Source organism: Cervus elaphus, chromosome 14, assembly GCF_910594005.1.
Source record: "Cervus elaphus chromosome 14, mCerEla1.1, whole genome shotgun sequence".
NCBI lineage: Eukaryota > Metazoa > Chordata > Mammalia > Artiodactyla > Cervidae > Cervus > Cervus elaphus.
The window spans coordinates 10,470,682-10,614,860 of NC_057828.1; the positions used below are offsets into that span (position 1 = coordinate 10,470,682).

Below are 144,179 nucleotides of genomic sequence, written 5' to 3' on the forward strand. Positions count from 1 at the left end.
ACAAATGTTTCACTTCCTAAGGAGACTTTTCCACTGCCTTGCTTGGGTCCTCTAGAGTCAGGGATGGGAAAGATGAGCTCATGAAGAGAGTGACATTTCCGCCCTCCCCTCTATACCTGCCCTCTGGTTACTTGTAGCACAGGAGCACTGGGTCACACCCTTCACCTCTGCCTACCAGGGGTCCCCCTACAGGGATTTTCTCTGGATCTGAGTGTTCACCTTACTGCAGGAATGTCCACAAGGACTTTCCCAATGCCTGATCTGGGTTCAAGAGCCCCAGATACCCACAAATGATCATCTCAGGCCACCCAACCTTCTGCAATAAAGAACAACTACAACAAGCAGTTCAGTGACTTTTCCTTGTCTTTGGAGCTCTTAGAGCTGAACTTTCCAGTGTAGTCATCACTAGTCTGACCTACCTATCTATAATGAACATATTTCAAACAATAATTAACTTTAAATTAAAGAAACAACAAAAATCATGCAATTGCTTGGTCACACTATCCATATTTCAAGTGTGTCCATAAGAGTTGGAATTTCAGGTTGGTAAGCTTGAAGGGAAGAGCAAAACTAGGCCTGTCAAAGTGTAAGGTTGAAAGGTGATTCTCTCAGCATTTCTCTCTCAGGTGAAATTTTGCAACCATGATCAAAGTCTTGTTGAAGGGCTCTGACTCCACAAAGCACAGGTGAGGCCTGAGAACCCAGAGGGAGGACCAAGGAGATGCTGCGTGAGCCAAGCGGAGGAGGAGAGATGGATGGGTCAGCTTGTATAATAACTGTATTACTGCTCATGGTTGTCTTTCCACAGAATGGAACTTGGAGAGCATTTGTGGTGGTGATGTGGAAGAGAGTGCAACTCTAAGGTGTGAGTTAGGGAGACAGGGTTCTCGGACCACTCAGGTTGTACCTGCTTATTTTGAGATGAAGGAAGGTGAATATGAACTTGGAAGAAAAGGAAAAGTGTAGAATTGTGATTTGATTTTTTCATATTTTAATGATGAAATAGAGCTATGTGTCCAGGTGCTTTGTTGTGCTGGAGAGTCATCCCTTCTTGCTTTTCCACTTAGAAATATCCTTTCTCACAAGACTCCTCTTTCATTGCCTTTTCCCTGCCAAATGTGAAAGCTTGGCATCTGGCTAGTACTGTAGGGTATTGTGTACAAGGGACTTTGTCTTCATCTTTCAATGCTCCTATGATAATCATATCCTAGTGGGCGCAAGTCTCATAGTTACTGAAGACCAAGTTCTTGCAGTGAATGTCAGGTGGTGGATGAGACGTGAACCCTCTCCCTCTGCACTTTCAGGACTTGTGGTTTCCCCTCATGTTTGTCCTCACTGTTTATTCCTCATATGAAGGGTGCTGTCAGGGTTGGATGAGTCAAAGCACACGTGCTCTGGCGTCCCTGCCTGGGCTGAGTCTGCTGGAGCTCATCTCAGCACCACACCTCCCCAAGGGTGCTGTGCTGAAGATGCTTCCCCGTGAGAGCAGTCCATGTCCCCCTAGAGACCAGCATGGCCACGGATTCTAGAGACTGTGAAGGGGCCGCTGGCTTTCTTTACACATTTGCTCATGAAGCCCTACTGACCTGGTCTCCTGGGACTGACCAGACCCAGGTCAGAGACTCAGAGCAGCAGGACACACGGTGACTGCTCCCCTTAGAACCCACTACTCCCTCTAGACAGCCCTGCTCCTGCTCCCCACACCCCAGTCCTGCCCACCCTGTGACCTTTCCTCAGACGTTCCCAGGTGTCATCTTCCCAGTCCTGGCAAGATTAGGGTAAACCTTGGCAGGTACTGTGTGTATTTGAAGCTTCACTATCTGTAGAACTTTTGGGGCACCATTTCATACTAAGATAAATTGGACAGTTTAATTTTAATATTTTTTTCATCCTCTCTAAGAGGCTAAGAGTCTTATGTAGTTGTTTTGAGAATTAAGTTTCTCCCAGTTATCTAAATTTATCTCATGCCTAGGACACTTATTTGTTACCTGAAGTTGATTGTGTATCTAGGCTGTTGTGAAAAATGTTGCAGTAAATTTAGGACTGCATATATTGTTCTGTGATGCTGATTTAATTTCCTTTGTGTATATATCCAGAACTGTGTTTGCTGAATCATAAGATACTGTTTATACTTTTATAAGGAACCTTTGTAACTGTTCTTTGTGGCTCAGCTGGTAAAGAAACCACCTGCAATGTGGGAGACGTAGGTTAAATCCCTGGGTTGGGAAGATACCTGGAGAAGGGAAAGGCTACACACTCCAGTATTCTTGACTAGAGAATTCCATGGACTGTTTAGCCCATGGGATACAAAGAGTGGAACATGACTGAGTGACTTTCACTTTCCATAAAATAACTGCACAATTTACATTCCTACCAGAAGTGTACAAAGGTTTCAGCTCCCCACATCATGGCCTTAACCTCTTAATATTTGCCTTTATAATATACAACCTAACAGGGCATGAGTTGTTGATTTGCACTGCTCTGATGATTAGTGAGGTTGAAAACCTTTTCCTGTGTATGTTATCCATTTGTATGTCTTGTTATGGAAATGTCTATTTAAGTCTTTGCACAGTCCTCAACTTGCTTATTTACCATTTTAATTTTTTGTTTGTTTTGCACTTGAGTTGTGGTATTTTCTTATATATTTTCTGTTTGAGCTCTTTATCTGATATTTGGTTATCTTTTTGTCCAAGGGATTATTGAAGAAACTACCCTTTCCCTATTTTGTTGTCTTAGAACCTTGGTGAATGTCATTTGACCATGTATCCATGAGTTTACTTGGGGCCTTTTATTTTGGTCTTTAGGGCTATGTATCTGTTTTTGCCAGTATCACACAGCTTTAAATCCTATATCTTTGTAATGTATTTTGAAATCAGAGGTGAGAAATTTGATCTTTGTTCTCAAGATTATTTTGTCTATTTGGGGTCCTTAGTGGTTCCACATATTTTTGGACATGTTATTTCCATTTTTATGAAAATGACTTTAACATTTTATTGGTGTTGCAATGAATTTATACTTAGCTGTCGGTAGTGTACAAGTGTCAGCAGTAGTAACTCTCAAGTCTATGAGCGAGATCTGTCATTTCAGTTCCGCGTGCCTGTTTCACTCTCTCCGTGGGGTGTGTGGTGTTCAGTGCGCTGGTCGCGTCTCTCTGAAGGCCCTGTGTCCCTCCCTCCCTGATCTCAGAGTCAGTGGTGGAGGGATGGGCTCATGAGGAGATGCAATGTCTCTCCCTCCCTCCTCACCTCTTCTCTGATGATGTTCAGCACAGGCGCCCTGGGCCCTGTGTCCATACCTGTCCCCTCAAGAGGAACACCTGCTGGGAATTCCTGTAAGATCTGGGTGTTGGCATTGCTGTTTCAGTGTCCCAAAGGCTCATGAGTACCTGGGCTGTGTGCATGAGCCCAGGAAATACCTATAAATGAATCACCAAATCAGGCCAGACAGATACTCTGCATAAACTGTTGGGCTACACTTCACAGGTCTGCAAGCCCTGTACTTGCCTGGACTTGAGACCAAAGAAAGATACCAGAGTCAATGACAGAAATGCCAAAGGGAAATAGATGGGATGTCCTGAATGTCCGAAGAGAAAGGGTCCAGGAGAGACACCCACTGAGGTAGCAGGTAATAAGGGGAACACAGCAGCATCATTCTTCACCCTGGGGGGAATAGGGAGTCTACCAGTTACTTCCAGGGGGAATTAACAGCAGATTGGCTCATTGGTTAGCAGCGACACCAGCAGAGGGCCACATCCCTCTTAGCCTTTCAGGCTAAAATCTTTCATCAGGCACAAGTCTCTCCTTTGTTACTCAATCAGCAAACAGCCGTCTTGAAATGGCCAGACGAGGCAGGTGAAGCAGCAGGAGCAGGTCGGTAGCTTCCCGTGTACACTGCACTGGCTCTGCTGGGTCTTGGTTGCCGCACAGGCTTTTCCTGCTTGTGGAGAGCGAGGCCTGCTCTCTAGTCGTGGCGCACAGGTTTCTCACTGTGGAGGCTTCTTTGTTCCAGATCGTGGGTGCTAGGGCTCTCGGCCTTCAGTTGTGGCATATGGGCTCAGTGGTTGCTGCTCCTGGGATCTAGAGCCCTGGATCAGTAGTCATGGCCACAGACTTAGATGCTCTGCAGCATGGGAATCTTCCCAATCAGGGATCAAGCCTGAATCTCCTGCACTGGCATGCAGATTCTTAACCACGGAGCCACCAGGGAAGCCTACAGGATTCTTAATCAACAAATTCCATTTCAGGATCCCCCTTACTGCATCAATCGCAGCTTCATTCAATAGTAAGTCTCACCTCTTAGTAGGTCTTATGGCATTTTGATTGGTTGTTATCCATCACTCTGCCACTTGGCTCATTCAAACTCTTTCGTATTAGAGCCTCAGAATGAATCGTCCCCCTCACCCGAGACACCTGGGGTTGGGGGCTCCTTCCTTCTGCAGGGAGCCCCTGTTGGTACCCACATGCCACACCCAGTTCTAGAGGAATCTGGGAATGGAGGAGCCTCCAGGCATAGAGGAAGTTCAGTCCAGTTTTGCCTCCTAAGTTTTGATGTGTCCAGTCAATCCTGTTAACTCCATGCACCCTGTTGTACTGTAGGTCTCTAGAACTTTTCATTGCAACTAAAACTTTGTAACTATTGAATAGACACTCCCCATAACAGACACTCCCCTTAGCAACTTCCTCCCAGCTCTTGGAACCACCCTTCTACTCTCTGCTTCTCTGATTTTTCCTTTAGATACCGCAGTTAAATGGACTCATGCAGAATTTGTCCTCCTTTGACTGGCTTATTTCACTCTTACTAATGTCTTCCAGCTTCATGCATATTGCTGCAAATGACAGGATTCCCTTCTTTTTTAACTGAATCACACTCCACTGTACATATACACCACATATTTTTATTGATTCATCAGCTTTTGGGCACTGGGCAGTTTTTCTATCTTGTTTGTTGTACACAGTGCAACAATGGACATGAGGTTGTAGATCTCTCCTGGACATTCTAGTTTTATCTCCTTTGGACATAAACTCTGGAGTGATTGCCGCATCTTATGATATAGTTTTCTTAGTAATTTTTTCAGGGACCTCCACTGTTTTCCATAATGGCTATGCCATTTTAATCATTTTAATTTCTACCAACAGGGTACAAAAGTTCTACTTCTCCACATCCTTCATATATATATATATATAAACTGCATCCTGAAAGGTGATTTCTTCTTTTGATTTGGATTCCATTTCTCTGATACTGACTGATATTGAGCACTTTTCCTATATGTATTGATCACTTCAGTGTCTCCTATGAAGAAATGTCTATTGAAGCTCTTTACACATTTTTTTAAACTCAATTATTTGCCTGCTGTTGTTTTCAAGTTGAGTTGTACTTGTTTCTTACATATTCTGTATATCGGACCCTTATTCAGTTACAAAGTTTGCAGATACTTCCTCTCATTCTATAGGTTGCCTTTTGTTGATTGTTGAGGAGACTATTCTTTCTTCACTTGGTAATTTTAGAACCCTGATAAAGATCATTTGTCCACACATGGCAATGATCCAGTGGCAAAAAAAAAAAACAACTTATCACCTGTAGTCTTCTGAAATTAAGTATCTATTGATCTACAGATTTTGAAGAACATACTGCAAAATATTTTGGTGAAACTAGACAGTCAGAATAGGTAGATCAGATGTCCACTCCTTACTAACTTGAAGACCTCATAGTGAAGAAAATGAGAAGTTCAGTACAGGCCAAGGGACCACAGTTCTTCTGTGGTTACTCTAAGAGTCTCTTCTTGGAAACGCAAAAAATACGTCTACCCGAAATTAAATTCTCCAAGTTGATCATTAGAGTAGCAATATTATAATGTAGCTTAAAATGTTTGTTTGAAATTTCTGGTTTTGATAGGGAAAGAAGAAGGCCCGGAGAATTAAGAGCTGTCACTCTGACAGTTTCCTATTAACCTGGTTATATCTCATCTCTCTTCCACCCCTTTCCCCTCCTTTGGAGAGATCAGAGGACTCCTCTCTTTGTTGTTTAGTCACTAAGTCATGTCTGACTCATTTGTGACCCCATGGACTGCACGCTGCCAGGTTCCTCTGGTCATGGGATCTACCAGGCAAGAATACTGGGGAGGGTTGCCATTTCGTTCTTCGGAGGATTTTCCCAACCTGGCGACTGAATCGAGTCTCCTCCTTTGCAGGTTGATTCTTTACTACTGAGCCACCGGGAGGACTCTTATTTCAGTCTCTATAAAGCCTTGACCTGAGGCAGAACTTTGCAAAAGGATGCTGATTGCTTCAGAAACCACCACCTCTCACTGCTGCAGACTCATGGCTAGAACATGATTTCAGCAGAACACATAGCATTGAACAGAAAGCCTGTCCTAGGAAGAGCTATTATACATCCTGATTTTTCTTTTTAACAACTGAGTTTACACATTGGATGTGCTACATGGGATCCCTGTGTACATGTGTCCTCACGCCAATGGTAGGACAGCTCTAGACAGTCAGTGTTCTAAATTTGAAGATCAGGGTGGAAATAGAAGAAGTTGAGACTTGTGCAAAAAAGACAGGATTGCAGGCTTTGCAAAAGTATTCTGCCATGATAGAGTCATTTTTTACTCTTAATTCTCATGCTCTATGAGTATTTTAGAAACTAGTATGGCATCTACAGTGCAATGAGAACGATGCTTCTTATTGTTTTGAACATGTGTGTGTGTGTTTAGTCTAAGATCACGACTATTCCAGGGAAATAGATAAGGATCTAAGTGCCCTGTTCATTTCCTGATACACCCCACCTCTAAATCACAGGAGGGTTTCCTTTCTTATCTTTATTCAGCTGTTCATTTATCTTGGTCACAGAATAAAAAGAGGAGAGATGTGTGTGTCTGAGTGTGTGTGTGTGTGTGTGTATAGAAGTTAAAAAACATGTTGTGATTTTAGTGGCGTGTGTTTCCTATTCATGCAAACGTCTTTATTTTTTTTTCATTTATTTTTATTAGTTGGAGGCTAATTACTTTACAATATTGTAGTGGGTTTTGTCATACATTGACATGAATCACCCATGGATTTACATGTATTCCCCATCTCGATCCCCCCTCCCACCTCCCTCTCCACCCGATTCCTCTGGCTCTTCCCAGTGCACCAGGCCCGAGCACTTGTCTCATGCATCCAACCTGGGCTGATGATCTGTTTCACCCTAGAGAATATAAATGTTTCGATGCTGTTCTCTCAAAACATCCCACCCTCACCTTCTCCCACAGAGTCCAAAAGTCTGTTCTGTCATCTGTGTCTCTTTTTCTGTTTTGCATATAGGGTATCATTACCACCTTTCTAAATCCCATATATATGTATTAGTATGCTGTAATGTTCTTTATCTTTCTGGCTTACTTCACTCTGTATAATGGGCTCCAGTGTCATCCATCTCACTAGAACTGATTCAAATGAATTCTTTTTAATGGCGGAGTAATATTCCATGGTGTATATGTACCACAGCTTCCTTATCCATTCGTCTGCTGTTGGGCATCTAGGTTGCTGCCATGTCCTGGCTATTATAAACAGTGCTGCGATGAACATTGGGGTGCATGTGTCTCTTTCAGATCTCTCAATTCCAGAAAAATAAATGACCCAATCAAAAAATGGGCCAAAGAACTAAACAGACATTTCTCCAAAGAAGACATACAGATGGCTAACAAACACATGAAAAGATGCTCAACATCACTCATTATCAGAGAAATGCAAATCAAAACCACAATGAGGTACCATTACACGCCAGTCAGGATGGCTGCTATCCAAAAGTCTACAAGCAATAAATGCTGGAGAGGGTGTGGAGAAAAGGGAACCCTCTTACACTGTTGGTGGGAATGCAAACTAGTACAGCCGCTATGGAGAACAGTGTGGAGATTCCTTAAAAAACTGGAAATAGAACTGCCATATGACCCAGCAATACCACTCCTGGGCATACACACTGAGGAAACCAGAACTGCAAACATCTTTAAATGGTAAGAGATCCTTCAACCTCTAGGACTGCCCCTTCCCAGAACCCCTTCACAAATCACTACCTTCTGTTAATTTATAATGAAATTTTTTCTCAAGTTTCAAGATAAGTTTCAAGATAAAAGCTGTTCTTATTTTCTATGGGATATTTTACTTTATTCCTTTAGTTTAGGTAACATTTTTGTTTAGAACTCAGTAACACACAGACATACCATTTATCATCATTTTATTCAAATTTTATATATGAAATCCCTATGTCCATTTACGTCTGCTCCATCATCCACTGTGACCAAGGAATGCCTGTTCATTTCTGAATAGTTATGAGATCTAACACAATTGACAACCATTCCACTCACTATATGCCTTTATATTTGGCTTTCTAATTTGTAAATATATGAATTTAAAAAGTATGAGTAAAATAAAGGCTAAGTTATCTACATTTAATATAAAGAGAAAATAAATGCTGTTAAGGACAGGGACTTCTTAAAGAAGATTTTTTATCAATCTTCCAATATTTAAGACAAAGAGTAACTAAAATATGTAAAATATTTGATGAATATCTTAAAAGTGTAAGATCATCATAAGAGATCCAATAAATGAATGATTGTTGTTGTTCAGTTGCTCAGTGTGCCCAACACTCTGCAACTCCATGGACTGCAGCACAGTAGGCTACCTGTCCTTGTATGAATGACTGGAGTCTCTGAAAGTAAAATCACAGCAAAGATGTTCAGCAAGTATTAAACATTATGATGCAAAGTTTTCTGGATAAAAGACTTTGAAACTGTTTATTAAAAAGAATAATGAGTATATTCTTGCAATGACTAATAGCAAATGAAACTGCAGTAAAGCTACTAGGTTTTAAAAATAAAAGTCCTTTGGGTAGCTGGAATAAAGATAGGGAGAAATATAAGGGGATAAAAACTAGAATTTTAAGAGCCTTTTTGGAGAGAAATTCTCTGTGTTGGAAGAAAAGAGACAAACACATTGAAGTAACACAAGGAGGGAATGATGAATCGTGAACTTTTCACCAGCCAAGCAGAATGAGTTTCAAAAGTCCTTACAGGCAAATAGTGAAAGATCTAAGGTATTTTGATCTCCTATGACTAGTGGAACGAGCAGATGTGAGAAAACAGAATCCTTAATGACAATGACTTGCAAACAGATATGAGGACTAAACTTGCAGTTCCTTACTCAACAGAGACGGAGCTGTGTGCCAAGGCAGAGACCTTGGTGGTGGACATGAGGGTGACTTCCTCACAACAATTCATTAAGTTCCACCTCTGTGGAGGGTGCTTTTCTATACATGTGTGCATTTTTACAAAAACATATTTTAGAAGTAACAAGATAGATTAAAAACTCTAATGAAACACCTTATCTATAAATATTGAACATACAGATACATACAGAACTTGTAGATAAAACTGTAGATAAAACTAATACTAAATCTATACAACAAAACAACTTAAGTTATACTAAATGAGGGCCCTCAGGAAAGAAGCTGTGAGGCCTCCTTCGGTCTGGTGCAGATGAGGCTCCTGGTGTTGTCGGGGCTCCATTCCCTCTGGGGTCCAAAATGGGGTCCAGGTCTTCAGGGACTCAGCGTAGAGCCTGAAACATGAACACAGGTGATGGAGTCCCTGGGAACGTGCACTGTCAGACAGAAGAGGCTTCCCTGGGGAGGGTGTCCGGGACCCAGAAGAGCTCCCAGGATCTAGACTTGGCTTTGGGGCTCAGATCTGCAGGGCACTGTGTCTGGTTGCTGCTCTTTGTTGAGGGTGTTGTCTGTGAGCAGGAAGTGTTTAGAAATGTCCCACAGGAGCAAGGACACCTGGGCATCTGGCTGGCAAACCTCAACTGAGACTCAGGCAGAGGAACAGGGGACTCTGGGATCCGGGACTAAAAGCTTGGGTCCCCCCTTCCCTCTAGGCCCTGGGAGGAGCAGGAGGGGAGATGACACAGGGGGTAGGAGAACCTGCCCACCCACCCTACACTCAGTACAACTGCTCCTGAGACCTGAGTGCTGGAAACGGACACACACCTGGGGTCTCTCTCTTCCCTAATAATCATTTCCAACCCCCAGCCAAACTCTTCTGACGTTTATGATTTTAAACTGGCATTATGTTTTTGTAATAAAAATGTACATTGTATATGTTTAGCATATTGCAACATTAAAATTGACAAAAGACACTGCTTTTTAAATTGTAATAAAACAAGATATGTTATTAATGACATGATTGGAAAAAAAGAAAAGAACATGAGTAACTTGAATCCTGCCACTCACCCCAAGGGTGCTGCTTAGATGCTTCAGTCGTGCCTGTCTCTGTGCAACCCTATGGATGACAGCCCAGCAGGCTCCTCAGTCACTGGGATTCTCCAGGCAAGAATACTGGAGTGGGTAACCATTTCTTTCCCCAGGGGACCTTCCCTACCCAGATATCGAACCCTGAGTCTCTTTTCTCTCTTGCATTGACAGGTGGGTTCCTTACAACTACACCACCATCCCAAGTGCACATGGCACTGAGTTGCTTTCTGGTGTTTCTTTATTTGGGGAATTGGAAACACACATAGAAAAAACTACAGAACTTTCAACTTCAGGTTGATAAAATGTGCCTGAGGTAACCCAGGACCCCAGGGTTCTAGAACCTGAGGGACCCCAGACTTGGGCACCCCCAGGATGGCTGGGACCCGCAGGACCAGGGAGCACCCACAGGGAGGCAGAGCTCCCAGGTCAGCCCCTGCCTGCAGGAGCTCTGGGCGCCTGTGTCTCCTTCACTCTGTTCCCAGGAGCCCAGGACTGGGGAGGGCGGGGCCGCCCCAACCTCTCTCTGCACTGGTGGTGGACTAGGGGTGCCCCCTGCTGCCTTTGGGGGGTTGGAGGGCAGAGCTGGGTCCTGCAGAGGGAGACGAGGAAGCCCGCAGGGGGGGTCTTCAAAGAGAACACGCTGGAACAGCAGCTCCTGGACTCCTGCACACAGTGGCCCCACAGTGCCCCAGCCTCCCTGCAAATGTAAGAGCGGCAGGAGGAGCCAGCCCAGCAACCTCGGGGGCATCTGGGGATGGGACCTGTGCCCTGGGGAGACGTGCCCAGGGCATCCTCCACTCGTCTGCATGGACTGTGACCACCCTCTGGACATGGACCTCTCACATGGAAGTACCTTCAGCACATCAGCCTTCACTGGTGTGGTGGCTCCAGGAGTCCGAGCCCAGGCAGGGACCCAGATCCTGTGTGCTGTGACTCATCCCCCATGGGAGTGCCCTCTACATGAGGGATTAACAGTGAGGACAGACATGAGGGGAAGTCACAAGTCCTGAGAGTGCAGGAGAAGAGAATTGACCTGGAGTTTGTGATGGACAGGGAGGCCTGGCGTGCTGCGATTCACGGGGTCGCAAAGAGTCGGACATGACTGAGTCACTGAACTGAACTGAACTGAACTGAACTGACAGGCACATGGTCTCCAGTATCAAGTGGCAATGAGATTTTTGCACCCTAGGATATGGCCATCGTAGTTCAGCATGCAATAGAAAGCAGAGTCTGCAGTGCACAATACCTGAGATGTGCTGACCAGAGAGCAGGCTTCCACACCAGTCAGTGACAGAAGCAGGAAAAGGAAGCTCTTATGGGAAAAATAATCTTTGAAGAGCAAACCAAGAAAAACTTTATAAACACAGCTCAGTGCAAGTCCAGGACAAAATCTCTCTATCATGTCATTAAAATATGAAAAGAATAAGTCTACACACATTTCCTTCTTCCTAATTTCATGTTCTCCTTCCTTAGCCTCCAAGCTGGGTGTTTAACCCTAAATTTCCAGGAACCCTCTCCCATCAGATCCCAACTGAATGTTGTTTCCTCTTGTGTCCCTTCCTCATCACTGCACCAAATGGTCTCCACAATGTATTCCATAGAAACACAACCATGAGCAACGAGGTGATTAGAAGGAGCGACCCACCCACTTCTCCTGCTCCAGTTGAGGCCATGCTGGCTCTCACAGCATCACCCTGAACTTCTTCCTAGGATTCTGGAAAGACACTCCACTGTGGATAGCAGATGGCAGTCATCTGTGCTCTGTGCAGTCAGAGCCCTCCAATAAGACACTGATCTCAGCTGCAAACCTAGAGATGCTGAAAGAGTCAGTTCTCAACCTCTCACTTCTACAGGCCCATTAGAGCTCTCCCCTTCATGCTCACCAACCTGAAATCACAAGTGTTTTTGACACACGTAAAACATGCCTTTAAGCAATTGTAACAGTCACATCTGGCTAGTGGCTACCACACTATAAAACACAACAACCACTATATGAGTTTATACATGTGCACATGCTTAGTCACTGAGTCATGTTCAACAATTTGTGACTCCATGGACTGTAGCCCTCCAGGCCCCTCTGTCATGGAATTCTCCAGGCAAGAACACTGGAGTGGGTAGTCATTTCCTTCTTCAGGGGATCTTCGTGACCCAAGTTTCAAACCCAGTTCTCTTGCATTGCAGGTGAATTCTTTACCATCTGAATCACTAGGGAAGATTGAATGAATCTGGAGATCAGTGCCACTTGTTCTAACACTTCTGATAGATTGTGGTAGAAGAGTTTCTGGAATGCCAGGGACTTTGTTACAAGGGAAGGTTAGGGCTTGCCTGGTGGCTGAGTGGTAAAGAATCTGCCTGCCAATGGAGGAGACATGGGTTGGATCCCTGGGTTGGGAAGAGGATTTGGAGAAGGATACGGCAAACCACTTTAATATTCTTCCCTGGAGAATACATGGACAGAGGAGCCTGGTGGCATATGGGTCCATGGGATCTCCAAGGGTCAGACAAAACTGAGTGACTGAGCATGCAAGGCTATATATAGGATGTTACCACCCCTCTGTTATCTTCTCTCTCCTGATTATTTTCTCTGCATTTTCTGGCCATTTCAAGATGGCTGTTTGCTGATAGATTAACAAAGACAAGACTTTTGCCCCATGAAAGTATTTAGCCTGAGGGGCTAAGAGAGGGATGTGATGCTCTACTGGTTTCCATGGTAACCAATTTAACCAAGGAACCAAACTGCTGTTCTTTCCTGCTGGAAATGGTAGACTCCCAACCCCCCACTCCAAGAGAAGAATGCTGCAGCTGCTGTCTTCTGCCTGTCCCCTGCTATCCACAGTGGGTGTCTCTCCAGGATCCTTTTACTTCAGACATGGAAATCATCCCGTCTATTAAACCTTTAACATCTCTGTCAACTCTGGGATCTTTCTTTGGTCTCAAGTCTAGATAAGCACAGGACTTGCAGGCCTGTGAATTGTACCCCAACAGTTTCTACAGACCATTTGACTGGCTTGATTTGATGATTCATTTGTAGGTATTTCTTGGGGTCATGCACACAGCCCAGGTACTCATGAGCCTTTGGGACACTGAAACAGCAATGTCAACACCCAGATCTTACAGGAATTCCCAGCAGGTGTTCCTCTTGAGGGGACAGGGGGACATGGTCCAGGGCACCTGTGCTGAACATCATCAGAGAAGAGGTGAGGAGGGAGGGAGAGACACTGCATCTCCTCACGAGCCCATCCCTCCACCACTGACTCTGAGATGAGGGAGGGAGGGACACAGGGCCTTCAGAGAGACACGACCAGCTCACTGAACACTACGCACCACAGTGAGAAGGTGGAACGAGGCACAAGGAATGACATGACATTCCACGCTCACAGACTGGAGACTTAGTCCTGTTGACATTTCTACACGACCTAAACCTAAGTGAAGATTCATTGCAACACCAATCAAAATATTAATGTCACTCTCATAGAAATAGAAAAAGCAATTCCAAAATTATGTATGGAACTACTAAGAACTCCAAATAGACAAAATGAGCTTGAGATCAAAGATCAAAGTTTCTCACCTCTTGATTTCAAAACACATTACAAAGTTATTGGAATCAAAGCTGTATGATACTGACATAGAAACAGATACATAGCCCTAAATACCAGAATAAAAAAAAAAAACAAGTAAACTCATGGATACAAGGTGAAATTAAATTCATGAAGGTTCTAAGACAACAAAATAGGGAAAGGGTAGTCTCTTCAACAATCAGTAGGATGGAAAGTGAACCTACAGAAAAATTGCAAACCATATATCACATTAGGAGCTCATACTCAAAATACATCAGAAAATTCCATGGCTCAAATGCAAAACAAATTAAAAAATAAAAGGTAAATAAATGAGTTGAGGAGTGTGCAAAGATGGTGATCAAAGCCATCTGGAGCTTTGGTCTGGAGGGAGTAGTGGGTTCTAAGGGGAGCAGTCACCCCAGGTCCTGCTGCTCTGAGTCTCTGACCTGGGTCTGGTCAGTCCCAGGAGACCAGGTCAGTAGGGCTTCATGAGCAAATGTGTAAAGAAAGCCAGCGGCCCCTTCACAGTCTCAAGAATCTGTGGCCATGCTGGCCTCTAGGCGCAGCTGGACATGGACTGCTCTCACGGGGAAGCACCTTCAGCACAGCATCCTTGGGAAGGGGTGGTGCTGAGACGAGCTTCAGGAGACTCAGCCCAGGCAGGGACGCCAGAGCACGTGTGCTCTGACTCATTCAACCCTGAGAGCACCCTTCATACAAGGAACAAACAGTGAGGACAAACATGAGGGGAAACCACAAGTCCTGAAAATGCAGAGGGAGAGGGTTCCCGTCTCACCCACCACCTGACACTCACTGCCAGAACTTGGTCTCCAGGGTCAAGTGACTGTGAGACTTTTGTGCCCACAAGGATGTGGCCATCATGGGAGAATTTAAACATGAAGCCAAAGTTCCTCATACATAAAATCCTGCAGGTACTAACCAGAAGCCAAGCTTTCACATTCAGCAGTGAAAGGACAAGGAAAGAGTAGTCTTGTCGTAAAGGACATTTCTAAATGGACAAGCAAAAGGAGATGTCTTTAAGCACAGCACAATACAGCACACGATCACATGGGTCTATAAAATCATTAAAATATGAAAAGAACAAATCAAAATTCTACACATATTTCCTCCTACTTCCTCAGTTTATATTCACCTTCCTTCATCTCCAAAGAGTTAAGTGTAACCCAAGTGGTCCTGGAACCCTCTCCCTCTTAATCCCACCTGAGAGTTGTTCCCTTCCTGCGTTCTCTTCTGCATCACTGCTGTTAATACTTTCCAGGAAGCAGTTTGCAGAAAGACAACCAAGAGCAATGGTGCAGTTATTATACACGTTGACCCACCCATTTCTCCTCCTCCGCTTGGCTCACACAGCATCTCCCTGGTCTTTCCTCCAGGTTCACAGACCTCCCCTGTGCTTCTGGAGTCAGAGCCCTTCAACAAGATGTTGATCCCAGTTGCAAAATTTCATATGAGAGAGAGATGCTGAGAGAATCACATTTTAACCTTACACTTCTACAGGCTCAATATAACTCTTACATTCAAGCTTACAAAGCTGAAATTGCAACACTTATGGACACACTGGAAATATGGCTACTGTGATCAACAAATGTGTGTTTTTTGTGATTTTTAAAAATATGTTAATTATTGTTTGAAATATGTTAATTATAGATAGGGAGATCTGACTAGTGGCTACTCCACTGGAAAGTTCAGCTCTCCTAGCTCCAAAGAAAAGGAAAAGGCAACTAATTGCCTCTTCAGGTTTTTCTCTGTTGTAGACAATTTGATGCCCTGATGAGATCAGTCATATGTAGGTATGCCTGGGGCTCTTGAACCTAGGCCAGGCATTGGGAGTGTGCTTGTGAACATCCCAATAGTAAGGTGAACACTCAGACTCAAAGAAAACTCCCAGCAGGGGGCTCACTTGTAGGCAGTGGTGAAGGGCATGGCCCAGAGCTCCTGTAGGACAAGTAAGCAGAGAGTAGGTTCAGGGGGGAGGGTGGGGACGTTCACCGTCTTCACGAGCCCATCATTCCCATCCCTGTCTCTAGAGGACCCAAGCAAGGCGGCACAAAAGCCTCCTTAGGAAGTGAAAAATTTGTGCACTGAACACCACAGAATACTTTTGAAAGAAAGAAGAGACAAGTAATTGGAATGACACACCATACTCATAGACTGGAATATTTAGTGTTGTTGACCTTCCTATGCTCCTAAAAGTGATGTACATATATGTTGAAACTACTGACAAGGTCTCATGACATTTTGGAAATAAAAAATCACAATGGAAATAAAAAATCCTCAAACACTAAAACTTATGCAACTGAAGAGAAACCCAAAGAGCAAAAAGTCTTGAGAGCAAATAGTAACAATGGGGCCTTCGGACTTCCTGAATTCAAAACAGGTAAGAATGCCACAACAGTCAAAACTGTGTTCTACCTGCAGCAAAACAGGCAGAGAGACCAATAAATCACAAGGATGGAATCCTGAATAAATTCATACATATGAGGCCAAATGATCTTTGCCAGGGTTCCAAAATGACCATGTGAAGAAAGGATGGTCTCCTCAACAATCAGCAGAAAGGCAAACTGATGGAATGAGAAGAAGTATCTGCAAACTTTGTATCTGCATAGTGGGCCAATATTCAGAATATATAGCAACTACTACAGCTCAACTTCAAAACAACAACAGGCAAATAACTGACATTAAAAAATAAAAAATGTGTAAATGGCTTCAATAGACATTTCTTCATAGAATACAGAGAGGTGACCAATATTCATAGGCATAGTGCTCAACATCACTACGTATCAGTGAAATGGAAACCAAGTCAAAAGGAGATATCACCTTTCAGGCTGTGTATTATAAAAGGAAAATAAAAGATGTTGGCAACAAAGTAGAGAAATGGAACTTTTGTACCTGTTGGTAGGGATATAAAATGACATAGCTGTTATGGAACAGTTTGGAAGTCCTTCAAAAAATTATTAAGAGAACGATCATAAAATCCAGGAATCACTCTTTTGAGTTTATGTCCAAAGAAGATAAAATGAGAATGTCCAGGAGATATCTACAATCACATATCCATTGCTGTACTGTACACAAAAACCAGGAAAACTGCCCAGTGTCCACGGGCAGATAAATCAAAGAGAAAATGTGGTATATACACACACTGGAAGGTGTTTCAGCATTCTAAAATGAAGGATATCTTGTCATTTGCAGCACCGTGAATGAAGCTCGAGGATATTGGTTAAGAGTGAAATAAGGTGGTCAAAGGAGGACAAATACTGCACAATTCCATTTACCTGATGTATCTAAAGGAAAATTCAGAGAAGCAGAGAGTAGAAGGGTGGTTCCAAGAACTGGGAGGAGGTTGCCAGAGGGAGTGTCTGCTCAATGTTTATAAAAGTTTTGTTGAAGGATGGAAAAAATTGTAGAGACAAGCTGAAAAACACAGTACATTGAATTAACAGGCCTGACGGGACACTGAGTGATAACTGCAGGTCAGGGGTCCAGAGCAGTCACAATGGGAACACGCCGAGGTTCTCAGTTTGGCTTTTCAACAAAGGAGGGTCGAGAGCTTAGGCCATTGTCCTCAGCACCTTCTTCACATGAGGAAAATGAATATTAAGCAAACATGAGGAATGGCTGAGCTGAGGAAAGAATCAGGTAATGTATAGACAGTGTGCAGAGGTGATGAGAAGTGCTGAGAAAGTTCACAGGTGACTTGTGCTGTGTAAGAAGGAAACCTCCTGAGGAAACACACAGAGACACAGAGCTTCAGAATCGGACCAGTGGGCCCACACATGGGCCCCCAACCCCGATTCACACAAACCCACAGCATCGAAATGATGTCGTTGCCTCCAGGTACCATAGAACAAAGACACTGTTCTTTCCTGGGAGATCAGCCTCTTCTCTGCACCTCCCGCCCGCACCCCAAGTAGGAATCCAGCATCAGGGCCACTCTCCAACCAGAGCCAGTCAGAGAACCCCAGCTTTATCAGTTGGATTGTACCTCAGCAGAATGATGATCCCTGAATATTTACCGTGTTCACTGGCTTCCCCAGATTCCTGTGACTGGAGAGAAGGAAACAGAGTGAGGTGTCAGCATCCTGAACTTCGTGCACTAAGTTTTCTGTCATGTGGTTTGTCTCCTCAGATAACTAAAACTCTCTATTTCAGTGACTCCAAAGGAAAACACAGAGTGTCCTGTTGCAAAGTCCCTTTCACATAAGATCTCTCAGTTTCAATTTGTCCAACAAGAACACATTGCTTTTCAAGAAAGAGTACTTTCTGCTAAGCAAAGTACCTACAGTAGTAAATGATGCTGTCATTTTTAATGTCCTTTTGAAACAGGTCTGTGTTGATAATAGATTTATCCTCACTCTTTTCCCAGCCAAGGAATTACATGCCTCAGTGGGAATGTAAATTGTCAGATGACTATAACTGTATTTGTCTGAATAACAGATAAGGTGAAGCAACAATCTTATCCCAGATCAAATAAGGTGCACTTACGTTCACAGTACTCAGAGCCTGTACCTCAGGCAAGTCCTGGAAGGGTGCCATCACCAGACTCTCCTGGGAAGCTAGAGGGACAAGGAAGAGACATTGGGGCACAGGTGAAGCTGCTCACTAATCACTCAGGAAACTTTTTGTTGGGGCGGGGGCATGGGGTGGAGTGTATGCTTAAGGCATCAGTAACGTGGGACTGAGTTGCTGTTGAATCATCCTCTTTGTTGTATAAATAAGAGCAAATCGGAGGAGCAGGAAATAATGAAACAGAACCTCTGCATTTTAACTAGTGATAACCTAACAGATTGGGAAAAAAGAAACACTAAAATGTATGCCACCTTTCAATGACAGAGACTCATGAACCTCCTGCCTGTTTACATCTTCTGCAAAACAACCCCTATCCAGAAGGATTTCTTCCTAGATCACTGCCTCCCCAGGATTCAGTTAAAGCTACTTTACTTACTGAGTTGTCTGAGAGAGTTTGCTCTTGATTAAACGCAGTCTCTGTTAGAGGACTGAATGCAATTCTCACTTGCCAAATAGCTATTAAGCCAGTATCATTCAGGTCATGTTTCTTGCCAGTCTTCATTTCCCAAAGAATATTTGCACGTCCCTGAATGAATGTCTGTTCACACTCAGAGAAGCCATACATTGAGTGGGACAGTTCATTATGGAGAGAAAGCATGGGGTAAACGTTGAATTTCTTGGACTCGGCTATGCAGGAGGTTTACAAGAGTCAATGTCACCAAGCAGACTGTCAAGTCCCACCGTGAGATCTATTTGACACCTTCCCTTGAGAGTGTGCTGCAGGGTTTAACCAATGTAAGGCTTAGGGTGTTGTCACCCCGTACAGTGAAATATCTCCCTGATGGTAATCTGCTTTTGTCCTTGGTTAAGCAATGACACTAGCACCAACAGATTTGGCCTGTCCTGTCTAAACCAGGGCATACACCTCTCAGATCTGTGAACTGACCAGGAGGATTGTCAGTGCCTAAGTGCCTATCACAGTAATGACTGTGCCAACGTTGGTGATAATCTACTTCTATTTGCCCTGGGTTCCTTGACCACTGAGACCATCTTACAATGATGGACACGGTCTGGACCTGTGGAGCTCTAGTACATCCAGGCAAAAACACAGATGCATGGACCCCTTGCTCCGTGACTAGGATTTTAACGCTGAGTGATAACTGAAGGTCAGGGGTCCAGAGCAGTCACAATGGGAACACGCCGAGGTTCTCAGTTTGGCTTTTCAACAAAGGAGGGTCGAGAGCTTGGGCCATTGTCCTCAGCACCTTCTTCACGTGAGGAAAATGAATATTAAGCAAACATGAGGAATGGCTGAGCTGAGGAAAGAATCAGGTAATGTATAGACAGTGTGCAGAGGTGATGAGAAGTGCTGAGAAAGTTCACAGGTGACTTGTGCTGTGTAAGAAGGAAACCTCCTGAGGAAACACACAGAGACACAGAGCTTCAGAATCATACCAGGGGGCCCACACATGGGCCCCCAACCCCGATTCACACAAACCCACAGCATCGAAATGATGCCGTTGCCTCCAGGTACCATAGAACAAAGACACTGTTCTTTCCTGGGAGATCAGTCTCTTCTCTGCACCTCCCGCCCGCACCCCAAGTAGGAATCCAGCATCAGGGCCACTCTCCAACCAGAGCCAGTCAGAGAACCCCAGCTTTATCAGTTGGATTGTACCTCAGCAGAATGATGATCCCTGAATATTTACCGTGTTCACTGGCTTCCCCAGATTCCTGTGACTGGAGAGAAGGAAACAGAGTGAGGTGTCAGCATCCTGAACTTCGTGCACTAAGTTTTCTGTCATGTGGTTTGTCTCCTCAGATAACTAAAACTCTCTATTTCAGTGACTCCAAAGGAAAACACAGAGTGTCCTGTTGCAAAGTCCCTTTCACATAAGATCTCTCAGTTTCAATTTGTCCAACAAGAACACATTGCTTTTTCAAGAAAGAGTACTTTCTGCTAAGCAAAGTACCTACAGTAGTAAATGATGCTGTCATTTTTAATGTCCTTTTGAAACAGGTCTGTGTTGATAATAGATTTATCCTCACTCTTTTCCCAGCCAAGGAATTACATGCCTCAGTGGGAATGTAAATTGTCAGATGACTATAACTGTATTTGTCTGAATAACAGATAAGGTGAAGCAACAATCTTATCCCAGATCAAATAAGGTGCACTTACGTTCACAGTACTCAGAGCCTGTACCTCAGGCAAGTCCTGGAAGGGTGCCATCACCAGACTCTCCTGGGAAGCTAGAGGGACAAGGAAGAGACATTGGGGCACAGGTGAAGCTGCTCACTAATCACTCAGGAAACTTTTTGTTGGGGCGGGGGCATGGGGTGGAGTGTATGCTTAAGGCATCAGTAACGTGGGACTGAGTTGCTGTTGAATCATCCTCTTTGTTGTATAAATAAGAGCAAATCGGAGGAGCAGGAAATAATGAAACAGAACCTCTGCATTTTAACTAGTGATAACCTAACAGATTGGGAAAAAAGAAACACTAAAATGTATGCCACCTTTCAATGACAGAGACTCATGAACCTCCTGCCTGTTTACATCTTCTGCAAAACAACCCCTATCCAGAAGGATTTCTTCCTAGATCACTGCCTCCCCAGGATTCAGTTAAAGCTACTTTACTTACTGAGTTGTCTGAGAGAGTTTGTTCTTGATTAAACGCAGTCTCTGTTAGAGGACTGAATGCAATTCTCACTTGCCAAATAGCTATTAAGCCAGTATCATTCAGGTCATGTTTCTTGCCAGTCTTCATTTCCCAAAGAATATTTGCACGTCCCTGAATGAATGTCTGTTCACACTCAGAGAAGCCATACATTGAGTGGGACAGTTCATTATGGAGAGAAAGCATGGGGTAAACGTTGAATTTCTTGGACTCGGCTATGCAGGAGGTTTACAAGAGTCAATGTCACCAAGCAGACTGTCAAGTCCCACCGTGAGATCTATTTGACACCTTCCCTTGAGAGTGTGCTGCAGGGTTTAACCAATGTAAGGCTTAGGGTGTTGTCACCCCGTACAGTGAAATATCTCCCTGATGGTAATCTGCTTTTGTCCTTGGTTAAGCAATGACACTAGCACCAACAGATTTGGCCTGTCCTGTCTAAACCAGGGCATACACCTCTCAGATCTGTGAACTGACCAGGAGGATTGTCAGTGCCTAAGTGCCTATCACAGTAATGACTGTGCCAACGTTGGTGATAATCTACTTCTATTTGCCCTGGGTTCCTTGACCACTGAGACCATCTTACAATGATGGACACGGTCTGGACCTGTGGAGCTCTAGTACATCCAGGCAAAAACACAGATGCATGGACCCCTTGCTCCGTGACTAGGATTTTAACGCTGAGTGATAACTGAAGGTCAGGGGTCCAGAGCAGTCACAATGGGAACACGCCGAGGTTCTCAGTTTGGCTTTTCAACAAAGGAGGGTCGAGAGCTTGGGCCATTGTCCTCAGCACCTTCTTCACGTGAGGAAAATGAATATTAAGCAAACATGAGGAATGGCTGAGCTGAGGAAAGAATCAGGTAATGTATAGACAGTGTGCAGAGGTGATGAGAAGTGCTGAGAAAGTTCACAGGTGACTTGTGCTGTGTAAGAAGGAAACCTCCTGAGGAAACACACAGAGACACAGAGCTTCAGAATCATACCAGGGGGCCCACACATGGGCCCCCAACCCCGATTCACACAAACCCACAGCATCGAAATGATGCCGTTGCCTCCAGGTACCATAGAACAAAGACACTGTTCTTTCCTGGGAGATCAGTCTCTTCTCTGCACCTCCCGCCCGCACCCCAAGTAGGAATCCAGCATCAGGGCCACTCTCCAACCAGAGCCAGTCAGAGAACCCCAGCTTTATCAGTTGGATTGTACCTCAGCAGAATGATGATCCCTGAATATTTACCGTGTTCACTGGCTTCCCCAGATTCCTGTGACTGGAGAGAAGGAAACAGAGTGAGGTGTCAGCATCCTGAACTTCGTGCACTAAGTTTTCTGTCATGTGGTTTGTCTCCTCAGATAACTAAAACTCTCTATTTCAGTGACTCCAAAGGAAAACACAGAGTGTCCTGTTGCAAAGTCCCTTTCACATAAGATCTCTCAGTTTCAATTTGTCCAACAAGAACACATTGCTTTTTCAAGAAAGAGTACTTTCTGCTAAGCAAAGTACCTACAGTAGTAAATGATGCTGTCATTTTTAATGTCCTTTTGAAACAGGTCTGTGTTGATAATAGATTTATCCTCACTCTTTTCCCAGCCAAGGAATTACATGCCTCAGTGGGAATGTAAATTGTCAGATGACTATAACTGTATTTGTCTGAATAACAGATAAGGTGAAGCAACAATCTTATCCCAGATCAAATAAGGTGCACTTACGTTCACAGTACTCAGAGCCTGTACCTCAGGCAAGTCCTGGAAGGGTGCCATCACCAGACTCTCCTGGGAAGCTAGAGGGACAAGGAAGAGACATTGGGGCACAGGTGAAGCTGCTCACTAATCACTCAGGAAACTTTTTGTTGGGGCGGGGGCATGGGGTGGAGTGTATGCTTAAGGCATCAGTAACGTGGGACTGAGTTGCTGTTGAATCATCCTCTTTGTTGTATAAATAAGAGCAAATCGGAGGAGCAGGAAATAATGAAACAGAACCTCTGCATTTTAACTAGTGATAACCTAACAGATTGGGAAAAAAGAAACACTAAAATGTATGCCACCTTTCAATGACAGAGACTCATGAACCTCCTGCCTGTTTATATCTTCTGCAAAACAACCCCTATCCAGAAGGATTTCTTCCTAGATCACTGCCTCCCCAGGATTCAGTTAAAGCTACTTTACTTACTGAGTTGTCTGAGAGAGTTTGTTCTTGATTAAACGCAGTCTCTGTTAGAGGACTGAATGCAATTCTCACTTGCCAAATAGCTATTAAGCCAGTATCATTCAGGTCATGTTTCTTGCCAGTCTTCATTTCCCAAAGAATATTTGCACGTCCCTGAATGAATGTCTGTTCACACTCAGAGAAGCCATACATTGAGTGGGACAGTTCATTATGGAGAGAAAGCATGGGGTAAACGTTGAATTTCTTGGACTCGGCTATGCAGGAGGTTTACAAGAGTCAATGTCAACAAGCAGACTGTCAAGTCCCACCGTGAGATCTATTTGACACCTTCCCTTGAGAGTGTGCTGCAGGGTTTAACCAATGTAAGGCTTAGGGTGTTGTCACCCCGTACAGTGAAATATCTCCCTGATGGTAATCTGCTTTTGTCCTTGGTTAAGCAATGACACTAGCACCAACAGATTTGGCCTGTCCTGTCTAAACCAGGGCATACACCTCTCAGATCTGTGAACTGACCAGGAGGATTGTCAGTGCCTAAGTGCCTATCACAGTAATGACTGTGCCAACGTTGGTGATAATCTACTTCTATTTGCCCTGGGTTCCTTGACCACTGAGACCATCTTACAATGATGGACACGGTCTGGACCTGTGGAGCTCTAGTACATCCAGGCAAAAACACAGATGCATGGACCCCTTGCTCCGTGACTAGGATTTTAACGCTGAGTGATAACTGAAGGTCAGGGGTCCAGAGCAGTCACAATGGGAACACGCCGAGGTTCTCAGTTTGGCTTTTCAACAAAGGAGGGTCGAGAGCTTGGGCCATTGTCCTCAGCACCTTCTTCACGTGAGGAAAATGAATATTAAGCAAACATGAGGAATGGCTGAGCTGAGGAAAGAATCAGGTAATGTATAGACAGTGTGCAGAGGTGATGAGAATTGTTGAGACAGTTCACAGGTGACTTGTGCTGTGTAAGAAGGAAACCTCCTGAGGAAACACACAGAGACACAGAGCTTCAGAATCATACCAGGGGGCCCACACATGGGCCCCCAACCCCGATTCACACAAACCCACAGCATCGAAATGATGTCGTTGCCTCCAGGTACCATAGAACAAAGACACTGTTCTTTCCTGGGAGATCAGTCTCTTCTCTGCACCTCCCGCCCACACCCCAAGTAGGAATCCAGCATCAGGGCCACTCTCCAACCAGAGCCAGTCAGAGAACCCCAGCTTTATCAGTTGGATTGTACCTCAGCAGAATGATGATCCCTGAATATTTACCGTGTTCACTGGCTTCCCCAGATTCCTGTGACTGGAGAGAAGGAAACAGAGTGAGGTGTCAGCATCCTGAACTTCGTGCACTAAGTTTTCTGTCATGTGGTTTGTCTCCTCAGATAACTAAAACTCTTTATTTCAGTGACTCCAAAGGAAAACACAGAGTGTCCTGTTGCAAAGTCCCTTTCACATAAGATCTCTCAGTTTCAATTTGTCCAACAAGAACACATTGCTTTTCAAGAAAGAGTACTTTCTGCTAAGCAAAGTACCTACAGTAGTAAATGATGCTGTCATTTTTAATGTCCTTTTGAAACAGGTCTGTGTTGATAATAGATTTATCCTCACTCTTTTCCCAGCCAAGGAATTACATGCCTCAGTGGGAATGTAAATTGTCAGATGACTATAACTGTATTTGTCTGAATAACAGATAAGGTGAAGCAACAATCTTATCCCAGATCAAATAAGGTGCACTTACGTTCACAGTACTCAGAGCCTGTACCTCAGGCAAGTCCTGGAAGGGTGCCATCACCAGACTCTCCTGGGAAGCTAGAGGGACAAGGAAGAGACATTGGGGCACAGGTGAAGCTGCTCACTAATCACTCAGGAAACTTTTTGTTGGGGCGGGGGCATGGGGTGGAGTGTATGCTTAAGGCATCAGTAACGTGGGACTGAGTTGCTGTTGAATCATCCTCTTTGTTGTATAAATAAGAGCAAATCGGAGGAGCAGGAAATAATGAAACAGAACCTCTGCATTTTAACTAGTGATAACCTAACAGATTGGGAAAAAAGAAACACTAAAATGTATGCCACCTTTCAATGACAGAGACTCATGAACCTCCTGCCTGTTTATATCTTCTGCAAAACAACCCCTATCCAGAAGGATTTCTTCCTAGATCACTGCCTCCCCAGGATTCAGTTAAAGCTACTTTACTTACTGAGTTGTCTGAGAGAGTTTGTTCTTGATTAAACGCAGTCTCTGTTAGAGGACTGAATGCAATTCTCACTTGCCAAATAGCTATTAAGCCAGTATCATTCAGGTCATGTTTCTTGCCAGTCTTCATTTCCCAAAGAATATTTGCACGTCCCTGAATGAATGTCTGTTCACACTCAGAGAAGCCATACATTGAGTGGGACAGTTCATTATGGAGAGAAAGCATGGGGTAAACGTTGAATTTCTTGGACTCGGCTATGCAGGAGGTTTACAAGAGTCAATGTCACCAAGCAGACTGTCAAGTCCCACCGTGAGATCTATTTGACACCTTCCCTTGAGAGTGTGCTGCAGGGTTTAACCAATGTAAGGCTTAGGGTGTTGTCACCCCGTACAGTGAAATATCTCCCTGATGGTAATCTGCTTTTGTCCTTGGTTAAGCAATGACACTAGCACCAACAGATTTGGCCTGTCCTGTCTAAACCAGGGCATACACCTCTCAGATCTGTGAACTGACCAGGAGGATTGTCAGTGCCTAAGTGCCTATCACAGTAATGACTGTGCCAACGTTGGTGATAATCTACTTCTATTTGCCCTGGGTTCCTTGACCACTGAGACCATCTTACAATGATGGACACGGTCTGGACCTGTGGAGCTCTAGTACATCCAGGCAAAAACACAGATGCATGGACCCCTTGCTCCGTGACTAGGATTTTAACGCTGAGTGATAACTGAAGGTCAGGGGTCCAGAGCAGTCACAATGGGAACACGCCGAGGTTCTCAGTTTGGCTTTTCAACAAAGGAGGGTCGAGAGCTTGGGCCATTGTCCTCAGCACCTTCTTCACGTGAGGAAAATGAATATTAAGCAAACATGAGGAATGGCTGAGCTGAGGAAAGAATCAGGTAATGTATAGACAGTGTGCAGAGGTGATGAGAATTGTTGAGACAGTTCACAGGTGACTTGTGCTGTGTAAGAAGGAAACCTCCTGAGGAAACACACAGAGACACAGAGCTTCAGAATCATACCAGGGGGCCCACACATGGGCCCCCAACCCCGATTCACACAAACCCACAGCATCGAAATGATGTCGTTGCCTCCAGGTACCATAGAACAAAGACACTGTTCTTTCCTGGGAGATCAGTCTCTTCTCTGCACCTCCCGCCCACACCCCAAGTAGGAATCCAGCATCAGGGCCACTCTCCAACCAGAGCCAGTCAGAGAACCCCAGCTTTATCAGTTGGATTGTACCTCAGCAGAATGATGATCCCTGAATATTTACCGTGTTCACTGGCTTCCCCAGATTCCTGTGACTGGAGAGAAGGAAACAGAGTGAGGTGTCAGCATCCTGAACTTCGTGCACTAAGTTTTCTGTCATGTGGTTTGTCTCCTCAGATAACTAAAACTCTCTATTTCAGTGACTCCAAAGGAAAACACAGAGTGTCCTGTTGCAAAGTCCCTTTCACATAAGATCTCTCAGTTTCAATTTGTCCAACAAGAACACATTGCTTTTCAAGAAAGAGTACTTTCTGCTAAGCAAAGTACCTACAGTAGTAAATGATGCTGTCATTTTTAATGTCCTTTTGAAACAGGTTTGTGTTGATAATAGATTTATCCTCACTCTTTTCCCAGCCAAGGAATTACATGCCTCAGTGGGAATGTAAATTGTCAGATGACTATAACTGTATTTGTCTGAATAACAGATAAGGTGAAGCAACAATCTTATCCCAGATCAAATAAGGTGCACTTACGTTCACAGTACTCAGAGCCTGTACCTCAGGCAAGTCCTGGAAGGGTGCCATCACCAGACTCTCCTGGGAAGCTAGAGGGACAAGGAAGAGACATTGGGGCACAGGTGAAGCTGCTCACTAATCACTCAGGAAACTTTTTGTTGGGGCGGGGGCATGGGGTGGAGTGTATGCTTAAGGCATCAGTAACGTGGGACTGAGTTGCTGTTGAATCATCCTCTTTGTTGTATAAATAAGAGCAAATCGGAGGAGCAGGAAATAATGAAACAGAACCTCTGCATTTTAACTAGTGATAACCTAACAGATTGGGAAAAAAGAAACACTAAAATGTATGCCACCTTTCAGTGACAGAGACTCATGAACCTCCTGCCTGTTTACATCTTCTGCAAAACAACCCCTATCCAGAAGGATTTCTTCCTAGATCACTGCCTCCCCAGGATTCAGTTAAAGCTACTTTACTTACTGAGTTGTCTGAGAGAGTCTGTTCTTGATTAAAAGCAGTCTCTGTTAGAGGACTGAATGCAATTCTCACTTGCCAAATAGCTATTAAGCCAGTATCATTCAGGTAATGTTTATGGCCAGTCTTCATTTTCCAAACAATATTTGCACGTCCCTGAGTCAGTGGCCGGCTACACTCACACAAGTCATACATTGAGTGGGACAGTTCATTATGGAGAGGACGCATGGGGTGAACCTGACTATCTCTGACCCAGCTGTGCAGGAGATTTACTACAAGAGTCATGGTGATTAGGCAAACTTTCGAGTCCCAGCGTGAGACCTAATTGACACCTTCCCTTGAGTGTGTGCTATAGGGTTGAATCAATGTAAGGCTTGTGGTAATGTCACCCAGTACAATGAAATTACTCTGAAGATAATCTGCTTTTTTCCTAGTTTAAACAATGACACTAGCACCACGAGATATGACCTATACTGTCTACACGAGGCCACAGACTCTCAGAATCTGAATTGACCAGGAAAAAAGTCTTGAGGTGTGTTTCACACTAATGACTTTCCCAAATTAGCTGTTAATCCACCTATTCTTGCCCTGGGTTGCATGAGCACCGAGCCCAGTTTATAATGATGGGCAGGATCTGGACCTCTGGAGCTGCCAGTACCTCCAGGCATAAACATAGACGCAGGGACCCCCTTGCTCCATGACTAGGATTTCCAGACTGAGTGATGAGTGCAGGTCAGGGGTCCAGAGCCATCACACTGGGGCTACCCCTAGGTTCTCAGTTTGGCTTTTCCACTTACGAGGTCAAGAGCTTGGGCCCTTTTTCTCAGCACCACCTCCATTTGGGGAGAATGAATAGTAACCAAACTTGAGGAATGGCTGAGTTGAGGAAAGAATCAGGTAACATATAGCCAGTGTGCAGTGGTGATGAGAAGTGTTTAGAAAGCTCACAGTTGACTTGCGCTGTGTAAGAGGGAAAGCTCTGAGGAAACACACATACACACATAGAGCATCAGAATCACAACACATGGGCCCACATGTGGGACCTGATTCACACAAACCCACAGCCTCTAAATGATGGAGTTTGTTCCAGGGACCATAGAACACAGGCATCCTGGGAGATTAGTCTCTTCTCTGCACCCCCAGCCCTCACCCCTATAAGAAGCCAGCATCAGGGGGCCTCTCAAACCAGAGCCAGAGAGAGAGCCCCACCTTCATCAACCACATTGTTCCTCAGTAGAAGGAAGATCCCTGAGTACTTACCATGTTCGTTGTCTGCTTCACATGTCTGTGATTAGAGAGAAGAAAAGAGTGTGAGGCTGTCAGCATCTTGAGTACCATGCATTCAGGTCTTTTGTTCTCTTTTTGTTCTCAGAAAACCAAATGGGAAAGTGTTGTTGAGTCCACAGCCCCAAAAGAAAACCTAGAGGACTTCTGTAGTAAAGTTTGAAGCTTTTCCTGAAAGATCTCTCAAGCCCATTTTGATCAGCAATTAAAAATTTTTATTTCAATAAAGAATATTTTCTGCCGAGAAAACTGCTCCTGTCTACAGTTTTTAATTTATGTTGTCATTCTTAAAAAATGCCCTTTTGAGTTATTTATTTTCTGGGAAAGACTAAACATTCATCCATTGAATTAAAAATTGTATATATCAGCTGTCTTGAATATTTTGAAACTTTATTTGAATTCGGCTAAAAAGATAAAGTCATGAAGCGGCACTTTTATCTCAGATAAACAAGGCGTACTTACCACAGAGCTGGGCAGAGCCTCTTCCTCCAACGTTGAATTGGATACCTCCTCCACCTGCCCCTCAGGGAGCTCTACGAGGACACAGAGGAATTGTTAGGACATCTGTGACGCTGATCGGGAAGACCTTGGTAATGTGGATACACGGGGGAAGTGTGTGGATGTGCACGGTTAATAAGTGTGGGCTGAGATGTGTCGGACAACCTTCCTCATGGGTGGAGGAAGGCAGAGGAGATGAACGCTTCAGAAACGAGTCAGAGTTTCTTTAACTTTCTCGCTACGGGGAACCTGCTGAGGAAACTGCTTCTGACTACAGTTTGTAATTTACATTGTCATTTTTTAAAAATGCCCTTTTGAATTATTTATCTGCTGGGAAAGACTCAACATTCATCCATCAAATTAAAAACTGTATACATCAGCTGTCTTGAATATTTTGAAACTTCATTGGAATTCAGCTAAAAAATAAAGTCATGAAGCAACAGTTTTCAACTTGAAATTGTCAGTCTAACAAAGGGAAACACTAAAAATCAAACTGTGCTTCAGTAGTCATGTACACTTGAGAGACTTGGAGCATAAAGAAGGCTGAGTGCCAAAGAATTGATGCTTTAGAACAGTGGTGCTGAAGAGACTCTTGAGAGTTCCTTGAGCAGCAAGGAGATAAAGCCAGTCAATCCCAAAGGAAATCAACACTGACTATTCATTGGAAGGACTGATGCTGAAGCTTCCAATACTTTGGCCACCTGATGTGAAGGGCAGACTCACTGGAAAAGCCCCTGATGCTGGGAAAGATTGAGGGCAGGAGGAAAGGGTTGGGGGGCACTGAGGATGAGCTGCCTGGATAGCATCATCGACTCAGTGGGCATGAATCTGAGCAAACTCCAGGAGATAGTGAAGGACAGGGAAGCCTGGTGTGCTGCTGTCCATGGGCTCACCAACAGTCATACACGACTTAGCAGCTGAGCATTGTGACCAAAGATACATTGCATTTATTCTTTTCATAATTTTAAGAATTAAAATGTTTCATATAATTTTCTATATTCACAATGCTGTGTATCTATCAACACCATCTACATATAAATCTTTTTCGTCAGACACAATATAACCTCTGTATCCATCAAGTCATTGTCCACCTTCCCTCTTGCCTCCTGGCTTTGGTAATTTCTATTTCCAGTTTCTGTGAGTTAGCTTATTCTATGTACCTTAAGAGAGTAGAATAATACAATATTTGTCTTTTTGTGCCTGCCTTATTTCACTAACTATAAAATTTTTTTGTATTATTTGGGCCATCCATTTTGTAGCATATTTCAACCCTTGATTTATTTTTATGGCTGAGGAGTATTCCATTCTGAGTACATATCACATTGTATTTATCCACTCATCACATGATGGCCTTCGGATTGGTTCCATCATTTGAGTGCTTACAGCGTACTGAGAACATGAGCGCACAGGCTTCTGTCTGTTACCATGACGATGATAAACAATACTGTGCATAGTTAAAGTGTCATTAAAGGTAACAACACAAAGTGTGACTCTCAGGTGAACTATGGATTTTTAATTACTAAAAGTATATCATCTCACTAATTGTAATAAATGTACCACACATACGTTATCTGTGAGTAACATTTGCTAGCTGAAACTGAAGTGATGGGGTACAGGAATTTTCTATATTATCTGTACAACTTTTGTGTCAATGTAATCCTGTTCTAAATAAAGTCTAATAATTGAAAGAAATTTTGAAACATGGCTTTAGGGAGGAACATATCACTACTAATGTTAAAAAATTAGCTAATGTCCAAACCATAGCTAGAGACCATCTCCACTCTTAATCATGAACCATATGATGAATTTAAAATGCATATGTCCTTCCACAGTTAAAACAGTCCCAACTGATATAGTAAGTTTCAATGTGAACACATGAAATAGAACACTGTTTATTATTTCAGCTTTTCTTAAATATGAGGCACTGAACATACTACAGTAATTATTCTTGAGTCAACTTGATGAGGAAAATTCCACAGTACCTTCATCTGGGTCAGTGAGAGCGTGCACCCTATTATGTGGCCAACAACTAACCCTCTTTAACCAGCTGGTCACTGATCTTCTTGACCTCCGAGGGATCTTTCTCCTCGCCTTCTGGACAATACATCCTGTGAAATGCATTATAATGGGGAGAGCTGTAGACATCTTGCTGGCAGAGAACCACACGGGAATTAATAATCATTGATCAACAGTTCAATCCTCGATCCCCTTCCTCACCAGATGCCTAGCAGGGCCTCCTGAATCCAAGGTGGACTTAGGAAGGTCTGCGGTTTATGTGCACTGAACACACCCACAGACTGGCTGTGTGCAGATATCTCTATTTAACAGACCTAGAAGCTCAGCAGAGCATGGTGACCATGCCTGATGGACTGGATTCAGATCCTCTTCAGGAGAAGCAGGTACATGGGAAAGACATTTGGATCTCTCTTTGCCTCAGTTTCCTGTACTGAGTTGGAGAAATGTTAATATGGCCTATTTTTAGTATTATGAGGCCAAGAATGATTAAATTTAGGTAAAAGGGTAGATAAATGAAGGAGGGACTTACCTGGAAGTCAAGTGCTTAAGTATCTGCCTTGAAATGCAGGGAATAGGTGTCTGATTTCTGGTCAGGGGAGTAAGATCCTACATGCCTCAGAGCAGCTAAGCCCACATGGTGCAACTACTGAGCCCAAGTAGCACAACTAGAGAGCCAGTGCCCTGCAGCGAAAGATCCGCATGGTGCAACGGAGATCCCATGTGCCACAGCCAAGACCCAAAGCAGTCAAATAAATAAATAGAAAGCCTCATAAATGCTCTGTAAGAGTTCAGTCTTGAGTGATGTCAAGAATAAGGTGGACCTTTAGTAGCAGTTGAAAGCAGAGAGGGCATTTTGATGGTTCTAAGTAAGTGGGGATGGAAGCTTACCTCAGCTTTTACACAGAAACAAGGCTTTACAGTTTATGTAGAGTATCTATTATCACCTCCTCTGACACACAGCCCTGTTGGGGAGGATGTGGGGACAGAGTGGGGGCTGTGAACATACATTACAGTGGAGGGTATTGACATTTAGAGAGATCAAGTGACTTTCCAAGAGCACACAATGGTGAATGCCACCCCCCTCTCAAATGCTCCTGCCCCTAGTTTTCTGCGGATGAGAGCTGGACGCCCTGGAGAAGAAGACTCAGCCTAAAAAATAACTCAAATCCTCCTTCCACCATTTGTCTCTATATTTCCATTTCTGATCGAAAATACAACTTTCTTCTGAGGCAAAGCTCCTCAGAAGAACCATAGGATTTCACCTGTCCATCCCCCACAGATTCTTCACATGGACAACCAGGAAGCAACAGCCTTTTCCATGTCATTTTGCTGAGTGACGAGTGGTCTGTTTGGCTTCCGAGTTGGCTCAGAGCTCAGAATTTTCTACACCAAAAGCTACATGATGGCTCCACCAATTAGCTTCCCTTCCACTGACCAAGTCTGGATGAGGAGTTAATGTGAGTTAACTGGGAAGGTGGCCACCTGTGCTGGGCTGTGGTGTCTTAATTATGTCTCTGATGTTCAGTCTCACAGCTGATCAGAGCACTGATTTCAGCAGCCTGGATGAAGCGCTAGCTAAGAATAGGCAGGAGCTCGAGTCTTCCCTCACTAAAATTCTGACTGTATCAACTCATCATGCTCTAGACCCTGTAGTGGAAGACAGCAGAGCCCCATATTCTTTTTGAAATTCATGTCCATACTCATAGACTAGAGATCTCACCCCAAGATTCTCCTTGAGGATCGACAGACAGACCCTCCTTCCCTCAGTGACCACACGTTCATCCTACTAACCCAGCAGCACTGTACCGTCTCACCAAACTCCCTGCAAAGGCAAACAGTGATCCTGCTCACATCCACCCATGGAAATTTCACCAGCAAATCCCAGCTTTTCTCATTTTTAAAGTTTCTGGGTTTACACTGAACGCACTTGTAGATTTGGGAAGCTACATTTAGAAGAGTTGAGCCGTAATCCCCTTTTCCTGTAATATCCATTTCTGGGGACTCATCATGGTTCTCCTGCTTCAGTTCTTTCCATCTATTCTCTGGTAGAGTGTGTACACAACTGTCACTAGAAAATTGTACATTTTTCTACATTTGGGAAGATATTTAAGGCTGCCAGGTGACAGAAGAATCAAAAAGTATAAACTAAGGAATAAAGTAAAAGTATATAATACATCTATACCTCTGTAGATAAACTAGAATGATGGAAATTAAAAAAAAAAAAAGATGAGGAGAAAGCTTCAGTAAAAGTTAACCAGCCCATTTGAAGAAACAGCCTTCAATCAGTAGGAACGTACCTCTAAAACAACAATTCAAGTTGCCCATTTTAAAACACTCCAACAAATCACAAAAGAAAAAAAATGAAACAAACCAAAACACTCAAGTACAGCTCTTCTCACTTGAACTTCTCAGCTCAAAGTGGCAATTGGTACAGAATGCAGAATGTGTATCATGACATTTCCATGGAGACGATTCCTCACAGAACTTTCAGAGCGAACTGGACTCTGCACAGGATGAGTCCAAAGGCTGCCATATAGAAAGTGTGCTTCTATGGGCAAATTTAGCTTTTCAGAGTGAACATTTTATGTCAACACTGAATCCCAGGCTTCAAGATTCTGCCCTGATTCAGAAAATAAGTTATATGAGAGAAAATGGCCTGTCCCCCAAATATAGATGTTTGTGAACATCACAGGGTGAAGAGGGACAAGGCTAACACGTTGAGAATAAAATGAATTATATCCATATATATATATAACACACACATATATATAAACACATATATACATATATCATCTCCAATCATTTCTAGTATTTCTATGTCACCAGAAATTTCTAGACCAAGTAATTTAAACTATGTTCCAGCTAATATAAAAAGCAACATTATCAAAATTCAATTGCAAAATGTCCTATTCTCTAACCATATCCTTATCAAATTCCTTAAACCCTTTTCTCATTCTCTACACATATCACTTCCTTTCCTCTGTATGCACCTAAATGTACAGACTTACTTACCTCTCAATCTCTGCCAATTCATTTAACAGTTTATCTTTATTGTATGTTAACCCTGGCTATTCACTGAACAAATAACAAAAAACAAATCACTATGTTTTCACCTGTAGGTTGGGTGAGTGTAGTTACTCTTTTTCTAAATGAAGAACTTTAGACAATACAAAACTTCAGGACTAAATGTGTGTTCTGGGTCATAATTAAAACCTAATCACACCCAGTGTTCGTGATGGTCATGAGCACTGGTTATCAGATGGTAAGTGACCGGCCCCCTAAACACAGAAGTGAAAACTCTAGGAGAAAGATGAGAAGCTGCCCTATTAAAACAAAGTAGGTGCCCTTACAAGGTACAGAATGGTGTAATGTGTGTGTGCGCCTGTGTGTTCAGTCGCGTCTGACTCTTTGCGACCCCGTGGATTATAGCCCGCCGGGCTCCTCTGTCCATGGAATTTTCAAGGCAAGAATACTGCAGTAGGTTGCCATTTCCTTTCCAGGGGATATTCCCAACCCAAGGATGGAACTCTTGTCTACTTGTCTCCTGCATTGGCAGGTGGATTCTTTACCACTGAGCCATCTGCAAAGCCCAGGTTTAGTACAAATCCTTATCACTGATGAAAAAACAAGAAAGTATGAAAGTGTTAGCCACCCAGTCATGTCCAAATCTTTCCATCTCAATGACTGTAGCCAGCCAGTCTCTTCTATCCATGGGATTCTCTGGGCAAGAATACGTGAGCGGGTGGCCATTCCCTTCTCCAGGGGATTTTCCCGACCCAGGGATCGAACCTGCGTCTCCTGCACTGCAGGCAGGCTCTTTACTGTGTGAGCCAGCCGGGAAGCCCTTCACTGCTGACCCACCTCACCCCCAAGGATCTGAACTAACAGAGTAAGTGGGGCCCTGATGAAGTAAGACAGTAATTAAGATGGTGTCATATTTTTTTCCAAGGATTACCCAACAGAGATATGACTGAGGGTGGAAAATAGCAAAGAATATTACATGACTCTAAATGAAAAAATGTAGTGCTTCCCAGCTTGATGGAAAATGTGTGTGTGTGTGTGTGTGTGTGTGTGTGTAAATAAGGAAGATGAGGAATAAAATTTTTAAAAGAACTAAGGAATGTGTTTCTTCTTTAATAGGATTTTTTAATGTATTCAATATGTTACAATATTGCTTCAGTTGTTTTTTATGCTTTCAGATTTTTGGCTTCCAGGCATTTGGAAGGCGAAGTCCTAACCACTAGACTGCCGGCAAGTCCCTAGGGAATATATTTCCAAATATATTGGAGGAACATCATTCAAAAGGGAGTAAAGCACAGCAGTTCAGACACCCCGTTTGGGAAGGAAATCAGAATGACTCAGAGGACTCCCCTTCAGGCTACCACCTGAGAATCTATGGTGAACAAAGAGTAATGAGTGAATGTAGGTAAAGCTCTTAGAAAAGTCCTTCTCAGAGTGTCAGTGCTATCTGATCATTCCATTAATAAATCTGGAAAGACGACCAAAACTTAACAGTTGCTACTTCCAGAAACTGAATCTAGAAGGCTACAGAAGAGGGAAGGAAGGACACACAGATCTTCATTTATCTTCCTTGGTAACCTGTGAATTTTCCACAGGTGTGTTTTTCTCGTTGCTTTTAACATAAAATGTTTTTTATAAACTACCCCCCAGTGACATTGTATGAGGCACCCTCTTTGTTTTGCTCACGGTCCCAAGGTGAGGAATTCAGACAGGGCACAATGGGGATGGCTCTTTCTGCTCTAGGATGCTGGGGTCTCAGGAGAGGAGACTCACCAGTTGGGGCTGACACTAACACTAGAAGCTGGACTCCTCTGGAGATGACATCACTGCCACGTCTGCAGCTGAAGCTGGGTTTGATGGAGGAGCTTCAGGAAGCCTCCCCACGAGGCCTGGGCTTCATCCCAGCAGGCAGGACTGCAGAGCTCATTCTTAGTGGTGGAGGGCTCCAACAGGAGACTGACCTGAGTGGCTCATGGCTTTTTCAGGCTTAACTGTGGACATTACCCGGTGCTATTTCCAGGACATCTGTCACTGATAAGTAATCTCTCCTCACCCTGTGTCAACTCTAGTTAGAGGAAAGGGCCTAGACCCACATCTAAGTGGGAGAAATATAAAAGAAACTAGAGAAATGTTCATAGTTCAGCATGCAATAGAAAGCAGAGTCTGCAGTGCACAATACCCGAGATGTGCTGACCAGAGACCAGGCTTCCACACTAGTCAGTGACAAAAGCAGGAAAAGGAAGCTCTTATGGGAAAAATAATCTTTGAAGAGCAAAGCAAGAAAAGGTCATTATAAACACAGCTCAAGGCAAGTCCAGGACAAAATTTCTTAGCATGCCATTAAAATATGAAAAGAGTGAGTCAGAACTCTGCACACATTTTCTTCTTCCCAGTTTCATGTTCACCTGCCTTAGCCTCCAAGCAGAGGGCTTAGAGTTCCAGGAGCCCTCTCCTATCAGGTCCCATCTGAATGTTGTTTCCTGCCTGTGTCCCCTTCCTCATCACTGCATCAAATGCTCTCCACAACACGTTCCACAGAAACACAACCATGAGCAACAAGGTGATCAGAATGAGCGACCCACCCACTTCTCCTGCTCCAGTTGAGGCTCTACTGGCTCTCACAGCATCACCTTGACCTTTTCCCCAGGGTCCTGAAGAGACACCCACTGTGGACAGCAGATGGCAGTCATCTGTGCTCTGTGCAGTCAGAGCCCTTCAGTAAGACACTGATCTCAGTTGCAAACCTAAAGACAGAGATGCTGAAAGAACCAATTTTCAACCTCTCACTTCTACAGGCCCTTTAGAGCTCTCACCTTCATGCTAACCAACCTGAAATCCAAGTGTTTTTGACACACGTAAAACATGCCTTTAAGGAATTATAGCGTCATATCTGGTTAGTGGCTACCACACTATAAAACACAACAACCACTATGTAAGTTTATATATGTGCACATGCTTAGTCACTCAGTTGCGTTCAACAATTTTCGACCCCGTGGAGTGTAGCCAGCCAGGCCTCTCTGTGATGGGATTCTCCAGGCAAGAATACTGGAGTGGCTAGTCGTTTGCTTATTCGAAGGATCTTCCTGACTCAGGGTTTGAACACAGGTCTCCTGCATTGCAGTTGAATTCTTAACCATATGAGCCAGCACAGGATACTGAATGGAAATTAAGATTAGCACCACTTATTCTGCCACTTTTGATTATGGCAGAACAGTTTTTGGAATACCAGGGAACTTTGCTGCAAAGGATGGTGTAGGGCTTCCCACGTGGCTCAGTGGTAAAGAATCTGCCTGCCAATGCAGGAAACATGGGTTCGATCCCTGGGTTGGGAAGATGTTTTAGAGGAGAAAATGCAACCACTTCAATATTCTTGCCTGATGGATACCATAGACACAGGAGCCCGTGGAGTCACAAAGAGTCAGACACAACTGTGTAAGTGAGCATGTATGAATATATATAGGATGTTACCACCCCTCTCCTGGTTATTCCCTCTGCATTTCATGGCCTTTTCAAGATGGCTGTTTGCTGATATACTAACAAAGAAAAGAACTCTGCCCCATTAAAGTATTTAAAATGCGAGGCTAAGAGAGGGATGTGGCCCTCTACTGGTTTCCATTGAAACCAATGTAACCAATGAAACATTCTGCTATTAATTCCCCCTGTTACTGGTAGAATCTTTATCCCGCCCCCCCACCCCCAAGTGAAGAACACTGCAGCTGTGTTCTGCCTGTCACCGGCTATCCCTGGGTGTCTCTCCAGGACCCTTTCACTTCAGACATGCAAGACATCCCATCTATTTTCCTTTGGTAGCTCTGTCATTGACTCTGGAATCTGTCTTGGGTCTCAAGTCCAGGCAAGTACAGGGCTTGCAGGCCTGTGAAGTGTAGTCCAACTGCCTCTGCAGAGTATTTTCCTGACCTGATTTGATAATTCATCTGTAGGTATTTCCTGGGCTCATGCACATATTCCAGGTACTCATGAGCCTTTGGGACACTGAAAGATCTGGGACATCCAGATCTTAGAGGAAATCCCAGCAGGTGTTCCTCTTGAGGGAACAGGGGGACAGGGCCCAGGGCGCCTGTGCTGAACATCGTCAGAGAAGAGGTGAGGAGGGAGGGAGAGACACTGCGTCTCCTCACGAGCCCATCCCTCCAACACTGACTCTGAGATCAGGGAGGGAGGGACACAGGGCCTTCAGAGAGACATGACCAGTGCACTGGACACTACACACCCCACTGAGAGAATGAAACAGGCACGCGGAACTGAGATGACAGATCTCGCTCATAGACTTTAGAGTCACTACTGTTGACATTTCTACACTACCGAAAGCTAAGTAAAGATTCACTGCAACACCAATCAAAATATTAATGTCATTTTCATACAAATGGAAAAAGCAAGTCCCAAAATATATATGGAACCACTAAGGACTCCAAATAGACAAAATGAGAACAAAGATCAAAGTTCCTCACCTCCTCATTCCAAAACACATTACAAAAATATTGGAATCAAAACTCCATGATAGTGACATAGAAACAGATAATAGCCTTAAAGACCAGAATAAAGAGCCCCAAGTAAACTCATGGACACATGGTCAGATGAAATTCACCAAGGTTCTAAGACAACAAGATAGACAAAGGGTAGCCTCTTTGATAATCAGTGTGACAAAAAGATAACCTACAGAACAATTACAAACCAAATACCAGATAAAGAGCTCATACTCAAAACATATAAGAAAACACCATGACTCAAATGCAAAACAAATATAAAATTAAAATGGTAAATAAACCAGTTGAGTACTGTGCAAAAACTTAAATAGACATTTCTGGAAAAAGACATACAAATAGTAACATATATAGGATAAGTTTGTCAACCTCACTAGTCATCAGGTGAATGCAAATCAAAACCTCACACATGTTAGGTTTTGTACTATAAAGGCAAAAAGTTAACAGGTTAAGGCCATGATATGGGGAGCTGGAACCTATGCACACTGCTGGTGGGAGTGTAAATTGTACAGCTCTTTTGTGGAGAATAGTAAAATGGTTCCTTATAAAAGTACAAACAGAATATCATATGATTCAACAAATGCAGTTCTTGATATATATACAAAGGAAATTAAATCAGTATCACAGAGAGATATATACAGTCCTAAATTCACTGCAACATTTTTCGTAACAGCCTTGATACACAATCAACTTCCGGTGACAAATAAGTGTGCTATGCCTGAGGTAACCTTAGATAAGTGGGAGATATTTAATTCTCAAAATAACTGCCGAAGACTCTTAGCGCCTTAGAGAGGATGAAAGGAATATTACAATTAAAGTACCATGTCCAAACTGTCTTAATCTGAAGTGGTGCCACAAAGGTTCTACAGATAGTGAAGCCTCATATACACACAGCACCAGCCAGGGTTTACCCCAACCTTGGAAGGACTGGGAGGAATGAGACCTGGGAATGTTTGAGGAAGGGTCACAAGGTGGGAAGGACTGGGGTGTGGGGAGCAGGGGCAGGGCTGTCTGCATGGAGCATCGGGTTCTAAGAGGAGCAGTGATCCTCGGTCCTGCAGCTCTGAGTCTCTGACCTAGGTCTGGTCAGTCCCAGGAGACCAGGTCAGTAGGGCTTCATGAGCAAATGTGTAAAGAAAGCCAGCGGCCCCTTCACAGTCTCTAGAATCCGTGGCCATGCTGGTCTCTAGGGGCAGCTGGACATGGACTGCTCTCACGGGGAAGCACCTTCAGCACAGCACCCTTGGGGAGGTGTGGTGCTGAGATGAGCTCCAGCAGACTCAGCCCAGGCAGGGACGCCAGAGCACGTGTGCTTTGACTTATTCAGCCCTGAGAGCACCCTTTACATGAGAAAGAAACAGTGAGGACAATCATGAGGGGAAACCACAAGTCCTGAAAGTGCAGAGGGCGACAGTTCATGTCTCACCCACCACCTGACACTCACTGCAAGAACTTGGTTTCCAGTGACAACTGACTATGAGACTTTTGTGTTCACTAGGATATGTGCATCATAGGAGAATTTAAACATGAAGCCAAAGTCCCTGATACATAATACCCTGCAGGCACTAACCAGAGCCAAGCTTTCATATTTGGCAGTGAAAGGACAGGAAAGAGTAGTCTTGTCAGGAAGGACGTTTCTAAACCGGAAAGCAAGAGGCGATGACAGTAAGCACAGCACAATAAAGCACATGGACACATAGCTCTATTATATCATTAAAATGTGCGGGGAACAAGTCACAGTTCTACACATGGTTCCTTCTAATTCCTGACTTTATATTCGCCCTCCTTCATCTCTAAAGAAGCAAGTGTAACGCAAGTGGTCCAGGAAGCCTCTGCCTCTAAATCCCACCTGAAAGCTGTTCCCGACCCTGCGGTCTCCTCTGCATCACTGCTGCTAATACTTTCCAGGAAAAAGTCTGTAGAAAGACAACCATGAGCAATAACATAGCTATTATACAAGTTGACCCACCCATTTCTCCTCCTTCCCTTGACTGACACAGCATCTTCCTTGTCGTCCCTCCTGGTTCCCAGACCTCTCCCGTGCTTTACTCTGACATTCAAGCTTATGAATCTGAAATTCCACCACTTATGGATGGACACACTTGAAATATGGTTAGGTTGACCAAGCAATTGCTTGCTATTTATGTGTTTTTTTTAACATAGCAAGTTAAGTATTCCTTGAAATATGTTAATTATAAATAAGCAGATCTGACTAGCGGCTACTACACTGGAAAGTTCACCTCTCAGAGCTCCAAAGATAAAAGAAAAGGCAACACACTGCCTGTTCTCCTTGTTCTTTATTGCAGAAGATTTGTTGTCCTGATATGTCATTCATATGGAGGAATACCTGGGGCTCTTTTACACAGGTCAGGCATTTGGAGAGTGCTTGTGGACATTCCAATAGTAAGATGAACACTCAGATTCAAAGAAAATTCCCTGTAGGGGGCTCACTTGTAGGCAGAGGTGAAGGGCATGGCCCAGAGCTCAAGTAGTACAACTAAGTAGAGAGTAGGTACAGAGCGGGGAGGGAAACATTTACTGTTTTATGAGCCCAGGTTTCCCATCCCTGACACATTAATAAATTGACACATGTGTGACATAAATAAATGACACATGTGTGACAAAATGATCTTCGCCAAGGTTCTAAAATTACCAAATGAAGAAAGAGCAGTCTCTTCAACAATCAACAGAAAGGCAACATTCAGAATGAGAGGAAGTAAATGGCAACTTTATATCTGAATAAGGGGCCAATATCTGCAATATATGAGAGACTACTACAACTTCAAAACCATAATAGGCAAATAATTGAGTTTTAAAAATGTGTGGAAAGACATAAACACAGCAGGATCCTCTATGACCCACCTCCCAGAATATTGGAAATAAAAGCAAAAATAAACAAATGGGACCTAATGAAACTTAAAAGCTTTTGCACAACAAAGGAAACTGTAAGCAAGGTGAAAAGACAGCCCTCTGATGGGGAGAAAATAATAGCAAACGAAGCAACAGACAAAGGATTAATCTCAAAAATATACAAGCAACTCCTGAAGCTCAATTCCAGAAAAATAAATGATCCAATCAAAAAATGGGCCAAAGAACTAAACAGACATTTCTCCAAAGAAGACATACAGATGGCTAACAAACACATGAAAAGATGCTCAACATCACTCATTATCAGAGAAATGCAAATCAAAACCACAATGAGGTACCATTACACGCCAGTCAGGATGGCTGCTATCCAGAACTCTGCAAGCAATAAATGCTGGAGAGGGTGTGAAGAAAAGGGAACCCTCTTACACTGTTGGTGGGAATGCAAACTAGTACAACCACTATGGAGAACAGTGTGGAGATTTCTCAAAAATCTGGAAATAGAACTGCCATATGACCCAGCAATCCACTTCTGGGCATACACACTGAGGAAACCAGATCTGAAAGAGACATGCACCCCAATGTTCATCGCACCACTGTTTATAATAGCCAGGACATAGAAGCAACCTAGATGCCCATCAGCAGACGAATGGATAAGGAAGCTGTGGTACATATACACCATGGGATATTACTCAGCCATTTAAAAGAATTCATTTGAATCAGTTCTAATGAGATGGATGAAACTGGAGCCCATTATACAGAGTGAAGTAAGCCAGAAAGATAAAGAACATTACAGCATACTAATGCATATATATGGAATTTAGAAAGATGGTAATGATAACCCTATATGCAAAACAGAAAAAGAGACACAGATGTACAGAACAGACTTTTGGACTTTGTGGGAGAAGGCGAGGGTGGGATGTTGTGAGAGAACAGCATTAATACATGTATATTATAAAGGGTAAAACAGATCACCAGCCCAGGTTGGATGCATGAGACAAGTGCTCGGGCCTGGTGCACTGGGAAGAACCAGAGGGATCGGGTGGAGAGGGAGGTGGGAGGGGAGATCGGGATGTGGAATACGTGTAAATCCATGACTGATTCATGTCAATGTATGGCAAAAACCACTACAATATTGTAAAGTAATTAGCCTCCAACTAATAAAAATAAATGGAAAAAAATTTTTTTTAATGTGTGAAAAATTTCAATAGACATTTCTTCAGAGAAGACATAGAAGTGATCAGTATACACATAAGAAAAGTGCTCAACATCACTAAGCATCAGTGATAAAGAAACCAGGTCAAAAGGAGATGCTGCCTTTCAGGATGATTTTTATAAAAATAAAATAACATACGTTGGCAAGAAGGTGGAGAAGTGGAACATTTGTACCCTGTTGATAGGAATGGAAAATGGCATAGCCATTATGGGACAGTTTAGAAATCCCTCAAAAAACTATTAAGAGAATTTTCCTAAGATCCAGCAATCACTCATCTGAGTTTATGTCCAAAGGGAATAAAACTAGAATGTCCAGGAGATATCTACAATCTCATATCCATTGCAATATGTACAAAAAAACCAAGATAGAAAAATTGCCCCGTGTCCACAGGGAGATAAATCAATAAAGAAAATGTGGTATTTACTTACACTGCAATGTGATTCAACCTTTAAAAGCGAAGGAAACCCTGTCATTTTCAGCAATATGAATGAAGTGGGACGATATTATAAGAGTGAAATAAGTCAGTTACAGGAAGACAAATCCTGCACGATTCCATTTACCTGAGGTATCTAAAGGAAAACTCAGAGAAGCAGGTAGTAGAAGGTGGTTCCAAGAGCTGGAAAGAGAGCAGGGAGGGTCTGTTCGATGGTCATAAAATCTTAGTTGGAAGATGGAAAAGTTCTAGTGACGCACTGAACATCACTGTATGCAGTAGAGAGGACTGGGCACTTTAAAGCTTAAGAAGCAAGTCTGGCCTGAACTTCCTCCATCGATCTGTGGAGGCTGCGCCTTTCTCAGGGCGAGCAGCTGCTGCAGGGCACTGGAGTGGGGAGCAGCTGAAGGAGACACCCCACGTCCAAGGTTAGCGGCAGCGGCTGTGAGGAGACACCCCACGTCCAAGATCAGCAGCGGCGGCGGTGAGGAGACACCCCACGTCCAACGTCAGCAGTGGCGGCCGTGAGGAGATACTCAGTGTCCAAGGACAACAGCGGCGGCCGTGAGGATACACCCCGATTCCAAGGTCAGGAGCGGCAGCCGTGAGGAGACACCCCACGTCCAAGGCAAGAAGCAGCAGAGGAATAGGCAAATGTGACCATGGAGTACAGAATGAAGCAGGGCAAAGGATAATAGAGTTCTGCCAAGGGAAAGCACTGGTCATAACAAACGTGATCTTCCAACAACACAAGAGAAGACTCTAGACATGACATCACCAGATGGCCAACACCAAAATCAGATTGATTATATTCTTTGGAGCCAAAGATGGAGAAGCTCTATACACTCAGCAAAAGCAAGACCGGGAGCTGACTGTAGCTCAGATCATGAACTTATTGCCAAATTCAGACTTAAACTGAAGAAAGAAGGGATATCCACTAGACAATTAAGGTATGACCTGAATCAATCCCTTACAATTATACAATGGAAGTGAGAAATAGATTTAAGGGACTAGATCTGATAGAGTGCCTGATGAACTATGGAAGGAGGTTTGTGACATTCTACAGTAGACAGGGATCAAGATCATCCCCAAGAAAAGAAACGCAAAGAAACATAATGGCTGTCTGAGGAGGCCTTACAAATAGCTGTGGAATGAAGACAAGCCAAAAGCAAGGGAGAAAAGGGAAGATATACCCATTTGAATATAGAGTTCCAAAGAATAGCAAGGAGAGATATGGAAGCCTTCCTCAGGCTTCAGTGCAAAGAAATAGAGGGAAACAACAGAATGGGAAAGACTAGAGATCTCTTCAAGAAAATCAGAGAAACCAAGGGAATATTTCATGCAAAGATGGGATCAATAAAGGACAGAAAGAGTATGGGCCTAACAGAAGCAGAAGATATTAAGAAGAGGTGGCAACAGTGCACAGAAGAAATGCACAAAAAAGATCTTCACGACCCAGATAATCACGATGGTGTGATCACTCACACTCACCTAGAGCCAGACATCCTGGAATGTGAAGTCAAGTGGGCCTTAGGAAGTATCACGACGAACAAAGCTAGAGGAGGTGATAGAATTCCAGTTGAGTTATTTCAAATATTAAAAGGCAATACTGTGAACATGCTGCACGCAATATGTCAGCAAATTTGGAAAACTCAGCAGTGGCCACAGAGCTGGCAAAGGTCAGTTTTCATTCCAATCCCAAAGAAAAGCAATGCCAAAAAAATGCTCAAACTACTGCACAACTGCATTCATCTCACATGCTGGCAAAGTAATGCCCAAATATTTCCAAGCCAGGTTTCAGCAATACGTGAACCGTGAACTTCTAGATGTTCAACCTGGTTTTAGAAAAGGCAGAGGAACCAGAGATCAAATTGCCAACATCCGCTGGATCCACCAAAAAGCAAGAGAGTTCCAGAAAAACACCTCTTTCTGCTTTATTGACTATGCCAAACAATAAACTTTGGTAAATTCTGAAAGAGATGGGAAAACCAGACCACCTGACCTGCTTCTTGTGAAACTCATATGCAGGTCAGGAAGCAACAGTTAGAACTGGACATGGAACAACAGACTGGTTCCAAATAGGAAAAGAAGTACGTCAAGGCTGTATATTGTCACCCTGCTTATTTAACTTATATGCAGAGTACCTCATGAGAAACGCTGGGCTGGAGGAAGCACAAGCTGGAATCAAGATTGCTGGGAGAAATATCAATAACGTCAGATATGCAGATGATACCGCCCTTATGGCAGAAAGTGAAGAAGTAGTAAAGAGCCTCTTGATGAAAAGTGAAAGAGGAGAGTAAAAAAGTTGATTTAAAACTTAACATTCAGAAAACTAAGACCATGGCATCTGGTCTCATCACTTCATGGCAAATAGAAGGGGAAACAGTGTAAACAGTGTCAGACATTATTTTTTTGGGCTCCAAAATCACTGCAGATGGTGACTGCAGCCATGAAATTAAAAGACATTTATTCCTTGGAAGGAAAGTGATGACCAACCTAGATAGCATATTAAAAAGCAGAGACATTACTTTGCCAATAAGATTCTGTCTCTTCAAGGCTGTGGTTTTTCCAGTAGTCATGAATGGATGTGAGCGTTGGAATGAAAAGAAAGGTGAGCACTGAAGAATTGATGCTTTTGAACTGTGGTGTTGGAGAAGACTCTTGAGAGTCCCTTGGACTGCAAGGAGATCCAACCAGTCCATCCTAAGGGAGATCAGATCTGGGTGGTCATTGGACAGACTGATGTTGAAGCTGAAGCTCCAATACTTTGGCCACCTGATGTGAAGAACTGACTCATTGGGAAAGACCTTGATGCTCAGAAGACTGAGGGCAGGAGGAGAAGGGGATGACAGAGGATGAGATGGTTGGATTGCATCACTGACTCAAGGAAGATGAGTTTGAGTAATCTCCGGGAGTTGGTGATGGACAGGGAGGCCTGGCGTGCTGTGATCCATGGGGTCGCGAAGAATCTGACACATTTGAGCAACTGAACTGAAGTCCTTTCTCAGATTCCTTCAGAACTGGGTGCTGCTTGTGGGTACCACCAGAGCCTCCCTGCAGAAGGAAGGAGGCTCTCTAGTACTAGGTGCCTTGGGTGAGGGGGGAGGGATTCATTCTGAGGCTCTAATAGGGAAAAGTTTGAATGAGGAAAGTGGCAGGGTGATGAATCACGAGCAATGAAAATACTATAAGACCTACTAAGAAGTGAGATTTACGATTAAATGAAGGTGTGATTGACCCAATAAGGTGGGTTCTGAAATACAGTTTTGTTTAAAAGAATCCTGAAGGGCTTCCCTGGTGGCTCAGTGGTCATGAATCTACCTGCCAAGGTAGGAGATCCCTGGTCTGGAAAGTAACTGCAATAAACGTACCACATATATATTACCTGTGAGTAACATATGATAGCTGAAACTGAAGTGATAGGATGCAAGAATTTTCTGTATCATCTGTACAACTTTTATATCAATGAAATCCTGTTCTAAATAAAGTCTAATAACTTAAAGAATCTTGAAAGATGGCTTCAGGGAGGAACATATCCCAGCTAATGGTAAAACATTAGCCATAGTCCAAACCAAAGCTAGAGACTATCTTTACTCTTAAACATGAATTAAATGCTGAATTTTAAATTGCATAGCTAAAACAGTACCAACAAATGCAGTAAGTTTCAGTTAGAATGCATGAAACACCAGAAGAACATTGCTTAATATTTCAGTTGTTTTCTTAAATATGAGGCACTGAACATACTACAATAATTATTCTTGAGTGAACTTAATGAGAAAATTTCCACAGTATAATCAACTGGGTCGGTTATAGGGTGCACCCTATTTTGTGGCCAAACAGGAACCGTCTTGACCAAGCTGGTGCTTGATGGTCTTGAATTCTGAGGAACGTCTCTTCTGGTCTTCCAGACAAAGCGTCCTGAGAAATGCATTATAAAGGAGAGAGCTGTTGACATCTTGCTGGCAGAAGAACACACAGAAACTGATCATCATTGATCCACAGTTCAATCCTCTGTTCCCCTTCCTCACCAGATCCTAGCAGGGCCTCCTGAATCCAAGGTGGACTGAGGAAGATCTGCAGTTTGATGTACACTGAAAACACCCACAGACTGGCTGTGCAGGCAAACATCTCTATTTAACTGAGACCTAGAAGCTCAGCAGAGCATGGTGACCATGCCTGATGGACCGGATTCAGATCCTGTTCAGGAGAAGCAGGTACTTGGGAAAGACATATGGATCCCTCTTCGCCTCAGTTCCCTGTGCTGAGTTGAAGAAATGTTAATATGGCCTATTTTTAGTATTATGAGGCCAATAATGATTAAGTACAGGTAAAATATTAGAAAAATAAAGGAGGGACTTCCCGGGCTGTCCAGAGGTTAAGAATCTGCCTTGCAATGCAGGAGATGGGTGTTTGATTTCTGATCAGGGAAATAAGACCCTGCATGCTTGGAAGCAACTAAGAAAACACGTTGCAACTACTGAGCTCAAATGCTACACTAGGGAGTCAGTGCACTACAACTAAAGATCGGCAGGATGCCATGAAGATCCCATGTGCCACAGCTAAGATTCGATGCAGCCAAATACATAGAAAAGCTTCACAAGCACTCTGTAAGTGTTCAATTTTGATAGACGGTAAGAATAATGTGGACCTTTAGTAGTGGTTGAAAGGAGAGAAGGCATTTTGATGGCTCCAAGTGAGTGGGGATAGGAACTTAGTCCAGCTTTTGCACAGTAACAAGGCTTTACAGTTCATAGACAGTATCTGTTATCACCTCCTCTGACACCCAGTCCTGTTGGGAAGGCAGGGAGGACAGAGTGGGGACTGTAACCCATGTTACAATGAAGTGTGTTGAAATTTAGAGAGATCCAGTGACTTTCCAAGAGTCACACAATAAAGAATGCCCCCCTCTCTCTCTCTCAAATTCGCCTGCACCTAGTTTTCTGTGGATGAGAGCTGATGCCCTGGAGAAGATGCCTCAGCCTAAAAAAGAGCTCAAATCCTCCTTCTACCACTTGTCTCTATATTTTAATTCCTGATCCAAAATACAAGTTTCTTTTGAGGCAAAGCCTCTCAGAAAGACCACAGGATTCCAACTCTGTCCATCCTCCACAGATTCTTCACATGGTCAACCATGTCACAACAGCCTTTTCAATGCCCAGGTCACCTTGCTGAGTGACCAGTGGTCTGATTGTAGGCCAAGTTGGCTCAGAGCTCAGAACCTTCTAAACCAAAGGCCACATGATGGCTCTACCAAGAATTAGCTTCCCTTCCACTGATTAAGTCTGGATGAGGAGTTCATGTGAATTAGCTATGGAGGTCTCTATCTGTGCTGGGCTTTGGTGCCTGAATTAAGCTTCTGATGCTCAAAGTCTCACAGCTGAACTGAGCACTGATTTGAGCAGCCTGGACCAAGTGCTAGCTAAGAATGGGCAGGAGCTCGAGTCTTTCCTCACTAAAGTTCTTACTCGATCAACTCGTCATCATGTGTTAGACCCTGTAGTGGAAGACAGCAGAGCCCCATATTCTTTTTGAAAATCATCTCCATACTCACAGCCTGGAGACCACACCCCAAGACCCCCCATGAGGGTCAACAGAAAGACCCTCCTTCCCTCAGTGACCAAACGTTCATCCTACTAATCCAACAGCACTGCCCCATCTTACCAACCTCCCTGACAACAGCCAAACAGTGTTCCTGCCCACATCCTCCCATGGAGATCCCACCAGTAAATCCCAGTTTCTTTCCTGTTTGAAAGTCTCTGGATCTACACTACTAGCACTGTAGACATGGGAAGCTGCATTTAGAAGATTTCAGCTGTAATTCCCTTTTCCTGTAACGTCCTGTGAGTGTGTTGGGGAGACATCATGGTTCTCCTGGTTCAGTTCTTTCCATCTGTTCTCCAGTAGAGTGTGTACAAAACTGCCACTGGAGAATTGTATATTTTTCTAAATTTAGGAAGATATTTAAGGCAGCCATCTGACAGAAGAATCAAAATATATAAATTAAGGAATAAAACAAGATTATAAAATACATTTGCAACTCTGTAGATAAACTAGAGTGATGGAAATGGAAAAAAAAAAAGGAAAAAAAATTCAGTAAAAATTAAGCAGCCATTTGAAGGAACAGCCCTCAGAGGATCAGTGGGAACCGACCTCCAGAACAGCAGTTCAGGTTTCCCATTTTCAAACTCTGAAGGTTGAAGGTGAGCCCTTCTCAGTTGGTATTATAAGTGAACCTCTCAGCTCGCACAGTGGCACTTGGTACGAATGCAGAATGTGCATTAACACGTCACCGTGGTGACGACACATCACAGAGCATGCAGACTCAGCTGGGCTCTGCACAGGACGAGTCAGACTGCACTGCCCGCTGCCGCTGCGATTCTGCCACAGGTCTGGCTTTTCAGAGTAAACACTGCATTTCAAAAGCCCCATCACAGGTTCACAGATCCCTCTCTGATTAAGAAAATAATTTACATGAGAGAAAATGGCCTGTACCCCAGATGTAGATGTTTGTGAACATCTCAGGGTGAAGAGGGACAAGGCTAACACGTTGAGAATATAGTTATTTCTATTCCTGTGCATGTATCATCTCCCATCATTTCTAGTATTTTAAGTCACCAGATATTTCCAGATCAAATAATTCAAAATATGTTCCAGTTGAAATAAAAATCAGCATTAATCGAAAATGAATTATAAAATGTCATATTCTCTAACCATATGCTTATCAAATTATGTAAGCCCTTCTCTCATTCTTTATATTTATCACTTCCTTTTTTCTGTATGCACCTAAATGTACAGACTTATCTCTCAATCTCTGCCAATTCATTTAGCAATTTATCTGTTTTTGAGTGTAAATCCTGGCTATTCACTGAACAATTAACAATAAACAAATCACTGTGTTTTCACCTATAGGTTGGGTCAACATGTAGTTATTGCTTTTCTCAATGAGTAATTTTAGATAACCCAAAACTCTAGGATTAAACGTGTGTTCTGGGTCATAATTTAACACTTAATCACACCCCATTTTCATGGTCATGAAAAGTGGCTATAGGATGATAAGGGACCAGCCCCCTAAAACACAGAAGTGAAAACCTTAGGAGAAAGATGAGAAGTTGCCCCATTAAAACAAAGCAGGTGCCCTTACAAGGTACGGACTGCTGTACTGTGTGTGTGCCTGTGTGTTCCATCGCATCTGATCTTTGTGACCCCATAGACTGTAGCCCACCAGATTCTTCTGTCCATGGGATTTTAAAAGCAAGAATACTGGAGTGGGTAGCCATTTCCTTTCCAGGGGCTCTTCCCAACCCAGGGATGCAACTCTGTGCCTCCTGAATTGGCAGGAGGATTCTTTACCACTGAGCCATCTGGGAAGCCCAGGTGTAGTACATACCTTATCATTTCTTTAAAAAAAAAAAAGTTTAAAAGTATTAGTCTCTCAGGCATGTCCAGCTCTTTGCATCTCCATGGACTGTAGCCAGCATATCTCTTCTGTCTGTGGGATTCTCCTGGCAAGAATACTGGAGTGGGTAGCCGTTCCCTTCTCCAGGGGATTTTTCCGACACAGGGATTGAGCCTGTGTCTCCTGCACTGCAGGCAGGTTCTTTACTGTGTGAGCCAGCCCTTCATTCCTGACTCAGCTCACCTCCAAGTATCTGAACTAACGGACTAAGCGGGTCCTTGATGAAGTAAGAAAATAACTAAGATGGTGTCATATTTTATCCAAGAATTACCCACCTGCGAGATAACTGAAGATGGAAGATAACAGGCAATGCGATATTACTCTAAATGAAGATTTCTGTGCTTCCCAGCTTGATGGAAAATGTGTTTGTATATGTATAAATAAGCAAAATGAGGATAAAATTTAAATAAGAATTAGGGAATGTATTTCTTTTTTAATAGGATTTCATAACAATGCACTGAATTTGTTACTATATTCAGTTCAGTTCAATTCAGTCCCTCAGTCATGTCTGACTCTTTACAACGCCATGATCTGTGGCACGTCAGGCTTCCCTGTCTATCACCAACTCCCGGAGCTTGCTCAAACTCGTGTCCATCGAGTTGGACATGCCATCCAACCATCTCATCCTCTGTCGTCCCCTTGTCCTCCTGCCTTCAACCTTTCCCAGCATCAAGGTCTTTTCAAACGAGTCAGTTCTTCGCATCAGGTAGCCAAAGTATTGGAGTTTCAGCTTCTACATAAGCCCTTGCAATGAACATCCAGGACTGATTTCCGTTAGGATGGTATTGGTGAATCTCCTTGCAGTCCAAGGGACTCTCAAGAGTCTTCTCCAACACCACAGTTCAAAAGCATCAATTCTTTGGCACTCAGCTTTCTTTATAGTGCAACTCTCACATCCATATATGACTACTGCAAAAACCATAGCTTTGACTAGATGGACCTTTGTTGGTAAAGTAATGTCTCTGCTTTTTAATATGCTGTCTAGGATGGCCATAGCTTTTCTTACACGGAGCAAACTTTTTTTTTTTTTTTTTTTGTAATTTCATGGCTGCAATCACCATCTGCAGTGATTTTGGAGACCCAAAAATAAAGTCCTCATCGTATTCATTGTTTCCCCATGTATTTGCCATGAAGTGATGGGACTGGATGCCATGATCTTAGTTTTCTGAATGTTGAGTTTTAAGTCAACTTTTTCACCTTCCTCTTTCACTTTCATCAGGAGGCATGTTAGTCCTTCCTCATGTTCTTCCATAAGGGTGGTGTTATCTGCATGTTTGAGGTTATTGATATTTCTCCCACCAATCTTGATTCTAGCTTGTGCTTCATGCAGCCTGGCATTTTGCATGTTGTTCTCTGCATATAAGTTAAATAAGCAGGGTGACAATATACATGGTTACAATATTGTTTCCGTTGTTTTCTTGTTTTCAGATTTTTGGCTTTCAGGCATGTGGCATCTTAGGTCCCACCAGGGGATGACCCCGCAATCCCCCTTCGCACAACTTTGGAAGGCGAAGTCCTAAGCACTAGACTGCCAGGCAAGTCCCTAGGGAATGCATTTCCAAATACATTGGAGGAACATCATTCAAAAGGGAGTAGAGTGCATCAGTCAGACACCCACTTTTGGAAAGAAATCAGGATTAAGCAAATTACTCCCTTTCCAGCTACCACCTGAGAATCCACGGTTAACAAAGAGTAAATGAGTAAATGTAGGTAAAGCTCTTAGAAAAATGCTTGTCAGAGTGTCAGCACTGTCTAATCATTCCCTGAATATATCTGGAAAGAGTACAAAAACTTAAAAAAGTTGTTACTTCCAGAGACAGCAACTAGTAGGCTATAGAAGAGGGAAGGAAGGAAACACAGATTTTACTATATGTTCTGTTGCAACCTGTGAATTTTCCTCGAGTGTGTTTTTCTCATTACTTTTAATATAAAATGTTTTTATAAACTAACCCCCAGTGTCATGACATGACACCCTTTTTGTTTTGCTCATGGTCCCAAGGTGAGGAATTCAGACAGGGCACAGTGGGGATGGCTCTTTCTGATCTAGGATGTTGGGGTCGCAGGAGAGGAGACTCACAGGTTGGGGCTGACACTCACACTAGAAGCTGGATTCCTCTGGAGGTGATGTCACTGCCACATCTGTAGCTGAAGCTGGTTTGCTGGAGGAGCTTCAGGAAGCCTCCCCACGAGGCCTGGGTTTCGTTCTAGAAGGCAGGACTGCAGAGCTCATTCTGGGTGGTGGAGGGCTGCAACAGGAGACTGACCTGAGTGGCTCATGGCCTATTCAGGCTTAACTGTGGACATAACACAGTGTTATTTCCAGGACATTCCTCAGTGATAAGTAAGCCCTCATCACTCTGTATCACCTCTTCTTAAATGTAAGGGACTAAACCCACATCTAAGTGGGAGAAATATCCACATCTAAATGGGAGAAATATAAAAGAAATTGCACAGAGGTTAAGATTTATACATGTATATATCAGTTTAAAAATACTCAATAGCAGCACATGAAAAGGTGCTCAGCATCACTAATCATCAGGGAAATGCAGTTAAAAAAACAAAACAAAACAAAACAAAACCAGATATACAAACAAGAAATGTTCGTGAGGATATGGAGAAAAGGGAACCTTTCTACATTGTTGGTGGGAAAGTAAACTGAAACAGGCACTACATAAAACAGTATAAATATTGCTCAAAAAAACTAAAAATAGAGCTACCATATGATCCAACAGTTCCACTCGAGTTTATGTCTGAAAAAAACCAAAACCACCATTTCAAAAAAATACATGGATTCCACTGTTCATAGCAGCATTATTTACAATTGCCAAGGCATGGCACCACTTCAGTATTCTTGCCTTGAGAACCTCATGAACAGTATGAAAAGGCATAAAGATAAGACACTGAAAGATGAACTCCCCAGGTCAGTAGGTGCCCAATATGGTACAGGAGATCAGTGAAGAAATAACTCCAAAAAGAATGAAGGAACGGAGCCAAAGCAAAAACAACACTCAGCTGTGGATGGGACTGGAGATAGAAGCAAGGTTCGATGCTATAAAGAGCAATACTGCAAAGGAACCTGGAATGTTAGGTCCATGAATCAAGGCAAATTGGAAGTGGTCAAACAGGAGATGACATGAGTGAACATCAACATTCTAGGAATCAGTGAACTAAGATGGACTGGAATGGATGAATTTAACTCAGATGACCATTATATCTACTACTGTGGGCAGGAATCCCTTAGAAGAAAAGGAGTAGCCATCATGGTCAAAAAAAGGGTCCGAAATGCAGTACTTGTATGCAGTCTCAAAAACGACCGAATGATCTCTGTTCGTTTCCAAGGCAAGCCATTCAATATATTGGTAACCCATATCTATACCCCAATCAGTAATGCTGAAGGAGCTGAACTTGAATGGTTCTCTGAAAACGTACAAGACCTTCTAGACTTAATACCCAAAAAAGATGTCCTTCTCATTATAGAGGACTGGAATGCAAAAGTAGGAAGACAAGAAACACCTGGAGTAACAGGCAAATTTCGCCTTGGAGTACAGAATGAAGCAGGGCAAAGGCTAATAGAGTTCTGCCAAGGGAACACACTGGTCACAGCAAACACCCTCTTCCAACAACAGAAGAGAAGACTCTACACATGGACATCACCAGATGGTTGACACCAAAATCAGATTAATAATATTCTTTGCAGCCAAAGATGGAGAAGCTCTATACAGTCAGGAAAAATAAAACTGGGAGCTGACTGTGGCTCAGGTCAGGAACTACTTGTTGCCAAATTCAGACTGAAATTGAAGAAAGTGGAGAAAACCACTAGACCATTTTAGGTATGACCTGAATCAAATCCCTTATGACTATACAGTGGAAGTGAGAAATAGATTTAAGGGACTAGATCTGATAGATAGAGTGCTGGATGAACTATGGACAGAGGTTCGTGACATTGTACAGGACAAGAATCAAGACCATCTCCAAGAAAAAGAAACGCAAAAAAGCAAAATGGTTGTCTGAGGAGGCCTTACAAATAGCTGTGAAAAGAAGGGAAGCGAAAAGCAAAGGAGAAAAGGAAAGATGAACCCGTCTGAATGCAGAGTTCCAAAGAATAGCAAGGAGAGATAAGAAAGCCTTCCTCAGTGATCAGTGCAAAGAAATAGAGGAAAAACAATTGAATGGGAAAGCCTAGAGATCTGTTCAAGAAAAACAGAGATACCAAGGGGAACATTTCATGCAAAGATGGTCTCAATAAAGGACAGAAATGGTATGGACCTAACAGAAGCAGAAGATATTAAGAGGTGGCAAGAATACACAGAATAACTGTGCAACAATATCTTCATGACCCAGATAATCATGAAGGTTTGACCACTCACCTATAGCCAGACATCCTGGAATGTGAAGTCAAGTGGGCCTTAGGAAGCATCACTATGAATAAAGCTAGTGGAGGTGATGGAATTCCAGTTGAGCTATTTCAAATCCTGAAAGATGATGCTGTGAAAGTGCTGCAGTCAATATGCCAGCAAATTTGGAAAACTCAGCAGTGGCCACAGGACTGGAAAAGGTCAGTTTTCATTCCAATCCTAAAGAAAAACAATGCCAAAGAATGCTCAAAATACCTCATAATTGCACTCATCTCACACGCTAGTAAAGTAATGCTTAAAATTCTCCAAGCCAAGTTTCAGCAATACATGAGCCGTGGCTTTCCAGATGTTCAAGCCAGTTTTAGAAAAGGCAGAGGAACCAGAGATCAAATTGTCAACATCTGCTGGATCATAAAAAAAGCAAGAGAGTTTCATAAAAAAAAAAATCTATTTCTGTATTATTGACAATGCCAAAGCCTTTGACTGTGTGGATCACAATAAACTGTGGAAAATTCTGAAGGAGACAGGAATACCAAACCACCTGATCTGCCTCTTGAGAAACCTGTATGCAGGTCAGGAAGCAACAGTTAGAACTGGACACGGAACAATAGACTGGTTCCAAATAGGAAAAGGAATACGTCAAGGCTGTATATTGGCACCCTGTTTATTTAACTTATATTCAGAGTACATCATGAGACATGCTAGGCTTGAGGAAGCACAGGCTGGAATCAAGATTGCCGGGAGAAATAACAATAACCTCACATATGCAGATGACACCACCCTTATGGCAGAAAGTGAAGAGGAACTAAAAAGCCTCTTGATGAAAGTGAAAGAGGAGAGTGAAAATGTTGGCTTAAAGCTCACACTCAAAAAACTAAGATCATGGCATCTGGTCCCATCACTTCATGGGAAATAGATGGGGAGACAGTGGAAACAGGTCAGACACTATTTTGGGGGGTTCCAAAATCACTGCAGATGGTGATTGCAGCCATGAAATTAAAAGATGCTTACTCCTTGATAGGAAAGTTATGATCAACCTAGACAGCATATTAAAAAGCACAGACATTACTTTGTCAACAAAGGTCTGTCTAGTCAAGGCTATAGTTTTTCCAGTGGTCATGTATGGATGTGAGAGTTGCACTATAAAGAAAGCTGAGTGCCAAAGAATTGATGCTTTTGAACTGTGGTGCTGGAGAAAACTCTTGAGAGTCCCTTGGACTGCAAGGAGATCCAACCAGTCCATCCTAAAAGAGATCAGTCCTGGATGTTCATTGGAAGGGCTGATGTTGAAGCTGAAACTCCAATTCTTTGGCCACCTGATGTGAAGAGCTCATTTGAAAAGACCCTGATGCTGGGAAAGATTGAGGGCAGGAGAAGAAGGGGATGACAGAGGATGAGATGGTTGTATGGCATCACCGACTCAATGGACATGGGTTTGGGTGGACTATGGGAGTTGGTGATGGACAGGGAGGCCTGGTGTGCTGCAGTTCATGGGTTCGCAAAGAATCGGACATGACTGAGCGACTGAAATGAACTAAACTGAACTGACGATATGAAAGTAACGTAAGTGTTTGTCATCAGATGACTGAATAAAAAAGATGTGGTATATGTGTGCATATATATATGTGTATGTATATATATGTGTATATATATGTGTATATATATGTGTATATATGTGTGTATGTGTGTGTGTGTGTGTGTGTGTGTGGAGGGTGGATTTGGAGAATTTTATATCAGTGAAATAAATCAGAGAAAGATACTATCACTTTTATGTGGAATCTCAGTAACACAACAAACTAGTGAATGTAACAAAAAAGAAGCAGACCCACAGATATAAAGAACAAACTAGTTTACCTGTGGGGAGAGGGTGGGGGCGTGCAGAATAATGATGGGTGATTAAGAAATAAATCTGCTATGTATCAAATAAATAAGCTACAGAGATATATTGTACTACATGGGGAAAATAGCCAGTATTTTTTTTTCCTATTTTTTAATTTTTTTACTTTACAGTATTGTATTGGTTTTGCCATACACTGACATGAATCCGCCATGGGTGTACATGTGTTCCCCATCCAGAACGCCCCTCCCACCTCCCTCCCCATCACCTCTCTCTGGGTCATCCCAGTGCACCAGCCCCGAGCTCCCTGTATCATGCATCAAAACTGGACTGGCGATCCATTTCACATATGATAATTTACATGCTTGAAAGCCATTCTCCCATTATCATCCCACCCTCGCCCTCTCCCAAAGAGTTCAAAAGACTGCTCTATACATCTGTGTCTCTTTTGATGTCTCGCATACAGGGTTATCATTACCATCTTTCTAAATTCCATATATATGCGTTAATATACTGTATTGGTGCTTATCTTTCTGGCTTACTTCAGTCTGTATAATAGGCTCCAATTTCATCCACCTCATTAGAACTGATTCAAATGTATTCTTTTTAATGGCTGAATCATATTCTATTGTGTATATGTACCACAGCTTTCTTATCCATTCGTCTGCTGATGGGCATCTAGGTTGCTTCCTTGTCCTGGCTATTATAAACAGTGTTGTGATGAACATTGGGGTGCATGTGTCTCTTTCACTTCTGGTTTCCTCGGTGTGTATGCCCAGCAGTGGGATTGCTGGGTCATATGGCACTTCTATTTGCAGTTTTTTTTTTTTAAGGAATCTCCACACTGTTCTCCATAGTGGCTGTACTAGTTTTCATTCCCACCAACAGTGTAAAAGGCTTCCCTTTTCTCCACAACCTCTCCAGCATTTATTGCTTGTACAATTTTGGATAGCAGCCATTCTTGACTGGCGTGAAATAGAACCTCATTGTGGTTTTGATTTGCATTTCTATGATAATGAGTATTGTTGTATAGTAACTGTAAATGGAGTATAACGTTTAAAAACTATGAATCACTATGTTGCACACCTGTAACTTATATAACGGGGCTTCTCTGGTGGTAGCTCAGTGGTAACGAATCTGTCTGCAGTGCAGGAGACACAGGAGATGTTTCCATCCCAGGGTCAGGAAGATCCCATAGAGAAGTCAATGGCAGCACACTCCAGTATTCTTGCCTGGGAAATCTCATGAAAAGAGAAGCCTGGCAGGTTACAGTCCATGGGGTCGCAAAAGAGTTGGCATGGCTGAGCGAATAAAACAGCAACAACAAATTATAAAATATTGTACATCAGCTGTACTTCAATAAAAGATGTCAGTAGCAGAGATAGTGCTTCAACACATGTGAGACAGGAACAGTGACCTCCTGGCATAAAGTCAAGGGTGAGGTAATTGCAGTTGGAACTCCTGCCTCCACCACTGTAAGCCTTTTCACAAGTAAACACAAACATGCAGGAAACCGTATACAGAGGTTGTGAGATAAAGCATGCTGTCTCCTGCCAATGTTGTTCTAGCAAGGAAACACTTTCTTCATTCCCACGTCAGAAAGCATGGCCTCTGTGTCCCTACAGCTCCTGCACGTGTCTCCCAATGCAGGGCACATGCTTGTAAGGACTCATGGATCCGGGTACAATTTGCATGGTCATCACTTTCCCTTTTAGCCTTAGAGGCCCTGTGATGAAGGAGGTCAAGGGTGTTTTGTTCTTTCTAGCTCTGCTCACCTGAAGGGTGATGGGGTCATGATGAAAATTCAAATACACTTCTGTAGGCGGTAATCCATTTCTGGATCTTCCCCACAACTCTGAATCCATAAAGCTCTCTTTAAAATGGCATTCTCCTTAAGTTTGGCACCAAAACTGAAATGGCAGAAAACTTGACCTGACTGAATAAAATACATTTCTACCTTTTTTTTTTTTTAACCCTCCTCTGACATTTGTTTCTACTAGAATGTAGAAACACACTAGAATGTGTGTAGTGGTGTCTCATTGTAGATTTAATTTGTATTTCCTAACAATGAACTGTGATGAATACATTTATGCATGCTTACATATCTTCTTTGGAGAAATGTCTATTCAAATATTTTGCCATGTGTAAGTGTGTATTATTTCTGATTTCTAAGATTTCACTATAAATTCTGGATGTCAGTCTGCTATTGGGTAAATGATTTGCAAATATTTTCACCATGTCATTGGGCTTGTCTTTTTTTTTTTTTTTTTTTAATCTACCCTAGACACCAAATGTAAGAGCTAAAATTACTTTTAAGAGGATAAAACATAGGATAAAATATTTGTGAGTTTGAACTACATACAGAGTTCTTAGATATGACACACACACACAAAAAACATGAGTAATGAAACAAAATTTAGTAAATTGGACAATAAAATTAGTTTTTCATTTCAACAGACACTGTGAGAGAAATATTTTAAAACTGGATTATGTTGATTGATCAACTTAATATCAAGAAAAATAATGGCTAGTGAACAAACTAATGATATAGACAAATCTCACACAAGACAGTCAGTAAAACCTGGTATAAAAACAGTAGGAAAAAAGAGGGCTACAGTGAGGCATGGGTTTGTTTTTATTGTATGAGAGTAATGGGAGTAACTTTTCCAGTGAACTTGGAAATATCTATGAAACTGTTGATTTCCCCTAAAACAGAAATTAGTAAATTGATGTAGACAGAGTTCAGTTTTAACATGGGGCCATTGAAGGTTTAAAGAAGACCACAGGTTGACTGCCACTTGGACCAGGAGCTGGTTGCACCGGTGAGGGAGGAGCCTGATGGTCTTGAAGTGCAGCTAGGAAGGCAGAGAGGCATTAGGAATGTGAAGGCAGCTGGAGAAGAGAAAGCGGGATGAGGGTCAGACCGGGCAGGCAGGTGTGGAGGTAAAATGATGAAAGGCAAGCCCGTGTGGCAGGAGGGGGTCAGAGGTCAAGGCCTTCCTCACTGCAGAGTGCACAGACAGGTGACAAGCGCCCTGCTGAGGGGGCGAGGCAGTGGGGGCCTCTCTGAGGCGCCACTGGCCCCACCTGTCAACACTGAACCTTCCCACTCCTGTGGGCTCCGTGACTTCACTTCTAGGGGTGTTTCCTGTAGTTACCTTGGCCCAGGAGGTCTAAAACCTAGTTTCTTTGCACCATTTTCTGAAAGGGAAATGTTGGAAAAGATCCTAAATGTCTCTTAATAAGGATCTCCAAGTGGAAATCCATGAACATATCAGGATTCCCTGGAGAGGATGGGGAAGTGGTCCAACATGTCTTTCGAAGTGAACAGACTAAATTCTGGGGGAGAATCTCCAGCAGCGCTTGAAACTGCAGATTAAATGTGTGCACTGAGCACAGAACGTGGACGCAGCGAGGGCAGAGCATGCACTGCTGAGACTGCGGGGTGTTAAAGAAAGAAGCTTTTTGGTAGTCGAGAACAAAAAATTCAAGTGACATATACTACACAAAAATAAGAATTTCATCAACCTTTTTGTAATAATTTGTACACACAAAAAATGGAGTATTACATTTATAAAAAGAGCAGTAAGCTAAGAGTTTTCACACTCAGGAAAAGTTCAATGCACTGATCCACATCCAAAGACATGAAAAGTCTTGAGAAAATACTATACTTAGGAAGGCACTGGCCTAAGGACAAGTAGTAAGTTCTAATTTGCAGCGATTTTTCAGTTAAGACTTAGGGTTGAAAAGATACACGCACTCCAATGTTCACTGCAGCACTATTTACAACAGCCAGGACATGGAGCACCAACACATCTTATATGTAATATATATGAATAAGGAAATACTGGCAATTAAATGTGTTAATTAAATATGTGACAATAACTAGCAATATTAATCAATTAAATATGTGCCAATTAAAATGTAATGGATGAAGTCTACCTCACTATTCCTAAAGGCCTGAAACTACTCTTGAGGTATTGATGTTTTTGATTTTTTAATCTCCTTTTCCCACTACCTGCAAACATTTTTAATTTCCTTTTTCAACTACCTTTTCTTTCTTACTCTCAGCCATCATTTTAATTTTTCATGATTATTAACTTTGTGGAAGTTTCTTGCTAGCCTTGACTGTGTTGGAGTCACTGGTTTTACTAATTAGACTTAGAAGGACAATGCAGTTCCCCCAGAAATCTTCTGAATTCCAGATACATGTCTTTACAACCAATATGTGGCAGGATCCATCACTCCACCCAGAATAATAACCCACACCATTGTCAGTTGTTTTCAGAGCCATGAAACATGTAGCATGTGAACTACCTAGCTTGTAGCTCAATGCCCAGATCCATCTAAATCCTTCCACATATAAACTCAGCTGACATTTAAGGGTGAGAATTTTTCCTAATTAATGCTCTAAATTTCATGTAAGAAATTTATGCTTTTAATTCAGTTACTGCTTAATTAAAACCACAGGATTAGGTGGGTCTTGTGTGTGTAGATTGCTATATTCTACAACTATAAAATGCAAAAGATTACTTAGAGAGTGATTTTTAAAAGGCTGTGCTGTGAATGCATGTTCAGTTGTATCTGACTCTTTGCAACCCCATGGACTGTAGCCTGCCAGGCTCCTCTGTCCATGGAATTTTCCAGGCAAGAATGCTGGAGTGGGTTGTCATTTATTACTCCAGGATATCTTGCCAACCCAGGGTCAAACTCAAAACTCTTGTATCTCCTGCAGTGGCAGGCAGATTAATTACCGCTGTGCCACCTAGGAACCCCTTTAAAATGCATCAAAGCCTTTTTATCATGCTTGGGCTGAAAATATGAAATCCCAAACTAGTAATTTCTATCTATAGGTGATTCTATATTGACAAAAGTAACCAGCCTACCAAGTCTTGTAGTGGCCAACCTTTTACATTTGTTGTTGTTATTTTGTTTTGTTTTGGTAAAAGTTAGCCTTCTGGACTTCCCAGGTGGCTCAGCAGTAAAGAATCCACCTGTAATGAAGGAGACACAGGTTTGATCCCTGGGTTGGGAAGATCCACTGGAGAAGGAAATGGCTACTCACTCCATTATTCTTGCCTGGGGTCCCATGGGAAATCCCATGGACAGAGGAGCCTGGCAGGCTTCAGTCCATGGTGTCACAAAGAGTGGAACATGACTGCGTATCTGAGCACAATTCAGTTAGCCTCCCTAAGCCATGTCTTCAAAGGACACTTTATTCGAGCATGTGAAAATTTAAGGAGTTACTTGGAACACCATGCCTGGAAAGTCAGTATACATTGTTCACTAAGAATAGATCAGTCTCTAACATACAGTTCTCATTTTCCGTTTTTTATTTTCCAGTTCTTAGAGACATGTACCACTCTATCTTGTTTCATTCATATTTTTTTAAAGAAACCAAAAACTATTTTAGGTACTTCAAGCAAAAATAAATTAAATATAGAAAAAGAGTGCTTACAAAACCACTAGAAGCCTTGGATGAGTGAGTCACTAGATATTTCTGTTTTTTGGTTTTGTTTGTTTGTTTGTTTGTTTAAGTTCAGTGAATGGCTTTCGTGTACTTTTGTCACCAGAGTTTCCAGTGAACCTAAATGATGCCCTCTTGGCAGGAAGTAAGGGCACAATGCTCAGAGCACCAGTTCTTCCCTGACCAAGAGGAAGATGTAGGGACACCCAGCAGCCTCTTTCACTGCAGCCCAGAGACTGGCAACTAATCAATCGCAGTGTTCAGCATCTTGAAAACTAGATAATGACATCTTTTGCCATTATTTCATATGGAAAATTGCCTTTGAAAAGCTTTTCTAAGATCAGCATGTTTTCAGAAATGCCTCCCTCAGTAGTCAAGTGTACCTGCCTTCCATACTAAGCTCCCTCTTCCTTTCTAGCCTTCAGGATCGTTATTATGGACCTCTATTTCAATCCCTAACACTGCTGTTTCAGAGCAATATGCATTCATGGTTTGACTGGAAGTATTAGAAGCCAAGTAAAGTCATATCAAACTATGAGTTTTCAGAGCATTTTGAGACTCTTTACTAAATGAATAATTGATATTTTTGTGTTCTTCAAGGAAGCTACCTGTGTCCTCTCTTGCATCAATGATCGCTTATAATCAGAACTTGTTTTATGAGTTCTTCAGTTCAGTCACTCAGTCGTGTCCGACTCTTTGTGATCCCATGATTCACAGCACGCCTGTCCTCCCTGTCCATCACCAACTCCTGGAGTCCACCCAAACCCATGTCCATCGAGTCGATGATGCCATCCAGCCATCTCATTCTCTGTTGTCCCCTTCTCCTAGTGCCCTCAATCTTTCCCAGTGTCAGGGTCTTTTCCAACGAGTCAGCTCTTCGCATCAGGTGGCCAAAGTATTGGAGCTTCAGCTTCAACATCAGTCTGTCCAATGAACACCCAGGTGTGATCTCCCTTAGGATGGACTGATTTCATCTCCTTGTAGTCAAAGGAACTCTGTCTTCTCCAACACCACAGTTCAAAAGCATCAATTTTTCAGTGTTCAGCTTTCTTTATAGCCCAAATCTCACATCCATACATGACCACTGGAAAAACTATAGCCTTCACTAGACAGACCTTTCTTGAAAAATAATGTCTCTGCTTTTTAATATGCTATCTAGGTTGGTCACAACTTTCCTATCAAGGAGTAAGCATCTTTTAATTTCATGGCTGCAACCACCATCTGCAGTGATTCTGGAACCCAGAAAAATAAATTCAGCCACTGTTTCCACTGTTTCCCCATCTATCTGCCATGAAGTGATGGAACTGGATACCATGATCTTAGTTTTCTGAATGTTGAGTTTAAAGCGAACTTTTTCACTCTCCTCTTTCACCTTCATCAAGAGGCTCTTTAGATCTTCTCCACTTTCTACCATAAGGGTGGTGTCATCTGCATATCTGAGGTTATTGGTATTTCTCCCAGCAATCTTGATTCCAGCTTGTGCTTCCTCCAGACCAGCATTTCTCATCATGTACTCTGCATATATGTTAAATAAGCAGGGTGACAATATACAGCCTTGATGTACTCCTTTTCCTATTTGGAACCAGTCTGTTGTTCCATGTCCAGTTCGAACTGTTGCTTCCTGACCTGCATATAGGTTTCTCAAGAGGCCACTTAGGGGGTCTGGTATGTCCATCTCTTTCAGAATTTTCCACAATTTGTTGTGATCCACACAATCAAAGGCTTTGGCATAGTCAATAAAGCAGAAATAGATGTTGTTCTGGAACTCTCTTGATTTTTTGATGATCCAGTGGATGTTGGCAATTTGATCTCTGGCTCCTCTGCCTTTTCTAAAACCAGCTTGAACATCTGGGAGTTCACAGTTCATGTCTTGCTGAAGCCTGGCTTGGAGAATTTTAAGCATTAATTTACTAGAGTTTGAGATGAGTGCTATTGTGCAGTAGTTTGAGCATTCTTTGGCATTTTCTTTCTTAGGGATTGGAATGAAAACTGACCTTTTCCAGTCCTGTGGCCACTGCTGAGTTTTCCAAATTTGCTGGCATATTGACTGCAGCACTTTCACAGCATCATCTTTCAGGATTTGAAATAGCTCAACTGGAATTCCATCACCTACACTAGCTTATGAGTTCTATGCCTTGACAATCATGATTCTTACTGTTTTTTGTAAAAAAAAATACTTTCTTAGAGTAAAAAAATTCATCATTCATCATGAATATTGTGACTTTTAATACTCTCAATATCAACTGTCCCTAATATGGTGAGTTTCACTCATTTTGAATAATGCATTTAACTAACATCCTCTTATAGAATGAAGTATGTTAAAATGCTTATCATGAATGGTGGTCTCTACATTTCTTATCCCTCAACATTTTAAGAGTTTCTCAGGATTGTGTGCTCCAATATTCCAAGAATTTTTATTTTATTTTTTTGAATTCCAATAGCATTGCCAAGTTTAATTTGATTCAAACAATAGTTCCTTTTTAAAATGACATATTGTCCTATCCTCAAGTTAAAATATTATCTTATCTAATCTTCCAACAAAATATGCATAACTTCCTTTCATAATTACTACAAATTAAGTCATCAGGGAAATACTCTGCTAAGGAAAAAAAGGCATGCTATAGGTTTCAACTATAGAACCGAATACAGTGAAATATATTATGGCTAAACTGAATTGCTTTCAGCTTTTATAGACATTGGCATGAATAACACATATTTTTTATAAGTTTTGCTGCAATAATATTCCATTGTACAATTTAAAAGATTGTATTCCTTAACTAATTTAATCAGAATCCGTTGTAATGTTCTTAATGAACTGATAATGTATTTCAGGAGTATAAAACAGGAATCTACTCTGACTTTTCTCTTATGTGTTTTTTGCATTAATATATTGAAAAAGCTTAAAACATGCTGAAAAATAATGTCCTCCTTCATAATGATACCAATATTCTAGCACCTTATATTGAACTTTGTCATAATTATCACCTTTAGGTGAACTAATGTCATTAAAGAATATTGAATTGGTTGAAATAAACCACGTTACATAGGAAAAAATGTAGCAGTCCACAGTCTCAGGAGAAACATTTGACCTGCATTTGAATGCTGTGTCGCCTCAGACATGTTTGCCATGGGGTGAGGTATAATCACACCCATTTTAGGAGAATATGCAAGCAGAGATGGAGAGTGTACTTCATAATATACACATGAGCAATGGCTGGAATTTCCAAGTTCTAATGAAGTGTGTGATATTTTTTTTTGCAAGTATTAACTCTCTGGCTTCAGTTTCCCACTGCATTCACAAGATTTCTGACATTCACAAAACAAACAATGGAATATTACTCAGTGCTAAAAAAGAAAGCATCTGAGTCAGTTCTAATGAGGTGGATGAATCTAGAGCCTATTGTACAGAGTGAAGTAAGTCAGAAAGAGAAAGATAAATATTGCATATTATCACACGCATATGGAATCTAGAAGCAACAGTTAGAGCCCTGTATGGAACGACTGATTGGTTCAAGATTGGGAAAGCAGCATGACCGAGCTGTGTGCTGTCACCGTTTGTCTGACCCACATGCTGAGCACATCGTGAGAAAGGCCAGCCTGGATGAGTTACAAGCTGGAATCAAGATAGGCGGGAGAAACACCCAACAACCTCAGATATGCGGATGATACCACGCTAATGGAAGAAAGGGAAGAGGAACTAAAGAGCCTCTTGATGGGGGTGAAGGAGGAGAGTGGAAGAGCCAGCATAAAACTAAATACTAAAATAAAGAAAACTAAGATCACATCACCTGACCATATTACTTCATGGCAAATAGGAGAGGAAAATGTGAAGTAAGTGGCAGATCTCCTCTTCTTGGGCTCTAAAATCACTGTGGATGGTAACCACAAGCCATGAAATCAGAAGACAACTGCTTCTTGGCAGGAAAGCTGTGACAAACCTAGACAGTGTGTTGAAAAGCAGAGACATTACTCTGCTGACAAAGGTCCATTGTAGTCAAGGCTATGGTCTTCCCGGTAGTCGTGTAGGGCTGTGAGAACTGGACTGTAAAGAAGGCATAACACCAAAGAATAAAGTCTTCAAACTCCTCAAAGTCCTTTGGACAACAAGGAGATCAAACCAATCAATATTAAGGGAAATCAACCCCAAATACTCATTGGAAGAACTGATACTGAAGCTGAAGCTCCAGTATTTTGGTCATTAGATGCGAACAGATGACTCATTGGAAAAGTCCCAGATGCTGGGAAAGAGTGAGGGTAGAAGGAAAAGAGGGTGTCAGAGGATGAGATGGCTGAATGGTATCACTGAGGCAATGGACATGAACTTTGGCAAACTTCGGAAGTTGGTGAGGGACAGAAAGGCCTGGCATGCTGCAGCCCATGGGGTCACAAAGAGTCAAACATGACTAAGTGACTGAACAACAACATGGAGTCTAGAAAGATAGTACAGATGAACCTACTTGCAGAGCAGCAGTGGAGACACAGACATAGGGAACAGACTTGTGGACACAGTTGGGGAAGGAGAGGGTGGGAATAACTGACAAAATAGCATGGAAACATTTACATTACCATATGTAAAATAGACAGCAAGAGGGAATTTCTTGTGTCACAAAGGGAGTTCAACCCAGTGCTCTGTGACAACCTAGACGGGTGGGATGGGGAGGGAGATGGGAGGGGGGTTAAGGAGGGAGAGGACATATGTATACCTGTGGCTGATTCATGCTGATGCATGACAGAAACCAACACAATATTGTAAAGCAGTTATCCTTCCATGAAAAAAAAAAGAAAAAATACATTTGATTTGTGACAGCTTTAGATGTGTGTGTGTTTTAAAATGTATTTAGTCATTTGGCTGTGCTGGACCTCAGTTACAGCATGTGTGATCTAGTTCCCTGACCAAAGATCAAACCCCAGGCCCCCTGCATTGGAACACGGAGTTTAGTCACTGGACCACCAAGGTAGTCCAGAGAAGTGGCAGCTTTAATCTTTCTGCTCTGTCTCTTGAGGATGCCTGATTCTAATGCCTGATTTCCATAAAAACAGAAACTCAGGATTATGTTGGCTCTATGTTTTGTCAATGACTCAGGTCACTGTTCTAGTTTCATTGCTGGTGGCCTGGTCTACATCCGTGTATACTCTAAGTCAGCCTAGCTGTGGCTTCACTGCTATGACACTCGCCTGGATCCACCCTCTTCCAGGGATGCTCTTCTTTTCCACATTTCAACTCTACCCTTCCCCTTTAAAGACAAAACTCATCTCTCACTGTCTTGAATTATGGTTTGTATACCTTATCTTCACCTTAGACAAGATCTCTTCTTTCCTTTATTCTTCTGTGATTGTTAGAAATTTATCAAAAATATTGAACCCCAATTTCATATCAGAACTCCAACTTCATCTATGTGTGGCTACCTCATAGTGTCTTTGCATTCCTATTAGCAGGTGCTGTGGCTTCTTTTAGCTTTGAGTCTTATCCCCTCCCCTCCTATTCCCTGCAACCTTCAAACATCCAACACTGGCCCTGGCTGTTACAAATCATTAAGTAACCATTTATATTTGTCAATTATAAACAGGTGAAAGTATGTTGAGCTTCATCAAGGAAATAAGGCTAAAGGGAAGGAATGCATAAATTTGTTTCAAAAATGTTTCTACTTGCATAGCATTTTAGTGTGACTTGATAGGAAAATGTTTTCAAAAATGTGCAAGGAGTTCAATTCTGCCACAAACACATGTGCTTGGAAGAGTTCCAAAGCAGAATGTTGCTAGGCTGACAGTTTGATTTTGGACATCAGAGACACCAAGCAGAGATTCCAGCAATGGCCTATCACAACTTCCGATCTGCACAGCAGTGAGACAGCACCTGGAAGTTGCTGTAAATCACCAAGTGTGTGAATATTTGTTATTCAGCAATAAATACTACTATACAGCACATGTAGAGAGGGGCAGTAAAAGAAGTGAGGGAGAGTAATAAAAGGAGACGGAAACAGAGAAGGAGGGAAAAGGAGAAAGTTCAATTCAGGTCACTTCAGTCACTCAGTCGTGTCCGACTCTTTGCGACCCCATGAGTCGCAGCACGCCAGGCCTCCCTGTCCATCACCAACTCCCAGAGTTTACCCAAACTTATGTCCATCGAGTCAGAGATACCTTATAACCATCTCATGCTCTGCCGGCCCCTTCTCCTCCTGCCCCCAATCCTTCCCAGCATCAGGCTCTTTTCCATTGAGTCAACTCGTCGCATAAGGTGGCCAAAGTACTGGAGTTTCACCTTCAACATCAAACCTTCCTATGAACATCCAGGACTGATCTCCTCTAGGATGGACTGGCTGGATCTCCTTGCAGTCAAAGGGACTCTCAAGAGTCTTCTCCAACACCACAGTTCAAAAGCATCATTCTCTTGCACTCAGCTTTCTTCACAGTCCAACTCTCACATCCATACGTGACCACTGGAAAAACCATAGACTTGACTAGATGGATCTTTGTTGGCAAAGTAATATCTCTGTTTTTTAATATGCTATCTAGGTTGGTCATAACTTTCCTTTCAAGGAGTAAGCATCTTTTACTTTCCTGGCTGCAATCGCCATCTGCAGGGATTTTGGAGCCCAAAAATATAAAGTCTGACACGGTTTCCACTGTCTCCTCATCTATTTGCCATGAAGTGATGGGACCAGATGCCATGATCTTAGTTTTCTGAACGTTGAGTTTTAAGTCAACTTTTTCCCTCTCCTCCTTCACTTTCATCAAGAGACTTTTTAGTTCCTCTTCACTTTCTGCCATAAGGGTGGTGTCATCTGAATATCTGAGGTTATTGATATTTCTCCCGGCAATCTTGTTTCCAGCTTGTGCTTCCTCCAGACCAGCGTTTCTCATGATGTACTCTGCATATAAGTTAAATAAGCAGGGTGACAATATACAGACTTGACCTTCTCCTTTTCCTATTTGGAACCAGTGTGCTGTTCCACGTCCAGCTGTAACTGTTGCTTCCTGACCTGCATACAGATTTCCCAAGAGACAGGTCAGGTGGTCCGGTATTCCCATCTCTCCAAATTTTCCACAGTTTATTGTGATCCACACAGTCAAAGGCTTTGGCATAGTCAGTAAAGCAGAAATAGATGTTTTTCTGGAACTCTCTTGCTTTTATGATGATCCAGTGGATGTTGGCAATTTGATCTCTGGCTCCTCTGCCTTTTCTAAAACCAGCTTGAGCATCTGGAAGCTCATGGTTCACACATTGCTGAAGCCTGGCTTGGAGAATTTTGAGCATTAATTTACTAGCGTGTGAGATGAATGCAATTGTGTGGTAGTTTGAGCATTTTTGACATTGCCTTTATTTGGGATTGGAATGAAAACTGACCTTTTCCAGTCCTGTGGCCACTGCTGAGTTTTCCAAATTTGCTGGCATATTGAGTGCAGCACTTTCACAGCATCATCTTTCAGGATTTGAAAGAGCTCAACTGGAAATCCATCATCTCCATTAGCTTCGCTCATAGTGATGCTTTCTAAGGCCCACTCGACTTCACATTCCAGGATGTCTGGCTGTAGTTGAGTGATCACACCACTGTGATTATCTGGGTCATGAAGATCTTTTTTGTACAGTTCTTGTGTATTCTTGCCATGACTTCTTAATATCTTCTGCTTCTGTTAGGTCCATACCATTTCTGTCCTATATCGAGCCCATCTTTGCATGAAATGTTCCCTTGGTATCTCTAATTTTCTTGAAGAGATCTCTAGCTCTCCCATTCTGTTGTTTTCCTCTATTTCTTTGCATTGATTGCTGAAGAAGGCTTTCTTATCTCTGCTTGCTATTCTTTGGAACCCTGCATTCCAATGGGAATATCTTTCCTTTTCTAAGAGAGAGATTTAAATAGTAAGAAGGGAATACAATTCCTTCTGCTTTTACTCAGGACGACTCTCCCTCAGAGTGAGCATGTGGTGTCCAAGTTCGGCCACAGCTTTCCAGAATGAACTTCACACAATACTGAGACTGATCTTTTGTTTGAGCAAAGCCATTCTCTATAAAATATAGCTGCAAATTCAAGTCAATATTCTCATCTCATGTTCAAAGAAAGACAGATTTATCTGTATCAACACTGGAGGAAAATAGAACTGAGCTGCGTTGATTAAGAAATGCATATAATTAATTAATGTGAGGTAGGAGTATAAACATGTATTCAGTTTAGGTGATTTAATGAACTCTTAAGATAATTTTACTTAAACGCATTCAGTGCTTTATAAACTGAATGTGTATCTATATCTCGAATGAGAGCTAACTTCACTGTGACCCCAAGTCTTATTACTGTTATGAATTCAATAGAGAAAGGACATTCTACTTAACTAAAATGATTTATTTTTACAGGATTTATGAAGTTGTCTTTGTTTGTGTGCCAAAACACTCATAAAATAAGCTTTTGGGGGACTTTCCTGGTGGTCCAATGGTTAAGACTCCACGCTTCCAATGAAGGGGGCATGGGTTCCATCCCTAGTCTTTGGACTAAGATGGCATATGCCACATGGCAAAAAAAAAGAAAAAAAGGAAAGAAAGAAATAGCATTGTGACTTAAGTGAGTTTAAATGGACATAACTGGAGAACGGAATGGTAACCCACTCCAATGTTCTTGCCTAGAAAATCTCATGAACAGAAGCCCCCAGTAGGCTACAGTTCATGGGGTCACAAAGAGTCAGACATGACTCAGCACCTAAACCACCACCACCAAAAGGTGATAAATAAAAACTGGCAAGAAGCTGATAAAATAATACATATGCATGCAACAATTCTATCTATAAATTATTTATATTGTGAAATCTGGAATTGGAAGAAGGCACTTTGCATAACAGACAGAGGGAAGATCAAGAGAAATTACTGAATCCTTTTATACTCTTAACTGGTTGTAATACCAGGCGCAGCAATTTATAGAAAACAATATTTCTGTAAATAAAATAGGCTTCTGGAAAGCAATGCTTTTACAAATAAACCTATTCATCTGTCTAATCAGAACTTTGTTTATAACTTAGTTAATTTTTACTTATTGATCACATAATGTGTCAAGAATTTTTTTTCTAGTTTCCCATTGTTTCCTAGTTCTCTTTTATGTTTCTTTGTAACAAGTGAAATTGTGGTGTCTTAAAACTCTTTACAATGTATTGAAATTGTTTATTTTCTTGACTCACTCACCAAGCTATAAGCTCCTTGAAAAAAAGCAATCTGGCCTTGTTCATTACTGAATGCTGAACACAAATATAAACACACTAATTGTTGAACAAGTATTATTTTTTAAAATTTTCATATTGTAAAATAAAATGTATCATGACATTTTTAATTTTAGTTGGACTTTTTAATTCAGATAGTTTCAGTTCTGTTCAGGTGGTAATGAAAAAATGTTATGTTAGTTCTGCAATCAAGGTACCTACATTCTAGTGCCATGAAGATAAAAAGTAAATTTAGAATACAATTGCAACAAATAGCTCAATCCAGGTGACATGTTACACTCACTACAATATTTTCACTTCAAACTGTTTCATGTGATTCCTTAATTATATGGTAATCTAGTAAATGGGGGCTTCCCTGGTGGCTCAGTGGTAAAGAATCTGCCTGCCAATGAAAGATTTGCAAGACAGGTGGATTCCAACCCTGGGTTGAGAAGATCCCCTGGAGAAGGAAATGACAATCCACTCCAGGATTCCTGCCTGGGAATCCCCACGGACAGAGGGGACTGGTGGGCTACAGGCTTTGGGGTTGCAAACAGTAGGACACAACAGCAACTGAGCACAACCTAGCAAATGATTTCAAACCCTTGAGATGAGGGGCCTGATTAAAAAAAGAAGAAGAAGAAGACGAACTACACTGAGTAACGTAAAGGGTACTGTGGCAAAATGATGTGCCTCTTTTGATTTATAAACCAGTTGATCTTGGATGAACATCTGGGTAACATTTCAAATCCTAAAAGATGATGCTGTGAAAGTGCTGCACTCAATATGCCAGCAAATTTGGAAAACTCAGTAGTGGCCACAGGACTTGCAAATGTCAGTTTTCATTCCAACCCCAAAGAATGGCAATGCCAACCCAAGGAGAAACATGCCAAGACAGACACCAATGGACTAAGAAAGGCTAAACACAAAGCATATTAAAAGCAGCAAGGGAGAAACAAATAATATAAAAGGGAAATCCCATACACTTAATAGCTGATCTTTAGGCAGAAACTCTGCAGGACATAATTAAAGTACTGAAAGGGAAAAATCTACAACCAAGACTACTGTACCCAGCAAGGATCTCATTCAAAATTAATGGAGAAATAAAAAGCTTTTCAGAAAAGCAAAATTTAAGAGAATTCAATACCACCAAACTAGCTTTACAACAAATGTTAAAGGGACTTATGTAGTCAAGAAATAAGAGAGAAGAAAAAAGATCCCCAAAATCAACCCCCCAGAATTAGAAAATGGCAATAGGAACATATATATCAATAATTGCTTTAAATGTAAATGAATTCAATGCTCTAACCAAAAGGCACAGATTGGCTGAGTAGATACAAAAACAAGACCCATATATAGGCTCTCTACAAGAAACCCACTTCAGACGTCAAGACACATAGAGACTGAAAGTGAGAGGATGGAAAAATATATTCCATGCAAATGGGAAGCAAAAGAAAGCTGGAGTAGCAGTCCTCATATCAGACAAAATACATCTTAAAACAAGGAAGATTACAAGAGATAAGGAAGAACACTACATAATGCTCAACAGATCAATCCAAGAGGGAGACATAACAATTGTAAATATCTATGCACCCAACATAGGAGAACCTCAATCTATAAGACGAACACTAAGAGACATAAAAGGAGAAACTGACAGTAACACAATAATAGCTGGATCTTTTAACATCCCACTTACACCCATGGACAGATCAACAAAACAGAAAATTAATAAGGAAACACAAGTCTTAAATGATACATTAAATGAGATGGATTTCATTGATATCGTCAGGACATTCCATTCAAATACTGAAGAATAAGTTTTTTCTAAAGGGCACATGGAACATTCTCCAGGATAGGCCACATCTTGGGTCACAAATCCAAACCTCAGTTAATTTAAGAAACTTTAAATCATATCAAGCATCTTCTCCATCAATTACAAGAAAAAAAAGTGTAAGAAACACAAACACATGGAGACTAAATAACCAACAGGTAACTAAAGAAATAAAAAGATTTCTAGAAACATATGACAATGAAAACATGACAACACAAAACCTTTGGGATGCAGAGAAAGCAGTTCTAACAGGGAAGTTTATAACAATACAATCCTACCTCAAGAAACAAGGAAAACAACAAATATACAACCTAACTTTACACCTGAAACAACTGAGAAAAGAAGGAGAAAAAAACCTCAAAATTAGTAGGAGGAAAGAAAGCATAAAGACAGAACAGACATAAAGGAAAAAGAAAGGAAATAAATAATAGTAAAGCTTAAAAAAGCTAAAAGTTGGCTCTTTGAGGTGATAAACAAAATTGACAAACATTTAGCCAGACTAGTCTAGAAAAAAGAGAGAAGAATCAAATCAACAAACTTAGAAATGAAAAAGGAGAGGTTACAACACACAATGCAGAAATACAAAGGATTATAAGAGACTATTATGAACAACTATATAGCAATAAAATAGATAACCTGGAAGAAATGGACAGATTCTTAGAAAAGTTCAATCTTCCAAGATTGAACCTGGAAGGAATAGAAATTATGAACAACCCAATTACAAGCACTGAAATTGAAGCTGTGATCAAAAGTCTCCCCAAAATCAAACACCCAGGACCAGATGGCTTCACAGCAGAATTCTCTCAAACATGTAGAGAGGAGCTAATGCCTATATTTCTAAAACTTTTTTCAAAAAATTGTAGAGGAAGGAACATTTTCAAATTCATTCTATGAGGCCACCATCACCCTGATATGAAAACCAGACAAAGACAACACACAAAAAGAAAACTATAGGCCAATATCATTGATGAACATAGATGCAAAAATACTCGACAAAATTTTAGCAAACAGAATTCAGCAACATATCAACAAGTTCACCATGAACAAGTTGGGTTTATTCAAGGGATGCAAGGATTCTTCAATATACAGAAATCAAACAATGTGATGCACCATATTAACAAACTGAGAGAAAAAAAACCACATGATTATCTCGATAGATAAAGAAACACCTTTGAGAAAACTCAGCACACATTTATGATTAAAATAAATTCTTCAAAAAATGGGCATAGAAGGAACCTACATCAACATAGTAAGGGCCATACATGATAAGCCTGCAGTAAACATTACTCTCGATGCTGAAAAACTGAAAGCATCCCCCCCAAGATCAGGAACAAGACATGGGTGTCCATTTTCACCACTACTACTCAACATAGTTCTGGAAGTCCTAACTACAGCTATGACTACAGAAGAAAAAGAAATAAAAGGAATCCAGATCAGAAAAGAAGTAAAGCTCTCACTGTCTGCAGATGACATGATACTGTACATAGAAAACCCTAAAGATAGTATCAGAAAATTACTAGAGATAATCACTGAATTTTGCAAAGCTGCAGGATACAAACTCAATACACAGAAATCACTTGCATTTCTAAATACTAACAGTGAAAAATCAGAAGGAAAAATTAAGGAATCAGTCCTGATCACGACTGCAAGAAAAAGCATTAAATATCTAGGAAGAAACTTACCTAAGAAGACAAAGGAACTGTACACAGAAAATGATAAAACATTAGTGAAAGAAATCAAAGATGACATAAACAAATGGAGAGATATTCCATGTCCCTGTGTAGGAAGAATCAATACTGCAAAAATGACAATACTACCAAACACAATCTACAGATTCAATGTGATCCCTATCAAATTACCAATGGAATTTTTCACAGAACTAGAACAAAAAGTTTCACAGTTCATATGGAAACACAGAAGAACCAGACTAGCCAAAGCAGTCTTAAAGAAGAAGAATGGAGCTGGAGGAATCAACCTTCCTGATTTCAGATTATACTACAAAGCTACAGTCATCAAGACAGTATGTTAGTGGCACAAAAACAGAAATATAGACCAATGGAACAAGATAGAGAGCACAGAAATAAACCCAGACACCTATGGGTAACTTATTTCTGACAAAAGAGGCAAGAATATGCAATGGGGCAAAGACAGCCTCCTCAATAAATGGTGCTGGGAAAACTGGACAGCTACATGTAAAAGAATGAAATTAGAACATTTTCTAACATCATACACAAAGATAAAACTCAAAATGGATTAAAGACCTACATGTAAGACCAGAAACTGTAAATCTCTTAGAGGAAAACATAGGCAGAACACTTGATGACATCAATCAAAGCAAGATCCTCTATGAAACACCTCCTAGAGGAATGGAAATAAAAACAAAAGTAAACAAGTGGGACCTGATTAAACTTAAAAAGCATTTACACAGCAAAGCAAACTATAAGCAAGGTGAAAAGACAATCCTCAGAATGGGAGAAATTAATGGCAAATGAAACAACTGACAAATGATTAATTTCCAAAACATACAAGCAGCTCATACAACTCAATACCAGAAAAACAAACAACCCAATCAAAAGTGGAAAAATGACCTAAAGAGACATTTCTCCAAAGAATATATACAGACGGCTAACAAGCACATGAAAAGATGTTTAACATTACTCATTATTAAAGAATTGCAAATCAAAACTACAATGACATATCATCTCACACCTGTCAGAATGGCTCTCACTAAAAAGCCTACAAACAATAAATGCTGGATAAGGTGTGGAAAAGAGGGAACACTCTTGCACTGATGGTGGGTATGTAAATTGATACAGCCAGTATGAAAGACAGTATTGAGATGCCTTAAAAAACTAGGAATAAAACCACCATATTGACCCAGCAATCCCATGCCTAGGCATATACCCTGAGGAAACCAAAATTGAAAGAGACACATGTATCCCATTGTTCACTGCAACACTATTTACAATAGCCAGAAAATGGAAGCAACCTAGATGTCCATTAATAGAAGAATGGATAAAGAAGTTGTGGTACATACACACAATGGAATATTACTCACCCATAAAAAGGAACACATTTGAGTCAGTTCTAATGAGGTGGATGAACCAAGAACCTATTATACGGAGTGAAGTGAGTCAGAAAGAGAAAGAAAAATACCGTACTCTAATGCATATATATGGAGTCTAGAAAACTGGTACTGAAGAATTTATTTACAGTGAAACTATGAAGAAACAGACATAGAGAATAAAACTGTGGACATGGAGAGAGGGTAGAAGAAGGTTATATGTATGAAAGGGGTAACATGGAAACTTACATTACCATATATAAAATAGATAGCCAAAGGAAATTTGCTGTATGGCTCAGGAAACTCAAACAGGGGCTCTGTATAAACCTAGAGGGGTGGGATGGGGAGGGAGATGGGAGGGAGTTTCAAAAGAGAGGGAATACATGTATACCTATGTCTGATTCATGTTGAGGTCTGACAGAAAACAGCAAAATTCTGTAAAGCAATTATCTTTCAAAAACAATAACAACAACAAAAAAGAATAGCAATGCCAAAGAACATTAAAACTACCACACAATTACACTCATTCCACATGTTAGCAAGGTAATGCTCAAAATTCTTTAAGCTAGGCTTCAACAATATGTGATCTGACAACTTCCAGATGTACAAGCTGAATTTAGAAAAGTCGGAGTAACCAGAGATCAAAATGGCAACATCTGCTGTATCATAGAAAAAGCAAGAGAATTCAGGAAATAAAACATCTACTTCTGGTTCATTGACTATGCTAAAGCCTTTGACTGTGTGGATCACAACAAACTGTTGAAAATTGTGAGAGATGTGAATACTAGACCACCTTCTCTGCCTCCTGAGAAATCTGCATGAGGTCAAGAAGCATACAGATTAGAAGCGTGCATGGAACAACACGCTGGTTCCAAATTGGGAAAGGAGTACATCAAGGCTGTATATTGTCACCCTGCTTATGTAATTTCTATGCAGAGTACATCATGCGGAATGCCAGGCTGGATGAAGCACAACCTGGAATCAAGACTGCTAAGAGAAATGTCAATAACCTCAGATATGCAGATGACACTGAAATGGGAAATTTGAGTTCGGTTCTGTGGAGACAAGGAATGGAATCCATGAACAGGTAAACACTCACAGTAGCAAGCAAATAAGATTTATTAAAGAGGACAAAAGTACAAAGCTATCAGCATAGAAACTGAGACGGTGTAAAGAGTCCCCATACTGGGACTTAGAGTAGTTTTTACATACTTCCTTAAATCACATTATTTCTAACCAATCAATTTAAAAGTCAAGACACTTAACATCTTTATGGCTTGCCTTGATCCTTTGGACTGGTTGCAAATTGGGAAAGGAGTATGTAAAAGCTATATACTGTCACCCTGCTTATTTAACTTATATGCAGAGTATATAATGTGAAATGCCAGACTGGATGAAGCACAAGCTAGAATCAAGACTTCTGGGAGAACTATCAATAACCTCAAATATGCAGATGAAACCACCCTAATGGCAGAAAGCAAAGAAGAACTGAAGCGCCTCTTGATGGAAGTGAAAGTGTAGAGTGAAAAATCTGGTTTAAAACTCCACACTCAAAAAATGAAGATCATGGTATCCAGTCTCAACATTTCATTGCAAATAGATGGGGAAAAATTGGAAATGGTGAAAGAGATTATTTTCCTGGGCTCCAAAATCACTGAAGATGGTGACTGCATCCATGAAATTAAAAGACACTTGCTCCTTTGAAGAAAAGTTATGACCAACCTAAACAGCATATTAAAAAGCAGACATTACTTTGCCAACAAGTCTTAGTCAAAGTTATGGCTTTTCAAGTAGTCATGTAAGATGTGAGAGCTGGATATGAGTGACCAAGAATTGATGCTTTTGAACTGTGGTGTTGGAGAAGACTCTTGAGAGTCCCTTGGACTGTAAGATCAAGCCAGTCTATCCAAAAGTAAATCAGTCCTGGATATTCATTGGAAGGATTGATGCTGCGGCTGAAACTCCAATACTTTGGAAACCTGATGGGAAGAACAGACTCATTGGAAAAGACCCTGATTCTGGGAAAGATTGAAGGCAGGAGGAGAAGGGTATGACAGAGGATGAAACGGTTGGATGACATCACCAACTCGATGGCCATGTTTTGAGCAGGCTCTAGGAGTTGGTGATGGACAGGGAGGCCTGGCATGCTGCAGTCCATGGGGTCACAGAGTCAGATAAGACTGAGGACTGAACTGAACTTGGTCCTGAGATTAAGTCACCATGACCTTGGCCACTTTCTCTTACCTTGGACATGGGATATCTCTTCACGGCTGCTCCAGCACATCACAGTCACTGCTCCTGACGTTGAACTTGGGGTATCTCCTCCTGGGCACTGGACATGGGGTATCTCCTCTCAGCTGCTCGCTGCTCCAGCACTGCACAGCCCCACAAGGTAAGAGAAACCCCAGTAAGATGACAGGTGCTGAGAGAGGGCATCAGAGGGCAGACGGCCTGGAACCACAGTCACAGAAAACTAGCCAGTCTAATCACAGGACCACAGTCTTGTCTAACTCAATGAAACTAAGCCACGCTGTGTAGGGGCACCAACTCTCATGGTGGAGAGTTCTGACAAAATGTGGTCCACTGGAGAAGGGAATGGCAAACCACTTCAGTATTCTTGCTTTGAGAAACGCATGAACAGGATGAAAAGGCAAAAAGCTAGGACACTGAAAGATGAACTCCTCAGGTCAGTAGGCACCCAAAGTGATACTGGAGATCAGTAGGGAAATAAATCCAGAAAGAATAAAGAGATGCAGCCAAAGCAAAAACAACACACAGCTGTGGATGTGACTGGGGATAGAAGTAAGGTCCAATGCTGTAAAGAGCAATATTGCATAGGAACATGGAATGTTAGGTCTTTGAATCAAGGCAAACTGGAAGTGGTCAAATAGGCGATGACAAGAGTGAACACTGATGTTTAGGAATCAGTGAATTTAAATGGACTGGAATGGGTGAATTTAACTCAGATGACCACTGTGTCTACTACTGTGGCCAAGAATCCCTTCGATGAAATGGAGTACCCATCACAGTCAACAAGAGAGTCTGAAATGCAGTACTTGGATGCAATCTCAAAAACAACAGAATGATCTCTGTTCGTTTCCAAGGCAAACCATTCAATATCACAGTAATCCAAGTCTATGCCCTGATCAGCAACACTAAAGAAGCTGAAGTTGAACAGTTCTATAAAGACCTACAAGAACTTTTAGAACTGATAACCCCAAAACGATGAGTTTTTCATTATAGGTGACTGGAATACAAAAGTAATAAGTCAAATACCTAGAGTAATAAGCAAATTTAGCCTTAGAGTACAGAATGAAGCAGGGTAAAGGCTAATAGAGTTCTGTCAAGAGAAGGAACTAGTCAGAGCAAAGAGCCTCTTCAAACAACACAAGAGAAGACTACACATGGACATCATCAGATGGCCAACACTGAAATCAGATTGATTTATATTCTTTGCAGTCAAAGATGGAGAAGCTCTATACTGTCAGTAAAAATGAGACCAGGAGCTGACTGTGACTCAGATCATGAACTCCTTATGGCCAAATTCAGATTAAAATTGAAGAAAGTAGGGAAAACCACTAAACCATTAACGTATGACCTAAATCAAATCTCTTACCATTATACAGTGGAAGTGAGAAATAGATTTAAGGGACTAGATCTGACTGAGTCCCTGATGAACTATGGACAGAGGTTCGTGACATTGTAGAGGAGACAGGGATCAAGACCATCCCCAAGAAAAAGAAATGCAAAAAATCCAAAATGGCTGTCTGAGTAGGCCTTACAGGTAGCTGTGAAAAGAAGAGAAGTGAAAGGCAAAGGAGAAAAGGAAAGATATACCCATTTGAATGCAGACTTCCAACGGATAGCAAGGAGAGATAAGAAAGCCTTCCTCAGTGATCAGTGCAAAGAAATAGAGGGAAACAACAGAATGGGAAACACTAGAGATCTCTTCAAGAAAATTAGAGATACCAAGGGAACATCTCATGCAAAGATGGGAGAACAAAGGACAGAAATGGTATGGCTTTAAGAGCAGCAGAAGATATTTAAAAGAGGTGACAAGAATACACAGAAATGTACAAAAAAGATCTTCAAGACCTAGATAATCACAATGGTGTGATCACTCACCTATAGCCAGACATCCTGGAATGACAAGTCAAGTGAGCCTTAGGAAGCATCACTACAAACAAAGCTAATGGAGGTGATGGAATTCCAGGAGAGCTATTTCAAATCTGGAAAGATGATGTTGTGTACATGCTGCACTCAATATGCCAGCAAATTTGGAAAACTCAGCAGTGTCCATAGGACTGGAAAAGGTCAGTTTTCACTCCAATCTGAAAGAAAGGCAATGCCAAAGAATGGTCAAACTACCGCACAAATGCACTCATCTCACACGCTAGCAAAGTAATGCTCAAAATTCTCCAAGCGGGGCTTCAGCAATATGTAAACCATGAACTTCCAGATGTTCTAGCTGATTTGAGAATGGGCAGAGGAGCCAGAGATCAAGTTGCCAACATCCACTGGATCATCAAAAAAGCAAGAGAGTTCCAGAAAAACATCTATTTCTGCCTTATTGATGATGCCAAAGCCTTTGACTGAGTGGATCATAATAAAGTGTGGAAAATTCTGAAAGAGATGGGAATGCCAGACCATCTGACCTGCCTCTAGAGAAACCTGTATGCAGGTCAGGAAGCAACAGTTAGAACTGGACATGAAACAACAGACTGGTTCTAAATAGGAATAGGTATATGTCAAGGACGTATATTGTCACCCTGCTTATTTAACTCATATGCAGAGTACATCATGAGAAACACTCAGCTGGGTGAAGCTCAAGCTGGAATCAAGGTTGTCAAGAGGAATATCAATAACCTCAGATATGCAGATTATACCACCCTTATGGCAGAAAGTGAAGAGGAACTAAAAAGTCTCTTGATGAAAGTGAAGGAGGAAAGGTAAAAAGTTGGCTTAAAGCTCAACATTCAGAAAACTAAGATCATGGCATCTGGTCCCATCACCTCATGGCAAATAGATGGGGAAACAGTGGAAATAGTGTCAAGACTTCATTTTTTTGGGCTCCAAAATCACTGCAGATGTTGACTGCAGCCATGAAATTAAGACGCTTACTCCTTGAAAGGAAAGTTATGACCAACCTAGACAGCATATTAAAAAGCAGAGACATTACTTTGCCAACAAAGGTCTGTCTAGTCAAGGCTATGGTTTTTCCAGTAGTCATGTATGGATGTGAGAGTTGGACTGTGAAGAAAGCTGAGTGCTAAAAAATTGATGCTTTTGAACTGTGGTGTTGGAGAAGACTCTTGAGAGTCCCTTGGACTGCAAGGAGTTCCAACCAGTCCATCCTAAAGTTCAGTCCTGGATATTCATTATAAGGGCTGATGCTGAAGCTGAAACACCAATACTTTGGCCACCTCTTGTGAAGAGTTCACTCATTGGAAAAAACCCTGATGCTGGGAGGGATTGGGGGCAGGAGGAGAACGGGATGACAGAGGATGAGACGGCTGGATGGCATGACTGACTCCATGCACGTGAATTTGAGTAAACTTCGGCAGCTGGTGATGGACAGGGAGTCCTGGCGTGCTGAGATTCATGGGGTTGCAAAGAGTCAGACAGGACTGAGCGACTGAACTGAACTGTACTGTTTGAGCTCAGATGACTCCTCCTATCTTTCCTCCGGTTGCCCAGACTTTGGGGTTAACTTCTACTTCTGTCAAAGGTAAGCACAACTTTTTTTTTTCCGTATGAATTGAAATCTACACTTTAGATAGAATATCTCTTCCTAGGATGGGGGTTTTGCTGCGGATGGATGGATGGACGGGGCCCCTCAGCTACACGTGGTGGGGCTGTGGCACGCTGGCCTGGGAGACTCTGGGGATAGAGGGAGCTGGCCGGCGTCACAGGCATTGCGAGACCAGCCTCCTGTGTGTGGTGGTGGGACCCTCATTTTCCTGGAGGCCGGCCATGACTCGGTCTTTCTGGTCACGAGACGGCACACGTGCCCCTGTCCCCCTGCCCTCCCTGTGCGGGCTTGTTGCCTTTCTCTGTCACTGCCGGCTTTCCCCCTCCCGGCCTGCCCCACACAGGTGACCGCCCAGCACCCCCTTCCCCTGGTTAGGACCTAACCAGCCTCACCTCATGTGGGTGTTGTTCCCTGGCCTCCGTGGCTGGTGGCATCCCCGGGCAGAGAAGTGCCCTCAGTCCCTGAGGGGTGAAGCTGGGCACAGCAGGTTGCATGTGAGGGCCGTGGAGGTGCCGGTATATGGCGGGAGAGCCTTCTCCCTGACCAGCTGTTGGGGCACTGGGTGTTGACGGTGGTGGGTGCAAGCCGCGACATGGGGTCCCCATGGGCTCAGGACGGGCAGTATCCGTCCTGGGAGGCATGGGACTGCTCCTATAATGGAGGCTTCCATTGGTGAGAGCCCGTGGTGTGACCCGGAAGCACTCCTGGTCATTTGGAATGGCTTCCGGGCCGCGAGCGACAGCGAGGGCCACCTGCTGGCCACAGAACCACCTGCACTGCCACGTCCTTGCAACATGGGCCTACATGGCCACGCTCCGTCGGTGCCTCGTCCGTCCCATCTGCTGATCCCCAGGGCTGCGCCCTGGTGTGTCTCACTTTGCCGGGCCAACCTTGGCCCCGCTCCCTTGCCCTTTGCCACCTTCTGTCCACTGACGTTGTCACGTGCTGGACCAGGAGGAGCATACGTGCCCCCGGCGTTCTCCCGCTGAAGTGCATTTGCCTGAGCCGCAGTCCCCGGCTGGCTGCCGTGCGTGTATGCCCGGCCGCCCGGGGGGTGGAAGCGAGGGTGCCACTGCTGTCCCAGATGTGCCCGGCTGGTGTCCTTGGCCCCACGTCTGAGCCCGCCGGGCCCTCTACAGGGGTCTCCCCATCAGAACTTCAGAGCAGAACGCTGAGTCCCTCGTGGACGGAGCATGGGGGATCATTCGGCCTCGCTGCAGGCAGAGTGGGTCGGCCGGCCCAGGATGATCACCCTCCCCCTTTCTCACCTCGTGGGGTTTCACTGCCACTGCCCTTCACCCAACACCCAGCACGCCAGGCGCCCTGTGCTCACTTGGGATTCCCAGGTGGTGCAGTAGTGAAGAATCAGCCTGCTAATGCAGGCAGTTGCAAAAGATGCAAGTTTGATCCCTGAGTGGGAGAGATCCCGCGGAGGAGGAAATGGCAACCCCCTCATGTACTCTTGCCTGGAAAATCCCTTGGACAGAGGAGCCTGGTGGGCTGCCTGCAGTCCATGGGGTTGTAGTCAGAGAGGCAGACGCAACTGAGCACATGCACATATACACATGAAAAAAAAAGAATAGAATCCCAGTTACAAGTCAACTGTTGTGTAAAGAATTTTGTAACTGGCTTTCCAGAAATGCCACGTTTAGTAGCTGACTTAGGAGGAGGAGGACCCAGATTACACAGGAGGGTTGAGAAAGTGCCTCCTGTATCAAGTAGGAATTTCACAGGATGGCCTCCTCCAGTTAAGAGTCCCTTGAGGCTCCTGTGTGGGGCTGAGGACAGGAGCCACTGTGTGAAGCCCTGGGCCCTTGTCAATCTTGATCTTGGATCTGAGTTTCTGACCCCTGAAACCTACATCCCTGGGGATGTTACTCTTCCAGTGATCTCCCTTGCAAGTGGGGCAAGGCCTTGGTGGTGGCCTCTGCTTGCCTTGGGGGCATTGTCCCTTAAAGTTTCCATCCTTACAACAGAAACAGACTCCAGGTTTTTGCTTGTGTCCTCCCACATTTGTAGCCCTAAAGTTAACTCCCTGTAGGGCCATAATGAGAGCTTTGGCCTTTCTCTTATCGCTATTCTCTTTTTCCTTAGGTTCATCCTGATTTCGATTTAAGAATACTGATGTGGCAGCTCTTACCAGTATAGGGTAAGGAAATTAGAGGAGGTGAGGTTCGGAAAAAGAAGGAGACCGGCACTTTACGGAACAGATTCACCTTTAGTGAGGCAAGAAGGGGAAGCAGTCGGATTAGTGAGCTGCTGCACTAACCCAAGAAAAGAGTAAGTATACATAGGCATATATGTGGATATCTACTGTGAAGGGGGCCTGTTCTTCTCTAAGGTTGTCTGGAGTGAGTGAAGTCGCTCAGTCATGTCCAACACCTTGTGACCGCGTGGACTGTAGCCCTACCAGGCTCCTCCGTCCATGGGATTTTCCAGGCAAGAATACTGGAGTGGGTTGCCACTTCCTTCTGCAGGAGATCTTCCCGACTCACGGATTGGACCCGGGTCTCCTGCATTGTTGGCAGACGCTGTACTGTCTGAGCTGCAAGGAAGCCAGGGAAGTGTTTGGAGTAGTTATCTCCTAAATGGCTGGGGCAAGGAATTCTGGAGACCAGCTGGGACCAGCTGGGAGCTGGATGTGATCAACTTTAATGTCCATTTTTTTCTTCGGGTCAGAGTTCTTTGTTTTGCATAGAATGGTGGGGAGGACCTGGAAGGGAGTTTTAACTCCAGGATATTTTGAGCAGTATTACTTTCCTTCAGTGAGGCCCTCTAAATCTATATGGGGGCCAAAGGCCAGTTTGGGGAGTTTCCTCTGAATACCTGGAACCGACTGAGTAATAAACTTGTCTTTCAGGATAAGTTTGGGGCATCTAGGTCCAAATTAGTGTGATTTCTCAGTGCATCCCCGAGCCTTTCCAGAAAAGCTATGTGAATTTTCTCCTTTTCCATGAGTAATTCCAGATAGTTTGGCATAGTCTAAGGGCTTAGATAGCATATTAAAAAGCAGAGACATTACTTTGCCAACAAAGGTCTATCTGATCAAGGCTATGGTTTTTCCAGTGGTCATGTATGGATGTGAGAGTTGGACCATGAAGAAAGCTGAGCGCCGAAAAATTGATGCTTTTGAATTGTGGTGTTGGAGAAGACTCTTTTGAGTCCCTTGGACTCAAGGAGATCCAACCAGTCCATCCTGAAAGAGATAAGTCCTGGGTGTTCATTGGAAGGACTGATGCTGAAGCTGAAACTCCAATACTTTGGCCACCTCATGGGATGAGTTGACTCCCTGGAAAAGACCCTGATGCTGGGAGGGATTGGGGGCAGGAGGAGAAGGGGACAACAGAGGATGAGATGGCTGGATGGCATCACCGACTCGATGCACATGAGTTTGAATAAATTCCAGGAGTTTGTGATGGACAGGGAGGCCTGGCGTGCTGCGATTCATGGGATCACAGAGTCGAACTCGACTGAGCGACTGAGCTGAACTGAACTGAGGGGCTTAGCTTATGATTTTCTTAAGCCTTCCTTAATGAAAGTGATAAAGTGAACTCTCTTCCGGTCATCACTGTCTTTGTCATGTGCCCAATTAGGATCGGCTATGGGTACTGCCTGGAGCCCTGTAGGTAACCAGGCTGATTCACTGTCAACTCTCCCCTGCATGCTAGTAGCATACCATTCATCTTCCCATCTCTGGGCATTTTTAATTACTACTTCTTTCATTGTCAGTAAGGGTGCTAATCAGGATTAGCATGATATCTTTCCATGCCATGTCAAAGATTGATTTAGACCCTGGAAAACACTTATATAATTGTCAGGATCTTCAGTAAAGCTTTCTAGGTCTAATTTAATTTGCCTTAAATCTCAGAGGGGGAAAGGAACATGAACTCCTGTGGCTCCCAAGTCCCCATTAGGAGCTTCTTGTAATGGAAGGAGGGAAGGATATAGCCTGGAGATCACCAGTGTTGGGTTAGGAGCCACTGAGGTAGGAGTTGCTGCTGGTGCCCAAGGCATTACCAGAGATTGTGGAGGCTCCTGTGGGCTAGGTTTGGGCAGCTCTGGTTAAGGGTGACAGTTTGGGCCTGAGGACTTGGAGGAAGTTATAGGCAGCATAGAAGTAGCAAGCCCACAACTCCTGGATAAGAGGGTTTTCTCTCTCAAGACAAAACCTGTATATATGGCACTTCTGACCATTTTCCTTCTTGACTGCAAAATAGGTCTAGTTGGAGGATGGTATTATAATCAAATGAGCCCTCAGCGGGCCATTTTTCACCATCAGATAGATCCTATTGAGGCTATGCCTTGGTGCAGAAAAAGATCATACTCTTCTTTACCAAGGTCTAAGGGTTAAACTTCTAGTTCTTCAGTATACTTGCCAAAGGCATCTGCTTTGAGCTGGGTGTAGAGCACAAAGAGGTTGCTCCCATCTGAAAGACAGAAGATCAGTGTCCAGCACTCTTTGTCTTTTCTCCAGTTCTTCTGATAGAGGGTGTCCACACCTTGCACAGTGGGAGCAAAGAAACACCAATAAAGTATGCTTCCCTCAAGTTTGGAGTGCACCTGGTCTTGACCACCATTATCCGGTTACCCTGGACTGTTGTCCTCTTCCTGTGTCTATCTTCCTTTCCACCTAGAGATAGATATAGAGTGAGAGCCTAGGTCGGTGGACTTGCTGTGCTCTTGAACATTGGGTGTGCCTGAACTGGAGTTCCCCTAAAGCAAGCTATGTAGTGCACAAGGTTAGTAGTATTTACACACACACCAAAATGATCCTACCTTACGGGAAAAATCTCATAACCTCTAAATGTTAGGAAAGAGAAATGGTAGATGTCCTGCGGTTCTCACTGAGGCAGCAGCCTAGCAGAGATTTTGCTCAGCACCCCCGTCAATCTGCTGGCTAATACCGAGACCTGAGGCCACTGTCTACTGACTCTGTCTGCCTTTGGAACTCGTGCAGGCTCGTGAAACAGAGTGGCTCAAGAGACCACGCAGCTAGATTGGGTAACGAGAAGTGAATGACAGAGTTGAGAGTGAGTGTCTGTGCTTGCCTTGAGTAGGTATTCAGGATTTCCAGACCAGTCCCCAAAAGATGAGACAGGAATCCGAGTTCTTGTCCATGCAGCCAAAGAATGGAATTCATGAACATGCAAACACTCATGGTAGTAACTGCATAAGATTTATTAAAGAGGAAGAAAATGCAAAACTCTCAGCATAGACACTCAGTATAGAGAGGGGGTAAAGAGTCACCCCAAGGTGGTTTTGATACCCTTCCTTCAAATCACATTATTTCTAAACATTGAATTTAAAGGTCAAGATACTTAACATCATCTTTATGACTTCTTTTGATCCTTGGATTAAGTCACTGCTCTTCTTCATGCCCTCTGTCCACTTTACAATGGGCCAGATGCATGGGCTTAAGATTAATGATCACCAGTTGTTTTTCCCTCAAGTGTATGGAACAGAGTTTAATTGCTGCTCTTCTCTGGATCTGAGTGCTGATAATTTTTCAGAATAAAGACACATTCCAGGAATTTAGGACAATGGAGCAGGATGTTTCCTGAAAACAAGACTGAGGTTTCAGAGTTATACACTGACTGCCTAGTAATTTCTACTGCAGCACCACTGTCATGGCAGAAAGCAAAAAGGAACTAAAGGTGAAAGAAGAGAGTAAAAAAGAAAAAAATACCAGCTTAAAACTCTTAAAATCTTAAATTATCTTAAAATTAAGATAATGGCATCCAATATTATCATTAAAATAATGACAAACCTAGACAGCATATTAAAGCAAAGACATTACTTTACCAACAAAGGTCCGTCTTGTCAAGGCTATAGTTTTCCCAGTGGTCATGTATGGATGTGAGAGTTGGACTATAAGGAAAGCTGAGCACCAAAGAACTGATGCTTTTGAACTGTGGTGTTGGAGAAGACTCTTGAGAGTCCCTTGGACTGCAAGGAGATCCAATCAGTCCATCATAAAGGAAATCAGTCCTGAATATTCATTGGAAGGACTGATGGTGTAGCTGAAATTCCAGTTCTTTGGCCACCTGATGGGAAGAGCTGACTCATTTGAAAAGACCCTGGTGCTGGGAAAGATTGAGGGCGGGAGGAGAAGGAATGGACTGAGGATGAGATGGCTGGGTGGCATCACTCACTCAATGAGCATGAGTTTGAGTAAACTCTGGGAGTTGGTGATGGACAGGGAGGCCTGGTGTGCTGCAGTCCATGGGGTAGCAAAGAGCTGGACATGACTGAGTGACTAAACTGAACTGAACTGAATGGCATCCATTCCCATCACTCCATGACAAATAGATGGAGAAACAATGGAAACAATGAGACTTTATTTTGGAGGGCTCCAAAATGACTACAGACAGTGACTGCAGCCATGAAATTAAGATACTTGCTCCTTGAAAGAAAAGCTTTGACAAACCTAGACAGTATATTAAAAAGCAGAGACATCACTTTACCAAACACGGTCCACAGAGTGAAGGCTGTGGTTTTCCAGTAGTCATGTGTGGATGGGAGAGTTCTACCATAAAGAAGGCTGAGCCCCAAAGAGTTAATGTTTGAACTGTGGTGTTGGAGAAGACTCTTGAGAGTCCCTTGAACAGCAAGGAGATCAAACCAGTCAATCAACTCTGAATATTCATTGGAAGGACTGATGCTGAAGCTGCAGCTCCAATACTTTGGCCACCTAATGCAAAGAACTGACTCACTGGAAAATACCCTGATGCTGGGACAGATTGAAGGCAGAAAGTGTGGACAGAGGATGAGGTGGTTGGATGGAATCACCGAGGTAATGGACACGGGTGATGAATAGAAAGCCTTTGCTACAGTCCATAGGGTCTCAAAGAGTTGGACATCACTGAGCAACTGAACTCTAGGTCTTGTCCCATCCAGTTTAGACTTTTTACATTTATTCATAATCACTGTGTGGTGTCCAACTCTTTGCAAACCCCGTGGACTGCAGCCCATCAGGCTCTTCCATCCATGGACTTCTCCAGGGAAGAATACTGGAGTGGGTAGCCATTCATTTTTCCAGGGGTTCTATTCAACCCAGGGATGGGACATGGGTCTCCCACATTGCAGGCAGATTCTTTACTGTCTGAGACACTAGGGAAGCCCAATCTAAGATTAAGAAAGTCAATGTCTATACTTTTTCATCTATTCCCCATCTTCTTTGGGTTACAATGTGGCATAATTTCCCTTATGATGAGTTTTTTTTTTTTCCCAGTCCAACCTCTTATCTAAGCCTTAATTAACTGAAGAATCATATAGAAGAAAAAATTACTATTTGTATTTTGCAAGGTTAGTCCTTTAAAGCCATCACATTTTGTTTCTTCAAAATCCTTGGCCATGAACAACCAGTATATTTGAAGCCAGGGGTTGAATGAAACATAATTTGAGGTGAGGAAGTATATAAGTAGAACACATTAATTCACTATTTCTTATATCATAATTATTTATCTACTCACACCAATATTAATCCTCCCTTAGATTGTGAAACTGCCTTGTGATTCGAATGGGAAGGAAGGCAGATGGCATAAATTCCAGCAAGGTTGAACTGTTTCCAGGTCTTAAGTTTAAGTGCAGACTTAAGAGCAGCATATTGGTACTTTCAGCCAAAATTTCCACTTGCCATCACATTTGTGGTAAAGAGACCAATAGCTTTAAAATTATTGAATTAGAAAATGTGTTTTCCATGATCATAACTAATATATAGTGAAATATAGATCCTGGTTAAGGAGCTAAATTATTTTAATGGATTTTAGTGACAATGTCTACTTCTTACAAGTTTAAACTAAGAAATGGGAAAGATGTTGTTTTTTCAACAAACATATCTGTACTTCAGTAACATCATTTCTAATTCTGACCATTGATTGCTATGTTTATTTTCATTTTTATTAGGAAATTGTTCTTTATAATCCTTATCAAGATTATATTTTCTTAAATCATCACATTTTATACTAATATGTCCCTAAAATGAAATGTTGAATAATGAATCGAATCTTTAATATCACCATAGGTTTTGAGTATGTGTTAAATTTAAATATACTTTATGGAAATTTTAATATGAATAGATTATAATGAATCATGCTAAAATCAACACTGCATTATATAATTTTAAATTATACCCTATCATATTTATTCACCTTTATTCTTTTGTGATATAAACTCCCCAGCTGATTTTAAACTAAACATTAAGGAACATATTTGCAGTTTTGCAGTATAATCATGCATATAATTTTAGTACACATTTCAACCATTTATAAATGTTTATAAAAATGCACATTTCCATTTCTGATGTTACAGGCTTTTACCTGCTTGAGAGTAAAAGAATATGTATTTTTTAAATTTGCCAACTGAAGGTGTGTCCCCTGGTGGGTGGCCAATGATGTTATTGATGAATGAACATTTCACAAACCTTGTTAATAGGAAAATGGGGAGCTGGAACCCACACTCCCACCACCGTAAGGAGGGGTCCCGCCCACCATGGGCTGTCAACAGAGACTGCGTGGAGAGCCCAGACACTACCTCCACCTGGCAGGGACAGAGCAGGGATCTCAACAGAGAGCTGGGGATGGAAATCGCGAAGAGCTGGGAGCCCTGCTCTCACCTTCAGAACAAAAGATCAGATCCAGCACCGAAGCAGATCAAAACTCAGACCAGAGGAAATGATGGGAAACTATCTATGTTCAGCTGAGGCAAACAGGTGTTTTCTCAGAATGACATCCCGGCCAGGAACTTTAAAAATAACATTGACAGACCTGCCTACAGAGAGAGAAAATTTAAATCTATAAGGAGAAATTAACAAAGTTAAACGCTATGAGAGAGACTCGTCTTCGGACATTAAGGCCCAACTAGTTAACGCACATGAGGAATCATAGGATCTTCCAGATCCTCAAATCCAAAACACCTTTTTTTTTTTTTTTCAGTTCTTGTCTCCTCAACCTGAGGGAAAATTAGTAACCAAAATGCCCCCATCCCCACCCCGCCGCCTCCCGGGGCGCAGGCTCTCTCTCCCCCAAACTCAGCCGCGGCCGGAGCCCGGGACGGACACCGCAGCCCCCGGCCCCGCGGCCCCCCGAGCTCCCGGACGCGCCCTCGCGGCGCCCCGTCCCCGAAAGCCGCACCTCGGGGCCCCCAAGGAGCCGCGCCACCCGACCCGGGCCGGCCGCCGCGCTCCGCCCTCAGGCCGCGGGCTGCCTCCGCCGCCCCGGGCGCTCCCGGCCCACACCCCGCGCCCCCGGGCCCGGGCCTCGGGCTGCGGCGTCTCCAGGCCCCGGCCGCCGCCGGGACCGCTCGGTCCCCGGACGCTCTCCTGAGTTGAGGCCGTTGCTGCCCCGCCGCGTGGGACAGGAGGGCGGCCGGCCAGGGCGACAGAGCTCCTGTCTTCAAGAACGGTTAAATGCTCTCAGATATAATTTTGCATGAAAGTGTTAAAACAATATGAACGTGAAAGTCGCGCACTGGTGTCCGACTCTTTGCTACGCCGTGGACTATACAGTGGATGGAATTCTCCAGGTCAGACACTGGAGCCTTTCCCTTCTCCAGCGGATCTTCCCAACCCAGGGATCGAACCCAGTTCTCCCGCATTGTGGGCGAATTCTTTACTGTCTGAGCCACCAGGGGAAGCCCAGTTAGACAAAATCATTTATAACAATTTTGAGTGAAAAATGCTTTTGCTTAGTTTCATAGGGAGGAAAACAAATCACAGTGATAAGCCTCACTGTTCTCTAAAATGCAGATACTTGCTGGAAAGCAGATGTTCCCAGGTTAGTGGCTCGGAATGAGCCTCTCAGAGAAGATTATTTTAGAAACCTGGGTTACTAGAATTATTGGAGTAGAATGGTTAAGAGACTTCTCTGCAAGAGACATCTTCTCTGCCATATTTAAAATAACTTTAGAAAGAAAAAACGAGCATTTCAAAGTCCATTTTCTTCCAGGAAATTCAAAATGCATTCTAAGAGTGGGCTAGTTACTTCCTTCACTTTTGCATGAGAAGAAAATTAATTTTCTTTTAATAACAGAATCACTGAACAGCCATGCCTAAAGTTAATAACAACCAGCATTTCAAATCTTTTTAGTGTCCCTAGGCAGAAGGCTACTGACAAGCAAATGGAACTCGGTAACTAATAAGCATTTTGTTCTGGTCAGACTGTATGTTTAATAAAGCCCATCTTTCATTTACTCGTATTTATTTAGCCCTAATTTTTGTCAGGCTGAATGCTAGTTACTAAAAAGGAATAAATACAGGGATATACAGTATAGTGAGAAGACAGATATATGTAAATAATTATACAAAAAATGCAAAATATCTGAACAGTGTGACAGACGACAGTCATAAGCCGTCATGAACATTGAACAAATAAGCAATAAGATATATTGATATACTTAGTCAAAGGTGTCAGAACTATCCCTATAAAATCGGGTAGCATAGTATGTTTCATTTCTTAAATATGCTAATACTGATCTATGTTTATTTGCCTGTTAATTTGTAAGTTATTCATCACTCCAAGTACATCTGAGAAATGAAGATAATTTGAAATATCACACTAGAAATACACTTCACTGACGGAGTTCAGACATGTGAGTACTCATTGCAAACTGTCATCTTGGTAGAAACCTGTGTTCATAACATACATTTTGATCTCCAAAAACACATTTTGTATTTTTCAAGATAATAATGATTCTAAATGCAATGTCATTCAAATTTATCTTCAGGCTAAATCTTTAAAAGTGTACACAGGACTTCTGGGAGGCAATGGAGTGTGAGAAACAGAAAGAGATTCTCTGCTGACACCTCGTGAAACACCTGAAGCCAAGTGACATTTTATGATCCCGTTTCATGCAGACTCAAGGGGCGGAAAGGATGCCATGATTTTTCAGTTATCTCTGAAAATTTTAACTATGATGTAAATACAGAAAAGACCTATCAAACGTTTAAAATACTTATAAACTATCTTGCTAGTTCCTTGTGCCTTTTCCAAACTTGTGCCTTCTCCTGAATTTCCCAGAAAATTGAGTGTCTCACTATTCACTCAACTATAGCAATTTGAAACTTCAACTTCATTTTTTTTTTGTTAGTCAAATATTGATTAATCACTGTTTAAGTTTCTACATACTAATACCACTCCAAATACCTTACTGTATTATAAAAGAAATTCTATTTGTCTTCTGAAATTTTCATGAAATTTTCAGTACTTCCCAAACTATCTAGAATCTGTCATCATGGATTCCTCCTGCACAATTTAATGTGGAAAAATAATTTTGTAAAATGCAACAGGTATAAAGCACTAGAAAAATATAAGCAATGAAGACATATAAAATGCAAAATCTATTTTTATTAGAAAGAAGAAAGAAAATCACCTTGCAGTAAATATATTCAAGATAAATATGATATGAACAAAGTACAAACATTTTATACATTATTATGGAAACTATGCAAGGGGATTAATTTGGATAACTCTTTTACAATTGATTGTTTGCCTCCTGCAGTATTAAATGAAGAAAATAGTGATTCCTCATCTTAACTACCTATGTGCAGAGATTAAACAAGCCCATTTGCCCTATTAAACTTCAAAATATTGATATACACAGTGTTTGTCCAATGTGTGCATATATTTTGACAACTGTAACTCAATAATGTATGAAAATGTGCTTGTTCAGTTATCTGTTAGTTTAAAGGCATTCAGAAAACTAAGATCATGACATTTGGTCCCATCACTTCTTGGCAAATAGATGGGGAAACAGTGGAAAGAGTGTTAGATTTTTTTTGAGGGAGGGGGCTCCAAAATCATTGCAGATGGTGCCTACAGCCATGAAATTAAAAGACACTTACTCCTTGGAAGTCAAGTTATGACCAACCTAGCCAGTATATGAAAAAGCAGAGATACTACTTTGCCAACAAAGGTCCATCAAGTCAAAGCTATGGTTTTTCCAGTAGTCATATATGGATGTGAGAGTTGGACTATGAAGAAAGCTGAGTGCTGAAGAATTGATGCTTTTGAACTGTGGTGTTGGAGAAGACTCTTGAGAGTCCCTTGACCTGCAAGGGGATCCAGCCAGTCCATCCTAAACGAAATCAGTCCTGAATATTCATTGGAAGGATGGATGCTGAAGCTGAGACTTCAATACTCGGACCACCTGATGCAAAGAAGTGGCTCTTTTGAAAAGACCCTGATGCTGGGAAAGATTGAAGGCGGGAGGAGAAAGGGATGACAGAGGATGAGATGGTTGGATGGCATCACTGACTCAGTGGACATGAGTTTGAGTAAACTCCAGGAATTGATGATGGACCAGGAGCCCTGGCATGCTGCAGTCTATGGGGTTACAAAGAATCAGAGACAACTGAGCGACTGAACTGAACTGAACTTACACATGGATTATTTTTTCAATAGTAAGTTCTCCAGGGCTATCAGGTCTGTGGTCAGTTGCATCCACAGATGGGGACCCTGAATCGGGGGGAATCACCTGCCTATTAGGAGATCCAGATTCTGAATTTCATGTGGATTTTTGACTAGAGGGAGGGTGAGTGCCCCTAAGACATGCATTATTCAAGGATCAAGTGTATGTCTGAATGAAATTAAAGTCGAATCTCAAAGATGTATCTGCACTTAATTATTCCAGCTTAGAAAGAGGGAAATGCTGTCATTGGGAGCAAGATGGAGCAACCCAGAGCTCACTATGCTAAGTGAAATAAGCCCCAGCGGAAGAAGACGATGCCGGCTCTCTTACACATGAGGTCTAAAAGAGACTCACTGAAGTCGAGAGCATAATGTGTTTGCTGGCAGGAAATGGGGAGATGCTGCTCGCAGGTACAGAGCTTCAGTTACACAGGATCAATGAGTTCTGGGGATCTAACTTAAGGGCACACTGACCAATGTTCATACTAAATTGTAAATATGAAGTTTTCTAAAAGGATCTTAAATTTTTTCCACATACACACACACATTTTTAAAAAGTAACTATGTACAGATGATAAACATGTGGCTTGATTATGATCTTTTTACAATGTGTACATCTATCAAATCATCAAGTTCTACATCTTAAACATACACAGTTTTATATAAAAAAAAGACACTAACACCTCTAATGACTTCCTTTTCTATGTTCCTTACATTGTCACTTTTATAGTATTAATTTTCTCAGAAAAAACAAAAATGTTTTTGTGCATGTGCATTTTTGGTAAAATCACTTTTTTTCAACCATCGTCTCTTCAACTTGAATTTAATGGGCACCTAATTTATGGACCAAGCACTCAGGCACTCATAGGTTCTGAATATGTCAAGAAGAATGAGAAATGATTTCCACCCTGCACAAACCACTAGCTACTGATCCTACACCAAGGCTTTGAAAACTTTTGAGTCAGTATAAAAATTGAATTTTCATCAACTGGTTTTAAAATTACTTTAAAAAGAAAAATATTTATAGACTAGTAAACTAGTTAACATAATGCAACCTAAGGATATGCTTAATGCTAATAGTAACAACATTAAAATTATAAAGTTAAAATTATCTTCCATTTTCCTTAAGTTTGAGCCTCTGAGTTTTATCTTCTAATTTAAAATCTGATAACCTCTTATCTGCAAGTCTATTCTATCACTGCTATTATAATCTTTAAGCTCTAGAGATCTTCTGTACATCACTGTACCTATTGTCAACAGTAGTGTATGATAGACTTAAAAATTTGTTAAGGGCGCAGATCTAATATTAAGAGTTACTGCCACAATAAAATAACATTAAAAATCTCAAATTAATAACCTTAACCTCAGGTCTAAAAATTACAAGCTGCTTTTGATGTTATCTGGAAAAAAATAATTTGAACTGTATAATGAGATAGAGACCAGTAGTTGTACACATTGATTTTTCCTATTCTTAGTAATAGATCCCAATCTTATGGGAGGCAATAAAATGCCCAACAAGCACTACATTTTCCAGTCTCTCATTTCACCCTGTGGGTTTATTCTGACCAATAAAATAAAATACAGATAGATTATGCTCCTTAAAAGCAAATATCTTTCCTATCCCTTATTTCTGCTGCCTGGAATTTGAAATTGATGCCTGGAACTCCAGCAGGCATTCTGGTATCACTAGAAATATAAGACACACACTTAAGAGAGTGAGATAAAACGTAGGCAGTCATGAATCTCTGATGTGTATGGAACACTGCATTACCTGACACTGAAAACAAATCAAGTTTCTTGAGGTCTTTCTTGCTATACTTCTTTTAATGAGTTAGGAAAAATAATCTAAAATCATGTACACCTGGTATCCAATGATAAATAAACCTGTTTATTCCTCTTTTATCAAAGGATTATTTAATTATTAAAAATTCTGTGTCTAGCTCTAAATTTAAAAAATATATATGACATAATAATGAAGATAGTATGAACTCATTCCATAAGCTACAAATTCCATTTTTTAATATTAGAAAAATAGTACATTATTTGCAAGTGTGCTGTTAGGTCAAGAAATATGTATTAATCATACAACAAGCTAATTATAAGATGGCATTTGTTCAGTAGCTAGGATATATTATAAAAATAAAAAGTGTGATTTAAAATACTGCAGAATTAACTATTTCATAAAGGGAAATTCTGATCTATAACCATTCAGGACTAATGCATGATACTGTCTTTTCCAGTGTTTTGTACAAGCTTAAGGGCATCCCTAAGTGGCTTAGTGGTAAAGAATCCACCTGCCAATGCAGGAGACATAAGAGATGTGGATTTGATCCCTGGGTCAGGAAGATCCCGTGGAGAAGGAAATGGCAACCCGCTCCAGTATTCTTGCTGGGAAATCACATGGGCAGAAGAGCCTGAAGGGCTACAGTCCCTGGAGTTGCAAAAGAGTCAGACACTACTTAGCAACTAAACAACGACAATGTTGTCTTGAAGTGTTATAACCACTGCTGAGGTTGTTCATCTACATAAATAAAACACCAGCATCACAATCAAGATAGGAACATACCGTCACCCTCCAAAGTTTCCTGTGCTCCTTGGAAATCCTCATTCTTGCCGTTCCCTGGCTGCCCAGGACATCAGGGATCTGCCTTCATCACTGTCAGTTAGTTTCCATTTTCCAGAAGTTTGTATGAATGAAATCATATAAGATGCATTCTTTCTTGTGTTTTTCTATTGATTTTTTCTTTTTTTTTTTTGCTCTGTGATTTACTATTTCTACTTTCTTGCCTCCTTTAGAATTGAAGTTTTTTGCTTTGTTTTTTCTTTTTTACAATCCCGCTTTATCTTCTTCCTTTTTTCTTTTTCTTTCTTTCTTTTTTTTTTTTTTTTTTGCTTATTGGCTGTCAGTTTGGGTTTTGTACCTAGTGGTCGCTTTAATAATATGTAAATTCAACTTATAACTGTTGGCCTTCAAGTAATATTACTCTTCACATATAGTAAAAAGAACTTCTCGTAATGTACCTCCCTGTCTCTTTTCCTGGTCATTTGGCCATTCAGTTCAGTTGAGTTCAGTCGCTCAGTCGTGTCTGACTCTTTGTGACCCCATGAATCGCAGCACGCCAGGCCTCCCTATCCATCACAAACTCCCTGAATTTACTCAAACTCATGTCTATCGAGTCGGTGATGCAATCCAGCCATCTCATCCTCTGTCGTCCCCTTCTCCTCCTGCCCCCAATCCCTCCCAGCATCACCGTCTTTTCCAATGAGTCAGCTCTTTGCATGAGGTGGCCAAAGTACTGGAGTCTCAGCTTCAGCATCAGTCCTTCTAATGAACACCCAGGACTGATCTCCTTTAGGATGGACTGGTTGGATCTCCTTGCAGTCCAAGGGACTCTTAGGAGTCTTCTCCAACACCACAGTTCAAAAGCATCAATTTTTCGGCACTCAGCTTTCTTCACGGTCCAACTCTGACATCCATACATGACCACTGGAAAAACCATAGCCTTGACTAGATGGACCTTTGTTGGCAAAGTAATGTCTCTGCTTTTTAGTATGCTGTCTAGGTTGGTCATAACTTTCCTTCCAAGGAGTAAGTGTCTTTTAATTTCATGGCTGCAGTCACCATCTGCAGTGATTTTGGAGCCCAAAAAAATAAAGTCTGACACTGTTTCCACTGTTTCCCCATCTACTTGCCATGAAGTGATGGGACCAGATGCCATGATCTTAGTTTTCTGAATGCTGAGGTTTAAGTCAACTTTTTCACTCTCCTCTTTCACTTTCATCAAGAGGCTCTTTAGTTCTTCTTCACTTTCTGCCATAAGGTGGTGTCATCTGCATGTCTGAGGTTATTGATATTTCTCCCGACAGCCTTGATTCCAGCTTGTGCTTCCTCCAGCCCAGTGTTTCTCATGATATACTCTGCATATAAGTTAAATAAGCAGGTGACAATATACGGCCTTGACGTACTCCTTTTCCTATTTGGAACCAGTCTCTGTTGTTCCATGTCCAGTTCTAACTGTTGCTTCCTGACCTGCATATAGTTTTCTCAAGAGGCAGGTCAGGTGGTCTGGTATTCCCATCTCTTTCAGAATTTTCCACAGTTTATTGTGATCTACACAGTCAAAGGCTTTGGCATAGTCAATAAAGCAGAAATAAATGTCTTTTACTTTAACTCTCTTGCTTTTTTGGTGATCCAGCGGATGTTGGCAATTTGATCTCTGGTTCCTCTGCCTTTTTTAAAACCAGCTTGAACATCTGGAAGTTCACAGTTCACGTATTGCTGAAGCCTGGCTTAGAGAATTTTGAGCACTACTTGACTAGTGTGTGAGATATGTGCAGTTGGGCGGTAGTTTGAGCATTCTTTGGCATTGCCTTTCTTTGGGATTGGAATGAAAACTGACCTTTTCAAGTCTGTAATTACATCCAATTTATTTTCAACTTGGACATTGTAATTTTCTTCTCTAGAAATTTGAAAGTCTGATTTGCATTACTTTTGATCTTCTTCATTGCTACTTTTTGGACAGAAACGATAACAATATAATAATTCTTTTAATGCCAGTGCTTACTCTTTCTGATTGTTGCTTGGTGATTTTTCACTGGTTCTCTGACACTGAATTTTACATAGTGAGTAGTATATATGTCGATTTCTACAAATATTCTTATGCTTTATTTTGAGATTTATTAAAATTCCTTAGAAACTTTTAATCCTCTGGATCTAGTTTAAAAGAAATTCCTTTTGATCCTCTGGATCTAGTTTACAAGACTTGTTATTTGGGACTTTTGCAGTGTTTTGCTTTAGGTTAATTACTTCCTACTACTGTTGCAAAACCCTCCATGTACAATACCTCGTAAACTTTTAGATTTTCCAGTCTGGGGGATAAGAACAGGCACTCTGACTGTCCTTGTGTGAAGGCCATGTCTTGTTACACCCAGTCCTTCAGGTGGTTTTCCCTGACCTCAGGCACATACACTGGTCAGTAATCAGGCAAATGCTTAAGGGGTCTTCTCTCATCATCTGGAATTCTCTCAATGTGCAGTAATGCATTGTTTTATGCAAAATTGGGTTTAAAGCATTAATTTACAGTAAGAATGCTTATGTGCTTATATTACCAGTGATAAGTTTCTTACAGAAGTAAAAATTACACAGTGTATATTATGTTCAAAGGGCAATTTTCATCCAATAGTCAAGTCATTTCAAATCATTTTGTTTCAAACCTATTAAATACTGCTTCAAAAGGAGTAAGTTTTCTTTCTATATAAGACATGTAATAATTTTCTGATACATATGTCCAGACACATATAAATTTATCTGTTTTCTAGTTATCCTTCCATCATGTGCTCAGTTGCATCTGACTCTTTATGACCCCATGGACTGTAGCCTGCCAGGCTCCTCTGTCCATGGCATTTGCTAGGCAAGAATACTGGACTGAGTTACCATTTCCTTCTCCAGGTGATCTTCTCAACCCAGAGATCGAACCTGTGTCTCTTATGAGTCTAGTATTGGCAGGTGAGTTCTTTATCATTTCTAGGGTATGCTTTTATATAAGGTTAATGAAACAATAATTGTTCTTTACTAATTCCCCCCTTTTCAATACAAAAATGTTATATTTTATTACATATAATTATTATATATTTTAAAATATGTATTTATAAATTTGTATGACATATATGTATATATACACACAGAGACTAGGAACAAATAATTAATTCCATCAACAGATAAAATGCTAAACTCAGGGAGATCGATTTCTACTCTAACAGCATCCACCACCTCATCTCTCAACATGCAGAGCAAACAATTTTATATGTAAGTCACCTTCTAGATCCATCATTTTAGCCAAAGGGTGTTCAATACTTTTGACAAAAACTTCCCTTCACTTCTAAAGATGGTTCCACACTGAAACCATCTTTCGTTCCAGTCTCAGAGTCAATCTTTATAGTAAACAAACTGGTAACATGTTTGTGCTAAGTTGCTTCAGTTGTGTCCAAATCTTTGCGACATTATGGACTGTAGCCCTCCAGGCTCCTCTCTCTATCCATGGGATTCTCCAGGCAAAAATAGTGGAGTGGGTTGCCATATCCTTCTCCAGGAGATCTTCCCAAGCCAGGGATCGAATCTGGATTCTTAGGTCTCCTGCATTGGCAGTTGAGTTTTTTTCCATTAGATGTCTAACATGTTGAAGATGTCCTATTATTCAATAGTTTGCATTAAGCTCATTCAGAGTATAACCAAGTCACTGAGTCATCAAATACACTGAGCCCCTTCACCCAAAGGATAGACATTTCCAGAATCTCTAGTGGCAGGATAAGGCAGTATTTATCGAGAAGCTGTCCTGATGCAGCCTAGCACCTCACTGACACATCACAACAGCCCTCCAAAGTAGACAGGATTGTCCCAGTTTTAGAGATGAAGATATATGAATTAAAAGACATTAAGGGATCTGCCTTTAGTAAGCAATCAACAAAAAACATTGCTGAAATTTTTATCCAGCTGCAAATTTGAGTTGGCCAGAAGGTAAAGAATCTGCCTTTAATGCAGGAGACCCAGGTTCAATTTCTTTCCAAAGCTTTAAAGGGCTCAGTAAGAATAGTTTGTTTCTGGTGTAACTCTCAGCTTGTACATTCAAAAAGAGGATTTATAATGTACTGTAGACTGCAAGATATTGCAGTGTGAGTTAAATAACAAAAAAGAGAATTTTTAATGTAGAAAGATAAATCATACTCTCTTGAGAAGACTACTTTAAATGCAGGAAGAATTTTATGTGTGGCAATAATTTGAGATTTTATTTCACTAAATATGCTCAGAATGTTTATATATCAATGTTTCAGAACTCATCTGATATAAAATGTCCTAGTAGAATATTCACATTGGACCAGGATTGGACAATTTCCCACAGTATGGGATGGGAAAAGTATGTTTGAATTTCATCATTGCATTCCTAGGATCAATGTTTAAATTTGGGTTCCTGCTTAAACCTCAGACCAATAAAAGTAGCTAGTGTGTCCAGCAGCACATCCAGGCCTTTCTCTTATTTCTTTCCTTTAAGTCATTGTCACCAAGTTAGTGTGATGATTTAATAAAGAAAAACAATAATGAAAATATAGTGAATTACCTTAATCAGAAATGGCATAAAGGATTATAAAAGAACACTTGTATAATACCCAGGATGGGCTTTCAACTCCAGAATCTTATAGAAATTATGTAATGATCGATGTTCTTGAATGGGAGGAAATAGATCTGGGAAGAAGAATAAATTTTCACATCCTGGGCTCATTTGTGCATACTATTTCCTTGATATAGTTTGCCGAAACAGAAAAGTAAACATAATTGGCAAAAACAAAAATAAGAACTGAGTACCTAGAACCTTGTAAAAGACTTACAAATCAATGCACCATATATATAAAGACAGCATTCACTGCATAAATTTGAAAAGATGTGAGGTTCAACTTGGTTCCCTTGCCACTGATTTCAATCACAAGAATTTGTTTTTCCAGTAATGGAATGTGGTGGGCCAGCACACCCAGCCTCCAAGCCAGCCCTGACCTCTGAATCTCCAACACACCTGAGGGATGTAATATTTCCTGCCATATCTTTAGGCAAGGATGTCACAGTCAGCAGCAATTGTAGCCGCCATAGATGGTGAGCTGGTGAGCCCTAAGGGCGCTCAGGAAGGAGAAGAACGCCAGCTATCAGACTTCAGCCACTCCCTATAGTGAGTGCCAAGCCAGCTCAGGTGTGAAAAACATAGGATTCTGGCCCCAGAATAGCTGCAGTGCATATCAAAGGAATGATTTCAGTGAACCCAGTCTCCTACATCTTCTCATACACAGAAACGGCTAAATTTTTTAACTTGAGATATCTGGTTTTCTTTAGCAATAATCTTTTGATGTTAAGACTACCTACCTTTTGTTACAAAACTTCTATATCACCTGTCTCTCTCCTGTCCTGGAAGCATTTCTCTCAGGGTTACTTGAGGTGCTAGCTCTTTGTTTTGAGGTCCTAAAAATTTGCACCAAATAAAAGAGAACTCTCAATTTTTAGGTTGTGAATATTTTTAGGTCTGCAACCCTTTGCCACTAGCCTTGCTTACTGCATTTTTAAATACCAGAAAATCCTAACTTCAGTATCATATAGTTTTACCTTTCCTTGTGAAGTGAAAACATTAAATAAATAACAGTATTGCCATTAAAATGGGAACATGCATAGCATGATGACATTTATGAAAATGAAAAAGCATATGCATAATTACTTATGGAAACACACAGGAAAATGGCTAAAAGAGCATATAGAAACAAGGGCATATCCTTAGGAAGGAAGTGAAACCTAACGGGATGAAATGGAATTTCAGTTTTTTTGTCTTAAATATTTTTTAAGTTAAAACATATAGAGTTTCCAGTTAAAATACATAAAGCAATGACTTCCCTGGTTGTCCAGTGGTTATGACTCTGTGCTTCCAATGCTAGGGACTCAGGTTTGATCCCTGGTAGGGTAACTAAAATCCCACATGCTGTGAGGTGTGGTCAAAAAGAAAAAAAAAAAGTGTATATAAAGCAAATGGTAAGCAAAATGGAGTGCCCTAAAAGTAAGAGTGATTACAAAAATTTAATTAGAAAATTTGGTATAAACATCAGAATCATTGAAAGTACACCATGCTTATTTAAATATGTTTTGCTACTTCAGTTTTGATCTATAAAAGAAATCCAAAGACTTGCCATATAGTGTCTGAATTTTTTTATCTCATGTATATGTGTAGGCATTATATCTAAATGAAACAAATTCAGTGTTTATGAATTACATCTGTTTCAAATTCCACAAATTCCTTAATATTAAAACTCAAAAACAATATGAAAAGAGCTTTAAAAATCAACCAGAACACTGATTTTAATGCTGCCCTACTAAAATATTTAAAAGTAATGACCTGAACCTTTTTTGTAAAGTCTAGCTTTCTAGGTCTTTTGCTGAAAGACTACCCCTCTTACCTTACTATTGAGAGCATTAAAATCCCCAGGAAAATGAGAGAGATGCTATTACCGCATATAATATAATAAGGGGATTTTTGTTCCTTTTAGAGAAAGTCTTCTGACATTTTTTTCTCTTGTCCAGTTATATATATACATATATATATAAATATATGCTAAGGGCATTTGCCTTGTTACTTGTCTGTTACTGAGTGCTATACTACTGAATGAGTCCCTGGTGTCACTTAGTTTTCTGTGTGAGGAAGCGGAGCAAAAATTCTCTCACTAAGGCCAAACTATTTATTTCTATGCATGGTAGAGTCTATGAGCAAAGATAGCAAGCTGTATTTTAAAATTAAATCAAATAAGTACCTCTAAAATATACAAATATATGTATAGATACATCTGTGCATCTTAAGATAGATCAGAATATTCATGTATATCTCACCATTTCTATATCTACGTCTAAATCTGTGTTTACTTCCTTGTCTCTCCTGAAGAGCAAAAGACCACTGAATGCAGGCAATAACAGTTATTGTTCACTTGACTTACTATCAGCAAGTTAGTAAAGGCCTGCTGTCTCTCAAAGTACCTAATCTTATTGACTGGACAAAGCCAAAAACGTTTCCTTTGGGTCTAAACTCATCTAATGAAAGCATTGTTTAACTCAACACAAAAATACACACATACACATACATGCACACACAGCTGTTTTTTGTTTTGTTTGTTTTGTTTTGTTTTTAGGCCAGTCTGTATCTCATACTCTTTTAGTGTAAATAGTTTCATATTTTATTTAAAACTTAAAGCAGAAAAATGAATCCAGTGTTCATAAATATAAGAAATAGCATCATGAATGTGCAAAAAGAAAAAAAGTTTGGAATATCAGAGGTCCCAAGGCACCATTTGCATTTTTTGTAAACATTTATTCTCTTACAAATTTTTAAGTTTGCTCTAAATATTTAAGGTTTATATTTATCAATGAAGAGACGTCCAACATTGCTGCAGCTTGATGATGATGGTCAATTTTGCAATCTTTTACACTACTGCTATATTTTGCCTTTTCCCAGAAGATTAACAAGGGATTTTGCAAGAAGCATTTATATTTTAATTTAAAAATGACACACAGGTGCAAAAATGAAAATACAGATCAATGGAACAAGATAGAAAGCCCAGAAATAAACCCATGCACATACATTCAAGTGATCTACAACAAAGGAGTTAAGTATATACAATGAACAAAAACAGTCTCCTCAAGAAATGATGCTGGGAAGCTAGATAACGACATGTTAAAGAATGAAATTAAAACATTTTCTAACAACACACACATACAAATAAACTCAAAATGAATTAAAGGCCTAAATGTAAGACTGGATACTGTAAAACTCCTAGAGGAAAAGATACACAGAACCTCTTTGATATAAATCATGGCAATATCTTTATGAATTTGACTTGCAGAGTAATGGAAATAAATATAAACAAATCAGACCTAGTTAAACTTAAAAACTTCTGCTCAGCAAAGGAAACCAAAAACAAACTGAAATGACAACCTACAAAGTGGGGAAAATATTTGTGAATGATGTGATTAATCTCCAGGGATTAATCTCTAAACTATAAAAACAGCTTATGCAGGTTGATATAAAAATTAAAAATCAAAACAACTCAACCCAAACATGGGTAGAAGATGTAAATAAGCATTTCTCTGAAGAAGACATACAACTGGTCAACAGACAAATGAAAAGATGCCTGACCCTTTGCGACCCCATGGACTGTGGCCCACCAGGCTCCTCCATCCATGGGATTCTCCAGGCAAGAACACTGGAGTGGGTAATCATTTCCTTCTCCAGGGGATCTTCCCAAACCAGGGATTGAACCTGGGTCTCGTGCATTGTAGGCAGATGCTTTACCATCTGAGCCACCAGGGAAGTCCCTCTAATTATTAGAGAAATGCAAATCAAAACTATAGTGAGATACCACCTCACACCAGTCCAAATGACCATTATCAAAAAATGTACAAATAATAAAGGCTGAAAAGTATGTGGAGAAAAGAGAACCCTCTTAAACTGTTGGTGGGAATGTAAATTGCTACAACCAGCATGGAGAACAGTAAGGAGGCTCTTTACAAGACTAAAAAGAGCTACCATATGACTCAGAAATATCTCTCCTGGGCATAAATCCAGAGAAAACCATAATTTACAAAGATACAGGCATCCCGATATTCAGTGCAACACTTTTACAACAGCTGAGATATGGAAGCAAACTAAATGTCCATCAACAGAGGAAAGGATAAAGAAGAGGTGGTACATGTATACTAGGGCATATTATTCAGTCATAAAAAAAGGAATGAAATAATGACACTTACAGCAACATAGATGGATCTTGACATTATCATACTAAGTGAAGTAAGCCAGACAAAGACAAGCATCATATGGTATTGCTTATATGTTGATTCTTAGAAAAAAAAAAGAGATACAAATGAACTTACACACAAAACAAAAGAAACTTAAAGATGTTGAAAACAACCTTATTGTTACCAAAGGGAAAAGCAGGGGGAATAAATTAGGAGTTTGGGATTAAAATGTACATGCTGCTATATATAAAATATACAACTGACAAAGGCCTACAGTATAGCACCAGGAATTATAGTCAATATTTTGCAATATCCTCTCAAGGAAAAGAACCTGAAATAAATAGAGACGTGTGTGTGTGTGTGTGTGTGTGTGTGTGTGTGTGTATGTGTTTAGTTGTTAATTCGTGTCTGATTCTTTGCAACCCTATGACTGCAGCCCCACCAGGGTCCTCTGTCCGTGGGATTTCCCAGGCAGGAACACTGGATCAGGTTGCCATTACCATCTCCAGGGCACCTTCCCCACCCAGGGCTTTAACCCGCACCTCCTGCCTTGGCAGGCAGATTCTTTACTGCAGAGCCATCAGGAAAGCCCAGAGATGCATATGTCTGTGTATATATATATAACTGAATCACTTTGCCGTACACCCGAGATGAATACAACATTGTAAATCAACTGTACTTCAATAAAAATGAAATATTAATTCATGAAACAAATTTTAAGGGCCTACAGGTAATTTGACTCCAAGCAAAGTAAGCAATGATTTAAGTACCAGCATTTATATGTCCCCATTACATAAGACTCCCCACGTGACCCCTGCCCCTGCCCACTGTCTGCTCCTGTGTCTATCTGTAGTCTCAGGCCTCAGTCTGATGTCAAACACTACATGTGCACAGCTTTCTTGTGGAGTCTGGGAGAAGGAAAATCCCAGTTTAACTGCTTAATAGCCATGTGAGTGTTATGAACTTAATTTTGTCCTCCTACACTTTTCTGTTGGAGTCTTAATTCTGTATCTGCACAGAGAGAAAGCCACGAGGGAACCCAATGAAAAGGCAGGCATCTCAAGGCCAAGGATGGACTTCTCAAGAGAAACCAACTTGATCTTACCTCCCAGCTTCCAGAACGTGAGAGAATAGTGTTCTGTCTTTCAGACAACCCAGTCTGTGGTATTTTCTGATGGCAGCCCTAGTAAACTAAGACAAGACCCTAAAACATCTTTGAATCTAAATTACTTTAGCTATTTATACAGCTTCTAATGACAACAGATTGTATTGATGAACATGTGAAATAATCTAGAGACAATGATGTACACACCCATGAATCTTATTTTCTCTTGGTATGTTCTTCCTGAGACTTTCAATTCCACTGAACTCATTCCCAGGGCTTCCCTGGTGACTCAGAGGTAAAGAAACCACCTGCCAATTCAGGAGATGTGGGTTTTATCTCTGGGTCAGGAAGAACCCCTGAAGAAGGAAAAGGAAACCCGCCCCAGTATTCTTGCCTGGGAAATCCCACAGACAGAGGAGCCTGGTGGGCTATAGTCCATGGGGTTGCAAAGAGTCAGGCACAACTTAGCAATGAAACAACAACAAACACACTCAGTCCCATCAGTGGTCATGTTATAAATATAAGGGCAGAAAATGAGAAGAGAAAACGTTAATAGTCAAAGGCATCTAGAGAAAGTTTACTTGCATAAAATTTACAAAATATTATTCAATAATATCTTGTTTTATTTTTACTTTCCTCTAGTTCTGCTGATACTATTCTTCATGAATATGTCTCTTAGAATATTACTTTTATCTTTAAATGAAATATTTCAAAATGAAGAACACCCTTAGAAATTCTTACAGTATTACAATGTAAGTAAATATAAAATGAAAATGACTTCATCTTGTTGTATAAGCAATTAATACATTTTTGGTCTCATATTTAAATGTCAATTTGTTGGGTCTCTCAAATCTTCTGCCTGAAACTTGTGAGTCACATTCAAGAGTGCCGACAACTCAAGAGAAGAGATCTTTCTCTGCCCCAGTTTGCTTCACTTCATAGTCCCATAGACTTCTTACAGCTTTTTCTTGACAAAAAGCTGATAATCATGATTAATCCCTCACTTTCTTTCACTTCGTATTTCACATCTGCTAGTTCAACCTTCAGAATTTGACCACCCACCCCACCACCACCTCCACCAATTCTAAATCAAATCTCCCCTTACATTAGTTCTTTTCAGTCCTTGAACCACAAACCCTGCAAAGGATCAGACCACACACCCCAACTCTCCTCCCCCGAGGGAGCTTTGCCTCACAGGGCAGTCCCACACATGCTCTTTTTCTTAATCAACTTCCCCAAAGAAGGCTGATCAAATCGCTTGATCCCCATTATCTCTAATTAAAGGTAGGGAGAAAAAAGGAACTGATATTATCTACATCCGGCGATTCTAGGCTAGCTCCCTTTTGAATTGTGTGTGTGCCAGTAGGGTCCACCTCTTTGTGTTCCCATGGACTGTAGCCCACAAGGTTCCTCTGTCCATGGATTTCTCCAGACAAGAATACTGGAGTGGGCTGCTATTTCCTTCTCTAGGAGATTCCCAGCCCAGGGACTGAACCTGAGTCTCTTGCCTCCTCTACAATGAAAGGCAGATTCTTTACCTCTGCATCCCCTGGGAAGCACATCTTTACATATGTGAAATTATTACATTCCTTTCATAGACAATGAAACCAATGAGCATCTGGAGTATTTGTGTAATTCTGAACAAGTATTAATCTAGCTAACTAGTAGCAACACTGGGATTCAAATCCAGATAAATGTGGGGCCAATTTCCATGCTCTATCTACCACATGCTGCCTTGAAGACATTCTTTAGTGCTTCTCATTGGCTTCACTTGTATTCCAGAATGACTATTCTGGCAGGTAGTAAGAGGAAGTGTTTAGGAAGCAGAAAAAAATCCGAATTTGAAGACCATATCTTCATACGTAAAATGGAAATAAACATTTCTAACACGGAGAGTTCTTTAATTAAATCAAAGAAGGCAGATAAAGAAATTAGCACTGTTACTAGGAAAGACTAAGAACACACACAGATACACAACTTTCTCATTCAGTTCAGTTCAGTTCAGTCAGTTCAGTTCAGTTCAGTCCCACAGTCATGTCTGTTTGCAACCCCATGGACTGTGGCACACCAGGCTTCCCTGTCCATCACCAAATCCCGGAGCTTGCTCAAACTCATGCCCATTGAATCAGTGATGCCATCCAACTATCTCATCCTGGGTCATCCCCTTCTCCTCCTGCCCCCAATCCCTCCCAGCGTCAGGGTCTTTTCCAATGAGTCAACTCTTCGCATGAGGTGGCCAAAGTATTGGAGTTTCAACTTCAGCATCAGACATTCCAATGAATATCAAGGACTGATCTCCTTTAGGATGGGCGGGTTGAATCTCCTTGCAGTCCAAGGACTCTCTAGAGTCTTCTCCAACACCACTGTTCAAAAGCATCAGTCTTTCGGTGCTCGGTTTTCTTTATGGTCCTGCTCACACATTCATATGTGAGTGCTGGTAAACCATAGCTTTCACTAGACTGACCTTTGTTGGCAAAGTAATGTCTCTGCTTTTTAAAATGCTGTCTAGTTTTGTCATAGCTTTTCTTCAAAGAAGCAAGTGTCTTTTAATTTCATGGCTTCAGTCATCATCTGCAGTGATTTTGGAGCCTCCAAAAATAAAGTCAACCACTGTTTCCATTGTTTCCCCATTTTTTGACATGATGGGATGGGACCGGATGCCATGATCTTCGTTTTTTAATGGTGAGTTTTAATCCAGCTTTTTCACTCCTCCCTTTCACTTCCATCAAGAGACTCTTTAGTTCATCTTTGCTTTCTGCCATAAGGGTGGTGTTATCTGCTTATCTGAGGTTGTTGATATTTCTCCTGGCAATCTTGATTCATCCAGCTTGTGTTTCATCCAACCCAGCATTTCACATGATGTACTCTGCATAGAAGTTAAGTAAGTAGAGTGACTATATACAGCCTTGACATACTCCTTTCCGTTTGGAACCAGTCTGTTCTTCCATGTCTGGCTCTAACTGTTGCTTCTTGACCTGCATAGAGATTTCTCAGGAGGCAAGTCAGGTGGTCTGGTATTCCCATCTCTTTCAGAATTTTCCATAGCTTACTGCAATCCACACAGTCAAAAGCTTTGGTGTAGTCGATAAAGCAGAAGTAAATGTTTTCCTGGAACTCTCTTGCTTTTTCAGTGATCCAGCAGATGTTGGCAATTTGACCTCTGGTTCCTCTGCCCTTGTTACAGTCCAGCTTTCACAACTATCCATGACCACTGGGAAGACTATAATTATTTATTGTATACATTTAATGAAAGAGGCAAATATTTATATCTGTTGCTGTGTAAATAAAGATGTTAAAAAATAAGATCAGTACATCTCTGGCCATTTCATTGACCAATTGTGTCTTCTTTTGTCTGTCATATTAAGAGCTTTAAAAAAAAAAAAAAAAGCTTTTAATATGTCTCAGGTGACTGATCATTTGCAATAGAAGTCAAAATGGTAGTTATATAATTCCACAGATTGCTTTGGTAGGCAATAAAACAGAAAATTCGTACTGTTTGAGCTTTTCCACAGTTGTTCCTTTATTTAAAATAAGCTTTCTATTTCCAGTTTTTTAAGAAATCTCCTCACTGTTCTCCATAGTGGCTGTACTAGTTTGCATTCCCACCAACAGTGTAAGAGGGTTCCCTTTTCTCCACACCCTCTCCAGCATTTATTGTTTGTAGACTTTTGGATAGCAGCCATCCTGACTATGACCCAGCAATACCACTTCTGGGCATACACACCGAGGAAACCAGATCTGAAAGAGACACGTGCACCCCAGTGTTCATCACAGCACTGTTTATAATAGCCAGGACATGGAAGCAACCTAGATGCCCATAAGCAGATGGATGGATAAGGAAGCTGTGGTACATATACACCATGGAATATTACTCAGCCATTAAAAAGAATTCATTTGAATCATTTCTAATGAGATGGATGAAACTGGAGCCCATTATACAGAGTGAAGTAAGCCAGAAAGATAAAGAATATTACAGCATACTAACACATATATATGGAATTTAGAAAGATGGTAATGATAACCCTATATGCAAAACAGAAAAAGAGACACAGATGTACAGAAGAGAATTTTGGACTCTGTGGGAGACGGCGAGGGTGGGATGTTTCGAGAGAACAGCATCAAAACATGTATATTATCTATAGTGAAGCAGATCACCAGCCCAGATTGGATGCATAAGACAAGTGCTCAAGCCTGGTGCACTTGTCATACATGACAAAACCCACTACAATGTTGTAGAGTAATTGGCCTCCAACTAATCAAAATAAATGAAAAAAAAAAAAGCTTTAAAAATGCCATTATGGAATATAGTGAAGTGATCTAAATATTTACAGTTATAAGAAAAGGTTCAAGAATGGTGTACTTGGCAAGTATTTCTAAACTGTACACAATTTGTTAAAAATTAATAAAATACCAGTTGTTATCATTAAAAAAAATAAAATATCCAAATAGTTCTTGGTAATTTTTCTTAATCTCTCTTTTTCAGTATTGTTTGAAGAATAGGGTTTTATAATCTAATATGATAAATTGAGTATCATTTAAGGAATGGCTTTGACTTACAAACCACAAAAGGATGTTTCTATTTCTTATATTAGTTCAATATTAAAAAAAAGAATCACGGGCCCTTTGGCTGTGATCAATTAGACTAAACTTTTGGCTGTTTTTTAAAAATCTATCTACTTTCTGTATGGTTGTAAAATAAGGCAATTTTTAGGGCAATATTTACCTTAAAGAAATGTGCTTTCCACTGCCAAGATAAGTATAGGGAATTTTTATTTTATTTTATTTTTCTTTCCAGTGGTATTTTTTTCCAGTGAGGTATTTGGAAATTTCCCAGATTTATAAAACATCAGTATTAAAAATATAATAAATAATTATAGTATAAAAGCAAATTACATAGGAATTTAAAAATATTATCCCTTCATTAAAACTTTTTACGAATGGAAAGTTTATAAGGGATTATCTCTTGAATGCTGGAGAAAAATCAGGCCCCACACTGCATAACCAAAACTAACATTATTGAAGACAAATGGCATTACTCAGTGTAATGATAAGGCTGACAATTCACAGGAAAAATTGTGTGAAAAAGTTAAGCCATTTATGACATATATATATGTGTGTGTGTGTGTGTCTCTATATATTTTACATAGACATATATGTATATATAGTAAAATCCATTTAGTGCTATCATTTGTAGGTGTCAATGAAAATTCTTATTTTTTATTTGATTCAATTTTTATTAGATTATTTTTTAGATATACCAATGTTTTTTAAATTAATTTATTTTTTAATTGAAGGATAATTGATTTACAGAATTTTGTTGTTTTCTGTCAAACCTCAACATGAATCAACCATAGGTATACATTTATCCCCTCCCTCCTGAGCCTCCCTGTCATCTCTCTGCCCATCCCACCCTTCTCTAGATTGATACAGAGCCCCTGTTTGAGTCTCCTAAGCCATACAGCAAATTCCCGTTGGCCGTCTACTTTACATAGGGTAATGTAAGTTTCCATGTTACTCTCTTCATATATCTCATCCTCCCCCTCCCTCTCCCCATCTATAAGTCTATTCTCTAAATCTGTTTCTTCATTGCTGCCCTGTAAATAAATCCTTTGGTATCATCTTTCTAGGTTCCGTATATATGCAGTAGTATACAATATTTATCTTTTTCTTTCTGACTTACTTCACTCTGTATAATAAGCTCTTCCATTCAGTTCAGTTCAGTATCAGTCGTGTCTGACTCTTTGTGACCCGTAAACCGCAGCACACCAGATCGCCCTGTCCATCACCAACGTCAACTGTGAACATCCAGATGTTCAAGCTGGTTTTAGAAAAGGCAGAGGAACCAGAGATCAAATTGCCAATATCTGCTGCGTCATCAAAAAAGCAAGAGAGTTCCAGAAAATACATCTATTTCTGCATTATTGACTACGCCAAAGCCTTAGACTGTGTGGATCATAATAAACTGTGGAAAATTCTGAAAGAGATGGGAATACCAGACCACCTGACCTGCCTCTTGAGAAATCTATATGCAGGTCAGGAAGCAACAGTTAGAACTGGACATGGAACAACAGAGACTGGTTCCAAATAGGAAAAGGAGTACGTCAAGGCCGTATATTGTCACCTGCTTATTTCACTTATATGCACAGTATATAATGAGAAGTCTCACATCTCTCTCACATCATGAGAAATGCTGGGCTGGAAGAAGCACAAGCTGGAATCAAGATTGCTGGAAGAAATATCAGTAACCTCAGATATGCAGATGACACCACCCTTATGGCAGAGAGGGAAGAGGAACTAAAAAGCCTCTTGATCAAAGTGAAAGAGGAGAGTTAAAAAGTTGGCTTAAAGCTCAACATTCAGAAAACTAAGATCATGGCATCTGGTCTCATCACCTCATGGGAAATAGATGGGGAGAAAGTGGAAACAGTGTCAGACTTTATTTTCTGGGGGCTCCAAAATCACTGCAGATGGTGACTGCAGCCATGAAATTAAAAGACACTTACTCCTTGGAAGGAAAGTCATGACCACCCTAGATAGCATGTTAAAAAACAGAGACATGACTTTGCCAACAAAGGTCCATCTCATCAAGGCTATCGTTTTTCAAGTGGTCATGCATGGATGTGAGAGTTTGACTGTGAAGAAAGCTGAGCACCAAAAAATTGATGCCTTTGAACTGTCGTGTTGGAGAAGACTCTTAAGAGTCCCTTGGACTCAAGGAGATCCAACCAGTCCATCCTAAAGAAGATCAGTCCTGGGTGTTCATTAGAAGGACTGATGCTGAAGCTGAAACTCCAATACTTTGGGCACCTCATGCGAAGAGTTGACTCATTGGAAAAGATGGTGATGCTGGGAGGGATTGGGGGCAGGAGGAGAAGGGGATGACAGAGGATGAGATGGCTGAATGGCATCACCAACTCAATTGGCATGAGTTTGATTGAAGTCCAGGATCTGGTGATGGAAAGGGAGGCCTGACATGCTGTGATTCATGGGGTCACAAAGAGTCGGACATGATTGAGAAACTGAACTGAATTGAACTGAACTAAATAATGAGCGATGCTGAACATCTTTTTATGTGTTTGTTAGCTATCTGTATGTCTTCTTTGGAGTAATGTCTCTTTAGGTCTTTTCCCCAATTTTTTGTTGGTTGGTTGTTTTTCTGGTATTGAGTTGTATGAGCTGCTTGTATATTTTGGAAATCAATCCTTTGTCAATTGTTTCATTTGCTGCTATGTTCTTCCATTCTAAGGGTTGTCTTTTCACATTGCTTATAGTGTCCTTTGCTGTGCAAAAGCTTTTGAGTTTAAGCAGGTCCTACTTGTTTACTTTTACTTTTGTTTCCATTACTCTAGGAGGTGGGTCATAGAGGATCTTGCATTGATTAATGTCATCAAGTATTCCGTCTATGTTTTCCTCTAAGAGTTTTATAGTTTCTGGTCTTACATTTAGGTATTTAATCCATTTTGAGTTTATCTTTGTGAATGCTGTTAAGAAGAAATTTTAATTTCATTCTTTTACATGTAGCATTCCAGTTTTCCCAACACCACTTGTTGAAGATGCTGTCTTTGCCCCATTGTATATTCTTACCTCCTTTTTTTAAAAATAATGTACCCATAGGTGCACGAGTTTGTTTCTGGGCTTTTTATGTTGTTCCATTTATTTAAATTTTTCTGTTTTTGTGCCAGCACCATACTGTCTTGATGACTGTAGCTTTGTAGTATAATCTGAAGTCAGGAAGGTTAATTCCTCCAGCTCCAGTCTTCTTTCTCAAGACTTCTTCAGCTATTTGTTATATTTTGTGTTTCCATATGAATTGTTTTTGTGTTCTAGTTCTGTGACAAATGCCATTGGTAATTTGTTAGGGATCACTTTGGTTCTGTAGGATAGTCATTTTCACAATATTGATTCTTCCTACCCAGGAACATAGAATATCTCTAGATCCATTTATGTCATCATTGATTTGTTTCATCAGTGTCTTATAATTTTCTGTATACAGTTATTTTGTCTCCTTAGGTAAGTTTATCCCTAGATCCTTAATTATTTTTTGTTGCAATGGTGAATGGGGTTGATTTCTTAATTTCTTTTTCTGATATTTCATTGTTAGTATATAGAAATGCAAGTGATTTGTGTATTTATTTTGTATCCTGCAACTTGGCTAACACTGATTATCTCTAGTAATTTTCTGATCGTATCTATAGGGTTTTCTATGTTTAGTATCGTGTCATCTGCAAACAGTGAGAGCTTTATTTCTTCTTTTTTTATCTAGATTGTGTTTATTTCTTTTTCTTCTCTGGTTGCTGTATCTTGGACTTCCAAAACTATGTTGAATAGTAGTGGTGAAAGTGGACACTCTTGTCTTATTCCTGATCTTAGGGGAAATGCTTTCAGTTTTTCACCATTGAGAATAATGTTTGCTGTTATCATATATGGCCTTTAATATGTTGAGGTAGCTTCCTTCTATGCCCATTTTTGAAGAGTTTTAATCATATATGGGTGATGAATTTTCTCAAAGGCTTTTTGTGCATCTATTGAGATTATCATATGGTTTTTATCTTCAATTGGTTAACATGATGTATCACATTGATTGATTTGCATATACTGAGAATCCTTGCATCCATGGAATAAACCCAACTTGATCAAGGTGTATAAGTTTTTAATGTGCTGTTGAATTCTGTTTACTAGATTTTTTTTGAGGATTCTTGTATCTGTGTTCATCACTGATATTGGCATATAGTTTTTTGTTTTGTTTTGTTTTGTCTGTCTGGTTTTGGTATGAGTGATAGTGGCCTTGTAGGATGGCTTTGGGAGTGTTCCTTCCTCTGCAATTTTCTGAAAGAGTTGTAGAAGAATAGGCATTATCTCGTCACTAAATATTTGATAGAATTCACCTGTGAAGTCATCTGGTCCTGGGCTTTTGGTTTTTGGGTAGATTTTTGATCACAGGTTTGATTGCAGTGCTCATAATTGGGTTGTTCATAATTTCTATTTCTTCCTGGTTCAGTCTTGGAAGATTGAACTTTTCTAAGAATATGTCCCTTCTTTCCAGGTTATCCATTTTGTTGCCATATAAGTTGTTAATAATAGTCTCATCATCCTTTGTATTTCTGCATTGTCTGTTGTAAACTCTCCTTTTTCATTTCTAGTTTTGTTGACTTGACTGTTCTCTCTGTTTTGCTTGATGAGTCTGGCTAAAGGTTTGTCAGTTTGTTTATCTCTTAAAAGAACCAGATTGCAGTTTTATTAATCTTTACTACTGTTTCTTTTATTTCTTTTTCACTTATTTCTACTCGATCTTTATGATTTCTTTCCTTCTGCTAATTTGTTGCTGTTCTTCTTTTTCAGGTTCTTTTAGGTATAAATTTAGCTTGTCTATTCCATATTTTTCTTGTTTCTTGAGGTAGGATTGTATTTCCTTAAACTTTCTTCTTTGAACTCTTTTACAACATGCCATAGGTTTTGAATTGTTGTGTTTTCATTGTCATTTGTTTCTAGGAATTTTTGGATTTCCCTTTTGATTTCTTCAGTAACCTGCTCGTTATTTAGAAATGCATTGTTTAATCTCCACGTGTTTGTGTTTTTTACAGTTTTATTTTTTTCTCATAATTGATATCTAGCCTCATAGAATTGTGGTCAGAAAAGGTGTTTGGTACAATTTTAATTTTCTTAAATTTACTGAGGTTTGATTTGTGACCCAACAGGTTGTTTATCCTGGAGAATGTTCCACGTGCACTTGAGAAGAAGGTATATTCTTCTGCATTTGGGATGCAGATATCAATGTCCTGAAGATATCAAGTGACCCATCTCATCTAATGTATCATTTAAGACATGTGTTTCCTTATTAATTTTCTGTTTTGATGATCTGTCTATTGGTGTAATTGGGGTGTTAAAGTCTCCTACTATTATTGTGTTACTGTCAATTTCTCTTTTTCTGTCTGTTAGTGTTTGTCTTATGTATTGAGCTGCTCCTTTGTTGGGTGCATAGATATGTACAATTGTTATGTCTTCCTCTTGGATTGAGTCCTTGAACATTATGTAGTGTCTTTCCTTATTGCTTGTAATATTCTTTAAGGTCTACTTTGTCTGATATGAGGATTGCTAATTCAGCTTTCTTTTGCTTCCCATTTGCATGGGATATATTTTTCCATCCTCTCACTTTCAGTCTTTAGGTCTGAAGTGAGCATTTTTGTTTTGTTTTTTTTAGACAGTATATATATGTGTCTTGATTTGTATACATTCAGCCACTCAGAAAGAGGAGAGTGAAAAAGTTGGCTTAAAGCTCAACATTCAGAAAACAAAGATCATGGCATCTGGTCCCATCACTTCATGGCAAATAGATGGGGAAACAGTGGAAACAGTGGCTGACTATTTTTCTGAGCTCCAAAATCACTGCAGATGGTGATTGCAGCCCTGAAATTAAAAGACGCTTACTCCTTAGAAGGAAAGTTATGACCAACCTAGACAGCATATTAAAAAGCAGAGACATTACTTTGCCAACAAAGGTCCATCTAGTCAAGGCTATGGTTTTCCCAGTTGTCATGTATTGATGCAAGAGTTGGACTATAAAGAAAGCTGAGTGCAGAAGAATTTATGCTTTTGAAATGTGGTGTTAGAGAGCCCGTTGGACTGCAAGGAGATCCAACCAGTCCATCCTAAAGGAGATCAGTCCTGGGTGTTCATTGGAAGGACTGATGTTGAAGCTGAAACTCCAATACTTTGATCACCTGACCACCTGACTTGTTGGAAAAGACGGTGATGCTGGGAAAGATTGAGGGCAGGAGGAGAAGGGGACGACAGAGTATGAGATTGTTGGATGGCATCACCGACTCAACGGACATGGGTTTGGGTGAACTCTGGGAGTTGTTGATGGACAGGGAGGCCTAGCGTGCTGCGGTTCATGGGGTTGCAAAGATTCGGCCATGACTGAGCAACATAACTCAACTGAACTGAACCAGTCTGTGTGTTTTGCTTGAAGCATTTAATCCATTTATATTTAAAGTAATTATCGATGTATGTATTTCTACTGCCATTTTCTTAATTGTTTGGGGTTTGCATTTGTAGATCTTTTTCTTCACTTTTATTTCCCGGCTATATAAGTTCCTTTAACATTTGTTGAAAGCTGGTTTGGTGGTACTGAATTGTCTTAACTTTGGTTTGTCTGAAAAGCTTTTTAATTTCCATCAATTTTGAGTGAGTTCCTTGCTGGATAGAGTAATCTTGGTTGTAGATTTTTTTCCCTTTCAGTACTTTAAACAAAACCTACCACTTTCTTTGGCCTGCAGAGCTTCTGCTGAAAGATCAGCTGTTAAACGTATGAGGTTTCCCTTGTATGTTATCTGTTGCTTTTCCCTTGCTGCTTTTAATATTCTTTCTTTGTGTTTAATCTTTGTTAGTTTGATTAGTATGTGTCTTGGCATGTTTCTCCTTGGGCTTATCTGGATGGACTGTTTGCACTTTGTGGACTTGATTGACTATTTTCTTTCCCACATTGGGGAAATTTTCAACTATAATCTCTTCAGAAATTTCCTCATATCCTTTCTTTTTCTCTTCTCTTCTCAGACCCCTATAATATAATATTGGTGCATTTAATATTGTCCCAGATTTCTCTGAGACTGCCTCAGTTCTTTTCATTCTTTTTACTTTATTCTCCTTTTCAGCAGTTATTTCCACCATTTTGTTTTCCAGTTCACTGATCCATTCTTCTGCTTCAGGTATTCTGCTATTGATTCCTTCTACAGTATTTTTTATGTCAGTAATTGTGTTATTTGTCTCTGTATGTTTATGCTTTAATTCAGGAGACTTTAATACCACACTCACACCTATGGATAGATCAACTAAACAGAAAATTAACAAGGAAACACAAACTTCAAATGGCACAATGATCCAGCTAGACCTAATTGATATCTAAGACATTTCACTCCAAAACAATTTCACCTTTTTCTCAAGTGCACACAGAACCTTCTCCAGAATAGATCACATCCTGGGCCATAAATCTAGCCTTGGTAAATTCAAAAAAATTGAAATCATTCCAGTCATCTTTTCTGACCACAATGCAGTAAGATTAGATCTCAATTACAGGAAAAAAAACTATGAAAAATTCCAACATATGGAGGCTAAATAACACACTTCTGAATAACCAACAAATCATAGAAGAAATAAAAAAAGAAATCAAAATATGCATAGAAATGATTGAAAATGAAAACAAAACAACCCAAAACCTATGGGACACTGTAAAAGCAGTGCTAAGGGGAAGGTTCATAGCATTCCAGGCTTACCTCAAGAAACAAAAGTCAAATAAATAACCTAACTCTACACGTAAAGCAACTAGAGAAGGAAGAAATGAAGAACCCCAGGGTTAGTAGAAGGAAAGAAATCTTAAAAATTAGGGCAGTAATAAATGCAAAAGAAACAAAAGAGACCATAGCAACAATCAACAAAGCTAAAAGCTGGTTTTTGGAAAAGGTAAACAAAACTGACAAACCTTTAGCCAGACTCATCAAGAAACAAAGGGAGAAGAACCAAATCAGCAAAATTAGAAATGAAAATGGAGCGATCACAACAGACAACACTGAAATACAAAGGATCATAAGAGACTACTACCAGCAGCTCTATGCCAATAAAATGGACACCTTGGAAAAAATGGACAAATTCTTAGAAATGTATAGCTTTCCAAAACTGAACCAGGAAGAAATAGAAGATCTTAACAGACCCATCACAAGCAAGGAAATCGAAACTGTAATCAGAAATCTTCCAACAAACAAAAGCCCAGGACCAGATGGCTTCACAGCTGAATTCTACCAAAAATTTAGAGAAGATCTAATACCTGTCTTACTCAAACTCTTCCAGAAAATTGCAAAAGAAGGCAAACTTTCAAACTCATTCTATGAAGCCACCATCACCCTAATACCAAAACCATACAAAGATGCCACAAAAAAAGAAAACTACAGGCCAACATCACTGATGAACATAGATGCAAAAATCCTTAACAAAATTCTAGCAAACAGAATCCAACAACATATTGAAAAGATCACACATCATGACCAAGTGGGCTTTATCCCAGGAATGCAAGGATTCTTTAATATCCACAAATCAATCAATGTAATACACCACATTAACAAATTGAAAGACAAAAACCATATGATTATCTCAATAGATGCAGAAAAAGCCTTTGACAAAATTCAACATCCATTTGTGATTAAAAACTCTCCAGAAAGCAGAAATAGAAGGAACATATCTCAACATAATAAAAGCTATATATGACAAACCCTCAGCAAACATTATCCTCAATGGTGAAAAATTGAAAGTGTTTCCCTTAAAGTCAGGAATAAGACAAGGGTACCCACTCTCACCACTACTATTCAACATAGTTTTGGAAGTGTTGGCCACAGCAATCAGAGAAGAAAAAGAAATAAAAGGAATCCAGATAGGAAAAGAAGAAGTAAAACTCTCACTATTTGCAGACTACATGATCCTCTACATAGAAAACTCTAAAGACTCTACCAGAAAATTACTAGAGCTTATCAGTGAATGCAGTAATGTTGCAGGATATAAAATTAACACACAGAAATCCCTTGCATTCCTATACACTAACAATGAGAAAACAAAAAGAGAAATTAAGGAAACAATACCATTCATCACTGCAACAAAAAGAATAAAATACTTAGGAGTATATCTACTTAAAGAAACAGAAGACCTATACATAGAAAACTATAAAACACTGATGAAACAAATCAAGGAGGACACAAATAGATGGAGACATATACTGTGTTCATGGATTTGGAAAAATCAACATTGTGAAAATGCGTATATTATCCAAAGCAATCTATAGATTCAATGAAATCCCTATCAAGCTACCAATGGTATTTTTCACAGACGTAGAACAAATAATTTCACAATTTGTATGGAAATATAAAAAACCTCGAATAGCCAAAGAAATCTTGAGAAAGAAGAATGGAACTGGAAGAATCAACCTGCCTGACTTCAGGCTCTACTACAAAGCCACAATCATCAAGACAGTATGATAATGGCAAAAAGACAGAATTATAGATCAGTGGAACAAAATAGAAAGCCCAGAGATAAATTCACCTACCTATGGACACCTTATCTTCAACAAAGGAGGCAAGGATATACAATGGAAAAAAGACAATCTCTTTAACAAGTGGTGCTGGGAAAACTGGTCAACCATTTGTAAAAGAATGAAACTAGAACACTTTCTAACACCATACACAAAAATAAACTCAAAATGGATTAAAGATCTAAATGTAAGACCAGAAACTATAAAACTCCTAGAGGAGAACATAGGCAAAACACTCTCCAAGATAAATCACAGCAGGATCCTCTATGACCCACCTCCCAGAATATTGGAAATAAAAGCAAAAATAAACAATTGGGACCTAATCAAACTTAAAAGCTTTTGCACAACAAAGGAAACTAAAAGCAAGGTGAAAAGACAGTCTTCAGAATGGGAGAAAATAATAGCAAACGAAGAAACAGACAAAGGGTTAATCTCAAAAATATACAAGAAACTCTTGCAGCTCAATTCCAGAAAAACAAATGACCCAATCAAAAAATGGGCCATAGATCTACACAGACATTTCTCCAAAGATGCCATACAGATGGCTAACAAACACATGAAAAGATGCTCAACATCATTCATTATCAGAGAAATGCAAATCAAAACCACAGTGAGGTACCATTACACGCCAGTCAGGATGGCTGATATCCAAAAGTCTACAAGCAATAAATGATGGAGAGGGTGTGGAGAAAAGGAAACTGTCTTACACTGTTGGTGGGAATGCAAACTAGTACAGCCACTATGGAGAACAGTGTGGAAATTCCTTAAAAAACTGGAAATAGAACTGCCATATGACCCAGCAACACCACTCCTAGGCATACACACAGAGGAAACCAGATCTGAAAGAGACACGTGCACCCCAATGTTCATCACATCTCTGTTTATAATTGCCAGGATATGGAAGCAACCCAGATGCCCATTAGCAGACGAATGGATAAGGAAGCTATGGTACATATACACAATGGAATACTACTCAGCCATTAAAAAGAATTAATTTGAATCCATTCTAATGAGATGGATGAAACTGGAGCCCATTATACAGAGCGAAATAAGCCAGAAAATAAAGACCAATACAGTATACTAACACATATATATGGAATTTAAAAAGATGGTAACTATAACCCTATATGCAAAACAGAAAAAGAGACACAGATGTACAGAACAGACTTTGGGACTCTGTGGGAGAAGGCGAGGGTGGGAGGTTCTGAGAGAATAGCATTGAAACAAGTATACTATCAAGGGTGAAACAAATCACCAGCCCAGGTTGGATGCATGAGACAAGTGCTCAGGGCTGGTGCACTGGGAAGACCCAGAGGGATGGGATGCGGAGGGAGGTGGGAGGGGGAATTGGGATGGGGAACACATCAATGGCTGATTCATGTCAATGTATGGCAAAAACCACTACAGTATTGTTAAGTAATCAGCCTCCAACTGATAAAAATAAATGAAAAAAAAATCTGCAAGAACAAAAGCTTAGTATTTAAGAATTGTTCCTGTAATATTTTTAAAGTGTTTTTTTTTTTTTAATACAAGTTAACCAATATGACAGGAGTTTTTGGCTTCATAATTACTTGGACTTACAGAGTCATTTTTCTGTATTAAAAGAATCTAACTTCCCCGACAGTTTTCAATATTCAACACCCTCCTTTTGTTTACCTTTTGATATAAAATAGCCACCCAAACAATTGCTAAATTCCTGTAACCTTGAGGTAACTTAGTGTAGTAATTTAATGTCTTTTTGTATCATGGATAGAGAACAATTTTCATCTGAGTCCAAAATCAATTGTTTCTTTGTAACTCTTCCAATATCATCACAGAATAAACTACAGGATACAGATGATGATCAAGGGCATGTAATTTGTTTTGTGTACACAATATTGATCACTTCTCTAGACTTATCTGTGTTGTAATTGCCACATCTTATGTCCTGGTATGGCTTACTGCACCCACTTACAGAGGCAGCTACTTTGTGCTGGGCACGCAGAAGCTAAGTGGTGGGAAATTCTGGCATAGGTGATTTGTCATCCAGCACCAGCTCCTCAATCTTGTAACATGGCAATTGCTTCTGTGCCCATTTCTTACCAACTAATATGCTTTATCCAAGGCTTTGAGGGCTGGAAACTACTGGCCTTGTTACCCACATGATGAAACTGGGAAATAAGTTGGGAAGGAGAAAATTTTTAATATTAAAAGCCATAACAAATCATTTATTTTTCACTATTGCATTCAACTCTTATGCTTTCTATAATTATTTAATATTTCTTGATTTGAATTTACTTTCATTAAATCCATCCAAGTAATTCTCAAAGCTATACACATATAATAAATATCAGTAGGTAATCGATAACTTCAGATTATCAAATTATCTTTAAATTTTAAATGCATGTGTTTCTTTTAATATTAAAATTAAAGTGACAGTCACTCATTCCTGTCCAACTCTTTGCAACCCCATAGACTATACAGTCCATGAGAGTTTCCAGGCCAGAATACTGGAGTGGGTAGCTGTTCCCTTCTCCAGGGGATCTTCCCCACCCAGGAATCCAACAGGGGCCTCCTGCATTGCAAGTGGATTCTTTAGCAACTGAGCTATCAGGGAAGCCTGATATTAAAATTAGGATGTGGTCAAACTTGAATCTCATAATTATGGCATTGTTTGAATTTCATAGAGGGAACACAGATAATCATGAGAGCCCAGAAAATTCTGTGATAGAATCAATTCTTCTTTATTCAGAATAAGAATGTTTACCTATTTGAACAAAGTTTCCAGAATATAATCATTTCAGAAGAAAAATAGATAATAGGAGTAATAAGGTTATTATAAAAGACATAAAGAAAATTTAAATTCATGTAAATTAATGAATGATATTCTGGGTGGTAATTTTATTGAGAATCATAAATTGTGAAGACCTAGCCCTATGTGAGGATCTTCTAAATTTTTGTATCTAATGCTGAAAGATGCAGTGTAGATGTTTGAGGCCAAGATGCTGAAAGCACATATTCAGTTCCAAAAGGAAGAAAAAAAATTGTGGTGTTGTACTTGCAGATAAATATCCATTGGCATGTACCATCTTTTAACAGAGTTTCATATAGGCAAATATCTTCTCATAGGAAGCCACTGAACTAAGTTCTGAAGGTGAAATAGTTGCTAATAGTTTTTGTATTAAAGTCATAAATAGTAACCCATTTTATTCCTATCAGAACTTCACGGGTCAAGTTTTTATGTATCCCCAAAGTCCTGTTGAATAATATCATGGCCTTTTCTACTTTCTTTCTTTCTTTCATTACATCTTCAGTGAAATAGTCTCTCTGAATACTTTGTATAAATGTGGGAACCACAGGATAACCCTGTACCAGTTTCATTTCCTTGGGTTTTTCTGACACTGTCTCTTGCATATATGTACCCTTCTTCCTCTTCTTTTTTTAAAAATTTCCTGTATTCATAATTATAAAGCAATAACCTGTTTCAGTTCATCTCTTATATAACTTTTTATATGGTTAGGAATAGATAAAGAAAATACCAAAAATGTTTAGTCTTTACACTTGTGTATTTCATTGATTAAAAATTACATATGGATATGAATACATGTTTTCCACACTGGTTTTAACAGTTCATCTTTAGCCATTAATTTTTTTTTTTTCATCGTAAACAGACCAGGTAGAAGCATTCATTGTGAGGGTGTTTGTTGATTCTGTTTCTTAAGGGATGAGGTTTTTTTTTTTTAGCAAAATTTTGTTTTAAAAATTAAAAACAAAAAAAAAAAATTAAAATTAAAAACAAAAAAAAATAAATAAAATTAAAAACAAACTCTCTTCCTATTATAATTGGAGCTAAAATGATATTGAGTTTGGGCACCAGAAGTATGAAAAAGTTAATAGCTCATTCATAAGCAAATGGTACAGATTAAGAGAGACACTTTTCTGAAATGCAGAGAACAGATAATTGCTGTTTTTATGTCAGTGTCTTTGGGAACTGATACATTGCAATACAGAAATTATATCCACCTCTCAAATACTGATATTCCCTATTTAGTAAATGTGCTTTTTTTTCTTCATTTATTTTAATCCCTTGACATTACAGGTAGAATGCAGTGAAATTTGGATCTAAAAATAATGATACCTTTGGTTTCACATAGTAGTTGCTATAAATGATGCTGAAAATAAATATATAATAAGCAAAAATATTTTAATGTTATAATTTCATTTTTATTTTGAAGAAGAATATATTGACCTAAAGAGTAAATGCAATACATGGCTAATGGCATGTGCATGTGTGTGTTCTCAGTCACTCAGTCATGTTCAACTCTTTGTAACCCGATGGACCAGAGCCCTCCAGGCTCCTCTGCCCATGGGATTCTCCAGGCCAAAATACTGGAATAGATGGCCATTCCCTTCTTCAGGGGATTTTCACAACATATACAGAGTGCACATGGGTGCTAACTCTGAGATGGTGAAAGAAAGTTTCTAAAATGTATACCCACTGTGCACAGAGTGTCTTGTATTTATTTAACCTTTGGGCCATTAGCATCTGTGATTTCTAGTACAATTTATTCTTGAGGGTCTTGAGGACCTTCAGATGTTACACTCAGGTTCTAGACAAGCTGCAGCATGAAGGTTATCTGAGCCTCATGAACGAGTAATAACCAGTAACCACACCCTTTTTAACATAAGACCGTCGAAAGCAGTGTGATGAATATTAAGTCATCTGGGAAAGATGCTTTGTTATGAATTTCTATCAATTTCTGTGATTCTTGGAAAGGTTTCTTGTTTGGTGACTCTGCTGGTAAGGCAAACCTTTCAACACATGGAGATCCAGGTGGTGAGCAAAGAGCACCTGACCCAATGAACAAAATATCCTTTCAGCTTCTTATTGAGTTTATTATTTTCTCAAGTGCTTGCTCTGTTTATCATTGTTATATTGACACTGATCCAGGAGCAGGAAACCTCTTCAGTGCTAAATAACAAGAAACAAGTTCTAAACAATAATGAACACATATAACAGTATATTATTCCCTATTTTGAAATATTATATTGTTAACATTATACATCAATTTCAAAACAATAGATTTAGCTTATCTTTCCTGAGGTAGTAGATATGAGGGGCAAAAAACAAACAAACAAAAAAAAACCTTCAAAATTCAAGCATGGAACAGATAAAGAAATACAAAATAATTTGGGAAAGACCTGATTGACGAGAATTGTTATATTTAAAGACTTAGAAAGAAACGTAAGTGCGTTGAAATAGAATTTGGTTTCTTTGAAATTGTTTTGTGATAGCACCATCTTGTGGCCAAATTTAAAGTAGCTTTCCATTGCAAACTAATCAAGGCTGGGTTTATTCCAATACAGCTTCCTATGAACTTCTGTGTTCGTGTGTGTGCGCGCGCACATGCGATTAGTCACTGAGTTGTGTCCGACTCTCTGTGGACCCATGGACTGTAGCCCTCCAGGCTCCTCTGGAATTTTCCAGAGGAAAATTTTTGTGGAATTTTCCAGGCATGAATGCTGGAGCGGTTTTCCTACTTCAGGGGGTCTTCCTGACCCAGGGATCAAATCTGGGTCTCTTGCAGTCTCCTGCATTGGCAGGCAGATTCTTTGCCCCTAGCGCCACCTGGGAAGCCCTTCCTGTGAGTGTTCTACCATATTAAACTTACAACACTGTCTTTTTAAAATTGATTTTACTGTAATTTTAAGAACTGGCTTTGTTGTCTAAAATTCAAAAATTTTGTTATCATGTGAATTATTGAGAAAGATCTTATTGTAATTTCAAGGCTAATTTAATACTCAAAAAAGTATTTAATACATTTAACAACCAAGGTTATATTTGAACAAAGAAAAAGCCTGTTTATCATACATTATATGTAAGAATTCATTTAAAGTCAGAACTATTTCCACTTATGAATTTATTATTTAAATATTCTAAAAAAGTTGAAAAAAATCTATTATCCTTAAACTTTAAGATATTCTAGCATCTAAGGTCTTGATAAGAGAAAAGTAACAATCTATTTCATAGGAAACACGGCATTAAGTGTGAAAAAGTGTAACAGGGAAAAGGCTAACACATGTGTGTGTTTGTGTATATATATAATGACATGTAGAACAAGACAGCTGATGCGTGTGTACTCAGTTATGTCTGACTCTTTGCAACCCTGTGGACTGCAGCCCGCTAAGCTCCTCTGTCCATGGGATTTCCCAGGCAAGGATACTGGAGTGGGTTGCCATGCCCTCCTCCAGGGAACCTTCCCACCCAGGGATGGAGCCTGTGTCTCCTGTGTCTCCTGCATTGGCAGTCTGATTCTGTACCACTGAGCCACCTGGGAAGCCCAAAAACAGATGGGACTAAGGTAAATACCATTTTCGCTTGAAGGCAAGTCCTCCTTTCCTTCTGACAGGCCTTCAGCGTGGGGGTTTGTGTTCATGGCTTCAGGGGTTGGACTGAGCTGATCGTTGTTCTGTGCTGTGGCGACTCTCACTGCACAGATGTCAGACTACTCCAGCGACACCTCGTGTTTGAGCTAACTGCCGGCGCTTCTATCTTTGAACGTCTTTTCTCTGCTTGTCTCTTGGCCTCCCGTTGTGCTGTCCCTCAAAAAATCTACCTAGGGCACCTCTCCCCAGGGTACCCATTTTTATTCTGTGCTTGTCAGTGTGGCAGAGTGGACACCGGGTCTTGTCTGATCTTCTGATTAGGTATGGATTGTAGGCAGCTCTGCCAACCTAGGCTTTGGGATGAAGGTGTCACAAGATTTTCTGTCTCTCCTGCAGGTGTAACTTTGATCCTAAGATGACTTCCTACTCCTCCTCCAGCAGTAGAGTTTCCCTGTTCTCATACCCAGGAACTGTAGATTTCTACCATGACTTCAGGGGGAAATATAAGTGGTCCATTTCCATGTAGACAAAAGCTTTTCTTGGAGGAGAGGGAGGAGATAGATTCACAGAGAGTCCCGGCAATGCCCACCATTTGCATCCCCCAGGTGGCCACACAGGTAAACCTTTCCCAGGACTCCCCCCAGGCTTCCCCTCAGATGATTTTCAAGGAGGAAAAGCCCACAAGAGAGACAATCTCGCAGTGTCTGCAGCCCAGGGAGTCACTCTCACGTGGCCCCCACCCAGTCTTTAGCCAAATATTAAGTGTTCTCACTGCACTGCTAACCAGCGTGCTCTTGACATCCTGGCGTCTGAATCAGGTGAGCAAAAGCTTGGGGTTTGTGTCTAGGCACCTGTAGATGCCACCTCTCTTCTAGAGAAGTGCAGTTAATTGCCTTTATCAATTAAATTAGTGAATTAAAAAAAATGCCCCTTCCACATTTAAATGATTTCCTTACGAAACATGTAGTCGTCACATCTCCAGCCTCAGAGTTACTTGGTGTCTTCAGTAGCAAGTCTAGCAAAAAGCAGAGCTGAGAGGAGACTCATACATGTCTTTTAAAGGACGGGACCTGGACACTGTCATACAGAGTGAGCAAGTCGGGAGGAGAACAACAACTTCTGTATATTAATGAGTATAGGTGGAATCTAGAAAAATGGTAGAGATGAACCTACTTTCAGGGCAGAAATAGAGACACAGACATAGAGGACAAACGTACGGACACTGAGGGGGAAAGGGAGGACAGGGTAAGTTGGGAGATTGGGATTGACATGTATACACTACTATGTAGAAAATAAATAACGAATGATAACCTGCTGTACAGCACAGGGAACTCTCCTTAATGCTCTGTGGTGAGCTGGATGGGAAGGAAATCCAAAAGAGGGGGGCTCTGTGTGTGTGTGTGTGTGTGTATTCACATATATGCATGTGTGTACATATATGTGTGTGCACATATATGCATGTGTGTACATGTGTGTGTATTCACATATATGGCTGATTCATTTTTCTGTACAGTAGAAACTAACACAACTCTGTAAAGCAACTATTTTCCAATAAAAATTAATTTAAAAAATAAAAAATGAAGGATGGGTAGTGAGCAGCTGCATGGGATTGACATCAAGCCTGAAAGGCCCCTGACTGATGCCGTAGGACCCCTGAGTCTGCCCCAGGCTCTGCTCAGAGTGGGTCTCTGCGGCCTCCTTTGCAACATCAGAGGAGCAGGGTTCTCCCAAGGCCCCAGAGGGGATGACTGGCCTATAGTCTTTTTGAATCTCAGCCAGGGCCTGCTGCTGTGGCTCTTCTGTCTGTTTCAAGACTCACTTTTTATGGATTCACTAGTACAGAGACCCCAAGTGTGCATCCTCAATTAGATTCTGATGCTTTCAGAATCCAGATAGTCAGACCTCTGCCAGGAAAGTGCACAGCTATCTTGTTGACAATTTGTTCAGATTAATGAAAAGAGCAGTCCAGGCATACTTCAGTAAGTCAAGCCATCGGGACTGTTTAAATGATGCAGAAGGAAGCTGGTGACCCTGGCACTCGGGGCAAAGTGCTCAGCAATGCTGTCAATCACTCAGGATTGCAGGCTTTCCGTCTCAGAATTCTTCTCGGAGATTTTAAGCTTTCAGAGGATGCCATCTGAGTGGAGGGCCATTTCAGAACCCCTCCAGTCCTGGTATTTTGTTACCAAAGCTTGGTGAGTTCAGCTCATAGTGTGACTGGGCAGGTGAATCTCATTAATCTCTGTTCCTCACTATTCAACCTAATGCTAAGCTACAGAGTAGCACACAGGCAGATGTGAAAAGAACATGATATTCAGCCAGTGCATTGATAACCTCTGTCATTTTTAGTTGATTTCCAGGCTCTGAAGCTAAAGAGTTCTCTATTATATGCCCTTCCTACCACCCAGCCCACCTTCCAGTTCCAACATGCATACTCACATGCACACAAACACACACACACACACACACACACACACACACACTTCATCTGAAGAGAAACAGAATCACAGAATCTGGGGTTTATTTAATATGACTGGGTAAGGTCCTCCTCAGTGAGAAGACAAAATGGTGGTTTAAAGGGAAAAGCTTTACAAAATAGGCTATTTTTGTGAAAGTGGAAGTTGCTCAGTCCTGTCTGACTCTTTGCGACCCCATGGACTATACAGACCATGGAATTCTCCAGGCCAGAATAGCTGTTCCTGTCTCCAGAGGATCTTCCCACCCAGGGATTGAACCCAGGTTTCCTGCATTCCAGGCAGATTCTTTACCATCTAAGCTACAAGGGAAGCCCATTTGTGTGTGTGTGTGAAAACCCTTCAAATTGTGTAAATTTCATAATTTATTACTACAAATTGTGTAAATTTAGACTCTGTGCCAGGATACCCTGATATCAGAGTCAGATGTTAGAGCTGGGTTTTCAGTTGGTGACGGACGGGCTGCTTGCATTTCAGGTGGTGTCAGCTCAGACTCTTCCCTGCATCTGGCTACACATATTTCACAGAACACCAGGCAGCAGACAATTTCAACACAGGCAAGCACACTCTTACAACTTTCCACTAAACGCTTCCGCGTGAACTGGCTCTGGGTTTGGGAATAAGGGAAATAAGGAGGGTTGACAATTTGGGCTTATTTCCTTCTGGGATGGTCTGGTTCAGTGGAGGAATTTCACTGGGTCCAGCCATCGGTTCAGACCTCTGCAGTAGCCACCTAAACACTCACCCCTCTTCCATGAATATTTTCAATTAACCCATTCTCCTTATTAGAAATAGAAAACCACTTGTAAAATGTAAGTTATATCCTTTAATTCCCTAGAATTGCTTCTTTGCCTTTTGGCTAAGATCTCCCTAGAATTGCTTCTTTGCCTTTTGGCTAAGATCAAGTGTAGTATGGGGGCTTCCCAGGTGGCTCAGTAGTAAAGAATCCACCTGCAGTGCAGGAGATGCAGGAGACATGAGTTCTATCCCTGGATTGGGAAGATTCCCCTGCAGGAGGGTATGGCAACTCACTCCAGTATTCGTGCCTGGAGAATCCCATGGACAGAAAAGCCTGGTGGGCTACAGGCCGTGGGATTGCAAAGAGTCAGACACGACTGAGCCACTAGCACACAATTCCCTAGAGCAATAGATCCCTATCACCTTTGGACAAAGTTACAAACCAAAAAGGACTTTTCAAGGTGGGGGTAATTTCATTCTTGCCTCCATCTGAAGACTTATCTTCTGTCCCCTCAATCCCTTACTCAGTCTGTTGGATTTCTATACATTCAAATTTGTACATTCTGTACAAATTTCTGTACATTCAAATGCTTTTTTTCCCCTACCTCCATGACTTCAAATATGCTGCCCCTCTTCACTCATCTCTCCATCTTCCTACCTCTCATTTTTCTCTCCAAATTCCAGCCTAACTGCAAGCCCCTTCTCAGCTCTCCACGATGAATGAGGTACCATTTCAAACCCTCCAATACAGCTGGTCTGCAGCACTTGGCACTGGTTGAATTACTCAATTGTCTGAGATTATTTGCCTAATCTGTATATTTCCCGCTTATCTATAAGCTTTAAATGGCCAGGTACTATGTTGATTGCTTATTTTGTCGTCCTAGCATTGAATGCAGTGCTTAGAAGATATGAAATACTTAGGGGCTGATTAACTCACTGAATCGCTATTCGCAGATGTATACTAAAGTCCTCATAACTGACAAAGTGTTCTTTTCCTTGCTTCATTCTCTGTGCATAAACTTTCCTTAGGGGAACCTGGAGGAACTTTCAAGGCAGAACACTTATTTCTTCCCCAGCCAGATAGTTTCATAAGTTAATGTTAACTGCACATCATTCATTGCCATTTCTTAAAACTCATACTCATCTTTTTTTTTCTTTCTTTTTTGTAACTATTTTGCTCCTAATTTAAGATCTATTTCACTGAACCCAATCAATATTTCATAAAGAAATAAAATAGAGATGATTAGAAAGAAACAGAGATTTTTTTCCTTAAGATTTTCCCCTAAAACAGTTTCAAAGAAATTCAAAATCAAAATGTGCACATCATGAACAGAGTATTTTATCCTTTTCCAATGTGTTTAGTTGTGATTGTATTATGCTTGAATTCATACCGCATTAATTTCTGTTTCAACATTTTATTTTTTTTTCAATTGCTTGTGCATTTTAAAAGCTGGGTGGAAGATTAAACAAAATGCATTTTAGATTGGACATCAGTTAGAAGATTGAACATATTGTTAGAAATTATATTTTGATGTCAGTCTATGTCCAAAGCCAGGATAGGCCCCTGATTCAAACAACAAAGCTGGGAACAGAAACATATACACATACATAGATCTTGCACCTAAGATACTGAGAAGCTTTTCTTGGTAGCTAATTTACCACCTTAGTAGCTAATTTAAATTATAAAGTATTTACAGTAATATGACAGAAGTTTTCATTTTCAACCCCAACATACTTCACCACAGCTTTAAGGGCATATTTTATTTATAATTAGAAAAGTGAAAAACATTTCTTCTGACCTTAAAAGCAAATACTGCAATGTGCCTGTGCAATCAGTGCATGTTTTAAAACCGTAAAATAAACTTAAAGTTAACTTATAGTATTACTTCCAGTAAATTTAGAATAATCATAAATGTTTCTGTCTTGAGCATTTTCTTTTTTTTTCTTTTTGTATTTGAATTTGTCTATGTATTTAGGGAATCTCACGATTTATGTAACTTGGTGGGATAAATTGCCCATTGACACTGAAAATCCTGGAGACTTGCTTTCCCAGCATCCTTTGACTGTGCACTATTTCTTCACCCTTTTGGGTTGGCTCTATGCTGCTTTGATTAAATATAAGTATGGATCATCTTTGGCTGGAAGCGTCTGTCTATTCCTCTAAGAAGGCAGCTTTTAGAGAACCATAAAGAGGTCCAAACAGATAAAATCCACAGCTCCCATCGGCAGCCTAGCCGGGTTCCCACCAGTACCAACTTGCCCCCCGTTTTTCACCCTCAGGTGTTACAGTCATCTCAGCTGAAGCCACATGTGTCACCTGGCAGATATCTTGGCACCATAATTGGGTGCTACTCTGAGACGATCAGATATGAAGTGGGCGCGTTTGCCATGTGAACCGCTGTGGACAAAGATAGCTCCCACCCCACATGCCACTCCACATGTGCTCCTGTCACTGTTCCATCAGGAGGGGAAGGCTTTTCCTTTCACCCTCCTTGATTCTGGCCCATGAGAACGTGGGCCACTAGAATAAGGAAGAGGAAGTCTCCTGGGCTGGCAGTCTCTGCTTGCTTTCTCTTGGAACCCACTCTCCTGTGAGGAGGCCTGGGAGAGGATCCCAAGAAGAAGAAATGGAATTGCTGGACCACAGTGTGACTGACAGATGCATACTGAGTGTTTCAGCCCAGCAGTTGGCTCGGTTCCACCTGAAGCTCCACTCACCCCTGCTGGGCTCCATCTGATCTGCTGACCCACAAAGCCAGGGGCTTTATCTATTATCTGGAAAATTCCATGGATGGAGGAACCTTGTAGGCTACAATCCATGGGGTCACAAAGAGTCAGACACGACTGAGCGACTTCACTCTCACTTTGGCTTAGGTAATGAGGGTGGACCCAGTGATTTTTATAACCAGTGTTCTTTGGGAGACTTTACCAGTCCATCAGCATAAGACAATAAGCCTTCCCCTAGTATAAATTAACCGACAGGAAGAAGTTAGCATATGCCAGGATTCTCAAGCAAGATGTTACAGTCAGAGCCAGTGTCAACATCATAGGGAAGAAGGAAAATGCAACATGTGAGCAGAAATTCAGGCTTCACTGTCTACAACTCCTGACTGTGTAAGGGACAGACTTTGAGATGGGATGGGAGGACATGTAGGGAGATGAATGGTCCAGGATTCAGCCTGAGCATTAGGGAGGAGTGCCTTCATATCCAGGGAAATTGAGAAGGCCTCGTGGTCCCTGTTCTGAATTGTTGTCTTCCATGGAATTAACAGATGTAGGTCAGAGCACTAAGACTCTTCCAGTAAGACAGGACTTTGTACACATCTGTTGTGGTTGAGCATATTCAAGCCCAAAGGGCAGTGTTATGATTTAATACCCACAGCAAACTCTAGAAGGCCTCGTTACAGTAGAAAGCCGTGGGGTAGTAAAGTGACTCAAGAGGAATGAGGGTGACAGTGAGTGACCCACCAAGAGAAGAAAATCTAAAGTGGCAGCTTCAGAACCTTCTCAGGACCTTCTTACATTAGTAATTATTGAGGACCACCTCCCCCCACCTCTGCAAAGCTTTTTTAGAAATTAAAGCTGAGACATTTAAGAATATTAAATATTTACTTAAAATTAGCAATGACACACCCATTACATTTTAAAGTACATTTTAACATGTATTTTATGGCCAATAGCTCTGTTTTTCAAAATCATAGTGATAAGAGTGGACTTGCTTTACATCTTTGCTAATTTCTTGAATAAAGCCTTAAAGGAAGACAGCCAGTGCTTCTTCCCTTACTCTATTGGGATAAGATGTTCACACAGCCTCTGGAAAACGCCACTGAATACTTGTAAAAGAATAAGAGAGGAAAAGACAAATATTGTCTCAAGGTTATTTTGAAAATATTTTTTACCTTACAGGTCTGCTGCAGAGGACCTCTAAGGTCCCTGAACCACATTTTGAGAACCGCAGGGCTAAGGAATTAGATGGTTGAGTCGACGGTTGTAGCTGCTGCACTTTCTACTGGATGGATGCTGCCAGAGGCAAATACAGCACCCTTCACTCACTTTTTGGGCGAGGGTTTTCTATGTTTGGGGCGTTCCTAGTGGCTCAAACAGTAAAGAATCTGCCTGCAATACAGGAGGCCAGGGTTAGGTCCCTGGATTGGGACGGTTACCTGGAGAAGGGAATGGCAATCCACTCCATCTTTGCTTGCCTGGGAAATCCCATGGAAGAGGAGTCTGGTGGGCTACAGTCCATGGGGTCGCAAAGTGTCAGACACGACTGAGCGATGAGCATGCGCACTTTTCCCCCTGTTTGGCTACTAATATCTTTAAATACTGAAAGAAGAGAAAACGCAGCATACACTAAATGTGTCAACTTTGGTATTAGAGACTTGCATATACCTCAGCTTAATTATTTCCTCTCAACATCCTGAACTGTACTTCTTCCTCCGTTTTCACTAAGGAAGAATCTGGAGTTCAGAACTGTAAATAACGACTTGTCATGCTCAATTAAGTAACAGCCAAGATTGTCTCCAGGGGCTACATGTTCTTTCTGTAACATTCCTGCAACATCCCTGCTCTCCTCTTAACCAATAATTATAAAATACAGTGATAGTTATGAATCATGAAGAAACGAAGATCCGTTGTGACACAGTACATGTGAAAAAAATTAAAGGACTTGAAAAAAAAAAGTCTGTGAGGAAAAAGTGAGGAAGTTACAAACAGAAGTCAGGCCAAATGTAAGGAAAACAGATTTTTGTTTAATATGCATGATAATAATTATAATTCAAATGCTGTTATCTTCTGAGTAAAATGAAGGATTGTGTGGAGAGTATTTTATGGGCTGGGTGAGTTCATTAAGTCACAGAGAAATGGCAGACAGAGATGCAATCTGTGGAATAAACAGGCTCTGTTTTAGAGGAATTGAGAGGAAGGAGAAACCCAGAGATAGTCAGCCTGAGGCATAGCAGCCTGAGGCATGACTGACTTGTACAAAAATTTGGAGAGCCTTGCATGATTGTATTTATTACAAAGACTTTCAGAATCAGCTCTTTAGCTGATCATCTACGTAATTTATATGAATTCTATTTTAGTAAATCTATGTGAAAGTGAAAGTCACTCAGTTGTGTCAGACTCTTTGCGACTCCATGGACTATACAGGCCATGGAATTCTCCAGGCCAGAATACTGGAGTGGGTAGATTTTCCCTTCTCCAGAGGATCTTCCCAACCCAGGGATCAGACCCAGATCTCCTGCATTGCCTATAGGTGTCTATAAAAAGTTTTCACAAATATTTCTTTACATGAAATATAAGATTTCAGGTGGGAAAAAAAAAAAGATTTCAGTGTGTGGCCTATCTCATTTCATTATTCTTGCTGCCAGATTCACTTTATTTCTGCATAAAATGGTGACACCTTGGGTTATTGGGTTAGGTTTTTCTTCATAAATAACTCTGGCACTCTCTTCTGATAGGCAATTCAGATTAGTACTTATGAGGGCCATCAAGCTGCCGATGCATTTCATGGCATCAAAAATAAAATACCCATTGCTTTATGATTCATGATATGTCCAAAAAGGTTAAATATTTTAGTGTGTGTAATATATTTTGGCACTGTAAGTCACTTTCACAACTGACTGTGCAAGAAGTTATTAGCTGGTTGCCAATATTTTCTCCAATTTGAATCCACCTGAGTGGCATTTCTCAGACAGTTTCTAAGTTTGAAGCAGAAAGGGAATCACTATAATGTATATAAGAATGAAAATACATCTAATGCTATTTACAACTGAAATCAAACATGGCCATAATGCTGGGGCTATGGGGTTATCATATTATGACCACTCAGGACACGAAGATATAACAGTGTCATATTTCTAAATCATCATCATGAACTTCATTTATTCTCCAACTTTAAGATCAAATGATGGGCCAATAGAAAGCAGAATAAAGCTATCTCAGTATTTATGTGGAAGTGAGATAGAAATTCAGCTTCTCAGGATGATGATAGCTCCTAGGGGTGGTTTCAGTCCCTTTACAGAGGTAGAGAGTGTTCTGTTTACAGTCAAAGGAATAATCAATTTAATCACCATGTCTAACCCTACTGGTGCTAGCAGCAAATTACCACAAGTTTCTTGGCTTAAAACAGCACACACTTACTACCTGATAGCTCTGGAAGCCAGAAGTCCAAAATGAGTCATAAGGGGATAGCATCAAGGTGTGTGTCTCTTGGCTAGGCTTCAGGGGAGAATTCACTTCCTGTCCTCTCCTAGTTGCTGGAGCTGCCTGCACTTGCTGGCTCCTGTCCTTTCCCTCCATCATCAAATGGATCATCCAACCTCTGCTTCCATCCCCCAGCACCTCTTGCCTCCCTCTGATGAGGACCTCTGTGATGACAGACATTCCCTGACTTACAATGGTTTCATTCACAATTTTTCTGCTTTATGATGATGTTAAAGCAATATGCATTTGGCAGAAACCCTGTTGTTGTTGTTGTTGTTGAGTAACTTTAGTTCAACTCTTTGTGATCCCATGGACTGCAGTATTCCAGGTTCCTCTGTCCTTCACTGCCTCCTTGGAATTTGCTCCAAATCATGTCCACTGAATCAGTGATGTCCTCCAACCATTTCACCCTCTGTCTCCCTCTTCTCCTGCCTTCAATCTTTCCCACCATCAGGGTCTTTCCCAATGAGTCGGTTTTTTGCATGAAGTGCCGAAATATTGGAGCTTCAGCTTCAGCACCACTCCTTCCAATGAATAGTCAGGATTGAGTTCCTTTAAGATTGACTTTGACTGGTTTGATCTTCTTGCAGTTCAAGGAACACTCAAGAGTCTTGTCTAGCACCACAATTTGAAAGAATTAGTTCTTTGGTGGACTTCTTGGATTTTTATCTTTTTCAGGCTAGTGATAAGAATTAAGATGCCCTCTTGCGACTCTGGGCAGCAGCAACCAGTCACGTGATCACAAGGGTGAACAGCCCATGCTGTGCCCATACACCATTCTATTCTTCATTTTTGATGTGGCATTTAATGAATTCCAAGAGAAAGATAACACTTTATTGTAAATAGGCTTTGTGTTAGATGAATTTCCCCAACTGTAGGTTCACGTAAGTGTTCTTGGCATGTTTAGGTAGGCAAGGCTAAACTGAGATGTTCAATAGATTAGGCATATTATAATACCTGCATTTTTGATTTACAGTATTTGAAACTTACAATGGGTGTATCAGGACATAACAACATTATGACTCCAGGAAGATTTGTGTACAAAACTCATCTAGATAATTCGGAATAATCTCACTTAATCAAACTTAATCAAATGTGCAACATTCTTCTTGTCATGTAAGGTAACATAATTGCTAATTCTGGGGATTAGAATGGGTACATCTCTAGAGTGCATTACTCTATCACACCAGGGGGCTTGAATATTGATTGTGTTACAGGTATTTTCAGAGCCTACTAAAACATTTCTGAATGCTTATTTTCTACCAGATACTTAGTAAGCATAAATTTTGCCCTCCAGTAGCTCAGAGTCAAGCCTGTTATGACAAGTGTAATGGATAATTGTAATGCCATCTGGCAGTTCCAATACAGTCCCCTCATCCAGTTATTTTCCCACTCTTCCAGGCAAGTATTTAACATCTCCAGCTCTCTCTGAAAGTCTCCACTAAGCTCTCTCTCATCAGCTGATGACTCCACCTTCCATCTCATTATGAAAATCAAAATATTTGGAAAAGAACTTCAACAATTTTCTCCCGTCACATTTATCCACCTACCATTCTTCTGCACAAAAGTTTCAGGAATCATGATCTCTTTGCCTTCTTTTACCAAAAACAAACTGTTGGCCCTTCTAAGTCTAATCTTCCTTTGTGTGTACTGACTACACACTTTTTTTTTTCATCTCCTCAAGGACATCATTTCAGTAATTTTGCTAAATTTCTCCTGCACTGAACTAATCCCCTTAGCAAACAACCATGGTGTTATTTCTCTTCTCTTAAAACTAAAAGTTCTCTCTTGATTTAATATTGACGTCCAGCTATTAACTCATTTCTCCTCTTTCCTTCACTGTAATGGTCTTCAAAAGAATACACATCCTCCTTTCTCTCCTCCAAATCTCTCTCAAACATACTCCAGGAACTGTTTTATCCTGTCTGTTCTAGTGAAATTGCTTACATAAAAATATTGCTAATAATAGCTCATGCTGATATATGACTTGCTACATCCCAAGGATTGTATAAGACTGTGTAGCTGTTTTTCTAATCCTCAGAACAGCCTGAAAGGTAGCTGTAAGAAGTGGAGGTGGGATTAACATCCAGGCAGTCACCTCTGAAGTCCATCTACACTGTCATCTCTCTCAGGCATTAATTTCCACATTCTAAATCTAATTATCAAGTGCTGACCCTCATCTCCTCCAACCTGTTAGCAGCATTTAACAAATTGATTATTTCCTCTTTTTCAAAAATCTTCTTCCATTGGCTTTGGGACTCCACAGTCCCCTGATTTTCCTTCTACCTCATTGGTTGCCATTCTCAAGAGGTGTGGGGCAGATAAGCAGGTAAAGTATGGCTGGTTCCTTGTCCTTAAGGAGATGATATTACCAGCAGGGGGTACGCTGGTGCACCAGAATCTTTCTAGAGAGTCTTAAGAGAGATAAATTCAAAGTGCCAAGGGGTTTACAATCAGGAGTTAGTACTGTCTTATGGGCATTTCCAAGGTGTGGTGATATGCAAGTTACCTTTAAAAAAAATTGAAATAGAGTTTATTTACAATGTTGTGCTAAATTCAGGTGTACAGCAAAGTGATTTAGTTATACATATATATTTTCTTTTTCACATTCTTTTCCATAATGGTTTATCACAATATGTTGCATATAGCTCCCTGTGTTATACAGTAGAATCTTATCATTTGTCCATCCTGTATATAATAGTTTGCATCTGCTAATCCCAAACTCCCAGTCCTTCCCTCTCCTCCCTCCCTCAGCAACCACAAGTCTGTGCTCTATGTCTGTGCTTAAGTTACATTTTGAGGTATAAATAGGAAGCTGCCAGATTGAGAAGGTGCATAAGGTTGTTCTAAGATGACTGAAAGCACTCGTGATCCTACAAACCTGTGGATGTTTGAGAAATAAGATGCTCAGTGTGGTTATTTTTACAGTCCCCTTTTATTTGATTATGAATTAGTACATCTGGAAATTAGGCTAAATTGCCAACAGAAATAGCAACATGCAGCAAGGATACATTTCAACCACCTTCAGTCCATATATGCACATTCATATAGAGAACTTTTAATAAATATTGCCATCCAGCCTGCACTCAGAGTGAATCTGGTTTAATGGTTCTGGTGTGGTACCAGGGCATTAGCATTCTTGCTCCCAGGTTGACTTTAATAGGCAGCCAGACTTGAGAACCATTGTGCTAGAACATAAACATGGCTGGGGAGGGCAAACTTGAAACTTATTCTGAGGCAAAGTCAAGACCAGAGTTAAAGACTTTTCAGTCTGTGCTGAAGAAGCTGGGCATTATCTTCCAAACCAAGTAAAACAAAAGAAGGTTCTATGCAGGATCACAATGTGATCAAATCAATGCTTTCAGAAAAAAAAAAATAGAGAACATTATGATGTTGGGGGAATATATATGTGTGTATATATATGTGTGTGTGTGTGTGTGTGTGTGTGTGTGTGTGTGTGTATGTGTGTGTGTATATATATATGTATATATATATATAGTTGCAATAGAATAGGCATCTCATTATGGTGGCTGAGCTTTTCACCTTAATTGTCCTTCTGCAGGGGATCTTCTGGACCCAGGGATGGAACTCAGGTTTTCTGCATTGTAAGCAGATTCTTATCTGAGCCACCAGGGAAGCCCTTTAATTCTGCCAGGACCTACCAGAATGTCCAAGTCATTTGCCAAGAGGTTAAATAAGGGAGACATGTAGAAAATTAAATGTGAGGGATTAGCTGATTTACTGGACTGTGGAGGGAGAGGGTTCAAGATTTCTACTTTGTTTTAATATAAAGACTCTTGATGTGTTTTATTCTGTTTTGAATTTGTAAGTTCTTGAACAAGTCTGCAAACAAGTAGGGCAACTAGAAGAGAAATACATCTGGGAAAAAAAAAAAAAAAGAAATACATCTGAGTGGCTTGAAGCAATCAACTTGCCTTTAGAGTCTCAGAATTGCCTTTGTGTTCAAGATAAAGCTGTCCTGTAGTTTCTTGCAAAGTCACGTACATTCACAGCTTGAAACATGGATTGAATCCTAATATGGCCTGATGACAGCATCTAAAGCTTTTGTTAAGAAAAGGAAGAGTGTATGTCAGTTATACTTCAACATTTAAAAATGCATTCCAACCATCAATAAAAGGAAAAGAAAAAAGACAATTTGGGGAGGGTCTCAGCACAACTCAGGGAGAACTGAGGCCACAGAGAAAGACAGTACCCTGTTACGTTCTTTGTTTTTTGTGCTTGGAACATTTTCCATCCAGAGTTTGGCACGACTTTCTCAGTCCCTTTATTTCAGAGTCCTGCTTGCATATTGCCCAATAAGAATCATACTTTACAAATCAAACTACACACCTTCCATCAGTCACTCCACCCCTCCTTGCTTAGCACCCCATGCACACAACATCCATTATGACCTCAAAGAATGAATTATTTCTAGAGAGAAGAGCATTGTGGGCATAGAATTAATGATTCATAGAAGGAATGAGAAAGAATCTCAGTCCAAAAGTCTGTCTGATTAAAAATTTGTGCTTTGAAGTCCAAAGGGCCAGGCTGACGTGTGAATGCTACCAACTCATCTCCTAGTAGAATAAAAATAGAAAATAAACAAGCAAGAATAACTTGAAAGTATGAGAGCATATTGATGCGGTGACAGAAGGAAGAAAAGTAAAAATGTTGCAAGTTAAATTTTCAGAGCTTTTACTGTTTCAACCTCTAGATGGCTCTGACAACATCATAAGCACATTTTCAATTTTTATTCCATGAACATTTCATTTGTGAGAGTGTTACCTTTTGAGTCACCATGAGAGAGAGGCTTTAAGAGAGAAGATGGAAAGTGTGAAGCTCTTTGAAGCCTGAAATTGTATCTAGTTTGATATAGGATTCTGGAAAACTAGAATGATGTGAATTCGATAAATACTTGCTCAATTCACTTATTAAAATTCTCCCCCCCCCCCACGGCAAGAACCACTTATGTACAAGGGAGAGCACTGGACCCAGGTCATAAGAGTGAACTAAACAGGATGACTGCCCTCATCCAGTTTAAAGTTTACTAGAGTCATACAAATATTTAAACAAATTATTATGAAAACAGTGTGTCAAGCATTGTTATATAGTTTATTCATTCAAAGTAATACAAGTCAAGGCAGTCCAAACTTTCTAAATATGAGTGAATGTAAGTATTAAAACAATTCTTACAGATTTGGTTTCTGGAGATAATAATAAACTATATTAAATTAGCTCAAATTATCACTCTGCATTGGAAGTGGAAAGACCCAGGAGCAGATGGAGATAAAATTATAAGATGTATTTCAGGTAGAGCTGCATTGGGGCATACAGATTGGGATTGAACTTGGAGTCAGAAATGGGGATTCTCTGCTTTTTTTTCCCAGTCTAGACCTTGGATCTAACCAAGGGGAAGACAAAGTTTGCTCTGACTGAGGATACCAGAAAGTATAGCGTGAGATGCAATGCCCTGATGATGAAGTTTCCCTAGTGATGGAACACAGGGAATCAAAGTCGAAACAGTGGGAAGCCTTCCCTTACAATGAAGACCCTAGACTGGTGACCTGCGTGTTTTTTCAAATTTTTGCCAGTCTCTCCAATTGGACAAGTCACTTCTAGCAAAGAGCATATGAGGAGAGGGAAGGGGTGAATCTACTAGTCTAATTCTTCCAAGAAGGTAGAAACCTCTATTTTCTAGCCATCCTAAAAAGAGTGAGCTAAAAAGGATGATTCTTCTTACATTATGGGTCACTTAGTTGCCATTTTAGGTTTAAATTATTTGCAAAATTTCAAACTGTCAACTTCCATTTAGCCCTCCTTGTGACAGATAGTCCTCCTATCAATGGATAAAGAAGCTTTGTTTGATGGATTACCTTATACCACTTATATACTATAGGCTTCTCAGTAAGCTATTGATCAGGCTGATATTTTGACCAGTGTTCAATATTAGAATGATACTAGAATGATGTGAGGTGATATAGAATATTAGAATTTCAGTATACAAAAGACAAGTCTAGTGAGGGATATATATCTCCTACAGTCAGGGGTCTTTTGAATGCTCTTTACTGCATAGCATGTAGGGGCTTTCCTGGAGGTCCAGTGGTTAGGATTCTGTGCTCCCAATGCAGAGGACCTGGGTTCCATTCCTGATCAGGGAACTAGATCCCACATTCTGCAACCAAGAGTTAACATGCCACAGCTGAAGATGCCGCATGCTACAACAAAGATTGAAGATCCTGCGTGCTGCGACTGAGACCTGGTGCAGCCAAATAAATTAATAAATATTTTAAAATAATACATAGCATGTAGGTAACTGGCCATGATAGCCATCTCAGGACCATCCTGGGGAAATTACAACCTGTGGAAATTCTGTACTGTGTAACAGCATCAACTTTTAAATTTTATTTCCTACCTGCTTACACTTCATTATAGTATAATGTATTTTACACTAGTTACAGCTACAAAAACTCATTTTCTCTGTCAACTGATGCATACAAGTTTGAATTGCCACAATCGATTCTGGTAATGTTCCCAATCACACCATATGTCAAAACCAATAAACACCATCAAGCAATGGTATTGTGATCACATCTAGGCTCAACCTAGTTTTAGCTTTGGTTGATCCTATATATACTCTAAGCTAGCTTGACTAGCTTGTTCAGAGCCAAAGCTGTCAAGGCAACACCCTCAGCTTGTCTTTTGCATTTTTGCTGCCACAGTTTTTCCCTACCTTCTCTAATCCTGTGTCTTACAATTATTTCATAGCATAATTCTGAAGGAATTCCAGATGTGTCTCCAGAAGAGATGCTGCACCCTGAATATTTATTTGTTATTCAAAACATAACACTCTTTCACTTATTCCTTTAGACTTTTTATTCGGAAATTAACCTGATAGATAAATAGATATTTTCCCCATAAGGCAATAATACCTACATGCTGCTGCTGCTGCTAAGTCGCTTCAGTTGTGTCAGACTCTGTGCAACCCCATAGACAGCAGCCCACCAGGCTCCCCCATCCCTGGGATTCTCCAGGCAAGAACACTGGAGTGGGTTGCTATTTCCTTCTCCAATGCATGAAAGTGAAAAGTGAAAGTGAAGTCGCTCACTCGTGCCTGACTCTTAGTGATCCCA

The 144,179-nt window shown here is 40.9% G+C and overlaps 1 protein-coding gene across 8 annotated transcripts; it reads right to left on the reverse strand.

Annotated features, from left to right (window-relative positions):
• Nucleotides 1–9,327: 9,327 nt before the first annotated feature.
• LOC122708283 lies at nucleotides 9,328–78,960 on the reverse strand. Of its 8 annotated transcripts, none has more exons than XM_043924554.1 (15): nucleotides 78,875–78,960; nucleotides 31,373–31,498; nucleotides 29,355–29,425; nucleotides 28,869–28,893; nucleotides 27,155–27,225; nucleotides 26,686–26,716; nucleotides 24,953–25,023; nucleotides 24,484–24,514; nucleotides 22,751–22,821; nucleotides 22,281–22,311; nucleotides 20,548–20,618; nucleotides 20,078–20,108; nucleotides 18,345–18,415; nucleotides 17,845–17,906; nucleotides 9,328–9,590 (listed from the first exon to the last, which is right to left on the reverse strand). In XM_043924554.1, exons 1-15 carry the CDS (start codon nucleotides 78,912–78,914, stop codon nucleotides 9,455–9,457), a joined length of 939 nt encoding a protein of 312 aa, XP_043780489.1. In that variant the 5' UTR covers nucleotides 78,915–78,960; the 3' UTR covers nucleotides 9,328–9,454. The 8 variants fall into 8 exon arrangements, with proteins under 8 accessions (XP_043780489.1, XP_043780495.1, XP_043780493.1 ...); XM_043924560.1 differs by having other exon boundaries at nucleotides 9,451–9,590; nucleotides 17,876–17,900; XM_043924558.1 differs by having other exon boundaries at nucleotides 9,451–9,590; nucleotides 17,876–17,906.
• Nucleotides 78,961–144,179: the final 65,219 nt, after the last annotated feature.

Excerpts from the sequence above, each read along its gene's own strand:
- LOC122708283 (XM_043924554.1), bottom strand. The coding sequence starts at position 78,914 with ATGTGCTGGAGCAGCCGTGAAGAGATATCCCATGTCCAAG. Across the intron at positions 27,226-28,868 it reads TGAAGCAGACAACGAACATG|CTTCCCAGGAGAGTCTGGTG; the intron begins GTAAGTACTCAG and ends TTGTCCCTCTAG. Across the intron at positions 22,822-24,483 it reads TGGGGAAGCCAGTGAACACG|CTTCCCAGGAGAGTCTGGTG; the intron begins GTAAATATTCAG and ends TTGTCCCTCTAG.